The sequence below is a fragment of the Neodiprion pinetum genome, chromosome 4, assembly GCF_021155775.2.
Source record: "Neodiprion pinetum isolate iyNeoPine1 chromosome 4, iyNeoPine1.2, whole genome shotgun sequence".
NCBI lineage: Eukaryota > Metazoa > Arthropoda > Insecta > Hymenoptera > Diprionidae > Neodiprion > Neodiprion pinetum.
Genome location: NC_060235.2, coordinates 25,334,077 through 25,453,713, shown reverse-complemented (window position 1 = coordinate 25,453,713; position 119,637 = coordinate 25,334,077). Strand labels below are relative to the sequence as shown.

At 36.9% G+C, this 119,637-nt stretch overlaps 7 protein-coding genes and 3 long non-coding RNA genes across 36 annotated transcripts; 4 read left to right on the top strand and 6 right to left on the bottom strand.

Moving 5' to 3' along the window:
• Nucleotides 1-257: 257 nt before the first annotated feature.
• LOC124218009 (kinesin-like protein Klp61F) lies at nt 258-7,908 on the top strand. Of its 3 annotated transcripts, none has more exons than XM_046624327.2 (16): nt 258-452; nt 1,725-1,872; nt 2,583-2,732; nt 2,803-2,963; nt 3,245-3,394; nt 3,581-3,817; nt 3,935-4,310; nt 4,396-4,667; nt 4,785-4,924; nt 5,037-5,155; nt 5,440-5,784; nt 5,898-6,125; nt 6,204-6,383; nt 6,620-6,746; nt 6,945-7,063; nt 7,256-7,908. In XM_046624327.2, the coding sequence occupies exons 1-16, from the start codon at nt 382-384 to the stop codon at nt 7,379-7,381; spliced, it is 2,949 nt and encodes a 982-aa protein (XP_046480283.1). In that variant the 5' UTR covers nt 258-381; the 3' UTR covers nt 7,382-7,908. The 3 variants fall into 3 exon arrangements, with proteins under 3 accessions (XP_046480283.1, XP_046480281.1, XP_046480284.1); XM_046624325.2 differs by having other exon boundaries at nt 6,524-6,746; XM_046624328.2 differs by having other exon boundaries at nt 6,524-6,746; nt 7,160-7,383.
• On the bottom strand, nt 1,701-8,442 carry LOC124218014 (uncharacterized). Its single transcript, XR_011177034.1, has 4 exons — nt 8,057-8,442; nt 2,825-2,979; nt 2,574-2,722; nt 1,701-2,197 (listed from the first exon to the last, which is right to left on the bottom strand). It is a non-coding gene; the product is annotated as an uncharacterized lncRNA (long non-coding RNA).
• A 23-nt stretch (nt 8,443-8,465) lies between these two features.
• RpS8 (ribosomal protein S8) lies at nt 8,466-11,258 on the top strand. Its single transcript, XM_046624338.2, has 5 exons — nt 8,466-8,583; nt 9,016-9,146; nt 10,186-10,437; nt 10,726-10,855; nt 11,105-11,258. Exons 1-5 carry the CDS (start codon nt 8,580-8,582, stop codon nt 11,212-11,214), a joined length of 627 nt encoding a protein of 208 aa, XP_046480294.1. The 5' UTR covers nt 8,466-8,579; the 3' UTR covers nt 11,215-11,258.
• Nucleotides 11,259-17,199: 5,941 nt separating this feature from the next.
• Nucleotides 17,200-52,729, top strand: nab (NGFI-A-binding protein homolog). 12 transcript variants are annotated; one of them, XR_006882964.2, is made up of 11 exons: nt 17,200-18,438; nt 39,301-39,402; nt 39,812-39,949; nt 40,467-40,753; nt 41,390-41,602; nt 42,050-42,300; nt 42,968-43,073; nt 45,941-46,341; nt 46,747-46,917; nt 47,017-47,087; nt 47,200-48,891. XR_006882964.2 is itself a non-coding variant. In XM_046624329.2 (11 exons), exons 1-11 carry the CDS (start codon nt 18,186-18,188, stop codon nt 52,609-52,611), a joined length of 1,701 nt encoding a protein of 566 aa, XP_046480285.1. In that variant the 5' UTR covers nt 17,204-18,185; the 3' UTR covers nt 52,612-52,729. The 12 variants fall into 12 exon arrangements, 2 of the variants coding, with proteins under 2 accessions (XP_046480286.1, XP_046480285.1); XR_006882966.2 differs by having other exon boundaries at nt 46,989-47,087; XM_046624329.2 differs by lacking the exons at nt 45,941-46,341; nt 46,747-46,917; nt 47,017-47,087; nt 47,200-48,891 and adding exons at nt 49,584-49,633; nt 51,277-51,382; nt 52,139-52,189; nt 52,468-52,729 and having other exon boundaries at nt 17,204-18,438.
• Nucleotides 35,487-53,630, bottom strand: LOC138190920 (uncharacterized). 2 transcript variants are annotated; one of them, XR_011177032.1, is made up of 4 exons: nt 53,183-53,630; nt 51,195-51,376; nt 39,808-39,947; nt 35,487-39,389 (listed from the first exon to the last, which is right to left on the bottom strand). It is a non-coding gene; the product is annotated as an uncharacterized lncRNA (long non-coding RNA). The 2 variants fall into 2 exon arrangements; XR_011177033.1 differs by having other exon boundaries at nt 53,327-53,395.
• On the bottom strand, nt 40,543-41,581 carry LOC124218016 (uncharacterized). The gene is made up of 2 exons (XR_006882972.2): nt 41,281-41,581; nt 40,543-40,768 (listed from the first exon to the last, which is right to left on the bottom strand). It is a non-coding gene; the product is annotated as an uncharacterized lncRNA (long non-coding RNA).
• A 466-nt stretch (nt 53,631-54,096) lies between the features above and the next one.
• form3 (formin 3) lies at nt 54,097-87,485 on the bottom strand. 2 transcript variants are annotated; one of them, XM_046624323.2, is made up of 24 exons: nt 87,045-87,485; nt 68,790-68,889; nt 68,363-68,478; nt 68,080-68,239; nt 67,853-67,886; nt 63,184-63,331; nt 62,920-63,099; nt 61,831-62,400; nt 61,271-61,332; nt 61,013-61,201; nt 60,755-60,926; nt 60,515-60,622; nt 60,141-60,211; nt 59,879-60,005; nt 59,555-59,807; nt 58,733-58,848; nt 58,503-58,641; nt 58,286-58,420; nt 58,037-58,187; nt 57,777-57,901; nt 57,540-57,677; nt 57,310-57,464; nt 55,495-57,231; nt 54,097-54,457 (listed from the first exon to the last, which is right to left on the bottom strand). In XM_046624323.2, the coding sequence occupies exons 2-24, from the start codon at nt 68,854-68,856 to the stop codon at nt 54,182-54,184; spliced, it is 5,229 nt and encodes a 1,742-aa protein (XP_046480279.1). In that variant the 5' UTR covers nt 68,857-68,889; nt 87,045-87,485; the 3' UTR covers nt 54,097-54,181. The 2 variants fall into 2 exon arrangements, with proteins under 2 accessions (XP_046480279.1, XP_046480280.1); XM_046624324.2 differs by having other exon boundaries at nt 61,831-62,397.
• Nucleotides 87,486-91,362: 3,877 nt separating this feature from the next.
• Cdk8 (cyclin-dependent kinase 8) lies at nt 91,363-100,362 on the bottom strand. Of its 7 annotated transcripts, none has more exons than XM_046624333.2 (13): nt 100,143-100,361; nt 99,771-99,873; nt 97,831-97,941; nt 97,052-97,192; nt 96,731-96,920; nt 96,534-96,648; nt 96,193-96,291; nt 95,941-96,013; nt 95,626-95,723; nt 95,423-95,528; nt 93,488-93,533; nt 93,285-93,364; nt 92,249-93,217 (listed from the first exon to the last, which is right to left on the bottom strand). In XM_046624333.2, exons 1-13 carry the CDS (start codon nt 100,283-100,285, stop codon nt 93,011-93,013), a joined length of 1,512 nt encoding a protein of 503 aa, XP_046480289.1. In that variant the 5' UTR covers nt 100,286-100,361; the 3' UTR covers nt 92,249-93,010. The 7 variants fall into 7 exon arrangements, 5 of the variants coding, with proteins under 5 accessions (XP_046480290.1, XP_046480289.1, XP_046480291.1 ...); XM_046624336.2 differs by having other exon boundaries at nt 93,047-93,201; nt 100,143-100,360; XR_006882968.2 differs by having other exon boundaries at nt 93,144-93,201; nt 93,467-93,533; nt 100,143-100,359.
• A 5,835-nt stretch (nt 100,363-106,197) lies between these two features.
• Nucleotides 106,198-109,943, bottom strand: Hat1 (histone acetyltransferase 1). Of its 4 annotated transcripts, none has more exons than XM_046624223.1 (7): nt 109,789-109,943; nt 108,776-108,932; nt 108,099-108,361; nt 107,703-107,862; nt 107,360-107,574; nt 107,018-107,169; nt 106,198-106,942 (listed from the first exon to the last, which is right to left on the bottom strand). In XM_046624223.1, exons 2-7 carry the CDS (start codon nt 108,922-108,924, stop codon nt 106,649-106,651), a joined length of 1,233 nt encoding a protein of 410 aa, XP_046480179.1. In that variant the 5' UTR covers nt 108,925-108,932; nt 109,789-109,943; the 3' UTR covers nt 106,198-106,648. The 4 variants fall into 4 exon arrangements, with proteins under 4 accessions (XP_046480179.1, XP_046480180.1, XP_046480181.1 ...); XM_046624224.2 differs by having other exon boundaries at nt 108,776-108,929; nt 109,789-109,940; XM_046624225.2 differs by lacking the exon at nt 109,789-109,943 and adding an exon at nt 109,459-109,680.
• A 442-nt stretch (nt 109,944-110,385) lies between these two features.
• Ttc7 (tetratricopeptide repeat domain 7) lies at nt 110,386-117,475 on the top strand. 3 transcript variants are annotated; one of them, XM_069135106.1, is made up of 15 exons: nt 110,555-110,677; nt 110,768-110,793; nt 111,645-111,796; nt 112,063-112,231; nt 112,577-112,762; nt 113,014-113,143; nt 113,364-113,500; nt 113,567-113,847; nt 114,235-114,423; nt 114,515-114,693; nt 114,777-115,216; nt 115,782-116,020; nt 116,141-116,245; nt 116,869-116,960; nt 117,134-117,475. In XM_069135106.1, exons 2-15 carry the CDS (start codon nt 110,787-110,789, stop codon nt 117,264-117,266), a joined length of 2,439 nt encoding a protein of 812 aa, XP_068991207.1. In that variant the 5' UTR covers nt 110,555-110,677; nt 110,768-110,786; the 3' UTR covers nt 117,267-117,475. The 3 variants fall into 3 exon arrangements, with proteins under 3 accessions (XP_046480173.1, XP_046480172.1, XP_068991207.1); XM_046624216.2 differs by lacking the exon at nt 110,768-110,793 and having other exon boundaries at nt 110,388-110,677; XM_046624217.2 differs by lacking the exons at nt 110,768-110,793; nt 116,141-116,245 and having other exon boundaries at nt 110,386-110,677.
• Nucleotides 117,476-119,637: the final 2,162 nt, after the last annotated feature.

Below are 119,637 nucleotides of genomic sequence, written 5' to 3'. Positions count from 1 at the left end.
CTGACTACTGAGTCACCAGAAATATTGAATTGTTGAACTCAGCACACTTCACTCCCAAGGGTACTTCTTCACTCCGACTACAACTGTTAATTCATATCATGCTCTTTTGCTGCGCTAGCGCTATTCTGGTGGGTTGTTGAACTGTTACTTGCAGCTTACAACTGGACACCTTTTCAACTTGCCCCCAATACGTTCACTGACGTATATCCTCAGTTAATGTTTCGTGGCCATACGGCTCATTACGGATACCTCTGGCGGCAGTTGATTCAAACACCGAACTCAAAAGTTTGCTTCAACGGCTACAAGAGCGAAACACCAAAGGCAAACTAATTATGCGGGGATTCTCCGTTGTATAGTAAAAATATCTGAAACTACTTCTGAATGAAAATGGCCGAAACGCGGGCAAGCAAAAAGGATAAAAACCAACACATTCAAGTCTTCGTTCGTGTCAGGTACTTGTTCGAATAAAGTACAAATAATCCAAGCCTTAATTGAGTTTGTCGTCATCCAAAAAGCATGGCAATCACAAATCATTACAAACCCTCACTTTCCATTATTCATAAATTACGTGTATGTAATATATTTCGATCAACCCCGTTCACCAAAGTATTTAATGATTCATTCGATATTTCATTGTGGTTTCATCTTCTGTCAAATACCACTGTCAAGCATTGATGCTTCTGTGTAAACAAGTTCACTAATCCTACATTGTTGCTGCTCAAAAAAACCCGACGAAAGGTCTAATCTGAGTGGTACTATAAATTCTACTCACAAAGCAAGTTTTCACATAATGCGGTCAATCGAAAGAACACTTCACTCTGAGCTATTTTAAATGTCAAAAATAGTATTTTTCGCAACAAGTGCGTGTATAACAGAGTTTGATCGTCGCGCACGTGGGTTGGCCAGGCCGGCCCAAGTGTCTCGCGATTATAGTATACAAGAGTGTACAATTCTGCATAGCAGTTGCCAAGAGCATTTTCTGATGCATTGTGCGTGAAATTCATAAAAAATCTCAGTGGTGGGCTAAGAATAACAGAAATAATAATCAGACATACATTGTTGCAATGTATCAGAGGTGACCAGCGGTCGGAAGCAGGTCGAAGGATGCAGGGGTGAATCCTCACCCTGGGAACCCCCCCCTCCCATACCTAAGAATATTCTTTTAAAAATAAAATCGATTCATGGAAATATGACTAAAATAATTATCTTGCATATATTCTATATTATAGCAACATCACTCATTCACATGATAAATAATCAATATTCACTTTTTTTTTTTTATTCATAGCTGCCATTCAAATTCCAAAAATAAATGATCATTCATATTAGCAACCTGAATAACTTAAATGGTAAATGATGAATGTTTACCTTTTTTCACATCAGTAGTTGTCTTTTGAATTGCAAGAATAAATTACAATGTACATGAGCAATCCTCAACAATCCATATAATGAATAATCAATATTCACTTCTTTCTATTTATTATGTGAATCATTGATGTTGCTAATATAGAATAAACAGAAGACAATAAGTTTGAACATACTACCATGAATTTTTTATTGCGTATGATAACGTTTTTAATAAAATTTGTAAGTTTTTCATTTTAGACACACATGTGCGTGCAATTGCATTTTACACCCGCAAAACAAGGCGTAAAATCGAATTTTACAAACACTGCATTGAAAAATTTATTTCATGCTAATTGTGCTGTGTTTATTATTTGCAGACCAGCAAATGATGCGGAAAAGTTGGGTAAATCCTCAACAGTGATAGAAGTATCTTCTAGCAAAGACATTATCGTGTATGAGAAACCTCCGGACAAGCTTTCTAAGAAATTCACGTTTGATAAAGTTTTTGGACCTTTGTCCAAACAGGTAAGACTGTGTTCTTACATTTGTTGTACTTGTACTTGTTGTGATTGGGATTCGTTTTCTGAATAAGGAATTTATATTATTTAGTCATACAAATAGTGAGGTCTATTAGGCAAAAAAAAAAGGTTCACAAAGGTTTCTAGATGTATCCTGTAATAAGTAATTTGCAATTAATGGTCGCAATGGTTTGACCCGGAGAACATTGTAGTTCCCTCTTTTATTGACTTCAGGGAGGTCAGTGCTTGGTATACAGATTCCTCGGCATGGTGAAAACGTGCAGCGCGGTGCCCAGCTGAGTAGCACTCAAACATTTGGTTGTATTTCAAAACTGCAATTGGATTTACAACACATTACAATTCAATCGTATTTTCTATGAAAGCAGTTAACAAATATTTCTATAGCTTCTAGCTGATGTTTTATATCATACTACATATTTCCGACTTTTTTCGACATAATGAAAAATAATTTTGCATCAAGTTTAAATGAATTTGTAAACTTATTCTGGAATATATACAGTGTATCTAAAAATTGTTTTGTGATTTTGTGATAGCAAAAACTTCTTAAAACATAATTTTTTTTTCAAAAGTCATTGAGATATTACAGAAATGATTAAAAATGTTAACAAGTTACTTTTCATCAGAATATTTAATCAACAGTTTGAATTTTTTGTTAGTCATTTTATCAATTAATTTTCAATCTCTTACGTTTCACAGGTCAGTATTTATCAAGCGGTGGTCAGCCCTTTAGTGGAAGAAGTTTTAGCAGGCTATAACTGTACAGTTTTTGCTTATGGACAAACTGGTACAGGTAAAACTTTTACCATGGAAGGTGTAAGCAATGACCCATCTTTGTACTGGAATAGTGTAAGCAGACAAAATTATTTTCTAATTTGAATTTTTTCAACTTTTATAATACTTGAATCTTTTCGCACAGGACACAAATGCAGGAATCATACCTCGCTCGTTGAGTCATTTATTTGATGAACTGCACACATTGGATGTGCAGGAATATTCAGTACGCGTCAGTTTTCTTGAATTATATAATGAGGAGTTATTTGATCTTCTCGCTTCAAACGACGACATATCTAAAATAAGGTTCGATTCACACATCCTAGAAAGTAGAATCCATCATGAATATCTAATCGTAAAAGAACACGAACTTGCAAAATTCCATCAGAAAAGCTAATAGTGAAGTAGATCGGAATACTTTCAGAAAAACATTGTAGTCATATGTAAGATTTGAAAATACATTTATTTGCAAGGGGTTATTTCATCCCATCGTAAAAATACTTACTTTTGACACTGTGCTTTATTGAGTTCCATGTTACTACTATGATACTTATCGGTCTTTCTAAAATACCTTCACATATTGGTAGATTGTACGAGGATGCTTGTAAGAAAGGGGCCGTTATAATCCACGGATTGGAAGAAGTGACAGTTCACAATAAGTGTGAAGTGTATAAGATACTCGAAAAAGGTTCAGAAAAAAGGCAGAAAGCCGCTACTCTTATGAATGCACAATCCAGGTCAGTGAACCAAGTGTACTAAGAATCACACTGATTTCTTCTACTGTCGAAATGAATTCTTTTAAAACAATGGATTTTTTTATATCTACAAATATCGGTTTTATTGAATGTTTTTGATTCAAGTCACCATTGTCGTAAATAGATTTATGGAGACAGTACTATTAAAGTTGGATTCGTGCATTGCAGTCGGTCTCACACTGTATTTTCAATTACAATACACATAAAAGAAAATACAGTCGACGGAGAAGAATTATTGAAAACGGGAAAATTGAATTTGGTCGACTTGGCGGGAAGTGAAAATGTAGGAAGATCCGGCGCTGTGGACCGAAGAGCAAGAGAAGCAGGAAATATCAATCAGTCTCTACTAACCCTTGGTAGAGTAATTACTTCGCTTGTTGAACGAGCACCACATATTCCTTATCGGTACGATTGGTACATTTTATTCCATTCAATTATAATTTTTAATATGCTTTTTTTTTTTAATAATTATCCCATCACTCTTCATGTCAGAAACTATAACATAACTTTTTAATTAAATAGAGAGTCCAAATTGACAAGATTACTTCAAGAGTCTCTCGGAGGTCGTACCAAAACTTCAATAATCGCTACTGTGTCACCAGCTAGTATTAATTTGGAAGAAACACTTTCCACTTTGGACTATGCACATCGGGCAAGAAACATTACGAATAGACCAGAACTCAATCAAAAATTATCCAAGAAAGCACTTCTCAAAGAATACACTGAGGAAATCGAAAGACTGCGACGCGATCTTCTGGCTACCCGAAATCGCAATGGGGTTTATTTAGCATACGAAAATTTTAATAATATGCGAGTTAAAATAGATTCTATGGAGAAAGATATCACTGATAAGATCAATCACATCAAGGCTCTGGAAGAACAGAAGAATAAAAAAGATGTAAGTAGCACTGTTTCTACGATATTTTACATATGAATAAGTGTTGAAATGTATCCACCAACTAATGTAAATACTGTGTTAATAGGAAATTTTTAACAACTTACAAACTGCTTATCAAGTCAGTACAAACGATTTATATAGAACACAAACAGAACTTACGAATATTGAAGGTATTTTGAAAGTAACTGAAAGCGAATTAACGAAGACTAAACAGAAACGTGATGAAACTGCATACTTAGTTGAAAAACATGCTGCAACTGAAAAACTTCTCTCATCCCAAGCGCATCAGTTACTAGAAGTTGCCGATATTGCTATCAATGACACTCATAAGCTCTGTGATGTAATTAGTCGCAAAACGTAAATGAGAAAAATTTTAATAATTCGATTGTTTTCACTTGTGATAGTCGATTCCCTAAATATGCTCATTATAGTAGGGAGATGAAAGAATACATGTATTTTCTTATTGCATTACAGTCAAGTGGAACAAGAAAATGAAAAACTCAAACAGCAACTTCAGCAAGACATCACGAAGGGAGTGGAAGAAATTGAGAAAGACTGCATCGAATATCTCCATAATTTACTGCAAGTTTGTATAAACACAAAAAACGATATAGGTGAGCTTATAATCTCAGGTTATACTTTATACATAATACATTAAAAGAATTTGATTTATCGACTTGAGGCTGTTGCGTGTTAACTTTTTTCTTTATTCCTAAATACCTGTAGGCTTACAACTGAGAGTACAAAATACAGGCATCGACACTACAATTCAACATATCTGTAAAGATCTTGTTAACAGGCAATCTATGGCAAAGTCATCTTTAATTGAACATACAGATTGTTCTGTGAGTATTTTGGTTACAATAGAAACTCAACTGTCACGTCCAAATTCAAGTTAAAACAATTTACATTTTAAATAAGAATCGTTTATTTTCTAAAACCTTAGATAAAAGGATCAAAACTTTTGACCATCGACAATGTGTATTCACAACTTATAGTCTTGTCATTTTGAATAGGTCATGTACTATACTAGTATTTAATAGTAAACTTCAAAAAAACTTGTTCTATTAGCAAGGTTAAATATCCTTGACTGGTTTCATATGGGTATATAGAATTTTATTGTGTTCAGTTCAACACGTACCAAGCTTGGATAAATGAACACCTGCAAAACATTACCACTGTATCTGATCACGAAATTCAACTTCTCAATGAAATATCTCTGATGTTGGCATCAAAACTTGAGGATCTAATTGAAGCTACCATGCAAAAAAAGTTGCAAACCTTATCTGCATGCGTAACAGAAAAATTGGAAGAAATGTCTACATACATTGAAATTGCAAAGAAAGATATTTGCCATAATTTGACAATGAGTAGGCAACGGCTGTCACAGAACATCACAAACGTTAAGGCGCACATCCTAGCAGTACAAACCAAAGAAAGCGAGATACTTCAGAATAGCAAATCATTCAAAGGGGTTGGTTGACCATATACAAATATATTGCTTCGCGATTCTGCTTGTTTTGTGATTCTCATATAATATGTTCAATTATGATGTATCTATATATATATGATATACCATATTTTCAGGAATTTGAGAATTTATGTAATCAATTTACGGCCATGTGTAAATCGAACGAAGCAAATCACACAGAGGTTACTAACATTTTAATGAACATTGGCAAAATCAATGACAATATTAATACTGATGCAATTGAATCATGTCAAAACGTTGTAAAAAGTGAACAATGCTATGAGGATAGAGTCAAAGAAGAAATTCACGTTGTCAAGAATGAAGTACAATTTGGTGTTAATGAGGTAACACTTTTTTTCTAGATGATACAAAGTACTTTACGTCAAAATGAAAATATTACCCCTTGCATCATATGCTTAAAGGTTGTATCGATAGTAGATACTGTTGCTGCTCATCGGTATAAATTAGTAGATGAACTACAAACCCAACTTCAAGACAGCAGTACAGTTTGGATTAAACATTGTGAAGTAGCTAAACAGTGTACAGCTAAATTACAAGAAGTAATTCAGCAGGAGCGGCAAAAAATATTGTCAAGTGCTCAAGTAAGCCAACTCAATTTGAAAAATCATATATTTTTGGAATTATGGAAAAAAATTTCTTTTTTTATTTGTGAACATAACAAAATTGAATTAGAATATTCATACCGTTGTTAAATTTGAATTGTAATAAATGTATTTACCAGGTGTTAGAACAATTAGTTGCAAATGCTAGTGTAAATCGTGATGAATTTTTGGAGTCCCAACGAAGTAAATCCAGGCAATTTAATCATGAATTGCAGCATAAACTTGAGGAACAGAGTTTAAGAGCCACTCGGTGGGCAACTGATGTCGCTGCTAAATTACGCATAACACTACATCAAGTTGATAAATTCATTACTGAAGACGTCCGAAGAGATATTCCCACAGGTACTGCAGGATTAGTGAAGCACTAGTTACGTTGTCAATAGCCTTTTTCACATCAATTTTTTTTAAATTGAGCTAGTTTTCACAAGTTGAAACGATGTTTTGAATTAGATCTCTTTAATCATTATTCTATATTCCAAAAGTAGTTAACTTGAGCTTTAGCTAGCTACAATAAATAACATTGATGAATACTAATCGTAGGAAGTACACCAGTGAAAACGGAGTATCGCTATCCAAAAGAGCTCGCTGAAACCTCACCCCATCAGCGAATAATTCAACACTTTCGTGCCTTAATAAACGACACCGTCACCAATAATGAGGTCAGTGCTGTTATGTCATATTAATTCAATTGTTTCACAAACCATTTTCTTGGTAAAATACACTTATATTTTATTCACATTGACATTGATTTTCAGTCACCGGCAATACAGTAAATTCATATTTTATCCACAAAAGTGATGTTGAATCTCATAAGATGGTGGAATTTTTGGAAATATTTGACTCCTTTACAGACCTGCCACAACGAAAACAACAGAGAAGAGCATGTAAAATCTCGGATTGTTCAACCAAAGCGGATAATACTTACATTTAAGTCGTCTGATCTACTTGATCGAAGTGTTTTTGGGACGGATAACTAAATGAAGTCCACACTTTCGATTGTTGTGTTTATTATTCAATTTTATTTGCTTAGGCTGGCCAAAAGCACACTATCAGGTAGAAATCTACTTCTGATAGCTTTGAATTTTATAAATCAGATATAATAAGACTTTGTTTTTAGCATATATAAAAGATTAGTCAATTAATTTTATAAATATTGTGTGTAGGGTAAAAGTGTTTGAGGAAGGTGTGGCAAGTAACCGATTTATACATATTTGAAAAATTTCCTCTCATCCTAGTACAGTGTAATCTTCAAACTATTTTTATTCCTTCCCCCTGATTACCACATTTCGGTATAAATATGAGAAAGTAAACTTAGATCATAAAAATAATATATTATCAAGCTCTGTAAATTTTGAACGCAATATATGGAAAGAAAAATTTTATAAACATATCGTCAAAATACCTTCAATATCACCATTTCAATTAAACTACGCTAATCTGATATAAGAGAAAAAGTTTCATGTTAATATATCAAAAATTAGTACCATAAATATCATATATATATTGATTTTATGAAGGCAGTTGTTCATTATTATACCTTCATAAATAATTTTTCTAATTGTAAATCTGATATAATGTAAATTGCAACCTTCTTTTATGCATGTAGAAAGATATTGTTGTTAAGATAAATCACATTAAAAATACATACTTACATGCGCAATGTCTCTGAATTAATCATTCGGTCGGCTCGTTAAATGTTAATGGTAAATTTTTTAAATAACTGGCGGGATCGTTTTCCAAGCCAATCAGTACGCGTTTTGGCTACACATGGGCCACACTGTTCGTAGAGCCACTGCACGGACCAGCCCCCTGACACTCACCACTGCTCGTATACTAAAAAATTGTACGCGTCTTGTCCTCGTTTTTTTAGTGACTTTACGTGGCGCTAGTAGACTTCTGACACGCTCGCTGCCCTCGCTGACTGCGCGCAAACTCGTCAGGTAACTACTAGCGCCACTAGTGGTGGAAATTGGCGACAGAATCAAGGGACATTTTGCAAACCGCTTTTAGCAGCGTGTGTCAGAGGGCTGGCACGGACTAGTCCGTGAGAGACTGTAAACTTACGTATGAAGTGCGCCTCTTGCGGAAGTGATCGGCAACCTTCTCCATACCGGATATTCCAACCATAGGTTTTGGCTGGCGAGTAGTTCCTGCTTCTTTTAGCCCGCTAGCAAGATGGGTGAGTGTCTCGTTTTCTGAATGAAAACCGAAATCGACGCACATCTGTGATTTTACACACATAAATCCGCAAATTTTGACGATATCTTGTTCCCAAGACCTTCTTTTAAGTAACCCAGTAGCTATTTTTGTATAATATTCCTTATAAACTTCGAAAACACGTACTGTTTTTTGACACTGCTTCCAGTGTTGTGATATTTAGACATGTGATTTTTTCCTAGTTATTTACACGCATTACTCATAGCTGCTGCAACTTCCGAACTCAGTCGCTGAAACGCGTCACATCTAATTGTAATTCAACTTATTGATTGTTTTATCGAATTTTTGTACAGGTAGAATTGCGCTAGCATAACCTCACTTTCTCGTGTCTATGCATAGACACTTCGTATTCATATTGTCAATTGATCAATAACATGTACAATATTTTCCAAAGGTATATCCCGGGATCACTGGCATAAGCGACGTGCTACCGGAGGCAAAAGGAAGCCTCTGCGTAAGAAGAGGAAGTTCGAGTTGGGTCGCCCTGCTGCTAACACCAAACTTGGCCCTCAGCGTATACACACTGTGAGTTCTTATCGTGTTAGTTATTCTCACAAGAGTATACACAACAACTAACTCTGTCCAGTAGCACCCGGTCGAAAACGTCCACGAACAGTTTTCAACATGTTGAGTTAATTTAACAAATCAAAAGAATTCTTGAAAACTTTCGAATCTCTCTAGAATGTGTGTCCATAATTATTTGAGCACAACAGTCATTATATTTTATACTATATATTGGCATCTGAGTGAAAACTGTCGAAAAACTTGTTTTGGCCCAAATTTCAACAGTTGATAATTATGGTTTACTAATCTATAAACTCTAATGTTTGAGAAGAACTGGGCTTTGATCGGTTCTACTGAAAGAAATATAATTTTTGGATCGCTTGGAAATGCACAATTTTGAGGAGAGGAAAATTAAGGATTTTTATGAAAAATCAATCCACGATAATTTTTACTATCTTATTACGATAGTTCTTTTAGTAACAAAAGCTGCGCCCTGTCGCTTTTCGGTTTTCCAGGAATTCTTAAGTGAAATTTCACGTGGAACAAAATCAACCCAGTGTGACCACGCAGGGTTAAAGTAATACATACAGTTGGTTTGAAATATAGGTTGAAGGAAACTGCACATTATTTACGTTTAAAATTATATTGCTGAAAAGAAAATATAAAAAAAGAACAGTGATTTTCAAATGATTAACATCAATGAAATCGAAGCAATACTATGTATCTGTATACAATATAATACTAATATACATAAATATAGACATATCTTGGATGATAAGTCTTTCAGTCATTCCAAATATCTTCGTAATCACACTGAAGTATCAGTAATATATATATTTATTTATTTGCAATGGAAACAAATTCCTTTTGAAATTATTCATGAGCCTGAATTTCCCAATTCCCACATAGTATTTAATATGATGTGAAAACTTGTTTGTGTCTGATTGCCATGAGGACACCAATTAATTCCACAGCGTTCTGACGTTTTCAAAACTAACATAGTCAGTGATAGTACATTCTTCTTCCTCAAGTTGATAACCTTTTTTTTTTTTTTGCTAAGGTTCGTACTCGTGGAGGCAACAAGAAGTTTAGAGCTCTTCGTTTGGACACGGGTAATTTCTCGTGGGGATCGGAGTGTGCGACTCGTAAAACCCGTATTATCGACGTTGTGTACAATGCTTCCAACAACGAACTTGTCCGTACGAAAACTCTTGTCAAGAATGCCATCGTCACTATTGATGCAACACCATTCCGTCAATGGTATGAATCACACTACGTGCTGCCTCTGGGACGTAAACGAGGAGCTAAGCTGGTACGTAATACATCATACACAGCCTTCAATCATGGTATCAAATATTTACTAGCATTTTCATGACACCTTATCGAATTCACAACCCCTAAATTATTTGAGGTGAGTTATTTGGGAAGAAATTCAGAACGGCATAAGTAAAGCATTGGAAAAAAAAAAATCTACTACGTGAATATTGGTGAATATAAATTTTAGGCAGTTGTTGAGAAATTGAGTAGATTTGATTCTTAATCATTCAGTCTGTTTCTTTAATTTTGGTATTGATGATGACACAGAAAAATTATATTACAGACCGAAGCTGAAGAAGAAATCTTGAACAAGAAGAGATCAAAAAAGACAGAAGCCAAGTACAAGGCAAGACAACGCTTCGCCAAAGTAGAACCTGCGCTTGAAGAGCAATTTGCCACTGGTAGAGTACTTGGTAAGCCAATTTGAAAATTTGTTTGTTTTTGAATAGGTATGTAATAAGTAGGTAGTTGATCCATGCAATATTTACTTTCGACTTTGCAGTTTGCTCTTCTCTTATTCAATAATTAACGTGATGATTACCCTTACCTACTCTGAGTATTATGATGACTCATTTTCCACAGCGTTCTGACGATAATTTTAAGGCATTTTCCGTTGATACAAAAATTTCCAACACTCATTAACTAAATAAACACGTTTACAGCTTGTGTTGCTAGCAGACCAGGACAGTGTGGCAGAGCGGACGGATATATTTTGGAAGGAAAAGAACTTGAGTTCTACATGAGGAAGATTAAGAGTAAGAAGGCTAAATAATGAGCTTGTAACCATCTTCAAGTGAATAAAATATATAAAATGAAGATTGATCAATTTATTTAATGTAATTGTAATTGTTGAATGTTATACCCTGTGTCAACATTTACCTGCTTCCTTTTCTATTAGTGAATTTGCTTTTGATATTGAGGTAAGAATTACGTGACATAGCATTTCAAAATATTTCCTACTTCATCAAATGAAAGGGTACAATAATTCCAAGTTGTAAATTGTACAAGTGTACTTTGGTTTAGCTATTGATCAGGAATAGCTGGTTCTTGTACTGTCGTTTATCAGGTTTACATGCTAAGTATTAACGCTCACAAGTAAAATAATTGAACAAATTTTAATCTTTGACCGATATATCATACGCATACATCATTTGTCCTTCTAAAAACGTAAGCGCTCCTAACGATTTGGCTCCGAATTACCCGATATCAGTAGTGGAATCCTCAATCTGTTAACGATATTTCGAATATTTAAAGAAAATTTTCACTTTAGTGAAAATATTAAATGTTTTCCGAAATGCTTCGGTTACTGCTAAAATTGTAAATATAATTTCGACAATTTACATGAATTGGTATAAAATCCGTATGAAAATCTACATCTTTGCAGAATAATAAATTCCGATACCCCGCAATTTGTGCGTCACTGGTGATTTCGTCTGTGTGCCGTCAATGTGTTAGTAACAGCAAGATTTTGCAGCCTCGTACAAATAAATTTAGCATTAATTAAACATGCACGCTTTAGTTTTTTAGACACCAGAGCGCTGTACAAAATGATTCAACGCACATTTACAGAGCAACGCAAAAATAATCCATGATCTAATGGAGACATGGTCTTGCGATAAAATATTTGTGATCGAGAGCCAATAAACGCTGCATGGCCGGTCAAACAGACACCATACTCAAAACTCCATTGTAATTTTCAAAATCTGACATTAACAGCTCAATTTGCGGTGTAAACATATTTATTCTATTTATTGCAAGACTTGACTGCATACAGTCATCTTTTCTTGTTCAACTATATTTCGAAGATAAAATCTGAGGATATAAAGCAGATCTTAATATCTTCTGCAATAATGGAAAAATTTTCGAGTAATAGAACCGAACAAATATTTTAATTAATTAATCATACTTAGCTAATAAATATGCAATTGCTTTGAAACTAAACACAGAATTTTATTAATATCATGTGCTAGGCTAGTGTTTAGCGGTCTTGTCGTTAACTTCAAACCAAAATGTTTGGACACTCATTCATTGATACATAATAATTAGATCCCGGACATCCGAAACGGTCAAGTGAAAACTAACATTTACCTTTGAAATTATGAATCCTGTGTATGTATATGTTAGACTTGGCCTTCCCATTTTATTATTTGTTCCCAAGTATGTTATTTGATCAAGTGAAAATGATAATTTCAATGTCAAGATGTTGCCGACATCTAAGACACCATAGATTTTCCAATTTCGGATGGAATCTGCGAGTTTAGGCACTTTTATCTCATGTTCCGTCTTTAATTTTAATATTAAAGCAATATATTGAATTCAAGTTATAGTATACATGCAATAAAGCGTTGACGAAACTGGTAAAAATAATTCTTCACAACATTTTATTAAGTTTGAAAACAGGATCTTAATAATATCATCATCGGCATTCACACATGAGATGCTGAAAATGATTCTTGAATCATAATATATTATATTCACAATGCAAATGTTGTCAGGGGTGAATGTAATAATTATAATGTGCCTAGGACATACTTTCGCAGGGTAAGTCATATTCCTAGTTTAAATTGAACGGTATGCTGTCTCCGCAGACAGTGTTTGTAACGAACCATTCGTTATGTACGGTATAATTTTACAAAAAATCAAATTTTACCCCACGCTTGATACTCCGATAAAAAAAAAAAACATTTTCCCGTAACCAAACTTACTGATAACCGAGCTTTTGATTCTGTTCAAGCGATGTTCTGATTGCGGTTTTATATCCCATAATTTTCATGCAATTTTCTCAGTTGTGATTCTTGCGATATTCTGGATGTCTTTTTTGCATTCTTAATTCTCGATACGTCAACATCTCGACTTTCTTGCAAAAATATTTGAACTTTCGAAAAATTATAAGTACAACATGTCAAGTTTAGGTGCTTTCTGTATGGAATAGCGCGTAAAAATTCGACTGCAAAATGAATTGATTTTCGCCAAAATTGAAATATATTACTGATAATTGAGGTACACATGTTTACAATTAATCGTTTTACAAACCACGCCTGCATAATTTATTACAAATGGTCAATAGCCTTGACATTATATCTTGACAAAGTGAATGCACTGCAAAAGTATATTCCGAGAATTTATAGGTCCTCGAGATTTATGCTTCAATAATAAATGTATATAATAAGTGTGTTGTTAAGAAAAATTTATTCTTCCCTTATTTACTGTGTGTAAGATACAAGTTTATTCAATTTTCTTATTGTTTTCTGTCTTTTCAAGTCCCAAAGACTTTTCACATTTGAAAGTTACAAGTAATAAAGTCATGTACGTCACTGTGAAATTTTTCAGCCACACATATTTTCCTTCTTGAAGCTCACCCCAATAAGTTAATTAAGCTTTGGCGTTTCGAGTCGGTCAAACAAGTTTTCAAATATTTTCATTTACAGCCACAGCTAAAACGAAATGAAACACTGTCGAGAATACTCACATCTTACAGTCTTTGAAAAAACGGTATTTTAGTTGAAGCGTGGAAGTTTTTTTATGTCAGTATCGTAACAATGCAAAACTCCTTAGTGAAAGAACTATCTCATGAATATTTTCGCATTGGTGTAGACACAAAAAGGATAACGCCATCGTACATAAGAAAAAACTGTGATAGTGTGGAAGTTAACAGAAGATGAAAAAGTCTTCAAAACTTGTATTTACTCTGTACGAAATTATAGTAAAATGGCCATCGTACCAAAAACCTGCGACGCGTTTGCTACACAAGTTCTCAGTAATATGAAATTAAAAACAAATACTGTTGAATGTAATACATTGGCATTTACTCTGCAAGTTCATTAAATTATCATACATAAATCTGATTATTTAAATTTCTTTATCCTACGCATATCATTAGGCTCAACGAAAATCAATTGTTTTTGCTCGCGAATAAGAATCCAGGGACAGTATCGCAGGATATTTGGCTGCCCAATGAATTTGGGGAATTGCGGAATAATTTTGTACCTACCCTCCAAAAAACATCTCAATACTAATGTACATACCATCACGAAATATCTATATGCTGTCTGTCTAGCTGAATGCCTGTTTATTCCGCTATTCATTGGTTGGATGATATTTTACTCGCGTACTTGTACCGATTGATGCAGGCTGGTTCATTGCGAACGATGCTGACGGTTGCATGGTTGTGCCCAATTTAGAAGGTCATATCTCATAATGATTCAGTTTCTTTTGCATCATACAGTATTGATTTTTTGTTTTTATTGTTAATGCCAGAGGTCGTGAATCATATTTTTCCAAGATCCATGGTCATATTTATTGTAATATTGATGCAATATTACATCCTTCAGTCAGTAAAAGGCCAAATTTTCGTCCGTTTCTTATTGTCAATGCAAATAAATGTTAAATATTAACTCTGATCGACTGTGAAATAGACGAATAGAACATATATTAATCAAATTGCGCCTGATAATGAGCAAAGAATTAGAAAACCAAAAAAGTTTTCAAGTAAATCTGAATCAGCTTCACCCGAAATGTAAGTATAATCAATTTTTAAGAAACTCTAGCTATGGAACGTAATAATAAAAAGATTTCAAAAATGTTATGAAGTTCTTGATGTTATTTCTATATCTAACGCCAGTTGATGGAGAGATTTCAGAGTCCTTTATAATATGTTAAAATTCGCAATTATAAGACCAACGCCCTTCAGGATGTCAATTCAATGGATAAGTGGCCAGTATAATCACGATGGAAAGAATATATTAGTAGAAGGAAGATTATTTGGCTGATTCGACTTTTCGAAACTTGTTTACGCTTAATTTGTTAGTTTGGGAGGAAAATTCGTTACTATATTATACGATTACATCTGCGGATAAGACTATCGGTTTCACGAACTACCGTTGTGGATCACAGATTTGTAAAAGTAAATTGGTGGACTTTACTTACAAACATTTGATAAAAAGATATTGACTAACACGAGAAAAGTTTGTCATATCTAAACAGTATCAAGATTTATGGTAATTAACGCATCGAATTCTTTCTCTAAATCAGATGCATTTAAAAAGCTGGGTGCAGCAGTATAACATATCTGCAGTATGATCATTAGGATAGATGACAAGTAAAAATATCCGAAACATTTTTGGATTCAGCGTCACGTATTATACATGTCGCGTTTTTAGGATGTTTTGATCCGAGAACGATCCAAGAGTATCAGGCAGGACGTGGAGGAAACAAAAAGAATGACTATAGATAGACGTATACACGACCTATCAGATATTCGATATGCAAATCCGAGAATTCTCTCACGGTGCGTAAGTCGTATACTGAGCGTCGAGGATAGAGATAGAAAAAAAAAGTAACGAAGAAAAAGCATTATAGGAAGGAGAAGCGAGAGCAAAAAAGGAAAGCATGTAAGAATAAAAAGTAAAAAGAAAAAAAAAAAAAAAGACAAGACCGAGGAGGATGAGAAAAAGTTCCGAAAGAAACGACGCCCGAATGAAAAAGCCTCACAGTTTTTTCGGCGCGAAAAGTAAAGGTCTGCGAACACACGAACTCATAGCGCCACGCCGCGCCGGTTCGAAGAAGAGAGACGAGAGAGGACGATTCGTGAGTCGTGACGCGAAGAAAAGGGGAAGTTCAGGAAGCGAACTCGTTCGTTCGTCGGGGCGCGCACCAAAGGTGCAGCGGACAGTCTGAAAGGGGTAAGCGGGGGTAAAACGGGCGAGGAGAGGGAGGTAAAAAAGGGGCTGGTACCGACCCCAAGCGTAAGACGTTCGGGGGGGGGGGGGGGGGGGGAGAAGGGGATCCGAAATGTCTCCTTCGTCCTCGCGTGGCCGCGGAGCTCGAGGCGTAAGGCGTAGTGCCTACGTACAGGAGAAGCAGGGAGCGTAGGCGGTTCGGGGCTAGACTGAAGAAATATTAGGAAATACGTAAAATATAAGACGGACCACGATGCTGAATTATCTGAGATGAAATAATCAATTTCGTAGAATTTCAAAATACGGAAAGTTGAAGTATATAAAAAATAGTCGCAATGTATGTACATACCTAATCGTAAAAGGCGACAACATAAAAAGCAAAACTAGGTGGTACGCATATCTAGAATAGCCAGATTTCCGACGTCTTTACTTTCTATGTATCTTATGCATTCGATATTTTGGACTAATCTATACCACGAACTTTCCTACATTTCGAAATTCTATAAATACCTATTTTCGCGTTCAGAAAAATTCGACATCGTGACTTCCGTTTTCCAATATTTCTACATCCTCACCCCCACTCTGTGTACGCACGAAGAGTATAGGAGAAGGAAAAGGAAAAGGAAAAGGACGATCAGAGGGGCGCCCCGCAGCGGTGCGGTGCGGGGCGGGGTAGAAACGCTCGGCGAAACCGTCGGCGAAGAAACGATGCGGCGGTCGGGAGGGAGGGAGGGAGGCTAGTTTTTGCCCCGCGAGAGTTGCCTGCCGGTCGGACGGGGCGAGGAGGGAGGGGTGGGGGGGGGAGGAGGACGGCGGATGCTTTTTTGTTGGCTTCTGGAAGGTGGAGCGGGCGCCGTGGGTATGTACGCTGAGGGTATGGGGCTGGGGTCACGGGCGGGGTGAGGTGAGCCACGGCCGAGAGGTGGGGCGGGGGATCGAACGGGCAAATGGTGGGGGGTGGGGGGCATGAAGAGGACCGGGGAGGAGCCGTTGCACTGGCGGCAACAACGGCGGCGGCGGCGGCGGCGGCGGCGGCGACGGCGGTCTACGAGGTGGTGGAAGTGGTGGAACTGCCGGAGAGGTGTCGACGCAGCCTTGCCGAGAGGCCAAACAATGTGCAGCATGAAGTCGAGCTGGTAGCGTCGCCGCCGTTTCTACCGTATCTCACTTTTCTGTACATACATACACAGATGTATAGATAAACAACACATTAGATGCAAAAGTTTAATAATACACGGAAAAAAAACTCGATTATTTGAAACTATTGTTAATATTGTCATCATTGTAATCGCAGTGCGAAAATCGGTTATTGATTTCTATCTTTTTTTTTACTTTTTTTTTTTTTTTGAACACTTCCGGTAGAACAACGTTTTACAAAGTGCCGCAGCCTCCGCGTTGTTATATTCACTTTATATATCTACCTGGTTCGTGATTGCCGCGCGCGTTCACGTGTTCCTGCTGCATTTGTTGTCGTTGTTGTTACTGAAGCGAACCGTTGATAAAGTTGCGTGTATTGACTTGCTAGTAAATCGATTCGCGTGCCTTAACGTTGCTTTGCGATATCAGCAACAAGAACAACAAACAAAACGGACTATATTCCTTCCTGAGTGTGACTGCAGTTGTTTTTGTCGCGTTACCGTTTTGAGTGTAGTATAGAATAATATTAACTCCCGTAGTATTGTCGATAATTTTTGCACCCTTTTGCTTTCATTCGACTGTTTTATTTTTATTTCATATTTTTTTACGTACCGTTTGCCAGTATATTTGTTGTTCGGTTGTGGTGTCGGTTGTACTAGAAAAAATAAGATAAGAAGGGTCGTGCCTTGGCTAGATAAATCGCTGTAGTAGATATCTACCGCCATCCCTTGCACACATATAGAGACAAGTTTGAAGGTGCCGAGTGAGCGCGTGCCGGTTTCTACGTACAGCGATATCAGCCTTGTTAAGGGAAGATTGACGGTATTAAGAATTATCCAGGCATCGATCCTGAGTAGTGACGGCGCAAGGGTTCCGTCGATTCGAATTGCATGGATTTTGTATTGTAATCGCGCCGCGCCGAGACGCCATGGACGTCCATGCCGGAGGGTGCAGCAGCTCGTCGACGACCGGCGAAGAGACACTCCGCGGCGTCGCGACGCCTTCCCCGGCACCGGCGTGCACCGCGACGCCGACCCCCGCGTCCGTCGCCGCGACGAGCGCGTCGGTATCAATCAACAATGCGGTGTCCAGCCCGTCGGTGCAATCCCAGCTGCCCCAGTCCAGCACCCACCAGTCACCATCGGGGCCGAGGATACTGAGCAGAAATGTAAATGGCACTCGTGAGTAAAAAAAGCATCTTTCAAATACGCGAGGAAAGAATTTCCGACAGAGTAACGTCCGCTTGGTGTTTACCGATCGCGGTAAATGTCACTTTATTTTTCATGCACGGCTATTTCACAGCCTGAAAATGTCGCAGTGTGCCGCGATTCTGGGCAGATATACCTGTTGTGCCGGAAATTTTTCGTGAAACTCGACGCTAAGCGCCAAACGTTAGACAACCGAAGCTGTCTTTTACTTTTTACTCTGCCGTGTTTGAAATGCGTAAAGCTGTACGGTTGCCTATTTACTGGCGTCAAGCGAGGAGTTTCGCAAAAAACCCGAGAAATGATAAACAAAATTGTCGATATAAACTTTTTGCTTCGGTGTTATGCAATAACGTAATTTAAAAAAAAATGTATTCCTGCGGTGGTGTGGTATGAATACAATTTTTTCCGCAGAAATGGCAAATAGTTTTCTTCGTTATTCGCGTTCGGCGTTTAATGTAGGATTGAGCCCGCTATAGCTGTGATGAGTTTTTTCATGTCAACGACGCATAGGTTTTGATGATTTAGCCAAAACAAGCGACAATCAACGCGAGCAGCAAAGACTGACTATAACGTCATTTCGATAACAAATTTATAAGTACAGGATGTGACAAAAAGGACAATTAACGTACAAAAAGATTGCTGTACCTTGGGAAACGATCACTGTTCCTTACATTCGAACGTGCCATGCGTTTTTTATTCACACGTGCATCCCGATATTTATTTCACAAAAATCCAACCAATTTCCGATTAATCAACTTTTTCAAACACGGGTAAAAAACGTTACACCGAGAGTAGAGCAAAAATGTGGTTCCTCTATTTGTTCGTTTTTTTCTTCACCGAAACTAGTTCGATTCGTAAGATAATCTATTATCGTTTTTCTGCACACTGGCAGAGGGATATCTTACGTACAAAAGATACAGTCTGTAAGTTTACGGCTCGTTACTTGGTCCGCATTGTTTCTCATAGTTGTAATAAGTCTCGCGAGTAATTGCTGGCTGCAAGTAAGAACTGTACAGAGTAAGAAAAGATTCATACGATAAAATCATTGAGCGATCACTTGTTGCCACAACATACTCGATAATCCATAACATCAACAGCCTCGGTTTAAATTGTGATCAAATGATCATCGCTTGGGTTCAGTTTAAACGAGGCAACGCTTAATTAGATTTACAAGATATAACTGAGCGGAAACAATGTTCAAAATATCGTGAAACAAACAAGTTATTATGCGATATCGTTATTTTTGTCGATGAAAACAGAGTGTTGTTTACGAAAAAGGAACACGGACGATATTTTTGTTAATGTAAAAAAAGGGGTACAAAAAAATTTACAACTGCATCAGGTACAACTTGATAAGAAAAAAAAAAACTGATGAAACACGTTTTTAACTTGACGTAACTTGTTGTTGCCGTTGCTGTTCAGAATGTTAGACCCGCAAACTCCACAATAATATTCGTCATCAGCTTGAAGTTGCAGCTCTATACAGTTACAGAAATAAAAAGCTGTTTCCAAATACCTAAGTTCAAAAGCCTAATTGTTTTTCCACCTTCAAAGTGTATCGTCTTCAATTTCGTAACAGATCTGGAACGTAAAATCTACCTCGTTATGCGCGCCAACTGAAACTGTTGTATCTCCTGGGTCAAATTATAACTTCGATGTATGAACTGTATGATTTTTCCCAGCGTATAGCTGCAAAACAACAAAAAAGTTATGGATTCGTACCAGGAAAAGCTTTTCTCTTCTCCTCCGACAGTCTACAGTTGTACATTATATTGGTCTGTAGAATGCAAACGCAGACCAGAGTTAGCTGCACCGATACGGTATGTTGGGATCTTGATACACGCTTTCAACGGATACGTTGTTACACTGTGTTCATCGCACACCATTTTTAGAAGGAGAAAACGTGCTTTCTAACGTTTTTCTCAAGGAATCCGAGTATATGATCGGTTAAATCCTGATTACTAGATCTGGAATTATTTCTATGTACCTACTATGAAGTTGATGTGATACTGTGTGTTAAATCTACCATGTTTATTTCAATCTCATGAAAGTTTGCTTGCATTAGTTACTTCAGAAAATTAAATTCTCATGTCTCTACACTTTCTTATCTACATTTGTTACTCCGATAACAGTTATATCGGGTCCAGTTGTCGTCCACGATTAATCACCCACATACATCTAGAGTATACTGTTTTTCACAGTAAGGGGCTCGGATGTTGGGGGCGAATTTCATTTGTGGACAGCAAATTAGACGACTTGCTGTGAATTGTAGACGACACCGAACTTCAACGCTCGTAATTCAGTTTCTCTCATCATCTGGCTCACAATCAGTTCTATAACGTGCATAAAAACTTGTACAGAGTGCCCCCAAACATTTGCATGATAATACACCGAGGAACGTCGACTTTTATTCCAATTAATGGGAAACTTGATCTCTGTATTATAGTTTTAGCAAGTAAACGGTTATACAGATTACAATTTCACGACAAATCTGGTATTGGTCTAAATAGATACAGAGAAAATATGGATGATCAAAATGCGTTTGAAACATTGTGCCAACAATTAATTTGCAACGTGTGACGCCATTCGAGGCATACCGAGTATAAGATTAAGCTAATTTGTCTCGGACCTGAATCATTCTAATTTATGCGAAAATTATATTAGAATAAAATGTCTAACAAATTTCATCAAAATCGTACGAACGGTCTCGAAGTTGTCGCGTTGAAAAGTATTCACAGTTGAATAAATATGAACCGTTTTTCAACTTTCGAAGCTCGTAATAAAGGATAAGCTAAATTGCTGTTTATTTGCGAACCTTCCTGTACCATGCAATAGCAGCTATTCGAAGTAAGCTCAAAAACCTACATAACCGAGAAAGGGTGCAGACTGAATATAAAATACTCAACTCCAAGAACTGTGCTTTGAGCGTATACGATGTGTGCATTTAAAGGTGTACACAGTGCATACGATGGCGTGTGTGTGTGTGTGTGTGTGTAACGTACATACACAGATGCGTTGGGGCAGATATATGCCTAACAAGAAACGGACGGGGACGCACATTATATTCCTGACAATGCGATCGTTCTACTAACCGACGGTGGGTGGTTGCGCCCCAATAGCGTATAATTCGTGAATATACATACGTAATATAGCTATAATATAGAGGGACGCGCGGGGCGCAAGGATTGGAGAAAAGAGAACGGGTTATGACCGCGGAACTTACGACTATACGGTATGCGAGGAGATGGGTAAAAGGGACTGGCTAGAAGGGACGTTTTTTTCAAATCCTTTCCTTTTCTTTTTCATTCGATTTCGCTCTCTCGCTCTATGATTTCATTATTATTATTATTATTATTATTATTATTATTATTTATCGTACCTTGGCAAATAAAGTCGCCTTTATTACGACGGTGACGTTGTTTTTGATTCTCATCTTCGAAGATAGGTCGTATAATATGCGCGTGAGCAAGTTCACCATATGCTCTTGGCAGCTGAACTCCCATTTAATTGTCTATGTAATCTCTGCGCGTGGATCTAATTGTAAGAGAGATTTTTAAGCTGTTGAACGTTTTTTTTTTTTTTTTGCAGTTCTCGAGTTAGCCTATATTTTTGAGAGCGCGATTTGTCCGCTAATTGTGTAAGCTCGTTGAAGCTGCATTTATAGAAACAAAATTTAGCGAATTAAATAGTTATCCGTAAAATTCATGTTTTTTTTCTGCAGATTTTAGTAGAATTGAATTGAGAATAAGACAAGCATCGTGCGATATAATGGCATTAGTATATTTGTCCGGAAATGTTTTAAAATCATCATCGCCTGCTGTGGGATTTTGATCTGGAATGTTGCCATTGTCCGACAATCCTATCGAATTTCAAAGGATTTAGAGTGACACTTTCTTTCCGTATCTGGTTTTACTCCGACTGAAGTAAATTTAATTATCCCTGACACGTGACACGACGTCTCACCGATCCTTGTAACATAATCTTCAGCCGATTTTTCAATATCAAACGTTGAATAAACTACCGGTCCAGTAAAATCATTTCCTCAGGATGAGCTAGTCAGTTCAGAACACCGTACACCCTCTTCCTAATAATGCATTTGTGAAAAATTTAGTCAACCCTGAAAAATTCTAACTAACTCAAAGAGCGTTCAATTCCTCATCGTGATTGCTAGACCGAAGCGTTTTTTTCTCAATTGTGTCCGCTACTACAGATTGCTCGAAATGAAGCGTACAGCTGTACAAAAAATGCTTTGCATGTACATATAATCGATCTCTCATTTTTTTCTTCGAATGTAATTTCGCTGTATAGATGTACGTATTAACATGTACCAACTTTGCACAATAGATAGATGATGCATCTACACGTATACATATATAACAGACACACACACGTACACACACATGGATATGATATATTTATCGATAGACGAAACAATTACCGAGGTTGGCAAATGTTACAAGCACTTTGTACACGTAATATACCTCGATTTGTCTACGCGTACAAGTTACCCTGCTTAATTTTCGCCTCGTGATTAGGTTCACCGTTAGCCACGGTCATCCATCTCACTGATTAACCTATCAGTTATATACGCTGCAGGCTTGATCTTTCATTCGATAAATCACGGCGGAAAAGCAGATTTACGCGCCTTCGAAGCTCGTCAAAACGTTTCTAATTCACCCTCAACAAGTGTCGTATTAACTGCTACCGCATCAATTAAACGTCGGAAACGAATCTTATTTTCCATTTCCAGATCACTTTGAGTCATATTGACTCGGAAAGGTTGAGAAAGGTAAATTATTCCACGATATTTGTAACTTTTGAAATTTGTTTTCATACGGTTTATTGCGACGGTAAAATAAATTAATAGTGTCTTGTGAACTCGTCATTTTGAAAACCCGGCACTTTTTGCTGATCGGAATATCTGCCGCACTCTCGATTTACATAAAAATCGTCTGCTGCCAAAACTTCGGTAGAATATCGCGATCACGTATCGACCCAACTATCGAAGAGTGACCTGAAAAACTTGCATTTAAAATTTGCACAGCTGAAGATGTTTCGAGTGAAAGTCAAGTGCTTTTTTCTCCGTTTTTTACTTTTTCTCAAATACATGTCGAGAGATTTTTTTTCTGTCTCAAAAAATTATTTGCAATATATTTCACATGCTGCAATAAATATAGTACCGACGACAGTTCGAAAATTGCGAAACTACGTCGTTCCGGATTATTAAATAGTAAATTAAAAAACAAAAAAAAAAAGTATTCGACTAGTTGAATAATGCGATGAAACAGTGACGCACGAGATCTCTCCGGTTGAGATGAAAAGCAAAAAAGGACTGTCGAGTTGCAAAAAAAGGAGCAACTTGCGAGAAAAACGTAGAAACAGTTTGTATGTGTATATATATATATATATATTTATGCGACTGCAGCACTGGGCTGCGGTGCAGGTTCGTCGTAAAACAATAAGAAATGCGGGAATCCATGAGGCAAATAAAGAAACACGAAAAATCTCCCGCAGAGGACGCTGTAAGGATAATCGCGGGCTACGAAAACAAACCATCGCGATACTGCAAAAACACGTCTGCAGTAAAAACAATTAGCGTAGGTAGGCAGGTACGTAGGCAGGTTTCGTATAATATCTTAAATCGTCAAGCGTTTGTATATACGTACGTATACATTCGTATATATATATATATATATAACTAAATGGTAAAAAGCGATGAAATGATGCGGAAAAAAATATGTATAACTCGAATCCCGTGTTGCATATCTTGCACGAGTTTCTGATCTCATCGCAGGATCATCATGCATATTAGCAACATTTGGCAAATAATTTGGTTTAGTAGGAAAATGTGATGACTTAGATGAATCGATTACGCAGTTCGCCAATTCTGAATTACGTTTAAACATGTTATTTATTAACAAATATCAGTCAAGTGACGATATTTGTAACATACTATGATTTTCAAGGTTTGGAGGAACAACAAAATACAGTTAAATTTTTATATTATTTCAGCGAAATAAAGGAAAAATCGTGGTTTACACTTTTTTTTTTTTTGGGGGGGGGGAACCTGAAAGGCAATGATAATTCTTTTTATTTACTTGGTTTTGTTTATCCACAAATTGTTGAGTTATATGTAAATTATTCTTTAATAATCTTCGAGATCGTGCAGAGTTTATAAATTTTTTAATTTATTTTTTGCAAGAATTGGGTCAATGGTTGAACTCTGTAATCAGGTACTTTCATATTATTTGTAATTTTCGCTGAATGGATAATACTTACGAGAAAATAAAGAAGAGGTTCTTTTCACCCGGATAATAATTAGAGGGAGAATAATTATCGTCTTTTATTTTATTGTTATATCGTGTGACAGTAAAATTGATTTGGATAAAGAGAGGGCAACTACCATTGACTTAATTGAAATCGAGAGAAGAAATGTTCACAAAAACGAAAGAAACACTGAGAAACCCAATAGACTTAGGAGTTCGGGGGGGTCGTTTTATTTTTTAACGAAAAAACGGTCTGGCCGACCAATCGATGCAGTCGCAGACACGTATTATCGTGTACACATATACGTTGATTATCGATTCCAAAAAACGTCTGATTCAAAGAAGATGGTGCGTCAGACTATAACGGGTTAAAAACTGACGTGCAGCTGCAACGTTCGCTGGTTTTTTAACGAACAAAAAGATCTCACACAAGTATGTGTACACAGTCAAGTGACACGTAAAACGCCATAAATATGCGTGTGGGATAATTTTTCGCACGGTAGTCGGCGGTACATGAGTAGACAATTAAAATTCAAAGACAGGGAACCATGAGAGCCGATATACACGCGAGGGAATTGGGTCATATATAAGGAAGGAGTACAAAAATCCCCACGAATAATAATGGTAAAAATCAAAACCATAAAAAAAGGAAAAAGTAAAAAATACACCATAAACGAAAGCAGAACAAAAAAAAAACTAAAATGTAGAAGATGGAATGGAAAAAAAAAAACGAAGCATCGAACCTGTAACCTGTTTCCCATGGCATAACCCGTGTGAATAAAGGACTCGTGTGTAACCCGCGATCAGCGAGTGAGAAAGAAAGAAAGATAGAACTGAAAATTTTTTCCACTGTTCTTAGCTTTTTTTGTACCGCGCGTATAAGGCAGAAGCCGAGATCAGTCGGCAGGCCGAGGAATATATTACAAAAAGAACTAGGTGGGTTTATACCCTTCCATGCACCGGCACGAAGGGAAGGAAGGAAGGGAGGGCGGGAGGAAGGGTGGAAGGGAGGGAGGGAGGAATGAGACACAGGCTCGTTACCTAAGGGTGACATTTTTTGTTCTAAGTATTAATCCGAAAGGGTGATGCAGGCCGGCGGTCTCTCTGTGTCACACATACATACATACATACATACCATTTATATAGGTGCGTGTGTTCCCGAGGGTCAGGAAAGACGCGAAGGGCAGCTGGACCCTCGCCGGACGGCCGAATTACTTATACTCACCCTTACTAGCGCAGCCCTTCGCACGCCGCGTACGTTCCACGCTTAGGTATGCAGATCGTCGACCTCCGCAGGGCGCAAGGCCCTCATCTCGCGAGAAGGAGGAAAAAAAAAAAGAAAAAAAAAAAAAAAACCGCCTCAGCTCTGCTCCTCACGCGTGAAGGAAGAGGAAAGGAGAGGAGAGGCGACAAAAAAATCGTTTAAAAAAGTAAACCCAAAGATGCACCTCAAGAGGTAAAAACTCTGCACCGTATTCAAATCTCCTGCGTTTTTTAATCTCTTTCTCTTCTCCCTCTTTACTTCTTCACTTTTGTTTTTCCCCTGCTTGGATTCTCCCCCCCCTCCCCCCCCCCCCTTCCCGCCCTTAACCTTTTTTTTTTTTTTTTTATTTTCATACTATTGCTGCCATTATAAAACAGTTTTTTTTCGAAGATTTTTTCCGCGCGAATAATGTTTTTTTCGCGCGATATACCGCCGGACGATAATTGAGCGCTACGTTGTATGAAGAATACATATATGCAGCTATATGCTTGTGGACAGGTTTTACTATTGCCGGCAATAGACCCGCAACATCCATATCTGTGGGAAGGAGGGGAAAATTACGATCTTGTCTAGCTTAGTCGCCGCGAGATGGGAAACTCCGCGGTTTCTTGTTCTCATTGTCGGTGACTAATCTCTCTCTATATCTCTCTCTCTCTGCGAGAATTCAATGGCTTGGGTATGGCTAAAAAACACTCAGCTGATACTCGCGATCGCGATGGTATATGTGTACTATACGGTACATGCAGACAATATGGCGAGGATTTTGTATCTTTCTGTAGAACGCGCGATTACTTCTACAAAACTTTTAATGCTTGGTCACGGTATCCGTGAATTGTTTTATACCGAGTTCGATTTAAGACAGGCAATACGTATTGTACACATTATGTATGTGTAAACCTGTGTGCATAGACGTATGTTTATTGTTCATCACAGTGGAAATTAACTCCGATCACTTGGATGTTTTGAACAATGACCCACATACGGTCTATATCGCAGACGTTAATGATCCTCAAATGCGAAAACAACAAAGGCCTGTTTGAAAGTTGACAAAAAGTAACTTTCGTTGTAATTGTTTTCTTTTTTTTTTCATTTTTTTTTCATCTCAAATTCATTATGTTATTAACGATACGATCTCATCTTTCTCGTGATATACACACGTGTAACTGTATAACAGGTTCGACTTCATGCATTTTTATGATAAACATTTTTTTGTCCCCCAATTGTAACGATGCTTTGAATCAGCTATTTGTGCGCTGATGTTTTTTAATTCTTGCTGACGATTTCTCTTTATAAAAATGATATTACTAATCGACATATTTTGAAAATATATTGTTGCAGAATGATTAAATGCTAATTTAGTCGAATTTGGATTTCTTCTGTCTTCTTCTTTGTTGTGAAATATTCGTTACGATTTCACGTACTCGCAAAGAACGGTTCCGTGGTATACACGGGAAAAAAAAAACGTAAAAAAATGTTCTGCTTCTTTAGATTTCTAGACAAAAACATTATTGTCGAGTAACATTCTATTACTTAGATGACGAAATTAGTTGTCGAAAAATCTTGTAAGAAATCGAGACCTATTATATTATACAGAAGGTAATTTAAATTGTTTCCGCGTCAAGTCCAGTCAAAGATTAGGTTTACCAGGCTTTTTAGTTCCATTTTACCTCATCATCAGGAATGTTTTAAAGACGCGTTCGCACGTAATAAGAAAACCTAACGTTCAAGGGAATTCGACATGCATCTCGTTACGTTTCAACAAATTTATATATCTCTATATATATTATTATATATAAATACGTAACTACTTTTGGGCAAACACGGTGTGATCTATATTCTACAATCGGGGAACACAGCTTCGTGATGTATGATATGTACAGTGTACCTAATATTTACTATTGCCTTGGGCTTCCGGATAACTTATTTTCAGTTCGAAGCAAAATGCGAGATTGATTCTATAAGAATTATGTGACAATGATTCCCAATCTCTCGTGCCGGCTGCATCGCCAGTCATTGTCACATAATTCGTACAGAATCGAGCTCGTATTTTGTTTCGGACCGAATAAGAGTTAGCCGGAAGTCGAAGGCATCGATGAACATTACTGTACGTGAAAGAAAAAGTGAAGTAAAACGGGTATCGTTGCAATTACGCTTTAAATATGGCTGAAATGACAAGAAAATTTGGTACAAGGAACTATTTAGTGTAATTACAGATGTAAAACTTATGCATTTTTTACTTATTGCAACATGTATACGGATGTAACACGACGTATATGCATGTGTATGAATACCCGCAATTGATTCGAAACATCGATTCATCTTGGTTCTTAAAAAATGAAAAATATTACAGTTTATATAACACGACTTAATACTAGAGTGATACTGAAACCGACCAACGCCATAAGCATAAAAATGGCTCTTCGTATTCAAATTTTATCGCTGGGTCGCTAGAAAAGCCGTGTTTGTTTCAATATATGAGATATAGCACTCCGTAGTTTATCGATATGTTTTTTACTGACGTTTCAACAATAGCATTCGAATGGAACTCGAATCGATACTCGATATAGATGATTTACATAAAAAAAAAAAAAAAAAATTCTCTTTAGGTACTCCAAAAAATACCAAACAAGCTCGTATATGCAATAAGTAAACATTCCTGCGTCTTGGTAGCAACGATAATATATTCAATATTATAATACAGGACATTTCAAAAGTGTTCTATAAAATTTGAAAATTTGAAGAGAAAAAAGAAAACCATCAACGTTCCATACTACGATTATCCGTCCACCATAACTTTCGAGATCCCTAAAAAGAAACCCGCCATTTTTTTTTTCTGCGACGTATTCAGGGGCACCGTGGAGGGGAATGAGGTGCACGGATTGCGGCCAATAACGTAAGAATGCACGCGAGTATTCACGCTCATTTTCAAATACCTGTACCCACACATGCTCAGACCCTCGGAGCCAGTACAAGGGGTGACAGGGGTAGGCAGGCGTGTTTTTGGGGCAGGACTTCGGTACCTGACCTGCCTCCTGTCCCTAAGCCCTACCCCAACCGTTCGGGGTGGTTCCCATTCACCCTCGAGCCGTTTGACAGTTGGAGATTCCGCTCTGGGGTCGGGAATCCACCGTTAACTAGCTCCGGGGGTGAGATGCTGCGGGACATGGGAGAGAACAATGATCACCATCGTATAAATATGGTCGCGCATACGATACGCAGCCTCTAGATTTGTGGATGCATTGCGCAAGTTACCGTGTTACAAGTACCTTAAACGATACACACAGACAAGGGATGGTTTTTGTCGATGCATGTCGTTTCAGGTAAGGGAGGAAACTGTAACGTGTGTCTCTCTCTTCATGAAACCTCGGTTTGCCAAAGGCTTGGTCGAAAATTCTGGTACCTGCTAATTGGTCTTGACGAAATTGTGAGATTGGGGTCGAATACTTCATCGACGAATGTATTCGGTCATTGTCGCAATGCGGGATTACGATAAATACTGCGATTTGGGTATGGATTGATCGATCGGAATTTTATGTGCACGAAACGAAGTAATACGGTTGAAAAGGACATTTATGTATTAACGTTGGTGAGTGAATTGAATGGAATTTTAAACGAGAGAACCCGACAAACGTCGATTACCGTACACTACCTGATATAATATTCATATAACGGGAACTAATTACGAGGAGAATCAATGCCGCTAGCTTTTTATATACCGCGTATAAATCGCGGAGATGAGGAGGATGGGCACTAAAAATTTGCCTCTTTTGTAGCTATAATTCAATCTGTCCAGAGAGTGATGTACGACTTGAAGATAAGCTCCGGAATCCTTACTGCACGGTATATATGAAAGAATTTTTTTCTTTCAGCCACTCATCGTTGTCGTCACCAAATGCTACCCTGCCGCTACTGTGGAAGTTTCCAACTTCCAGTACTAGGTTTTATACACAATTATATTATATCCTGATCGCGAGATGCTTGAAATGATCGTGGCACAATCTTCATGACTCGACAGGTTGATCATTTTCTCATTTTAAATACGAGCAATGGAAACTTCTAGCCGTAGAAATACGGGAAGATACGTAAATTGACGAAAAGAGATTGCGTCGAAAAGCCCATTATCCAAGTTTTTTAATTTTTCCAAGTTCAGGTGATCGCCATTTTTTACTCGGAAGTGGTGGGAGTTTGAAATGATTTATTTATACATTAAAGACCGAATAATCGACGATTAATTGAAATCAGCAAAAATTGCAATGACCAGTATTTTCTACTAAAGATTTGTCGGAGAAATTAACGTTTCATGGACTTTACTATGATTACTCTATGATCATTCCCCTGTTAATTAACCAATATTATTTTCTTACTAATGTTTTTCGAAACTAAAAACCGTACCACATCCAATATAACAGGAAAGATTTTCGTAACTGCAAAAATTGCTACAAAACACATGAGATGAAATACGAAACCCTCGATCCAAATTTTCACGTACGTATAATCGTACAGTTGGTGATACATCAGTGTTTTATATAGTGAAGAAGGACCATTAATTGACAAAAGAAAATAAAAAATTACAAAACCTTGAAGATGTCGTCCCATTTTTCGTAACAGAATCGTACTGTTTGTCTGATTTTGATGAATGGAAACCTTGTTATACCTGCACGTATAACATCGATTTATCCATGTATAAAAAAGGAGAGAAAAATCTTCGTTGACTTTCGTCTACACACCCTGAAAACCGAAGGGATAGAACTAGAAAAATGGAGTGCTGGAGACAGCAAATACCAATATACTAAATTTAAGTACATACACCTAGCAAATACAGATTTAATCCAATTTGAAGAAACTTTTTATGTTATGCAGACAAACCTTGTCAACAATAAATACGATTCGTGAGAGGAAAAATAAACATTTACCTATATTATCACTGAGAAAAATCTGATTCGTCAAATTTACTGTAAGAAATTTCTGCTAAATAATAGGTATCGATAAAAATAACATCTTGAATCCTGCGGGCTACAGGTACAGATTAAATTTCCATTTTTCATAACGAGAACTGTAATTTCGGTTTCGGTTGTGGTAAAAAATGAAATTAGTCAAAGACCTATTGGCGACAGAGCGAGGGTAATTATCAGGTGGCGCAATTAGCGCTCGCGTTTTGGTGACGCGGGAAAGTGGAGGTAAAGTCCTGGAGGATCCTTGCCAGCGAAGGACGTCAGCGAGTCCGGCGTTGCGTTGCGTCTTTCCGTTGTCTCCCAACTCCCGAGGTTCTCCTGGCATGGGTTCGCTCTATACGTTCGCAGCCAATAACAAAAACAGGTCTAGTTTCTTAGAGCGCGTTCGCAGCGGTTAGTATTTCGTTTTTTGCCGGTATTGTAATCAAGGAAGGGTTAGGTGAGTTTTTGCCCCCTCGAACAAAACACAGCAGATGGACTGAGTCGTCGGGTAGCCGCTGTCAGGATTCGAGCGACTGCTTGGACTCTACGCTGCCATCCCATGCCATCCCATGCCATCCCATGCCATCCCATGCCATGCCATCCCGTACCGCGAAGCTTCTTTGCACGTCGATGATGGCCCTAGTTCATCGGACAACGACTACTTCCAACACTCGGACGAAACTGGTTGTAGATTATTCTAATACTCGCCAATTTTTTCGGCCATGTATATGGCTGCTAAGCTTGCCCCTGTGAGGAGAGAAAAAATGTCTACTTACGGCTGAATCGACAATTGGGAGCTGAGAGAGAGAGAGAGAGAGCAACGTTTGGAAAATCTCAAAGTACTCTAGTTTGGTCCAATAGTGTAGAGTGGGAATTAAATAACATCTCTAGTATGTGATTGAAGTGTATTATATGTGCAAATTCAAGTAACGCAAGCTAAGATACTAACAATTTTAAATAAACGTTTTATCATTAGAATGTTCCAAATGAATAAAATTCAGTGATTATTATCCGATTCTAATGTTTCTGGCTCGTTTTGCACGCTGGCCAGATACTCGCTAATTATAGTCTAATGGCATTCACGAAATCTTGCATTGCGATTGTAGTATCGTAATTACAAAAATCTACTTTTATCCACCCTGTGACTACCTATTCATTTATTTTTTTCAAAACGATTTTTTAAGATCACTATGGTTAACAAAATAAGCCCAGAAACATTAAAATTGGATGAAAAACACTGACGCTTAATCATTTTGAACGTTCTGAGTTAAAAACCTTATTCCAAATTATTCACACTTCAGCTTGATCATTTACTTGAATTTGTTTAGATTTATTGCTATTAGATAATAAAGATGTTTAATTTGTGTCCGGCGTCATTGGTGAAAATAACATCGATGAACGTATTTTTGAACAGTTTCTTCGCATTTCATAACTCAAGGAATTCCGAGTTTCGATAGAAAAATATCAGAGGCTAACAAATTTTCCAATTACCCTGACAGCATCGAGAAATTGAGTAATGCATATTTCTTTGCACGAGCAATTCGACACCGTTCTGTTTCTTTTAGAAAATGCGATATTTTCGAAAAAATTCTCCCAGTTTGCAAAAACTCTGCGATGTGGCATTTCGCATCAATTTTCTGTGAATCAAAAAATTCCAATCATTCAGAAGCTAACCTGCCATAGTCAATAATTTTCTTTTATCCGACTGAAAATTTACCAGATTCCTTATTTCCATAAATCTGTAGATCTTCACGTATATTATAATTACATAGAATTCCTTGTCCCGTATATATTATAACCCAAACATCTTTCATCCATCCTGCGATGATCCTAAAATTTCCATCGCTGTTTCCTCAAGTATATTACAGCAATTACTGGTAAAGTTTATTCTACGCGCATTCTACGAGCAAATATCATCGGTGCATGAAGTTCTAGAAACGATGTTTTTTATTCCTTTCTTTTTTATAGTCGTTGTTTTCTCCCCTTCCGAACTCAAGGATGCATTATGAAAACACGTAGACATATTATTATAGTTATGACGATTGCTTCCATTTATATTCCCTCTTTTTTCATCCCTCCACGTGCATTCTTTTGCCGATTCTCACCGTTTGATCTACCAACCACGCGGCGTGCATAAATGTGTGCATACATACACACCGGGCTTCTAACACGTACGCGGGGATGAGGTGAGTCTTTTCACGCCTTTACTCAACGCGTACGTACATTACGTACTCGACGTAATTTCTTTGTTTTCGGACCGGTCATAACCACGGGAACCCATTTACGTCTCGGTATATACCAGGATGAAGCATCCATATGCATGCACTCTTCTTTATTCAAATACTTCGCACTTTGCTCGGCACACAACTCGTATGCACGTCATAAATATAATTGGTGGTTCAATAAGTGCGCGGGTGAAACGCCGGGGGATATATTTTCAATTCTGCAGGTGCTACGAAGTTGAATTTATATTCTTGAAAATTCAGTCACTGCTGTAAGGTAGATTCAATTTTTATTGTCGAAGTAGACCTCGATGATGTATGATATTATTTATTTTCCTTCAGTTTTTCCTATAACCATATGCATTCAATTTCTTGCAAATATCAATGCAATTACCGATATTCAACAATCGACAATAAATAGTATCTCGGTATAACTAATAACTATAATATGCGTATAAATATTGTCGTGTTTTGCTATTTTGATGTTGACGAACAATTGATCAAAAATTTATTTAAATTCAGTGAGTGTTTTATTCGCTGTTCCCTTTCAATACATTCGCTTTAAAAAAAAATATTCAATTCTGTTCAAGATGAATTTCACAAAAAAAAGTAACCTCTTAGAAAGGATGAGAAACGCGTCGCGTTTTTTCAAGTTCTAATCTTCCATTTCGAATTGATGTCACGAACTTGAGAAAATTGCTTTGTTTCTGACGCGCTCGCAATTGGATGGTTCGAATTTCGACAGTTGGTTTAATTTTTACCCCCGAAAAGTTTTTCTATATTATGATAAATTTCAGATACGTTCATCAGAGATTTATATACAGATTGAATACACGCGATTCTAACTTTACGAGAAGCAACGTTCATTATCCATGTACTGATTATTCGCGGTGCAGATTTCTGATTATAATACCTTCGATAAAATACTATCTCTAAAAAAAAAAAAGTATTCCTTATATGCCGAAGCAAGTTCACTCTTCATATTCTTTTTACGACAGCTGAACTAGAGGGAAAAAAATCCTTCATTTTGACATCGATCGAAGATCAATGTCCGCTGTAGTACAGCAGGTCGGAATATCTGCAGTTAAGGGTGCAGCAAAAAATGTTGGATGGATACTAATGCACCTTATATAAGTAAAATTTGTCAAGCAGGTCACGTACTACGATCAGGCAGCAAAGTATTTACCAATGTACTTTTTATTTTTCCATTATCAGCAACGTATACACGCTCATGTCGTACGTAATGACAACAATAAGAACAACGGTAACCCTCAAGCCATAAAAGAATGCTCGTGTATCATCACGGAAAAAAAATTCCAGGTGTGATTACGATGTACAGTCATTAACTATTTTCATATTTTACAACAATCGAAATATACGGTTCCGGATACAAAATACATATGAATTTTTTCAAAATCTAGTATGTACTACTAATTATTTTTTAACTTTTCCGCCAAATCGATGCTGGTGGAACAATAATTTGATATTACAAGGTCTTATTCGACCGAAAAAATATAGCAAGCTAAACAAACAGTGTCAACGTTGCGGCAAGCGGAAAATATGATACTGACCTATACGATCATGATTCTTGTAATTAAAAAAATATTTAAATCGTTACTGTAACGGTAACTATACCCATTTTGCTTCTGTACAGATTGTTCTATCAACTACAAAAAAATCAAATGTCTCTCCAAAAGTTTGATTTCGTTTTTTCGCATCACCGCGTCATCGGCACAGGTACAACATACGTATCTCGATAATATGTATATAATAGATTGACGCGGAGTGGAAGCGGTGCGTTAAGGAGTTCTCAGCTCGGTTCGGCATCGCATCGCATCGCGCGTCCCGCGTTTACAAAAAGTTCTTTATACCTAAAAAGTCGTTATGTAAATGACCGGCCGGTGGCGGCACATATTGCCTGCCCCCTGCCCAGGGACGCTAACCACAACCCCAGACCCTCTTCCATCCTCCTTTACCTCCCTAGCCGAGCGTGGATGCAGGGACCTCGTCGTCATACACCGATGCGCTTCGTAGAGAGAAGAAGTGCCTTTCGACCAACCAAAGAAACTGCCATTTAGAGAGGGACCGGGACGGCGAGCGGCGAGGAGAAAAACGAAACGAAATAAAAGAAAAGGGGGAAAAACCAGCGACAATACGGGAATGAAAATGGAAGAGGTGACCGTACGCGCATTCCTATACGTTATACGTTACACCCATATATATAATTTGGTGGACGTGAAGATGAGGAAAGATTGGAGAATCATAGAGGAATCGCGATATCGAATTTTCAAAAACGCCAAAATCAATTTTGTAGAATTTTAAAATTTGGATAAGTGTAGTTACATTTCACTTATACCATTGTTAAATTGTTGGGAAAGCGTTCGAGGTGGATGTCTGTTTACGTAATAAAAATCAAAAAACACGTGGGAAATGAAGAACAAGGCAAGTTTAATGCAGGTACTTGAGATAATTTCTCCTTAACTTTCATTATTTCACAAATCACGCTCGATTAAGCTGTCGGCAAGGTTAATCATTAACTGATTGACGTTCGAGTGAAAAATGGAGTCCGAGTAGTACTCGTTACCCGGGACTCATTTATACCCGACTTTTACGACGCGAGTGCACCGAGGCTCGTAAACCTTCCCTTTTTCAATCGCTCGTAGGTATACCTATACATGTGTATTACCAGCTGAGGCGCCACCGCGATTCAGAATTAGCTCACGATAGATTTGAATAATTAGTATATTATTTACGAAATAACGTTTTATTCATAACACAGATGTACAGAATGACCGTATTTTTGTCACTACTTGTTGAATCGAGGAAATTGACATTTTTGAGGGTTCGTTAATTTGTTTGTTATCCTTCAATTTGAATTCGGCAGCGAAGGGTTGTTCAGTCAAGTGTGACATGAGTTAGGAATTGATACTCTTTCGTTAATTTTTTTTTTTTGCAGAAAAACAAAAAATCGATTTGAAAACAATTTAAATTTTGAGAGCTCAAATATCAGTATTTTCGTTTCAAATCGTACTACAATTGTTAAAAATCTAGTATATTTGTACGATTTTACTCTGCGATGACTCGCGTCGTTCAGAAAAATATTCTCTGCAATTAACTACTACAATACTTTTTTTTTTTAAATCACATTGGCATCGTTATTTAAGATCGCACTGATGTTGGTTCTGATCAACAGAGACTAATGTTGAATCGACCGTTGAAGAAAAAGATGTGAATAAACAAATTTGTAATAAATAAGGTTCCTCGCCGAAATAAGCCATTGTGGAATGAAACCGAACACATTTACTAGACATTTAGCCAATTTGAAGTGATTTGAAACGCATCATCGATATGTGAGCTTCTTTTATAATTCGAATACCTTTTGATCCAGCATTTCAAGGAGATCTTCGTGGCTTGCGAATATAATAATTTGATAAATACTCATGTCGTAATAAAATTAATAAAAAGTATCGATTTTTAGCCAACCAACCTCCTTCAGATGTTGCTGTAATCAGTTTTTACTGACCGAGTGAAATGTCAATTATTCTGACAATTATCAAAGCCTACTACGTGTGGATCTAGAATTACGCTGACCGCGGTATTTTCACAAAACCGATGCGTGGGCTCCAAGAAAATTGTAAAAATAGGTTAAATTTTACTCAGTCGGTAAAGACTGACTACGACATCCCCTTAAATTGTTACAGTTACGTATCGTACACCGATTTCAAATATTTTACCGGTTTTCGGTGGTCTTTCGACAATTCCACGTGATTTCTCACCAGCTACATATTCGAAGTGATATCCGTGCGATCCTCTTTTTCGATCCTGACGATAATTCAACCCTGCATCGGACCCGGACGATCCCTCCTCGAGGAGATACCTGGGCGCCGACGAGAGTATATAGCGTGAGACCCGCGCCGCTCCGGACTGACTGGCTCGTAATAAGACCGACGGCTAGTTTTTTCCACCATGGTATTAATTTATACGCGGTACGAGTGTGCACGCCGCCGCATGCTACTTTTTTCACTCGTTCCACGAAATTTGCAAGAAACTAGTCGGATTACCTATACAAACCATGAGCTGCATGCTCGCGCGCTCACCTACACACGCATCGGTAATATTTATTTCTCCAATTGCATACGTGCACACAATACATGTATATACATGTATATAATATATATCCAACTCTTTTTCAACCGGTGGCAAGAGAAAAAGCTCCCTTTGTCGTATTTCGTGAATATTCTGCAATTTTGCAGGAAAATACATATACGTTGAAAAAAACGTAGTGTTCAGTTTATTTATTATACACGAAATACCGAGCAGACGGTCCTGAAATATTTTATAGTCGTAAGAACTGTTTTTTTTTTTTTTTCACGCCGAATTTAACCAAATTATATCGTAAAGCAAACTATTATAACCTCAGCCATGTTCACAATAAAAATTAGCACGGTCGTTATATAATATTGTATTTTAGGTCCCTACATTTTTTTCAGTGATATTAACACAAAAAAGAATTTGTAGAAATTATCAAATATGATGAAAGAAATGTTTTATTGATGCAGATAAACGTGTAAGTTCTACTAAATAAATCGAATTATTGTTCCAATGACTTTTTTTCAAGCAGATGATACGATTGTCTCAATCAAAAAACGTTACTTTCTTCATATTACATGAACTTGACGCACTCTTCCTCTGTATCATGCACGTATATTATTTAGCTGTTCGAGCTTATAGACGAAGATTATTACATACTGAAAAAATCTAGTCGATAAGCTTTCTTCCCAAATTCCGTTATTAAAGTTGCTTTCAATGATTTCTGGAAAACATATGTTGAGGAAGATAATCATACCTCCACCCTAACCGGCATGTAATTATATACGATGTAACTTTTCTCATATTCTCTGAATATCTCTGGAAATGCTCTAATTTTGATGTAGAAACAGCTCGTAAGAATTATTTAAAAATTTCATCGAAGACGCGTAAGAAGATATTGAAAAATTTATAGAACTTGTTCTCAAAGTTATGCATATTTTTCTGGGTTGCTCTGAATTTTTAAAAAGTACACTCAGAACCTGTAAAAATTGTCTAATCAGCAAAATTTCATTGCTTCTTCACGCATATGATCTTTCCGAAAATTTCCTCCGATTGAGTGTTCACAAAGGTATCAAATTGATTGATTACGAAATTGATAAATTGTGGTTTTTAACCGAACGAAATGCCAGTATAAATTATAGTTTCATAGATATTTTCAACTGGTATTTTAAATTCTCGAGATTAAATCAAACAACTGCACAGATAGCAAAGTAAGTGATAACTAACATCTGAAAACGTCCAACAGTAATCATATATAATAATTGCGGAGAAAATAATCCCCTAAAAAATGTTTCCAAAAATATGCGTTTTCAATATAGAGAACTGTGAAAAATCAGAACACTTAAAATTCCAAATTGAAGTCAGATTCTTATTTTGATTATTTATTTCTTTTTTTTTTCTTTTTTTTTTGTCGGGACAAACGACGTTCAACAGAGCATCGATTGCCTTCGCGAGCTAGCCAAATCTAGCAAAGAGCGAATGTACGGTAGATCAGGAATAATGAGATGCACCATGTGGGCGTCATGGCTCGTTCAATAAATTATCGATGATTACTGCTCGACTTGCGGTAGAGTACAAAAACGATCATACCTAGATGCTCCCAAATTTTTGCCTTACAAAAATTTTTTTCTGCCGTTAGCTTATTCATTAATTACCTCACTCTGTTGTTGAGTTAATTTAGTTCGATTCTCCGATCTACACGTAAAACGATGAGATATATCACGTATATAAAATGTTTGGAACCCGTCGTGGATTCTGAAAGAATGACGATCAGAAATCCGTGCGGTTATATCACGAGGAGTTGCCTGCTGTACGGAGCAAAAAACGGCAACTTTTTTCTCCGTTGTATCCGTACATTCACACACGCAAACGTATAACGAACACGTGCCAATTGCGTATAGATAAAAACCTGACCGAGCATCGACGACAAGAAACAGTTAAGAAAGAAATTGACGGGGAACCGCGTCTGATACATTTTGCAATGTCGTTTTCGATCCTTATGTTTGGGCAAATACAGATAATTTATTTTTGTTTTACTCGTCATTGTTATTCTATTCCAGTCGTGCAGACTTCCGTGCCGCAGAACGAGGCCGAACTTCAGTTGTACCGCGTCATGCAGCGTGCTTCTCTCCTTGGATACTACGACACACTGTTAGAGATGGGTACGTGATATTTTTTTGCTAAAAAGTATAAAAAAATAACAAAGAAGAAGAAATTGCGCGCAAAGAATTTTTCTCCGGGTAACACCGACCGCTTCTTCCCTTCTTCCTTTCTTTCTTTCTTTTTTCAAGCAAGAAACGTGGCTTCGTTGATATTTCAAGCGTGTAATAGATTGTGTAGCCTTACAGTGAGCTTTCCAAGTTGATGTAGCAAATTGAACTCGCGGGTTTCATCGCTTTTTCCAGTTTCCGTTAATTTCAGACTTTTTTCCTGCAAAGTGTATTATACACTTGCTGAATTACTGCATGCAGTTTTTGCTACCCTGCCATGAATTATATAATAAATCGTGCCAATGTGCGCGAGGGAATTGGGTAAGTATATAAGTAGAATGATTTTGTTATACTTGCACAGGAGGTGATGACGTCCAGCAATTGTGCGATGCTGGAGAAGAAGAATTTCTAGAAATTATGGCACTTGTGGGGATGGCCAGCAAGCCACTTCACGTCAGAAGACTGCAGAAGGCTCTCCAAGAGTGGCTGACCAATCCCTGTAAGTTGAAGCAAATAATAATCTTCTCGGCTCTGCAAGAAGAACGGGCAACTTATACACTAGCTTCTGGTTCACAAAATAACGTCTTTTCAATTGTTAACAAAACCCGTGGCTTATGAACTCCACTATTTTAGAGGAAGCGATTTACAGCCATTCAAATTTTTCGTCATCACGCGAAGAAATATTATACTCAAAATTAACGCAAGATGGTTTTTCAAAGTTTCGATGCTATCAGCGTTGAATACATCATGATAAATTTTACAGTGTCCTTTGTATTCGCATTCAACCATCTCCTGGTTTATACTTTTCAACATGACAGAAAAAATCCCAACTGTTTCAAACTCCAACTAGTGAATTTTCAAAGAATTCGTCTGTTCTTCTTAATTCGCATTTTTCTATGATACTGAATAGTATTTTCTCCTCGAGCTACATCGTCATCACATCTCATATCGAAGCAGAATGCTGCGCGAAGGAGTGTTGAATTTAGATATGGAGTAAAAATGTGTCTGTTTTTCAGCAATGTTTCAAACGCCGGTAATACCCTCGAATCCTAACAGCAAATCTAATATACCGATGACTTTTCCGTGCATAAGTCCGAGAGCGCAGTTCCCTGCCCATAGTCAAACGCAATCCTCGTACAACGGGCCGCTTTTACCACTCACACCTTTGCCGTGTCGAAGCTCCAGTCCGGTTGTTCAACCTCCCAGTGCCAACACGTCGACGGCTTCGACGACCTTTCGACACACACCGAGCCCAAGTGCTTCCGTATCATATCCGAGTGCCCAAAGTCCTGGGGTCTTACAGGTACGTCGAATTTCACTATCTAATTTGAAATTTTAGGGTTATTCATTTGAGAATCAAGTAAATATTAAAACTGTTGTCCAACTATTCCCATTGATTGCTTGCGTTGCTTCTGATTTCCAATGATTTTTCACCGTTCAAGACGACCTCCGGTAATTCCTAGTGATTTGAGGATTAGATAGAATCATAGAAAATGTGCGAATCACTATAGAATGATATTAATGAATTAAAAACGAGGAGTTTTTGAGACCATCTTTGAAACCTAGTGTATATCGTTCACGAGATTTATGTAAATCACGCGAAATCTTCTAAACACATTGCAAGATTTTGTAAAATCACCGAAATGTATCAAATATCTGAAGCCTTCGAAATCTAAAAAAATCTTGTAACATTTTACTAGCTCTTATAAGATCCCTTGAAATCTTGTAAAATCCTTTGAAATAGAGCAATCTTGAAATGTTGCGGATATGTCGTCCAAACAAAGTGACGAGTGGTCATCTCCTCTGTTAAAACCATGAAGTATAATTTACCGCAGGACTTCCAACGATTTCCCGCATGCTTTATAACGCTGGCCGTGCGATTTCTTCAAGGCTAGCATGTGATTTCAAGTGATTCGCAATTATGAGATGAACTTCGCAGGTAGGAACTTGCGAGTCCTCTTGTGGAAGCGGCACGACGTCGAGTCCTGGGGGTGCGAGTGGTGCTCCCGGTAGTCCAACTCAGCCCGTTCCCGCGCTTCTCCAATCCCAGGTTCAACGATTGTCGGATGCAGCTGAACGACTGGCAGTTAGTTTGCCACCGCTCGACCCGAAGCCACACAACATCAAGAAGAAGATCTGTAAAAACCTCGAGGTCGGTCTTGTTGTAGGATATAGCCAATGTACCTTGAAAGTCGCAGGCAACTGAACACCCAAATGCGCGTGCGCGAAACCGTGCGATTTCATTGGTAGATTTATCCAACTCACTTCCAGTTTTCTGACTGCTTGTCAGGTTGACCAACTCAGTTGCGACTGGACGTTAGCTATCAAAATTCATAGGCGTCTCGACGTTACGTTGCATTGAGTATTCGAGGTGTCCAAAATATAACGGCCTGCCATCAAATCAGCATAACCTCGAAATGCTTGTCCGTATTGATAGTTTGTGCAGAGTCCTAACCAAACAGAGTTGGTCAGCGTGTTCAAGAAGACGAAAACTTTGGCGCATGCGCTCAGCTTTCTGGGACTGATTGTTTCGCTCCGATTTCGATGTTCTCGCAAATCCGTAACAAAGTGAACACTAATATTGAAATCGGTGTTCCAGATGGTAATGGCGATGTCGGAAAATGACCCTCGTCGTATGGATGAAATCCGAAAATACGCGGCGATATACGGAAGGTTCGATTGCAAGCGTAAACCGGAGAAACCTTTGACGCTACACGAAGTTTCGGTCAACGAGGCAGCAGCCCAGATCTGTAAATTTGTACCTGCGCTTCTCACAAGAAGAGACGAACTTTTTCCACTTGCCCGTCAAGTCGTTAGGGATTCTGGATACCATTACTCAAAGAGTCAATAGTGAGTAACGTTAACCGACTTGACATGCCGCCTCGTTCTTGCGTTACACGTACCTGCGACTAGTTTTTTTCACGCGAAGAACAATTTTCATTACTCATGAGTATAGGTATTTGTTGCACTGGGTGTATATGTGTATCCAAAAGAACGGAACCCCTAATTAACTTGAGTAAAAAACGTTTTTGCTAAAAGTTTCTATTCTAGAAAAAGATCTAAGAGATCTAATTAGATCACAATTTTGTGTATATAAGTTCATCTAATTAGTATACATCATTTATTGATCTATTTGTATCGATTGATGGGCGTTTTTGATTAGAGAAAAGAATTGATTCGGGCCAATTGGGCCCGAACCCAAAATGCAACATCATATACACCGGAAAGCAACGAATTGTTCTAAATTCGAACTTGCTATGAAAAAGGATGGTTACCATTTTAAAAAATTCAAGGATCCATTTAAAAAACATCGTCTTGGGCCTTACGGGACCGCCAACTGAGGAGGAAATCAAAATCGTTATTTTTCGTGGAACCGTTACCTATTCGAGTTATTTAAGGGTTTCCGCCCGTTTTTATACACCCTCTACAATTGTTTAGTTAAGGAAAGTTTCGAAAACCCAGACTTGGGAGAAATACTAACGATAATGCAAGACCCTGAGAACGAAATCATTTTCAGCATCTCGATGATGAGACCGCGAGAGAACGGCGAGGACGCGGGTGACGGTGACAGGGTGAAACGGTATCGTCTCGATCTAGAGGGTGAGAGTGAGGATTCCACGCAGGTTAGCTCTCCCCATCTGATAAAATGATCACTCTGATCACTCGTGCATCGCTCCTGTAGCATGCTTAACTAACCCAGCCATATGCACATTAATAATGACTCACACCCTCCATACCGCTTCGGACCGAATCAAAGGTTAAGTATGCTATCATATTTGTTTTATTTCCGCTTTATTCGTCCGCACTTCCTTGATACGAAATACCTTACTAACCCATTGGTGCAGGTTAGATATTATATATCTTTACGATTCATCGATGGCTCGACCAATTCGCTGCGAGAGCCGACAAATCGATTAATCGGAAGAACGATTGATCATCGAAGAAATAATTAATCGAAATTTCGATTGATCGAGTACGCGATCGATTGAAAAAACCACTAATCAAAATCTAGATTGTTCGATCAAACGCACATCCCTAATGAATTCCAAATCCCGCGGTCTTTTACCTGTTTATGAATTCCAGATACTCCTTGTACTCCAAGATGTACTTTTGCGAACATCATGCTTATTTTTCGCAGTACAGATACGTGCGCTCTGTTTCTTGTATACGTGATCCACACGCATTTCACACACTTGCACGCCGCACGCATTACATTACAGTACCAGCGAATGAAGAACAGGATCGTGAGGAAAACATTGTCCTCGAAGGTTAATGGTTATCGTCACTGAAGTAGTCAGTAAGCAGTTTAACGACGAATTAATTGGTCGCAAAAAAAACAACAAAAGTAGAAAACAAGTGAATACCATTTTTATTTATTACATATCGCAGCAGTCACGTTCACCGACCTCGCTTGTTATTTACTTGTTAGTTAGTCGGAAAGAAGAAGACAAAGAAACGAATCGAAACATTTGAAAACAATCGCGTATCAAAAATAAACTACACTTTATGTTTACGAGATACGTGGTAGAATAGGTGCATGTTTTTACAAAAAATTTGATAGCGGTGCGAGGTGCCCGGAATTGTTTTTCTTGGTTGTTTAGCATACTCTCATCTGCATTTCAATCTTCGCATCGTTGTGGTTTTTGGTGCATGTTTTCCTTCCAATTCTTTCGAAAATTGCTTATTGTTAGTAGCTTCTACGGTTTGAACGACCGTTGAAAGCTGCGTGTTACTCATAGCGAGAGATATCTTGAAATGTCGATTTTATGTAGTATCATAACAGTTTGTTTACCTGCCACTGGTTTATAGATTGTAATCTTTATAAACCAGTGGCAACTGCAGGAGTTACACGAGATAATCATACACCACAAATCCTGACGTGAGATTTCGACACGTGTAATAAAATGCCTTTACGGGCTTATTCGAGGCGGGAATCTTGGAAAAACTAAACTATGTGAGGTAAATTTTTTCATCAGGTGCAATTCTTTCACTTAAGAAATTGACTGTAATCATGCAAAAGTCGGGAATTGAATTAAACGCGATAATAACTTCTGATGGATGCGGATACTTTACAAGTATAATTCTAGAGATGATAAAGAATTGCGAACTCAAACTAAACAAGCTGTGAAGGTAATTTATTAATTTTTAAACGTTCACTTTAATTTTACTTTTATTCAACGTGTTTCAACATCGAAAAGATAGTTTGTATTTCCTCGTGGTTTGAAATACTTACTGATTGGTTTTCTTTTTTATAATTTATTTTTCTGAATCCGTAAAAGTGCCAGTGCTATCAAATATTGTGTAGATCATTAGAGTTGCCGCGTTTACGTTTATATCGTAGTTTTGAGGGGCGAGCCACGTTTAAAAGTCAGGAAAAAACGTGTCTCGCATTTTCAATTGGGCAAAAAAATTCGTGTCAAAAATTTCACAAGCTAAGCTAAATAAGCGGATTAAACATACTATTTTTGGAACATTGTTTTATTTTTAAAAAATGCGTCTCATTATAAAAATTTGTAGATCCGGATCTGAATATTTGTTCACCATGATCATCGAAGCATTTCCAACTATCGCTTGTTTGTAATTTCTGATACGATTGTTTTATAAATCAACTCGCTGAACACTGTCTATAATCCGGTATATCGCGTTGCAACTCGACGCTGTTAGTAAGTGACTGAGGATTCAAACAGCACAAAATGTCTTACGAATAATTTTTCTACAAGCATTGAACATCATTTCTCTTAATTTTGTTACCTTTGTTTTTTATTTTTTTTCCCCTTGATACTAAACATTCCTAAAATTTTCCGTGCGCTTGGCACTACTTTTCCGATAGTAAACCCTATTTTAGTAGAAAGTTCTACCGGCATGAACAATAACCATTTTACTGTGAATTATCTATTTTCTCCAAAACTGTGCTCATGAATTTTGACATTTTTATGGGAGATATTAATTCTTTCATGGTCGAACTGGATCAAAAAGAATCGTGTTACAAACTCCCATATAATCTTACAACACGTTGTTAAAATTCTACACAGAATTGCTATGATATTTAAGTACTTCGATTGGCAAAAGATTGCTAATTAGTGTTGGTACGTTTTTCGCATTGTTCTGTATACGTGGGTGAGGATTTTGTAAATCCGATTGGCTTTATTAAATACGTGCGTAGATTTCGTGACATATTTTTTTCTGATTATTTTTTTTTTTTTAATCAAAGTGTGTTGAGACTGGAGAGTTGAAATTGACCTGTTTCATGGGTATAATAGTGTACATATGATTAGATCAGGGGTACTTCGCTGCGTTCGGTTTTGAAATGGGAAGTTTATACATACAGTGTGTTTTGTGTTACGGGAATTGGTTTTTCGCATGTGTATAAAAAGGAAGCCAGTACTCCGTAATATTTGAAAATTGAAACGGAGGAAAACACGGTGAGGCGTACATAATTCTACCCTTTGAAAATCGCGTGAAAAATTCTCCTGCATATTAATTCCTTCAGGTTTACACGCTAAGGGTAGACGGAAAAAATTCAACCACGTCCTGCATTTTAACGCCGCCGAAGGCGGAACATCAACAGGAAAGCAGCTGTAACAAGTACGGAAATGGGATTTACGGATTCCGTGATAATTTACGTCAGTCTTGGCTCGTTGACGAGTGAAAAACCTGGAATAGCAAGACACGTGGACGCAACTGGGATGCGGCAATGCTTTCCCGCAGAATGATAGTAAAAGTAATGATTGCGAGGAACGTCCGTCTCGGGCATAAGGAATCTTATTAAAGGATTAACCGTTTTCTGGGCGAATCGTACACAGAATACATGCTGATCATGTCTTAACGCAGCCTCAAGATACGCACAAGGATCGTCGAAAACAGAATTCAGTCGTGCCTGATACCTCTCAGGTAATCCGACACTTTTACGTTACGTAAACCAGAATTTCTTCTGCAACTGGAACGGTCAGTGTCGAATTAGTACGTGTGTAAATTTATCTACGTTTGTCGAAATATACCGTTTCAAATCAAGGGACGCCAGACGACTTCACGTGACTTTCTTTTACGGTGTGCACCTTGACTTCAGGAGGACAGAATTTAATTGACATGTATTGTTCCACGATCGACGTATTGACGAAACGACAACGCGACATTTCTTCAAATAATTTGTAATCACGAACTGTATTCTGATAGATTATTATGTACGACAGTTACCGTAGGGATGGAAAATTGGTACAATATTTCTCTTAGACTGCAGAATAATTATCTATAAACCGAAGTGAAACAACTAACGAGATACGTACCAACGCATTGTAGGTGAAGCCAGAATTTCAAATTCTACGTAGAGTCCAGAATTCTACCTGAGAATGTGTCAGCGATTGGATTGCCCCGCAAACCGCCTTTGCAAGTCATGCAATCCCAATTCTTAGCAACTCATGGATCGGCGAGGCTTCGGGTTTTTGGATAGTGATACTCAAACAACAGTGGGTAAGACCCGCAATATAATTGTCCGTATCACGGGACCATAAATATAACGGCAAAATCACAGCGCACTCCAGTTATAATGTCACAATTTGATTGCCACAGATAATTGTGTTTACCACTTGAAGAAGAACTACCGGGCCTAGACGTTCTGCATCATGTACCTCTTCGAACAAGTAATTACGGACAATTTAATGTAGTTTTACACACGAATGATTTTATCTCTCTATTTACGCTATGTAAAACGAATAACCAACGATGTCACCGTCTTCGGTATTTCAATTGCAGATCTTTTTCCCTCAATTTCAAATCCAACTGCCCGGCAACGTTTCACAATGGTCATTCGACAAAACAAACCATTCGAATATGACTACGGTAGCAAAAATTCGAGGAAAGTTTTACGTGAATTGAGAACTGACTTTTCATCTATAGTCTGTAGTTATTCAACGTAAGCGAAGAGGTTCATCTATTGATTCGACATCACGCTTTACAATTAACCGATATTGACTTTATTTTTATATCTGACGATAGTACTCATGTTTTCATGTGACATGAAAATACTCGATTTTGAATTATAAATATTTAAAATGTGCATCATTTTGTCGATCATATTAAATCCGTTTTGTTACTATAATCTTGTTATTGTTACCATTGCTGTAACTGTTGAAATAATATATCAGTTGCATAAACAACAATAACTTGTTTGTTATTTGGCGAACCTTCAGGTATTATATCATGGACCGTTCGGCTTGCAGCAGACAATAACATACGTGTAGATATGTACAATCGAGGACTCGTATATATCAGGAGCCTTTTTCGAGGTAATTTTTTGTTGGTCACTTTTTCGTATTCCTCTTTTTGTCCGTACTTTCTGCACGACAAACGGAAACTTTTTTACGATACACGAACGATTCGGTTTTTGTCCTGTTTGTCTCAATCTATCTTCCATGACAAGACTGGAGATATAGCGCGAGGATACTGATCTTTTTTTTTCATCGCAATATCTTTCCATCTGCATTGCAATCGACTAGGACTAGAACCAATAGTGGGTCACATTACTTAGGCTTGTTTTCTTTGATACCCGTTGACGCAACAATTGTTTCACCTATTTTTATTTTACTTTTCCCTTTCTCTACAGTTTATCCGACTCCAATTCTCTCCCGAATTATTGGATTCGAGGTACCAAACTACGGGGCGTAACTCGTCTTCAAAAATATAGTGGCGTCAACAATCTTTCCACGGGAACCAGTCAAAATATGTATCGGCATCGTGACCGTAGACTCAGGCTTTCTGAAACTCGTTTAGTTTACAACTAATCGGCGACCGGTACTTACAGTCTTTACATCTATTCGCACACCGAATAGGTGGCCATTTTTTTGCAGGAAAAGAAATTCTGCGACTATTATGCAGAGGAAGTTTTGGTAGGAATTAAATTTTAGTTTTAACTAGCTTTAAAACCCTCGCTCGCTAAAGTTCGCTCGGGGTCGGATACCTATAGTGTAGCTGGATTTAGCGCTCATGGGCTCGCTTACTCGTTGTCAGTGTTTCAGATGATACGAGATTTACCAGATACCTCACACCCTCGCTGCTTGAGGATTGTTCAATGGGTAATAAGTGTTAATCCGCTAGTCCGTGAAGTCGAGTTTCGTTATTTAGCGGACCTCGAGTGCAGTAACTACGGAGCGCTAGTCCTGGAGGTCGAAATCAACAAGGTAAAAGACCTGGACAGCCAAAACTACGGAGCGCTTGTCCTAGAGGTCGAGTTTCACCAGGTAGCGGACCTGGAGCGCAGAAACCACGGAGCGTTTGTCCTGGAAGTCGAGTTTCATCAGGTAGCGGACCTGGAGCGCAGGATCCAGGAGGTAGAGAACCCGGTACTCGAAATCTGCGGAGCGCGATTCTCATACGTCCGCTCTACTGCGCGGTTGTTTCCGGACTGAGGAATTCGGCTAGCTGATTTTCGTCTGTATAGATCGATGACGTCACTTTTTGAACATCCGGACATCCGAACATACGAACATTCAAAATTTGGTTTCGAACTTTAATACTATACATGATATATGATATTTGAAAACAGTGGAAATAATCGTGACTCTCTTCATGATTATTGTTACTCATTTATATCGCTAACGATTTTCTTCGGTCGATCCTTATGGTTGATTTTTCCATCTGTCATATAACTGCGAAATGAAACCGCGATTTCCTCGATTTTTAAAATATGAATTAGTCGACTTGAATCGTTCAAAATAACAAAGTGTCAGATCGATAATCAGGTGAAGAAGTACCAAGTAATTAGTTGGATGTTTCACGTTGTAATAGCCTTAAAAACTTAGGATAACTAGCCTGCTTATAAGATTATAGCGATAAATAACACTTGGCCATTATTCTCTGCTATGCTGTCTTAAAAAGTTGGTATTTTAGTCACTTTTCAAACGGCTTGTTCTAATTCTACTTAAATTAACCGATTTGTGCAATTCGTCGTTTTATTTCTGCAGCCTAAGTTCTGTGAAAGCTACATCACGCTGTCTTTGTATATAACAATAATAACTCAACCCCCGCCTAGTAGGTCCGAAATTCGCAACATATTTGCTCTCGGATACACCAATGTGTTTTTCTAGGTGGGCCATCCATATTGGTAACTTTGATTGCCTATAGCAGTTTTGGTGTTGCAGGCAATGCTGGACGTTAGCAACTCAACGACGAAGCGGCACAGATCATCAAGGTGACTATTTCGGTTTTTGAATATAGAATAGCGTATCTCTTTAGCGGTCCCTGAATAACAAGTTCGCGAAAAAAAAAAACTGCCATCATAAGAAACGAATAAAATTACTTTTCTACACTTCAGCTCTCATCATCGCGTTACCAATTAGACCAAGTTACATACTTTTTTGTATTCTGAATCCGGCGACAATTACATCTAACGTCCGACAATATAAATAAGAATAGAGGATGTTAGAGTAAACCATTGTTTCAGCTTTCAATACATTATCCACCTGACACTCTATACAGCAACAGTTACAGCAACAAACGTGAAGTTATTAAAAATCGCTCGAAACGTTTTCTAGTCACTTCTGTGATCGTTCGAAATCGTATTTACCTGAATCTTAATGAAAATAGTCACGTCAAGTCGTTTCGAAAGTCATTTGGAATCATGCAGGCAGTAAATTCAGGCCATTATTTGCGGAGAACCATGTGAACGTGTAATACACTGATTGTGTAAACATGTTGTCGATGTCGGTGACTGTAATCACAGTGCGAGTTGAACGTGAAAACATTGAAACCCTAGTGAATATACCCATAATTTTGATCGTTACCGTATCGTCGTGTTGGCCTTAGCCGAAACGATGTTAAGAAATTGAAAGTGAAAACAAGCTTTAGACTTCTACTAATGTTTAGCGATCCGTGGATACGTCAGTTTCGACAAAATTTACGCTATCCAGATTCGAAATTACCATTCGATTGATTCAAAATTAGGTAAGTAAATAAGTTCAGAAGAACTACGTGGGGATTTTTTGTTCCAGTTATTACCATATTATTAATATTATGACTATTATACGATTTTAAATCACTGAAAATATAGCTCGCGTTTTTCCCAACACAAAACAAAATATATCACAGTGTTGTTCAGACGTGATTCAATCGATTTGTCGGACTTGTATTCAACTCTGATTGTGAGTTAAAGAAGTGAATCATCGAATAAGTGAATGAAGAAATGAACCAAACTCCTAATACTAAAAAAATATTTGCAACATAATATATTGTGGCGTGAAGTGTGTACGAATTTGATTTGTAGGCTTAAGCAAACGAATCAGAAGTTTTGCGACGTTGAACAGGCGAGTTATCACATAGACCCACGATTTGAAATAATCTTATAATAATGAATTGTATAGACCTATGGTACATTATGAAACATCGTTATATATTATGTGTTTATTAAACGATGCACCACGAAAATAAAAAAAAACTATTTGATTTATTTTTTATCACCCTATTTAACGGGTCAATATTGTTAAGTGTAAAAATGCACTTGGGAGCCCAAAATCCCGAAAACTCTGTAATTGTGTATACTCGTATATTTCGCAACTTGTAAATCTGTAAACCGTCTAAGTCCGAAGGTATTTTCTTCTAGTCCGAAACTGTAATCTTGGGTTATAAATGCAAAAAGAAAGCTTCGAATTCGTTACTTCTCTGATTAGGGTGTCAAAATATATCAATACATAGTTCACGTGACATGTCCTATATAATATAGCAATTATTTCGTACATAAAACAGCTTGCACTTACCATCAATCAGCTCTATTTGAAGTTCCATATCCATTATACTCCAGATGTGATGTTTAATGCGCGGTCAATTGTGATGTTTCAGTCCCGTTTGGCACAGGAAGAGTAACGGCGTATTCAATGCAAGTCCAGACGCAAGTGATTCGGACACTCAGTTTTCCTTTTCTAACGATGCACCTCCATCTCTGCAAGTAAGTTTACTTTTTAGCACATTTTATTGAACCTTTAATTATGCGAAACGCTATATTTCTAGTATGGGTGGTCTAGAAGAAACAAGTTATACAATTTTGAATCGTTTTTTTACTAAAGTTTTTTACCGATTAACCATCGGAAGAACATAATCGGCAAAAATTCGGACATCGGGAACTGTAAACACCTCAAAAGAAAAGTATTTATATAGATATCACATTCTGACCTTTCGAATATAAATTTCTCAGTAACTTGTAACAAAAAAACTCTTTCCTTGCCTACGATTTTTCAAAAATACGCATTTCAAACACATTATCAATCAAGGATGAACAAAATTAAAAGTGATTTAGCTACATGCAGGCGTTTGGTCGTATTTTATATCAAAATATGGTAAAAGCAGAAGAGATTAAAATGTTTTCGTTGATGTACTCGTGCTATCTGTAGTTTTTCAGATTTTTTTTTTTTGCTCTTCATCGTTCGATCAATGAAAGAAAAAAAAAACAATTCAAAATCGAATTACATGTTTATTCGAAAAACTAAAAAGAAATTTGTACTCAGGAGGTCAAAATGCATGAGATTCATCGATGACGTCGTGAATCTTGTTGACTTAATTGTCCTAATGACTTAATACCACATACATCTCATTGTCAACTAGAATGAAACTTTTTGTGGCGGGTTTCTTAATGTTAATGACTCTCAGCGTTTTGTTAGTTGATCATACTGAAGGTTAATGTAAATTTTCAACTTATTTTTTCTAGGATGAGGGAGATGCTGATAATAGTAACGAAGAGAATGACTTCAACTTGAAGGTATGCATAATATATGCTTTTGGTATTGCACCTTACTCGATATTCCAGTAAATAAGTCAAAATAAACTGCAAACAAACATCGCTAACAACTTTATAAGAAATAGGTATACAAAAACAACTCTATTTTCTACCACCCTCATCGTCGTTATAAGCAAACGTCCAAGTTTCATTTTTATTCATCGACATCTTCAAACTCTGTAAAATCCACCGATCGAGTCCAAGAAAAAATTGTTGTGAGGTTTGGATAATTGACGTGATTCCCGAAATTTTATTGCTAGGTGATCGCATCGCGGGGCGATGACATAATAGCTGTGGCTAATCCAGCTCTTAGGATGTCACCACCAGTTCACATGAACTCTATGGAATGTGCGCCTCAACTTCAAATAAAAGAAGAAACCGCAGATGAAAAGTCTGAGTCGTGATAATATTATAAAATGTCATTCATATATGGTTATTGTTATTTTATTTTCTATTTTCTATGTATATGCGTTATACTCTGTTATCTAGTTTTATTAAAATTTACGTATAATTGAAATTTTTCACATGCTGAATTGCTGTGGCATTGCAAAGTTGAAAATCTGATTTCATTCGATTCTATTTACAAAAGTATGATAAACAAATTGAATGCATTTTGTTGAAACATCAGTATCCAAGAAATTTCCATTGTCCCACAGATCCAATGCCACTAATTATAAAAGAAATTGTAAACATATATTTCTGAGGATTTCAGCATTGCTATGTCGGAGCAAAAGTGTTTTCATTTATGAGTAAATTATTTCTTCAGAAACAAGCCAATTTCGTCTGACAGTGTTATAACATCATTTGTATGTACACGATCGAGTTAATGGCCAAGAATTTTAACCTGTTTCGAGTTTTTTAAGTCGCTGAGTTAATTGGATACCAATTCGGAAATACGAAATCAAAATGGCGGATGTTTACATGATTCCAGAATGAACTTTTGTTTGTTTGATCATAAGTATAGTTGATACGTACATTTCCGGCATCTTCCCTCCCTTCCTTTATTCCTACTTTCCGTCATGGTAGCATCTATTTATTAAATTCCAATACCTCACACTCATTCCGACCAAATTCTACGTATTCGCAAACACTCGTACGCAGCCAAATTCAGGTACCTACCTCGCGTGTTTATTGCCCGGCGGTCCGATGACAAGTGAGGACAACCGAACTGACGATTCTCCAAGTCACGCGGCAGCGTCGATTATTATCGATCGCTCTGAGATTTGAACACTTCGAACGGTTTGCAACGTTCACGCTACATTCTGTCTAACCGCGCACTATCCACATGCGATCCTTATATTCGTTTGAATCGAGGCGTCAAGAAATTATTCACATTTCAGAAATAAACGAAAATCGCAAAAGCGTTCGTATTTTCACCGTTTAAGGCTCCGATGATAATATAGAAACCCGTAACTAAGATTTACCTTGTACAGTTCGCTGTACTTTATTCACTGACTATGGTGACGAAAATCACTCAGATTGTATTAACAAAGTTGAAAACGAAGTTAAAAATTATTATTTCGATAAATACATATGCATTATACATTATATATATATTCTAATTAAATATCTCAAAATATATATATTTTTATGTTAAATTATGTATGCTCGTGTTATGTTCATTTGTGAATTTATCTATATAACATGCATATAGAATAATTGTTAAGTTTTCTATTTTTGTTCACTTATATATAATATTCCTATAGCTAAACATGCATGTAGGTATATGCCTATATTTTCTTATGACTATTCCGACTCATCACGTTGGTGCAGTAACGACGAATATCCGTATTATTGTCAAATACATGTACAAAAGAAATGCATTTTGCAAACAAAAAAAAAAAAAATAAACAAAATAAAAAAATAAAGAAAGAAAAACAAATGAAATACTATTCACGTCAAATTAAACGTACTTATACGTATAATATAATGAATATACATTTTCATCGTCGAAGTATAATAAATTTGCTTCAACTACTTAGCCATGCTTCTTATACTTTTGGGAAGATTTGATATGGAGCCTTTGTTAACGCTAGCGGCTGTCGGCCGCATGAAACTATGACTTTGCACGATGTTACTAGCTCGAGGCTGCAGTAATCGGCTTCGACCAGTTCCCGCAAGCCTTTCAGGAGTTAAGCGACTTTGCTGCTGGGAATGAGGCTCTATACTGCTGCTGCTGCTGCTGCTGCGAGATGTTACCACCGGCCGATTTCTGAAGTTACTCCCCTTCGAAGAATCCGACGCACTCACCTACGAATTTATTCACATTTTTATTTTAATTAATACTGTCTAAACCCACCATAATTCAAAGTGTAATTGAAGTTATTTCAAATTTTGTCAAATCCTTCAATTTTTAATAAATCTCTGCTATCGAATAAAATAGTTGGATTTTTATAACTAACGTAAATCGTAAATATAATAAGCTTATTATTCTGAGAATAAAAATAAGTAGGTACATTTGAAAGAGAAAACCGATATCAATAAAAATATTAAATTATGTGTAAAAAGAATAACTCGAAAAGCTTGATCACATGAAATAAGGTATGAATTACAGTCAAATAGTACTGATGGATTAACCGAGAGAAAAAATTTTGGAAAACGGCCCAACAGTTTTTGAATAACCGAAGTCCTAACAAGCAATTCCATGTATAGTAGTGAAGACTACGATCACAGTCATCAGGCAAGCGATCTCGTGTTATGTGGTGAAATTAACGTTGCATCCTCTGAGGTGTAAATTTTTAAAACAAATTGCAGGCCACTTTTGTGAGTTTGTACTACAAACTAAGTCAAGGTTGGTCAAAATTGGATCAGTTGTTTCTGCGTCAATTCGAAACAAAACCGAACACCCTACATTTTTATTAATGGTATATATAAATGGATGAGAGGAAAATGAATCATGAAGTGACGGTTTCTAGGTTCTCTACAGTTATAAATCAAATAATAAATGCAATTCAATTACATACTTGCCCTACCGAAAATGTTCATCTGATAAATCATAAAATGTTATGACCGAAATCAACGTATAATTTATTATATTATTTATGCTGTAAATTCGAGAAAAATGTATAAAAAATCACGTAATAAATTACAAAAGCACGAATCATCAAATATACTAGATCAAAAATCATATCATAAATTACACGTTTATTTTGTTAATAACATCATATGATTCAAGACATGATCATTTTCAGTAGAGCCGCAGTTTGCCCTAAAAGGTGAAACACCATGGCACGCTAAATGCAGCATAATTATTTTATTCGAATACTTATTTTGTGAATCAGCCTTACCAATGCGGGCTTCGGAACACTCCGTACAGCAGGACCGATGCTGCTGCCACTGCTGCTGCTCCGACTAGCCGGAATCCTGCTCGTTCCAGTCCTCTGATTTGTGTATTTCCTTACACCGTTGTTGTGAACCGGTGAAACCGGAGACATGGATGGGCTTTTTCGAAGATCCGTAGTTAGAGCCCGAATAGCGGAAGTGTATCCACCGAGTTGGTGATGGCTGGGAGCCATGTTGCGAACGGTGTTGACCGACGTCGAGCTGTTGAGGGAGCTCCTCGAGCTGCGGAGGCTGCTCCTCGAGCTGGATCGTTCTACCTCGTTCCTGGAGTTCTTTATTTTCGGTGTCTCTGCCCGCTCGAGACTCCCTGTTCGTTTTGGCGGGTACCTGGTCTTTTCGGCTCTGGGCTTCATAGAGGCGGTCCGCTGGGCGTACGACTGGAGCTTTGATGCCTGTTTGACGGCCTTGGCCTTGGAGCCGACGTTCCTGTCGTCGGTCTCGTCGTTGCCACGCTGTATCTTGGGCGGCAATGAATTGTGCGCCGAATCCTGAGCGTCTGTTTCGTAATTACCACCGGACGAAGTACCCTGGCTAAGCGTCTCGGAAACGAGACTTTGCGTCTCCTCGAAACCTTCGTCGTTGAACTCCTGCTCCACCTTGGCCTTGCTGACCGGGTTCGAGGTGACGCTTATGTCCGGAATAAACTTAGTCTTAAACATCGATGTCTGCTTTGGTTCGTTTATTTGGATTTTTTTATCTTCGTTCGTCGTCAGACAGGCTTCAGCGCTTACGCGCAACGCCTCCTTCACTTGGCTCGGGTCTATCATGCTTCTGTTGCGTTCTCGGTTCGGAATGGCCCTCGCCTGATCGACCACCATCACCGAAGGCTCGCGTGGCCGGGTCTCCTGCATCACGGGGCTCAGCACGGTGTTCGTTACCGGGATTATCGGCGCCGGTTGCATGACCAGACTTCCGCGAAGGCTGGCCCTCTGCGACTGTACGTTATTCGATGGAGTCCGCGCAAGATGCTGCAGGTCCTCTCCGGACTTGGTTATTTCCTTCAGAGCCGTGTTAATTTCGTCCTTTTTCCCCGCGCTTCGTTGCTGCAATCTGCTCTGCCATATGCGTAGCAGCGGGTCTGAGTCTTCGGTCTTTTGGTCCTCGGACGTTAACAACAGCGACCTCGGCCTCTGCGGCTTTTCTTGAGGCACCTCGTTCGTTGGCGACTCGATTTCCGGCTTGTTCTCCTTGTGAAGAATCGCGTCCTGGTTCTTCTTGTATCTTCGCGTCCTTCGCGTCGCCGAGTACCGATCGAAGTGACCGTTCCCCTGATCTACGGGCGGATTCGTTATCTTCAACTGTGGAACCTTCGATTCTCGCGCCTGCAATGAACTGCTGCACCGCTCTCTGCGGCACGGTTCTTTCTCCACTGGTTTTACTTCTCGAGGAGGGCTAAACACTCGCCTCGTTGCCGGGGGTGTCTCAATATTATCCGAATCAATCTCAATTTTGTCACTTATTTGATCGTCTGTTGACGTGTTGTTCTTTCCTCCAGGCTTCGTGTTCTTTTTCTGACTCTGCTGGCTCTGCAACTGTTCAAAGTGATCGCTCGTTTCTGCAGATGTCGATGTTTTCGTGGGCGCACAGTACGGCTGGCGAATGTATATCGTCAAATCATCAGGCGTTTGTGAATTCGCTACAGAACTGATTATGTTCTTTTTACGCTCCTCCTCTCTTATCGCCTGAAATATCAGTTGATTTGTTAGCAACACGTGTGATAGGCTGCGAACCATTATTAAGGGGTTGATTTTCATGATTACCTGTAAAGTGCTTGGTGCCAGAACATTTTCCATGCTGGACCTTAAGTTGAGCCTCTTCAGATATCGGGGATCAGCTTCTTCCGAACTGTTTGGCACATTCAATGTCGACTTTCGCCAGAGAGACTTGTCCTTTTGAGGGCTTTGCGGTTGGGCTTCTGAAAGTTAAGGAAAAACCATTTAGCACAGGTACACAAGGCAGTGTTGCACGTTACATCGTTTATATTCTGCACCTTCTATGGCTTCCATGGTTCTCATCACGTCGCTTTCCTCGACATTTGGACGCCAGTCGGAATAAACTCTGGTATATTCCTGCTGCACTGGTTTGTCCTCAAATACGACATTCATCGTCGAACTTTTGCCTTCGCTACCTACAGGAAAACATCGAAAAAGTAACCACGTGTAATTTGTCGACCGATGAAAATTGCCTTGTAAATTATGGAAGCTAATTAGGGAGTGTAAATTCGTACCAGAATCTTCGAATGATCGACGATTTGCCTGTAGCTGACGTGCTCGACGTTGAAGATCTTCACCGGCTCGTTCTTCCTTCTCATTTTCGGATAACCATGCTTCAATTTTCTGCCGCCATGCCCTTCTGCAATTTTAAAAAAATTTCAATGAATCTCATTGAGCAATGAATGCATCGAATGCCTGTCAGATTAAAAAAAAACTTGCAAAGGGCTGAGTGCAAAACTGTAACGGTCGTTATATTGAGGAATTGTCGCTATACCCGGTTGGCTTCGTTTCTTCTTCCTGTAGAAATGGTTTGTTTTCCACGAGTGGCGATGGCGAGTTTGGACGTTCACGATCTCCGGAGAAATCTGCATTCAACAGATCCCCGCGTCGTGGTTGTCCTCGAGCTCTGCGGGCCCAGGATCGATCTAAAGAATATTCGGCAGTTTATTAATCCGACGAACATTTCATGTATTGCCATTTCTATATGATTCAGACAAACTCATTCGCTACAAGATAAACATACCGAGACTTCCCCACGACTTTCGATCCCTTATGTTATCGTTACCAGAGGTCCTCAAGAAGTCCATCAGGTTACCTTCGTCCTCTTCAGACGGTACTCGACTTCGTCGACGGCGGAGGCTTCCGTTAGGAGTGATATCTGTGCATTCGAGCCAAAACCGCGATAAAGGATACTCGGATAAAAAAACGACCTCAAAGCCGTGGTCGTGTGCTTTCATTACCTGGAGAGTAAGTATCTTCTTTGCCCATATTCTGGTCCGGTCCTCCAGAGCAGGAACCAACTCGGGAACGAATTCCTTGAGCTCCCGACAGAGAGACATCCTCCTCCGACGTGACACCTCCGTTTTGAAGTCGTCTCACCTAGTTAAAAGCAATTAAAGAATAACTGGCTGGTATTCGGTATATTCCAGAATTGCATTCTGGATAAAACGAATACCATCGACGTACGCACCTTGACGTCACCTCGATTGATCTGTTTCAGCGGGAATCCGGCGTGAATGTCGTATAGCAAAGAGTCAATTATATTCGTCTCTGATTCTGAACCTGGGGTTTCAGCTTGATTACATACTGTAAACAAATTCAACGGAAATATGTAATATTAACAGATTAGAGGTACTATAGTAGTTATTCTAATATTGCAACATTGCCAATTGATATTTATCGTGCTAGTGATTTTTGTTCTTATGTAATCGTTCAAGATGTTGACATATACGAATTCTAGCTGGTCCGGTATTGCTTATCAAGATTTCAGGTATCGCGTACTTGAACACTGATTAATTTTACCTTTAGTATTTTATTAGTCTCGCGGGGATACAAAACTGTTATCTGCAAATTCGAATTAGTTTTCACTATCAGAAAAATAAGTCATCTACCTTAGTGTTGAAAATCTTTCAAACAATTACAAAGTAACAGCAGAAACTTGCTTTTAATATTTTTCAAAAAACCACACTGATTTATACTGATATTTTTTAAACAAAAATTCGGTCAAGTGCTCAACTGTACAAGAAAAATGCCAAATAATATCACTGTTTTTGCATTTCTCCAAACTAAACTTACAGACTCGGATGAAATAACATTTTGGATTTTTTGAACACGAAGCGATTCTATTATTACACAATAATATTGTCGAAACTGTTGCCAGTCAAATGAACCAACTATTGGTATTTTGACATTTGTTTACTAATCAAGGATTGAAACTGCACAATAATTTTTATCATTGTGTAATTGTTATTAAATAGCGTAGACTGCAACAATGCTGGTAAAAATATCTCACGTAAACGTTTCTTCGCTGTTAATTGTTGTTCCCTCTGTCTTCGCCGGGTTTTTGCTTGTTCCTCTTGCATTCGGCGACGTTCATTCTCAGCGATCGCTTGTTTAAATCGCTGACAGAACTGTTGAAATACCCGGAAACATTCCTCTAGCTTGAAGGAGTTTATATCTTCGCAGAAAAACTCAGCCAGAGTTCTACGTACCCCTTCAAGTTCTTCCATATCTCTTTTTAATGCTGCCATTTCTCGTTCAGCAATCTAGAATGGATTTCCAGTTATTGAAAAAATATTTTAAAAGTCGTTTGCTGCAACGCTATTTTGTTGCTAACCTTGAGAAACGGTGCCATTTGTTCCTGAATGTCATGATCAGTACTCGGAATATTGATTTGGTTTTTAATATTCTTTATTTTTGTGTCCAAAGAGTTGAATTCGTTACTCAGTTGTTCTACAGTAGTCCTATAAAAAACAATAAAATATTTTTATGGTCATTATTCGTAGATACGATTATTGTAAAAACATTTTTGTACAAATGTACACTTATCATCGGTATCTCCCACTTAAATTTTATCAAATAAAATTGCTCTTCATTACCTTGTGGCAGCTTCCAAAGCCTTCATGTCGTTTGTGAAACACAACAAGTCTTTTCTCTTCTTCTCCACTTGCTGTCGAAAAAAAACTGTCTTAACATCCTACAATATTTCTAGAATCATGATGTGAATTAGGTTTTCTAAATACGATACGATCACAGTCTTCCATGAACATGCTGTACCAAATTTGAACTTGCATCAAATGCGTCAAATCACCTCATGGCTCATTACGCAAACAAATGTATCTAATGTCAAAATGCTTTCAACTGGACTAATTTCAAGTGATCTGTCGTCTGTTATCGTTCTGGTCATTAGTATAATAAGAATCTCATGACAAGACAAGATCGTCATGCACAGCTGATACAATATTTTACTCACCAATGCCACATAGTGGATCAGATTCATGCCGGGCTTATTTGCACGTATTTCCGTCAACTTTTGAAGCGATGATAATTTTACACCTGCAGCATTTCCAGCGTAACCACCCTGTTAATAAAAAAATTTAATTAAGTATCTGACTGGTCTTTTTCAGACATTTAGATGAATTCAATAGCGTTCGGCAATTTGATTCCATCTTTTGGCGGTATTGTTGGAATTAAAATTGTATCGAACTCTTACAGAGTTGAGAAAATTTCCTGCGACAAGAACCATGTACAAAACTTCCTGTAGCGGTTTATTCGTCATGAGATCCTCACCAGCGAGGATCATGGAGTTTATACTTGGTTCAAGGTAGCTCATATTTGCAGCGAACTCCTCTTTCAACAGCATGCATTCTATACGAAGTTTATAGCTGCAAGTTAAAGTAAACAGTCAGAGAAGTGCTCCCACTAACATCTCGGGACGTGATATGATACTTGGATAATAAATATCGCGTACTTTGGCACTTGGATAAGTTGGAGAAAAAATTTCTCTGCATTTCCAAGCTTCGATCGATCACCGTCAAAGCATTTCAACATTTCCAACTCATCAACTTCAGGCAATATCTTCAACAAGCCACGCAGTTTTTCTGCGCCAATGTCGTCATGGCCACCTTCTCTTATTAACTGTATTATATCCTCATTGGAGCTAATAAATGTAATTGTGACTGTGAGTAGAGTTTCTTTACTTTATGACTGATCCACAATCCAGACTTACCTCCGAAACTGCTTTAGAAATATGTTCACGTTCAGGCTCCTCTTTCCGTCCAACAACGTGATCTGTCAAAGTCACGAATAGATACAGTGAATTACTTACATCGCTGAATGTTTTTCGTCAATTATTACTTCAAAGATTCAGTAAATGCATTTTAAGCGTTCATGACACAATTTTTCACAATTCGAAGCAGCAAATCGAATATACTAATTGATGCTCAACAAGAGAACAGCAAAGTGTTCGGGTCTCTGATTTCATTCGTAAACAGTATGCTTCCGAAAGAAGGAAAGTATACATAGCATTTGAAAATTGTTCCATCTCATTTGCACAGTTAACCATTCTTCTCAACGTATGCTACCAGCTGTCAAAGGGTGAACAAAATCGGTGACCCAGAGGTCAAAGCCACCCGTCGTAAGCTTTACTTCCAAACGTGTGTACGATAGATACTGATCAACAGCCAGACTCAATTGACGAAACTCCGGAGTATGACTCGAAAACGTAAGTTGTGTATTATCATAATGAAAGAGAATATCCATAAGCATCCAACCAACTGATATAATTACCTCAGAAGGTTCTCTCCGTCTTTTCTCAGTGTCGACGCCATACGCGGCGAAAGTCGTAGAGAGAGTAGCGGGAGCGACCATGGGTGGCATCTGCTGACAAAACAGGCCCTCCATCTCAGCCCAGTCAAGGTCAGTCATCGGTGAATTCTGATGGTTGTTAGCGACGAGTGACCATATGTTCCTCTTCCCGATGACCTTGTCGTTAGGGATCTTGTTCCAGTTGATGGTTTTCATCTTGGTCTTCGGTGTCGGTATTTCCTGCTGAGGCAAAAGCTTGGCATTGTAGTTTGGCGGCTCTGGGGTTCTGGACCTTGCCACCTGGGGAACCTGGAGCGGCGGTGGAACTGGCGGCGGTCGATGCAGCCCTGAATTACAGCCGCTGCTGTTTTCCGCCAGTAAAAGGGGTGGCAATGGCGGCGGCGGTACCACGTCCATGACGACACTAGGCCCACCTGGAATCGGTAGAGGCGGCGGAGGCGGCGGAAGCGGCGGAAGTGGAGGCACCGAGGTCTTCCGTGACGAGTTGCATGTCTGGTCACCACCGCGACCCCAGCAGCATAAATTTGTCTGCTAATACAGCGGTAATTATAAAAATCGGTCGCGGTTTCAGACGGATTGGAAAGCCCGGACGGCGTAGCCGTCGATTTTTCTCCTGTCATTCTTCGATCGAGCGAATGCGAAACACGTGCGTTCGGAGACACCGACTGCCTCGCCTATAGCTCTGCGACTCTGACCAACTTGTAATGCATGAAAGTGGCCCAACGATTGTGAAATCAACGAATGAGTAATGGGACTGAATAGTGATTGACAGCCGAGTGACAACCATGTGATAGAACAGAATGGTACGGAATATAGTCGCGCGTGCGGTGCTTCGTCGGACTTAATCCCCAAGGAACAAGAACGTGGTGTGAAGGTTCGATGAATGAACAACATGCCAGTGAAATGATAGATTGTCGAAAGCAGGTCAACATACCGAGTCGTATTTTTACTTCATATTCCCCGAAATTATGTAGTGTAATAAGGCAAGAGTATGTGTAGCCTTGCGAAGATAACGGTACGGAACAATTCATCTTTTACGTAACAACGCACCTGCAGACTAGGTGATCGAAGAAGTTTCGTCGCGTCTTCTCTGTTCTCCAAAAGAGTCGCTCTGTGTACCAGAGTTTCCGCAGTGTCCCAGGCTAAGTCACTGGCGGGTTCCTTAGGGTCTATACGGAGCAAGTGCTGCAGGATACTAAGAAATGGTATTTCTTGTGGAGTGTCTGCAATCTGTACGTACGAAATATTGAAATCACGGTGCAATCCGCAGTCCAGTTAGATCGGAATGTCGGTGCCAGAATCTGAACACAGTACCTGCTTCAGTATAGCGTAGAAGATATCCAAATGAGAGGACAAGTCAATGCCCGACGGACCCTGAAGAGATTGTTCCTCGTCACTCTCTCGTTGTTCGTCAAAGACATCCAGCTGGACTTGGAGATCCGGCACGCGACTGGATTCTTTTCTAAAATATTGTTATACAGAGCGGGGTAACTCGGCGAGGAAATCCGTTAAAGAGTTGCTTTGCTAATCGTCAAGGACGCGCACTTATCCTTCTGCACGATTCAAATGTTTAAACCAAACGAGACAAAAATAGTATGCTCCATACGTATAATCGTGACACTCAATTATCTTCCTTAACACCAATTGCATAAGTCAAAAGTGTCCTGTTACTTGATTCGTAAAGACGACACGTTACGCGCGTGTCGTAAATTGTGTTAACGCATCAATCCGACTTTCGATCATGAATACTGAAGTCGTAACAAAGAAACTAAGTGAGAAATTAAATCGTTTATAATAACAGAGAGAATGGTGAAAAATCGGGTTCTAAATCTAAATTAACCGAAGCCAATTCATGATTTCTTTTCCACCTTCAAAGGAACCGAGGTGTTTATTCTTGCGTACGCGCGAGTTCCGAGGTTTCTATAGACGCCTTACTCATCCCATAGACTCGAATCTAGTCAGCTGGCAAAAAGCCATCGGGTGTCTGGCGGTTTAGATCTCAGCTCAATCCAATTTGGGAAAATTTTCATTGCACGCGGAATAGAAGTGTAACATTAATACGGCTAATTATCAAAGTCTATATCAAGAGTGAATAAAGTATTAAAGCTCACGCTAGATCTGGGCTACCTTTCTAGAGTATTGAACGTTCCCGCGCAATGGATTCGAGGTGCTCAATGCCTTGAGTTTTATGGATAAATAAGTATATTTGCATGGGTTCTGGTTGATGTTGTAATCTTCCTTTTCACCTTCGCACCTTGTGTAATATATTTCCACATTGCATTGTCAGTGAAGGCATTTAGAAATCACGAACAACAAATTAGGAATATATGCAAAATCAGTCTAGTGGATAAGTGTCACGTTAGACTCGACAATAAGCCACACATGTCAAAACCGTAAGTCTGTGCTTCACAAATGTACTTTCAAGACGGTTAAATCTGGGAAAAGAAGTAGAGTGACAAGTAAGAAACGGGTGTATGAACACGCGTCTGAAAACGACTCTTCCAAGCTACGAAACATTCCAAACCGTACCGCAATATCTCATTTAAGAAACAAATCACCCGAAGTACCGATCGAAAACTCAAGTTGTCACCAATACCGATTCACTACAAGTAAAAACTAATATCAATGAGTGCGAATATACGAAGCCTCGAGTTATCGACTTAGCAAGATAAATTCATTCATCCCTCAAGAACTTATTATCAGAGCCCAATGTTAGCGATAGTTTGAGTTTTCGATCCAGCTTACGGATCAATCGAAACTTCGGTAGGTGAGATTACAAGAGTTTCCTAGGACGGCTTGCAACTGCTGTCCGTATAATCGAAATACAAAGCAAGCGAATTGTGAATGTGAAATTTGCCAATTATCCGCAACTGTTACGCATGAAATGGAAAAAAACGGGTAACGGTTATATGTACCATCGGTGTACCGGGGTGTAAACCCAGAAAACGCAGACCGGTGCTCCTGCGGCGAAGCAAACAAACTGCGAGTCTCGGCCGAACGTATCAAGTCGTTGGAAGATTAGAGATGACTGTCCGGATGGGAATCGTAGCATCGCGAGTAGTTCGCGGTTCTCGCGAGTCTTCCAGCAATGCGACGTGATGCTGCCGATGCAGATGCAGACGCGGCTATAATGCTCTTGTGCAGTTGCGGCCCGAGTTGCATTGGGTATAGGAACGGAGAGAACGCGCGGGCATGCGTATCTAACCGAGGACGAGGCCTAGGCGGTAAGTTAATTCGGGACACACTTACTAAAGGAATCGACGTTACTAAGAATGTGGAGTGGATTTGGTTCTATTTCTCGTACACTGCGGCCCAAACGGTCCGCTCACGCCGCTTTTTGCTCCTTTTCCTTCCTTTTATCTATTCTATTTTATCCTATCTCATTTTTAGTACGCCGTCGCAAGACGATTTCATTGCGTTGTACGGAAGGAATTCGATTTTTTCTATCACTTCGGAGAACCCGCGGTTCCCTGGATACCTGTTCGTTCCTTAACGGGAATGACGAGGCCCTTCAACCCTCGATTTTTGAGTCACCTTTGAATAGCTGATGTTGAAGCCGAAAATTTTGCAAATAAGCATCGATTATACGGCTGAGAGATGCTATTTTTATCTCCATTTTGAGCTTGAAATTTGGAAAACGGTCCGTAATTGTTTAATTGTAGGTACTCGTTTTACTCGAAACGAAGTTTTTCAACACTTTTCGCACGATAACTTTGAGACTGTTCATGCTACTTTTATGATATTTGGTACACATTTTATTTTGCTACGTAGTTTTCACAGGATTTAAAACGATTCTAAATCCGAACTATAACTAGATTCTGTGGGTTGCAATTTAAAGACGTGCTGAAATTCTTAATTCATCCAATGCTACCACGTCTTTAATTTATAACTTACAATTTCCAGCTAGGACATTATCTTATTGTTAGTTCCTGCAAATACTCCATATCAAAATACAATTTGTATGAAAATTCTTAAAAATCAAATTTATGGTTTCCATCAAGTTATCGCGTCAAAAGTTTGGAAGGACGCCATTTTGAGTGTAGTGAGTTTGGCAGTTACGGAGCATTTATCAAACTCCGAATTTCAAAACGAAGACCAAACTAGTATCTTTCAGAAATCCAATCGTTTGTAAGTTGAAAATCAAGCGCGAAGTTTTCTATTTGGTCTCATTATTAGGTTTTTCCTTATATCATAAAAAATTTGACTTTTTTGCTACATATGTTTATTCAAATTGAAGATAATTGTTGGATCAAGTGATTACGAAAATTTTCAACATTCTCGTCACATCCACATTTTTGCACAAACCTTGCCGGGTGTGATTTCGCATTGCATTCCTGCGCAAAAGTTATTCACATCCGTTATTAGTTCTTAACGCTTTCATTAATAAATTATGAATCGCAGAACAAATTTTATTATTATTTCAACACAGTAGGGCTGTTTTTTTTTTTAAATACTTTTTTCTAACGATTTGCTATACCACGATTGATCATTTTTTCTTTTTAATTGAACAAAATAACATCGATACAATATTTTAGGCTTTTTTGAGAATTTTTCATCCATCGAAATATTTCCAACTAAACTGTTTTACGGTATAATTATGCTAACAAATTAGTGACGCGAGTTTTTAAACGCCCAAGAAGTTTCTAAGAAGAGGTAATCTATGCACAGTTTTCACGTGTCCTAAATATGCGAGTTTTTCGAGGAACACCGGCTTTCAGACAGATTAATGTGATTTTAAACATTGACCTAAACTTATGGTCAGCTATTGCGGCCTGCGAGTCTAATACTCTAATTAGCCTGAAACGCGGCTCCGTGTAAATTGAACACTCGTACACAACGTAAAATCTGCGCTCTTAATCCCTCTCTCCATTTGTAAACATGTCACTCCGTAAGCGCAGTAACGCGGAGTGATTGAAAGCAAGGAATGTTTGAATACCATACACGTATCGTGACGTATGATTTGATTACGTTCAAGTATTAATATTAATAGCCCGTATATATACTAATTGGCTTGTCAGAATATAGATGGCAGGAAGTAGTGCGCAATGAAATATTTCTCCAGGTTCTTCAACTCGGCGATAACATTAGTATAAGCAATTATGTCAGTTATACCTATACATATATCTTGGGAGATTTGTCTTATTAGCCCTAAGACCGCATCGCTTCATAGAATTAATAAAATTTCGGTAACTGCACCGTATTGGTTGCTTGATTCTCAAATCGACGCGTAGAGTAATGTTCATTAATGCCTTGGGCTTCCGGCTAACTTGTTTTCGGTCCGAAAAAAAACACAAGCTCGATTCCATACAAATTATGTCTTGCTAATGAACATTACTGTACATTCATAATTTCAAACACTGCAGCTAATTTTTAAACTTATTACTACGAGATTGGATATATCGATGTATGTGTAATAAGGAGAAAATTCCTATCATTCGTGTAAAATCGAAAAATTATTGCTGCTAAGGTTTCGGATAATTATTTGTTTTTTTGCTAATTTTTATTCAATTTAAGATTATGATCAAGCGCTACGTGAAAAATTCAATCCCTGATTACTTTGGTGTAAAATAGCAGCATCGTTGGTTGATTGTGTGATTATTTCATGTGACACGAGTATGTGACTAAATAAAATTAAAAAAAAAGGGTTACTACCGTTTCACGAGCGGCTTAAAGTTATACCGAGCATTGTATTTAACTGATTAAGAAGAAATGAATGATGCAATTTGTAAGTTGTAATACAATACCGGTAACACGATACAAGCGATTCTGTTCCGCTGAATATAATAATAATAACGCGATTCCAGTTGTGTTTATAATAGAGAAGAAAATTGCCTGCACATTACACCACGTGTATAAGTATATGCGAAACAATATCGCCTGGTTATCAAGATTATTTCTTGCGTTGGAAATTTTTCCAATTTTTTTCCTCTAAGTACTAAGAAAAAAAAAAAAAAAAACTTTCGAAGAAGTAATAAAAACTTACCGCAATTCGTTGAGTATCGGCAGTAGCTTGAGACCTTCAACAATTACATATTTATATTAAAAACGTGTTTGCCAAAGAGATAAGAGTAATGTAATGTATCGAAATTTCATCGATTAGAAACGTGGATGAAATACTCGAAACACAAATCTGAGGACATTTCGGAAAAGGATTTTTTTCCAAGCGCCTGCACATTACTGAAAAAAATGAAGGTTATAATTATCGATTACCGATAAACTCATTTCGTATTCGCACGCGATCTTTGAGTATCGGAGTGGAGATGATCAAGCAGTTGATGAAGGCAAGTAGTGCTGTTCGATAATCGCCACCTGTGGCATTCTGCAGCTCGTCCACAACAACACGGAACCGATACCGTTCTCTCTTCAGTTCCTGTTTAATCAATGGTATAAAAATAAAAAAACGTAACCAATGCTAATCAGAATAAAAAAATAAATAAATCACATTACGCCAATCGATGCTGAGAAATTTGGATGAAAAGGAAAAGCAATTTACCTGGTAAGTATGGAGAGTGTCGATCGTTCTCTGTCGTCCATCTTGACTGTAAACGCAAAGGGCAGACAGCAATTCCACAACTTGCTTCTTTACCGAAGTATTCGCCGTGTTCAATGCTACGTGAATGATAAATATATTACACATGTAAAGCGTATTCTTAATATTTACGCGCTGATTAATGAGACCGTCTCTTTAGGCCTGAGCGGACGCTCAACTCATGTGAAACCCGAAGCGCAAGAATTCTCTTTTGGTAGTACGAACCCGATTTTGTTTACCGGAGTGTTTACGACTTGTTGCTACCGATTCTAATGCCGAGTTTGTTGAACTTTTCGCGATAAGAGTGTTTGGCTTATCTTAGCTCGTTTAGCAATACCGAGACGTGAATATTTTTAATTCGTATACGCGTAATGTTTGATCCTTGACTTACCCGAGGCAAGTTTACTGCAGTAATCAGGATTTTCGACTATGTAGTCAAGACCGACGTGTGAATCCATCTTTACCGCCGATTCAGGGATGCCTCCTCACACCTGTAAACGCAAGCAAATTAGAAAAGATCAGACATTTGTCGGAGGCAAATCAAGAGTAAATATCATATGATCGAACGAGGCTATGTAAAGTACCAAAAATTATACTCTACCAATAGTCAATTTTGATTTAAAAATGGAAGCAGCAATGCAAACATATTCGGTTACGTGATTTTTGTACTGTCTTGTTCTTGGACATGTGAAGAATATTAAAATGATGTGTAAGTCGACATTTCCATAAACAGCTGTAATATATTTTACCAACGTTAAGTCTATATAACGAAGAATACGAAACCTCATCTCGGTCATGATGGCCAAATTTCTATTGATCGAGAAACGATGAAGCTACGATGGAATTATTGGATTTTTAGTACGTCTCTTACCATTTGTTACTATTCACCTCTGAAACAAAAATTTTCCACGAGAGAAGAACTCGTGAAAATTTCAAATCGATATCCAACTCCATATTCCCAGAAAACTAAATGTGGTGGGAAAAAAATGGGAGCTTGACGAAAAGCAAATGAATTATTTTTTCAATCTTAAACTATTCACGAAAATTCTTGAAGAGAAAAATCAATTGTTTCAATTCCAAGAACTCCGTGTGACGAAGCTTTGGATTCCTTACAATGATTATTGCTGTACCCTAAGCCACAGCCTCGCATCACGAAGAGGCATTTTTGTGGCTTTTAACGTTCGTCGTATGAAAATGCTATTTATATTCACGAGTGGTCAACTTTTTGGCTAAACTGGTTTGCAAAAGAAGGAGATCTTCGGGGATCGTTTTCAAGATTCTACACGGGAACGATAATACCGTCTCATATTTTTCCGGCATCACACTAAGAAATGGAGCGGCTTATAATATTCATTTGAGCTTTGCAGAATCTATGCAAATAAATAAACAGGTATAATAAAATATGCTATATACCTGCGGATAAAATTTATTCACCGTACGGTTATCGTTTAATTTACATTTCACCGAGGTAAATTCCTACTCATCCGCTTCACTCAAGCCGTAACGTATGACAAGAGCAGGAACATGAGCATGAGCACGGCAATTATTTGCTACGGATAAACTGTCAAGTGCAATGACGAACGTGCTCGACAAATGTCGTTGCAAATAAAACCAATTAATTAGCTCGACGTCAAAAGTGCAATCCGAGAATATGTAACGTGCGTTTAACATTAACTCACTGTTGCCGTCATTCAATAACTGAACACTTGCCTCTTTTTACTGTACTAAAGCGCTTTCAGCTTCGTGTGAATGTTGAAAAAATACATCGCATGTACCTGCGATAAGATGTTTATATTACTGGAAGAAATGATATTTTATCTTCTGGTTTTACTACCAATTTAGTGAATAAAAACTTGTGACGAACAAATGGATTGGCTGAAATTAACTGATCTTGTAAAATTCGTTTTTCAATCATTTTTGATCGGTTGATATTTTATTCTGTGTCTAAGCTTTACAAAGCGCAGAATATGGCGCAGAGCTCAGGTTATTAGAATTCTGACTCAAGATCTCTTCAGCATAATTCTACTCACGGTCGCCCACATTGTGCCAGTGAGCTAAGCACGGCGGGCATCGGCAGGTCAAAATCAGATCTTGAAGAGAAATACGAAAATAAATTAACACAGCCGATGCCATTAACATCACAAACATGTTTTTTTCGCAGAAACGAATTTTTTGCACGTTACTTAAAGGAGGATCAAATCCCAGAATACAGAACATCGAAAATTGTACTATTCTCGTTGCAAAAAGTGGACCGAAAATCGCAACAGTGGGTGAAAAAATGTTATTGAATCCCGGTTTCGGACACCATTTTTTCCTTATTTTCGTACAATTTATTCACATTGTGAACCTAAACAAACTTTGAATGATGAACAAATTTTTATGAAACACTGGAAACAAACCTTGCAATCGCGGTTACGGAATTTAACCTCATAGCAAAAATAAAATTCAAAATCTTCTAAGCCTCAAATCGATCATTTCGTTGCTAACTGCTGAGAGACGTAAAATAATAAGCGCATCCTGTTAATATTAGTGAATAATAAGAACAACTGACACGTATATATACAATTATTTATTATTGACGACGTGCGAAACACACTAGCTTTGTGCATGTCGGTTCGACAATTAATATAGACTAAAGATTAGCGAATTTTAGCTCAAGGTTACAGCTCGGTGCCCCGTGGCTAGAGATTCAAGGAGAGAAAGACGGAGAGCGCTAGAAAGACAAGAAGTACAAGGCATGAGCCACGCATGTCTGACATCTTTGCGTTGCGAATTAAAGTTCAGCAGGTCTGCAATCAAACACGAGATTCCTTCATACCGCAGCTGCAAAACTATCTTAACCTGCAGGTGCGACAATAAATTATGATGTCACTATTTGTGCGAATCAGAATTCCTGCAGGACTTTTGTTACATCTAACTATAAAAGTTTAAACCGAATATTTTCAAACACAGTTCGAACACTTGGCGAAGTAAAAATTGGTAGGGGATAATCGAGGGATTTTTTCGAAACCTGTAAAAGGAATGGAGACAGATTAAAACCACGAAAAGAACCACCTCGAGGCATTGGCGAATTGCGAACTGAGCCGCGTTGTAATTAAGCTGCCTTGAGATAAAAAGTATCGCCGAATAATGATGCAGGTTCCAGGATGACCGCAGGATTCCGCAGGATGTAGAGTAGGTACTACATGCAGCATAAGACACTTATTAACGTAAGTGTTTCAATGTTACGTATGATATTACCATAAATGGTAAGTATACTCGGCGCAATGCTACTTTTCAAGAGAACACGATTGCGTCACTTACCGCTCGCACGAGTCAGTGGTTAAAAATAGAATACATATATGCGTGTGTGTGTGTGTATATATAATTATATATATACATGTATATATATATATTGTATATATACGTTACAATGTCCAACGAATTGTATCGACGGTTGGGTTTTTTCTCATTCATGGTATTTTTGACTTATGGTGGAAAGAAAACGAAAAAAAGCTCGTTATGTTGGACCAAAACCGGATCCGATGCCAAAACGTTGAGAAATATATGTTGATTTTAGCATGTGGTTGCAAATGGTCCGAAGTCGAATGTAAAAGTGTGAGTAACGGGGGAAAATTTTGAAGGTCTGAAGCAATCGAAATTTTCGATGAAATTCACGAATTGACATTTAAATCGTATCGCGATATTTACAGATTTCTGCCAAGTATATAGTATGGCGATACATTAGGATAAATTTAAACGTTAAGACTAAGATCAACATTTTGATGTGGTAATTTGAACGTAAAAATGTTCGCACGCATACGTAATGTTTAACATTTCGAAAAAAAGAAAAAAAAAACTCAAACGGTGCGTTAGTCATGTCTTTACTAAGTGCAGGTCAGTCATTAAGCAAATTATATAATCTCCAATTCATTACGACGATGTATTTGTTTACAAAATGTACCACTAGTTACTGTAATTATGCATTCTCGCTGACAGATTAACAGATGATGATACCAACTGGGTATATACTCATTTAAATAATAATTTCACTGTGTAGAAAAAGCAGATGGTAACAAGGTTGCAAATCATAAGTGTCAACAGAGAGAAAGAGAGTGTTTATATGTGAGTTTAAAGATCACATTATATAAGCGTGGTTTATAATATTAAACTTAATTATATTATACACCTATTAGGCCAGAAAAACGTTAACGAAGTTAAACGGCTGAAGAGGTTTTATTGTAATACAAAATTCCTCGTACAAGTTAAACTCGCCTGCTGCATACTCATGTTGGAGATTGTTTTTTTACGTACATATATATTATAAACAGGTTTCGTAAGGTGTGATCAATTTTAATTCCAATCCCGCTTCTTTATTAACGACATTTTCAAATAAACACTTATATTCAAACGGCTCGCTCCTAGACTGTAAACGGCTTTTGGTCAAAGGCGGAAAACAATTTGTCGAAACAAAATTTTCTGTATAACAATTATTTGCGGCACCTGCACACAGCGGGAGATCATCAATAGACTAAAGGTTGAATTCATGTCTGGATTATGATAATAACCGTGAGCACATTGTCACGGTGCGAAGAGACTGGTAAAAAATTTGAATATCCGAAAGGACAGACTCTAACGCGATTTGAATCACGTATGAAAAAGTCGTAAGAGTAAAAATATGCAACAAAATCGGTGCTCAACATATTACAATTATAAATTATGCGCGATGCTGTAACGCGTAATCGATTCATAAATTGTTTCCTTTGATTTTTTCTTTTTCTTCGTCTTGTTCAATCGTGAACACTTCTTTCAAAGGGGCGAGATAAAATCTCACTGGCTAATGATCAATTCAAATTTTCTCGTCACACGAGTATTTCAGTCCTTCCGATTCGAGACAGCCTTTGCTGACGAGTAGGTCGTACCTTTCACTGAGCAAACACTCTCGGTAGTCAGAGCGTTGCGTCTGCGACACGTGTAAATATCAAAAAAAAACATTTTTTTTTTTTTTTAAACCTTAAAATTTAACAACAAATTTGGAGTTTAATTGCGCTACGAGAAATACTTTTATACAAAACAACTTGCAGTTTGAACTTATACACTTGAAATAAAAAATGACAAGCCGTATTCATGTATTGCAACCGTTGCTCATAATACATTACAAAAATAATCTTGCAGCGGAGAAAAATGAAAGAAATTCCAAGCATCGGTGTGAACCATTGAATAATTATTTAGATTATACAAATATCTTGGAGATAAATAGCGTAGGCCGGCTAATACAGACTGTCTGTAGTTCCGTGAAAATATCTTATGAAATGTTCGACAGGTGAATTGAAACGTTGACACAAAATCAACATGGCCGTCGTTGATACGCTTGGAATTCTATTCCAGCGATGACATCATTTTCAGCACTTGTTACATGTACAGTATTATTCCACGACGAATACCACGATGGCAAGGATAGTTTCGATACCGTTTCATCTTCCACAGAAGCCCAGTAACTGAAACCTCAGCATGTAAGGTGCGTTGTAATTATACGCTCATCAGCGCCACCTACAATCGCAGTAGGAACTTGAGGCACCATAAACCCACATTTCTCTTGGCTTTTCATAACTTAAGATACGTTGCAATTATTTAATTAATCAGAGAATATAAAAAGAGTAAAAATTTACTGCGAACGAATATGGTAGATATATATTAACGTTAAAACGAGCATAAAAGAAATGGACAATTATGAAATATTGTGTAATGCGAATGATTCTGAGAAGTCTTTGCTCGAATTTGCCTTCCGAGATCCCTTCTAACTTCGCGAATTCCTGCGTTGTTTTTCCATTTCTTCTTTGTTACAATACGATAATCCCTCGGACTTTTTCGAAGGAAACCCGCTATAGCAAACAACGGTCATTGATGTTGGAGGACTAACAGCTAATCGTAGGCAGTAGATATATGGCGCCAGTGTGGTTGGAGACAACCATATCTGGTACCTTGTCGACCTCGCTTATCTTCTTTCCTGTCTCACTCTCTCGCGACTCGCCATTCGTTTCTCCGTTCTTCAATATTCATGGGCCTATTTAGAAACCAGGGCTCACTCCGAGTTCGTTGCCGAACTTACCTCGAAACTTGTGCCACTGAAGTCTAACCGAAACCTGTTAAAAAACCGTTTCTTTCTCCTTCGTTTTCAACTCAACTCGAAATCGGTATGGCTGAAAATTAACCCATGCTTTGCCAATTTGTCTTTTGGTGACGATTGTTAAATTAAAAAAAGGCTCCACGAATTGCGCTTCATATGTTTTCAATCATGCTCAATGTCAACGAGAAAAAGTAACCTAGGTATTATTATATCAGCATTGCGCTCAAGGGTTTGTGTTTCAAGTTTTTGGCGCGAGGTGACTCATAGACAAAGTCTTGTACCATAAAAAAAAAAAGAAGTTAATCAGTTGGATCGTAAGAACGTCCAAATATGGCCAGTTTATAAATAATCAATTATCCTTCTGATTGCAGTCCCTCGAGTTGAGCGTCCACCGGAAATAGGTGAAATTTTTTAAAATACGTTACAATGATTCACACACAGGTAGATATTATGACCTGCGCCTTAAAAATACGAGTTTACGTAATCGGGTTATAAGCGTCACAAGTAGTTATACGCAAATTTTCAGTTCCATTGGGTTCAAAAGTTCATTTGTTTACCAGGAATTCTCAAATTGGTAATTTGACACAACGAGTATTGAATGTGTCAAAGTATAAAAACGGAAGATATTGATTTTTTAAACTCTGTCATTCACCCGAAGTCCATATTTGCAGATCGCGCCCCTAGTGTCTTTACCGCTCAAAGCATATTCGGACCTTAACAAACAGAACAATAGAATTTTGCTACGTTGCGAAATATCGGCAACCTCGATTGCCAAGGTAAAATTTACCATCATTTCGATCATCAAAGTACCGCTTTCTAAGATGACTAATTTTTATTTATTTTTTTTTTTTTTCTTAAGAACGAATTTATCGGGAGGGGGGGATTTACAACAAACTTGACTTTCATACCACTGAAATATTGTAAATTAGGTATTTCGAATAAAATATTTACACAGGCATTAATAAACCATTATTTTACTACCCACTTAATTATTTTACCGATCACAAACGAAAGGTTTAATTAGTCGAACAGCTTTAGATTTTGACCATCAAATTTCTCTGGCATGAGTTGTAGTTGCTGTAAGCGATAGGAGAGTATAATTACTTAATAGCAGACACGTAATTAGTTCACGGTTACTAGCCAGGAGAAAGATTTTCTAACGTTCACAGCCTTAGCCTAGAATACCTACTAGGAATACCATCGAAATATGAAATAGCACAAGAGGAAATGGAAATAAAATAGAGATAAAATCGCACCAGCAGCAGGAAACCTTCGATAAATCTGTAATTTGAATTACCGCTAAGATGAAGAAAAAGAAAACCTACGCTAGCCCAAGATAAGCATATTTCGTTACGCCTGTTCTCGGGGGTAATCAGAGGATAAGATGAGAGAATGGGATGGGATGGATTTGAAAAAACATTTCCCCGTATCGAAGCCCGTACCTCGCGGAGTCGGTTACTCATACGCAACGCCACATTTGGCACCTTTATTCAACGTCCTGGATCGCTACCTTTCAGAATTTCAAGGTACACTTGCTCATGTATGGGCATCGTTGACCTGGCTTAAGGTAACCGTAGTTATCAGATACTCTCTACTGCAGTATTCTGCGCTATACTTATTATACCCATACACGATACACTCGACGCTCGTTCGAGTCACTCTCTCGCATGTGAATCATACAACGTTACAGTAAAAAAAAAAAAACTGTGCCTCTTTATTCTTTCGCGGAGGGTTAAGGATGAATGGGACCCACGATCCTAATAAATAGGCAGGAAAAAGGAAAAAAACATCATTTGCAAAATCTCCAACGATGCAACTTCGACTAACAATAACAGTGAATATGAATTAAACAACGTATCTAATATTCGATAGAAGTGAATCTAAGCACGTTTGAATAACTCAGACTAAGATATTAACAATTTGAGGAAAGGTTTTATAGCCAGAACGTTCGAAATTATTAGACTCTAGGGTTTTTCATCAGATTGTAATCTTTTTGGGCTTATTTTGGTCACTGACCAGATTCCTATATCTATACATCTGACATAATTCAATCTTACTTCCACAAATCTATTTTTATACACTCTGGAGGTAACTGTTTGTAACATTTTTTCGTAGGTAATATCTAGAGATCTCTATGGTTAACAAAATAAGTCCAAAACATTAGAATCGTACAAAGAACGCCAAAGTTCAAACATTTTGACCATTCTAATGGTAAAACCTCTTCTCAAATTGTTGATATTTCGGCCTGCGTTATTCGAATTTGCTTGGATTTATTTATATTACGCAGTAGGATTGTTATTGAAAATTTTGTAAGCATTGCACTGTTCTCTTTCGAAACGTTAGATTTTTCTTCGTAGCCTTTGAATTTAATTTTATTCTTTATTTTTTTGTTCTCTATAAGTTTATGCATCGTGGATCAATGAATTTTTGAAATAATATTGATCATTGCTCTATAATTTCTCATGTATTTTACATTGAGTGCGAAGCCTGCAGTAAAATCAAATCCAACCAACGAGAAATCGGTCGAAATATTACATTGTCCGTTATCTTTTTCCTGTTCGCAACAAATTTCAAACGTTAGAAAATCATGGTTCGATAAATGCCGTATAAATTGACTCCGAGATGTTTGAAATCCTTTTTCTTTCCTTCCTCCATTTTCGAATAAAAGATTTGGGGACACGAAATTCGAAATTTCTTACCTCTGGGTGTGACGTCAATGGTAATTTAGTCTTGGCCAACGCTATCGACCAGCTGTCAGAAGTCATTGGCTAAAGCGAGGAAATTCGTAAGAGTTCATCAGCACGTATTGTGAACCAAGAAAAAAAGATATGTCCGTACATAGTTATAGCAATAGACGCTACCGGAACATTTGGACCGTTTAGTTCTCGTCTAAAATACCGAAACGTCATTTGTCTCAACGGCTATTTAAAATTTGAATAATTCTCCTCGGTCGGTAATACGGACGTTTATAAGCGGGTTACGTATTACGTACTTCAGACGATTCGTTGAACAACTATACAGCACACATTAACGGAACCTTCTATCCCAGCTGTTTTCTTTCTCAATCAATTAAAATCCACACATGTATACACATATATCCCTGTATATATTGTCAATTGTCTTTTATTGATTAATTAAATTACGAAGCAGTTTCGCCTCCTGACGCTCTTTGAAAATGAAACGTAACGTTTAATAATAACACAGCAAACAAAAGACTCCCAAGATTTAATTGACGTTAACAATACCCACTGTATAACAATTTGTATGTACAATGAAGAATAGGTAAATGATCGGCTGGAACCGGAGATTGGTGAAAGAAATAATAATAAGAAAAGAAAAAAAAAAAAAAGGTGAAAAAAAAACCGTTACTATATAGTCTAAGCACGTGCTTCAATCGCCCGCATATAACGTACGACGTATATAGATATAAGAAATACTTACTAGCTGACCACAAGCACACGAGTCTACCTCCGACTCTTTTATAATTAATATCATTTTCATCATTCATCGCACTGCCTGCCGTACGGACTTCTTTCTTTACACGGATTAACCTACGGCCTTTTGTACTCCTACGCGCCTGTGTACGCAAAACGATTATTAATTACACGGTATTATAGTTTTTTCTAATCGTTATGCCCTTTTTTTTTCCTTCTTTTTTTAATTCTTATACCAATACGACGATAATTTCGCAATTAAACATATCAGTGATGTTTGTTCTTCGCTTGGAGCAGTTTAAGATTGTATTATACAAAATTCGCGCTAATGGCTCAATTAAGCAACAAAATATCTCGATCCGAAGATTTTACCTGCAGGCATGAAAATAAAAGATATAATTAAAGAACAAATAATATCATCATATATCAAATGTAGACATGTTATTCCATCGCAGGTTTCCAATTAATCGACTTAAGGGAACCGGTATTATAATTACTCAACTTTGGCTAATGATATTTTCCCAAATTCAGGCAAGTTGTGATTATTTTTTGAAGAAAAAAAAAAAAAAAAAAAAAATCGATATCTCCGACCAATGAAACGACACAATGGCATATTTATGCATCGATTATATAGTTGTAAAAAAATTAGCTAATTTATATGACAGTTACAGTAAACTGTTTAACAAATCCATTTATAATCTTTTGACTAAAATCACGATGTTTTTTCTACTCCTCAATCTTATATAATCTATAGTCCATTTTCATTTGTCTCCTGCTAGAAAGCTGGACGCCCTGACCACCAAACTCAGACTGATTATGAATTTGTTAATATAATAAATGGTTATTACAACGGGAATTGCGTGGCTAATAAAATTAAAGTTTTCTATGCCGAAGCTGTTCTCCGACCACGCAATACAGTCGAAGAACTTGGCGACTGACTGCAACAGGTAAGAAAGTCATTTCTACCGCCCATTCTGCCCACCTGAATTTTTCATTAACAGGATTTACACTGCCTACGTAAGTTCCCTAATAACAAAAGAAATACCAGAGGGATCGCTTTGCCGAGTTGTCCCCGTTGTTTCTACGTTATATTATTCACGTCATGATTACACAGAGTGAAATTTCCAGTTGCGGTGACTTGCAAGGTTCTTAGCTACGCTAATTTTTCACCATAATCGAGAAACATAATTCTCGGTAAAAAATGAGGATTAGTTTTATCGCTGTATCCAAAAAATCTAGCACTTGTTGATATATTCTTTTTAATTATGGTCACACGTATATTAATTTTCCAGTTGAAAATATTGCGATAAATTGATAATTGGTGCGACGATAAATTGATGTAGAGGCCTTCTTTGACTGAAAAATTAAGTCAATCGAACAAACAGATTTAATTTAGTAACAAGCAGGAGGTCCAGTATTGACTATTATAATCACAATACTTAATTTTACCACATTTTTTCATTTCATTTATACACGCGATTGACTACAAATTTTCTAGTAACAACAAAAACTGACATTTTTCTCAGTGCAAATAATAAATTCCGATTGCCGTTCGAATTAATCGTTGTAATATTTTCTCTATATTTTACCGTGTGAAAAAATTCGTAACGCGGCATAACCGTGGAATAAAAATACTCGCAAGGCGCAAGTATACACTTTTAAAACACACAAGTACCTAGGTATAAGCGCGATTACCATTTATAAATAATATCCCCCCACTAGTAAATAATAATGCAATAAATTATAGAAATATTAATTAAAACGTTTCTTGGCCTCGTTTTGTCTTACGTACCGTGTCGCAATCGCTTGCGTCCTACTGCAATTTTTTTTCACATTTCCTTTTCAATTATTATCAGTTCTCATTTATCTGCATAACTTATGTATTACCTGCAGATATAACTGAACCTGAAGTGACGGATATGAAGCAAATTACGAACATTTGTATTAAAAATTAAAAAAAAAAAAATAAATAAAGAAAACAAAAAATTAAAATATAAATAATCTAGGTCCGTATTGTACCCAATCAGAATTTTTTTTCTCGTTGTGACTCCTCGATTTTTTTAAGCTCTCTAAGCATTATATCGGCAGCAAGAAAACGTAACCGATTATGAATGAAGAAAATTTACATACCTAATCGGGAGGAAAAAAACTCATCTACACACCCTTCGCCCTTGCGTCTCTTTTGTCACTGCACGTATCGAGCCATCGAGGCCTTCTCAAGAACGCGGTATAATCTGTAAGACTTTGATTTGAATGGTCTTTCTGCGTGCCTGCTGCACAGCACGCAAGCCCCTCGGAGGTTTCTTTAAGTAGATGAATCACTGACGATTATCTCGGGAGGGAAAAAAAACTCTCACAGAAACTCTATCTCTGGCTTGGTTCTGTAAGTCGGGACGGACTGAGAGACGAGTCGCGTCATTTTTTCTGTCGCCTTCTATCCACAACTCCCGTTTTCTTTTATTTTTTGTTTTGTTTTTTAAATACCATATTTTCATGATTTTAAATCTGAAGCTATAATTATTTCAACCGTCCAACAAAACTAAAACGTTTCTTAAAAATTCTGGACTCGAATAAAACACTGTGAAAAAATTGAAAAATCGTAATCGTTGTCAATTAGGTTTATCGACATTTTACGAAAGTCACGATCTACTTACTTGAGCATAAAATCTCCGTTGCACTTGGTAATCAGTATTTTGAACTATCGGATTCATTTGTTTATTCAAAACTAACTGGAGAAATTTACTTTTTTTCAATTATGTGCAATTTCGTTTCTATAAAATTGTCATAGCTTGGTGATTTAAAGTGAGGTAAATACGTAACCCGGTGTAAGACGACTATACACGTGGCACGAGTATGGTAAAATTAAGTAATTCATTAAAATTTGATAGATTGCGTGCGTTCGATACTTAAAAATAGCTCCGATTTCAAACATGTGCGCATCTTGTAGGATTTAAGTTGATAAACCTCACTACCGTTTTGATTTTCTCACGTTTCTGTATTTTTTAATTTTTTGAACGGACTGTATAAGCACGTGAACGTCCTTAAAACAAGACGCAGTCTGCTTATCGTTTTCTTCATTGAATAATACGTAAAAAGAGGCAAATTTTTTTTACGACACGTTACGTAGATAACTTTACGAAAAAACGTTCTCAAGACATACTCGAAAGGACACCGCTTGAACAATCTTGAAAGTTTCACCTAAAAATGTTAATTCATTTGTTGAAACGCACCTCTTCGTTACTTTGGAAAAAATGATGAAGACTTTATATGGATTAGTAAAAACGTTTACTTGCCTAATATCGGGGTATACTTTGGTCTACAATTAAGATATGCAGACAAAACTGCAATGGGAAAAATGCATTCTAAACATACGGTATCTAATCGCAATCAGGTTCATCTTTGAATGGAAAAGAAAAAGGATAAAAAAAATACTGGCAAATAATTTATCCGTAGAATGAAACGACATGTGAAAAATTCAAGTTTGTAACGGCGTTCTGATTTCACTTAAAACGCGATGATAAAATGCCGATACAAACCCCAATGAATTATATGTACGTACCTGTATATTTATTAATGTATATTGCAGTACGCGTTGTGTAAAGCGTGGAATGCAGAAGCGATGTACTCAAATTCGACATCGACATTTGTCAGAGAAAGTACGAGGCAGAATTCAAGTTAGGTAACAAAAATTGGCGAGGGAATTTTTATACACTTTCACTACACCGCGCGGCATATTACTCGAACGAAGGTAGCCTTTTTCGAAGCGTTTTATTACACCCAATTACCGAATCGCTTACATACGTATTACAAACGCGACGCGTCACAGTGATGCGGAGAAATTGGATCACAAATGCAGACTAGAGTCAAGGACGCGTATGTAACATAGTTTCGTGCGTACTATCCTTCTCGCTGATCTGAGAACAGCGCAATCGAATTTTTAAACGACATATTACCGGCCTTCTACAGGCTACAGCCTCTCTGTATATACATTTCCATTTAGGATCATATCTTACGTGTATATGCCTTGGCAAAAATCCTTGCGATACGGCTATTATTCCAATAGTAATAATTTGTTACGTACTTAAATGGCTTTGGACCTACGGAGAAAGAGACTTCTAAGGACGTTTGACGTGACGTTCGACGCATGGTCTCCGGCACGCGGGTATAATATAAAGATTCCGATTTAGTGCGGAGAGCAAAAACGAGCCGCGGAAAGAGATGTCTGGCGACGTTAAGAAATGCGGCAATGAAATTCGCGGCGTGCGCAAATATCACGCGGTGCCGCAAATTATCGACCTACGTTCCTGCGTATAAGTAGATCACCGAGAAAAGAAATTATTTTACTTACATTTATTTCACCCCGTATAAGAAAGTACGGCCCACTTTGAAATACAATTCATTTTAGTTCATATTTTGACGCGCCTGCAGGAAATTGTAAGCACGTAGGTGTTGAAATATTATCACCAAGCTCTGCGGCTGTTAGGAGATTAGTCGAAATTTTCTACCTTGCTGAACAATCCAACGAAAGTGAGTCCAGTTTTATGTACAATTGTAGCGTTGAAATCGCCACGTTGTTAAAAATTTTAAATTATATCGGTTGTAACATAAAGTGTGAACAATAATTTTTATTTTTTATAGACCGCGAATATGTGATTCAATGAAACTGTACAGTTTTAATTTACGTAAATAAATTTGTCATCATTCGTTTTGAGTACCGAATATTTTCTCTAGATCGAGAAAATACCGATGAATTTTATAATACCGTATCATCATCCAGCGGTGTTTCTATGAATCCTGAAATTCTTTGCACCACTGATTGAAACTATATTGCATAAGATGATTCAAACTGTTCCAAGTTTACGCACAACAGAAGTAACGAGGAATTTCTCTATGCGTCAGGCTAAAGTCTCTTAAAGGCTAATAAAAATAAATCATTTCATCGAATCAAAGAACGACATGTCTATTTTTGATCAGTGATTATGAATATCGTCCGAGATTTACTGCATGTCATGCGTCGAGGGAAACCGAGTAAATAAATGAAGTAAACGATACTTCGCTGAAAATGTATGTAAGAGTTGTGTGGTTTCACTCTGTCCGTGATCTTTTCCCTCATTCCATTAATGTTTAAAAGTTAAAAAGAAAAATCTTTTTCAATCGTGTTCTTTAATTAGCGATCGAGAAACGAATCGATCCGGATGACGGTGATTTTTAATTACTTTTCGGGGTAATGTTCTGCTTCTTTTTCTTCTCCAACACGGAGTTCGGCTCGCTTCGCAACGCCGCGCGAGTTTATGTGATAAAACTCGAATCGTTGAGAGGGAACGAAAGAAATACACCCACATTTGCGATCAACCCACTGATCCGGTCTTATAATGTGCCTTTGCGCCAATGCGTGACACAGACTCGAGTCTCGATGCTGCTGCAGAACCGCCTACGCGATTCGAGTTTATAATTCCGTCGTTACGTATGTTATACGTATACCTGTGCCACACTCGCAGAGCTGTAAGGCTGCTGCTTCTTTCTCTCTTTCCATTTCTATGCATTGCATTATAATACATGTTTCGAGGGAATACGTATAAGCCAGCAAACCACGAACCACAGCAATCACGAAACCGCGGCGCGTCGCGGCGGCAGCTTCTCTGTAGTTTATTCGCATCTCTGAAATGCAGCGGAGTTTTATTTCTCTCATATTTTTTGCCGCGAGACATGCTTTCCTGAAGAAGCCCGATAATCCTGATCGCTTTTGTAGAAAAATTCCAGGCACATTTGTATATAACTATAATCTGAGTATTTACAGATTTTTATCCATCGGAAACAAACTCAAACTTTTCGGTTTCTTGGGATTATTATTCTGGTTCTCCTTTCAAATATTTCCGTGCAGCATCTTACCTAAAGAAAATCTTATTTCTCTTCGTTTGAATTTAAGTTCAATTTGAAAATACTCACTGGTTATGATCGGGAATAAGAATTTTGCAGAATCGAACAAAATAAAGGTTCAAATAATAAGTTCATTAATAGTAGAAATTCTTCGAAGTAATACGGAAAATTCTAATTACAGAAAAGTAGACAAATTTACGCACATCGTAGTGAGATTTCTCAAGAAGATTTTACCGAAAACTCAACACATTTTCGAGGAAATGGTTGGCAAGAAATGTACGGAGATAGTCACTACTGGAGAAAAATCATTGAAATAAATCGGACAAATTTTACATAGAGTCCTATAAAAAAAATCTGTAATGGGGATGAGGAGAAAAAAATTTCACAAGGAGTCTGGATCTCCTCACATGTTTGATAAGCGATCGGCAACCGCGAACACAACAACCTCGAGTTGTATAGCGTTCTGTGAAACGATTTGCAATAGATTCGTATTACGTAATGACAGAATCGGTCTGGCGAAAAAATATAATTCAGTCAAATTGCTGTAAAGTATTAACACCAATTGGCAATTTTCTACGCTTAACTTTGTCTCGGATATCAACTTTTTAATTATGGCTACTATCGAGTAAATACATACAATCGTAGATTTGTTTTTTTGTTTTTTTAAACTCATTTATTTCATTATCTATGGGGAAAAGTCGTCCGCTATACATATACGAATGACTGCATAATGTGGTATGTGGTCCAGTGTGACTGGAGTAGCTTGAGAATTCAATGATGATGAATAGGACCCACAGTCTGAATGAAAAGTTGTCAAAAGAGAAATAACCGCTTGAAAAATATATAGCAATGTTATTTGCGCCAATGATAGTAAATACGATTGGAACGGGGTTCCTACTATGCGACAGAAATGATTCTGAGCAAATTTGAATAGAACAAACTTAGAAGATATCAACAATTTCAAATAAGGTTTTGCAATTGGACCCATCATAATGACTAAACTCTGGTATTTTTCATACGATTCTAATGTTCTTGAACTTATTCTCCTCGACATAGAGACCTTCAAAAATTGCCCGACAGCATGTTTTATTAATTTTTAATTTATCAATAGTTATCTTCCGAGTGGATAAAAATAGATTTTTGTAATTACGGTACTAGTCATATTCGGGAAAAATTACATTTCCGTGTTATAACTGTAACGTCATATAAAATTTCTTGAATATTCTTCAAACAATTTGTGAGGATCAGGACAGCGAATAAAATGAGCCCAAAACATTATAATCGTATAAGAAACACCAGCATTTAATCACTTTGATCATTCTAGTTGCAAAATGTTTTTTTCAAATTATTGATGCTTTAGCTCGTGTTATTCGAATTTGCTAAGATTCATTGCTGTCATATAATAAGAATGTTGTTTCATTCGCGTTCACTTTCATTAGCTGGAATAACGTTGCTGAAGATGTTTTCAACGGTTCTTTTTTTTCCTTTTCCAACCTGTGATTCGAACTGTGATTTACGGTTTCGCATATTTTCCTCCTTTAGCCGGTGTTTAAGATCAGCGTGAAAATGTTCGTCAGTAATTTTCAGACTTCTTAATTTATATGACCGTCACGGGTTGTTTTGACAAACAGTCCGCAATTTGACGAACGTGTACCGGAACGCATTTTAAATTCGTGTCGGCTCGTGGCTTCCGTCGACGCAGAGCGTAAGAATTCCGTTATCAATAAGCACTTGAAAGGTTTCATTCATCAATGAAACGCGATACCTACAAGATCACGTCGCAAATACAGTAGCTTCGTAATAATCTTTATCAATGCTTTCCTTTGAAGACGAATTTTCTTTTCGTATATGTATATTCGACAAGCCGCTGCAGCAGGCAAAGAAAATGCGATACAATAAAAACCAAAAACTTTAGTATACAGACGTTGCATCTCATCTCAAGTGCCAACGTATCCCATTCACTTTTATTCCAATATGCATATAGTTCATTCTTATCTTTGCTTTTGCAGTTTCACGTTGGTCATCATCATACAAAACTTGTTTAGCCGTTATACCATAATCGTACATAATGTAATATATTTAGGCTTGAAGTTTTCGTTTTTTAAAGCATCTCATCCACGTTTTTTTTTAAACCAAAGCCTACTTAAAGCTGAATCAGGAACCGTTGAATTAGCATTTATAACCGGTTTTTCAAATCGTACATCGATCAAGTCACAGTTTTGTAATTAAACGTATCATAAGTTTGAAGGGAAAAAAATGAATTCCGTAATTAAGAAATTCAATATTCGCTTCCACATAAATTAAAAGAAATTCATTAACATTTCCGCACCTCTATACTATATTCACGATGGTCGTTGTTCGAACTCGAATTGAAAATCGAACGAAGTTTAACGGTCGATTTAAGTCAAGCATAGTTCATGCGATAGGTACTCCGTAACGCGCGAAGATCGATGCTATTTGAATGAATTCAATATTCCTCACCTTTCCTTGCTACTGAACTTTCATTGTGTCGTATATCTATGCCGGAGCGTTTCGTTTCAATTCCCTTATATAGTAGCGCATGTGCGTGCACGTGCGCGGAAGACAACGTCACAAAGCTCAACTATCTTACACGATTCGTATATGAGTGTAAAATACGTTATTGTGCGCGGTGAAACGTTGCCGACATTCACGGGTATTAAAAATTCAAGTAACACACGCGTGAGATATCGTCATTGGTGCAGGGAAGAATTTGCGGCTGTTTAAGAACACAACTAAGCTTTTAAGCGGTTTGCCTCATTCGCCGTGCACGCGGCAAAAGCAGCAAAAAATCAAACGATTTGAAATTACAGCATCTCGGGCAGCTGGTTTCGCGCTGCGGTGTAACAACGGTGTTAAGTATAACAATTGGTTGAGAGAATCGAGTTGTACGAGGTATACGTATAACAGTTCAAACGGTGATCCCACTCGGGAGAGAGAGAAAGACAGAAAAAAAATGATGATGATGATGATGATGATTATATAAACGACTGCACGAGTGTCGGTATAATAAGCTATAACTGTGTACATAAAACGTTTTGCGTAATTAAATGTTAGAACCTGGGCATAGGCAATAGATTGTTTGTACAAAGCAGCAGCAGCAGACAGCCTGCAGCATGGAGAAGGCAGGTGGTGTATGTATGTACCTTTGCAAATGTATTCCAAAGACGTTGCGAAACGAGTAATAAGTACAGGTAGTTAATTTTCTTACCATAGTTGTCGGAGTTACGGGTGCGTCGATCACCTTCGCAAGTATTTTAAATACCTAATAATCCCACATTAAGAATCATGTGCGCTGCACTAAACACTCGATATTACATTCACGTAACAACAACACTGTCGATATCCGCTCCCGGTTTTATTGTATCCCAACGATTGTACGAATTTCTTTTTCTTTACGTGTTTTTCTTTTTTTTTGTTTCTTTCTAATTCTCTGTTGTTATCGTTACCACAATATATCCAAGTTTATTTATTTATTTATTTTTTTTGTCAAATTAATTATCGATTTTTCTTTCCGCCTCTTTCACGACATTTGAAGCACCGCTCCGGCGTCAAAACGCAAACCTGTGCAGGAGGCTTTGCCTTCGGAGAGCAAGCAACACGCGCGTGAATGCCGCGCCTGCGTACTGATCGTTCAAACGATGCGATCCGACTTGCAGGCAGATCTGAGACCCTACCGAGCAGCAACGGCAAGCCGAGGAGCCGGAGACGCTGGTTGGCCGGATGGCCGATGCTGATGCTGATGCTGATGCTGATGCTGGAGTGTCTGGACTTACGGTGTGCTCGCAGGGCTGCGATAATATTATTGTTATCTAGTCATCGAGCCGCTTAGGCCGGCAGACAATGAGCCTCGCGATATCTCATGGGATTTTCTGGATCACCGCTTGTTCCACCTGCACGGCGCGCCTCTGCCAATTGCGTTTACAATAGTAATAATAATAACAACACCAACAATAATAACAATTTTCGAATCGGTATTGAATGTATAACGTACGTATGTATGTACAGCATGCAACGCCAAAGCTGTTTACGACCTCGCGCATTTACTCTCACATGTCCGTTATGCATATTGGGGCCTGCTGACAAAGAGATTAGGAAATTGTATGTATCTACGACATACGGTTGTTTCGTTTCTTCTTAGCTTCGGCTTGTTGTTATGGTTTTCGAAAATTGATCTAATTTTACGGCACGACCGTTAGTCATTTTTGAAGATCACGTCGTGAAAAGAGAGGAGAACATATTGCCGGATTGTATATAAAAATATAAAATAATGTACAGATGTTTTGTGACAGTTGCGTCACATGCTTTGTAGGCATATTTAGCCACATGGATTTTACTATGTAGACTAGTGTTTATTGTGCAGACAATAGATTTTTATAGACTTTTGTAATAGACTGTTTGTCGTGCGTAATAAAGGAAGTAATTATGTGCCTTTGTGTTCTTTCACAGTTTTTACTTGCTGTCTAACTTTGCACTTTAACATTAACTGCAATTAAACCGCTGAACATGCAGGAGTTTGTGAAAATTCCTTGTCAACTTTGAACTTTGATTCATGGGGTTTTTCTCCATCTTGATTCAATACCGCTATGGATTTTGGAGCTACCGTTTCGGAATAGGCACGAACAATGAAATTTAAAATTAACCGCAGATGTTTTTATATATACCGGTACCATGAATACATTTGACTCAATATTGGCAACGATTGACTGGAATCGTTTTTCTTCTTCGACTGGCGTTAATTTTGTAGAATGGTATAATATTCCTTAATCCTTTGGGATCGGATTTTTGGTCAATCTATAACTTAGTTGGGTCGAAGTTTGTGGTCAATTTTTGTTCTGCTCTAAGACAAATGTTCATCAAAGTCTCACGAGTAAAATTTTCGACTTTTGCCCGCGCATTGTTGTGTGCGGATGTCTTCAACTCCTATCCTGCTGTGTCTGATCACCTTCATTCATAAGTGTGGCTTCTAGTCGTTTTCCCCGTACTTTCCGTTATTGATAAGTATTTCACATTAAATTTAAAATTTTAATATGATTTTTCAATATAATCAATAAAATTCCAATTTTCTCATATTTCACCGTTTTTTTTTTTTTTTTTTTTATTGCGATTAAGTGAAAGCTTGAATTTTTTTGCGGTGAGTATCTATTCCATAGAAAATTAGGGCCGACTTGTAGTTTTCTAAAAAAAGATCCCAAAGTGAGCAGAGGTGGCATTACCGAGCGGCACGTTGCACAGCCGCCTAGCCAATGGAAACATGTGCCATTTAAATAAGCCAAACTTTATTTTAAGCGAAATTATTTTTTTTTTTAATATAAATTCAAGAAAACTGGATTTTTATTATTTATTTATATTGAAATCTCAGAGCCGAGTACTAGATTCATAGTAAAATGATTAGCATAACGAGTTCAAAACACCCCTAATCAGGTTCGTTGGCTATAACAATAAACTAGAAAATAGAGATATCTAAAGCCAACCATACGCAGGCCATAGTCGAAATTTTTCGCCCTAAGATTTTGACAAACATGTGTGCTAGTGTAAAAAAATTTACGGCAAGCTTCGATCCCAATGGGTATAGTCCAGTCGACTAAATTTGAGTCCGATCTGAAAATTTCCTTACCCTTGTGGGATCACTTTGAAAATAATGACGTAAATACGATTTTTCATTGATCGAAATGTTGGACATACATTACCGGATGTCCATCTAGTTCGTGACTTCTTTATTAAAGATAACGGCGTCATTCCAAACTCCTATTTCACGATAGAGGTCAAAAATCGATACTAACACTTTGCAATATCAATTTAAGTTATTGCAACGAGTCCGGTAGATCGTAAATTGTTTTATATTGAGAAACTATTATATACTAGAAGACATGGTCGTTCCCCATAGCATGAAATTAGATAACTTTTAAGACAGTTAATGGCGAATGAATAAGGAAGAAAATATTTATACTAAAACAAATAATGGTTCGCGTTTTTTTTCGCCATTTCCACCATGAAATGTAGTGCGATTGCGTGATTTTGTCTGGTCGGATGTCGGACCAACTACAGTTTGGAGGATAATATGAATGTGAAGATGGGTGTGAAAGGTGCAGTGAAAGGTATATACAAAAAGTAGTCAGCTATCTGACCGTAGCAAAAAGTTCACCCAAATCACCCGTTTATGATTTATCCTTCGTAAATTATGAGTAATTAATACTCGCTTGACTGATTATAGGAATTTCTGCAATGCATGTACACACGTGCATACAAGTGATTTTTGCAAATTAAATCCTCGGAAATAAAAAAGTATTTGTCAAATATTTGATTATGATTAGTATGAAAATTAGATTAAAATACTCAACTTACTATGAAACAACGACTGACAATTTTAGACTTGCGATTTCGGGGAAAATATTATTTTTTACCGTATTTGTCGGGCGGTTTCAAACCTTAGAGCAAAATCAACATGGCTGCTAATAGATAGACTAACCAACTAATTTTAATTAATTTTATTTCTGCTCTACGCTGATTTTCGGCCCTTGGTAGGTATCAGACCTTATTTCGGGCTAAACGAAATGACAGCTGCAGCTCAAGTTTATAATTTCACCTTCTAGAAAAATAAGTATTTAGGGCACGACATTCAAGTGAATGTGTGGATTGTGTGTATACACATGTTGCGAAAAAAATTACTTCATTTACGCTACAAATTGCTAGATAAACGAAATATTTTTGGAAGAAAATATTGCGTGAAACGTCATTTTGCTTTGGCAGTCAGAGACCCTCATAATTACAATTTGACGAATTTAATTATCATCAACTTAGTGTAACAAATAAACTAAAACGTATTTCAATAAGCCTGAACCTTCAGTCACGTCACTTCTTTTTCATTAATCAAAAACCTAAAGTTCTCAGAAGATTTCATGATAAGTACGTAAAATGTTAAAGTTAACGTATACTGGTCCCTTTAAAGCGATGCTCCACTTGAATAAATCACAGCAGGTTTAAAATTAAACAGTTTAAAATTAACCAGTTTAAAATTAAAATACAGCTAAATTGAAATTTTTTAGAAATTCGTATTACAAATCCTCATTGTGATTATGTACAGGCAGGAAACTCTCGTGGTACGAGATTAGAATTTTAAACACTGAATTCTGAGAAGAGTTTCTTCTTGAACCATAAAAAAATAATTTTAACTCCATAACTCCAGAATTGATAAATAGTCATGGACGGTTCCTAAAAGTCAAGGTACTAAAATTTTAGACCACTCAATCTCCAACCCAACCCACCAGCATTAATGGTTCAAGATTTCAAGATTACAATTTCGAATAGCTTTCGTGGTGAGCATTTCTCATGTTATCTGGTCGAAGTTTAATTTTTTAAGAAAAAAATTTTTATTTTTCCACGTCATTGAACATCGTTAAACTCGCCTCATATTTCCGTAAAATGATATCAACTTAAATCTGTTGAGGAAGTTTGAAGTTTGAGTGAGATGCGTAGCATTTCTGTTCGAAAAGATAGATCCTTAAAATTTCAATTCACATACATACAAATTACCTCGAAAGTATCTTTATATGTAAGCATAATATATATATATAGGTAATTCATTTGGACAATGATATTTAATCAATGATTCTCTAAAAACGTTGATGGAAGTTTGATTGTTGAGTAGGCTGCGTAGTAGAATAAACCATACCAGTCGGCTGCTGATGTGTCATAGTGTGGTTCTGGTGCTGATGAAACTCTGATCCTCCATGCGGCCCATTCAGTCTTACTCGTTTGGAATTTTGAGCGTGGCCATGTTCATTATTTCCTTGTAGCTGCTGATTCTGTTGCTGAAATAATTGTAACAGTTAATTTCGAACGCTTATCGCTGAAAATAAACATATAACAATTATTTAATCGACAGCTTAACACCCATCATTTGCTTTTCCAATACTTCGGAACAAAAGATATGTATCAAAGAATAAAAAAAAAAACAAACAGAAAAATATCATTCAAGATATGCACATTTATTTTTTATACTTTAGAAGTTATGAACAGGCATGAATCTGCGCTTTGACTCTGCTTGCAAAAATGGCTTTCTTATGTTAAAATACTATCCAAGTCATAAATTTTTCATGGCCAAGTGTGTTACTCGCATCTCGATAAACTTGATTTCGTCGATCAGCTAAAGTCACCGAAAACTTTTCTTATAATTACAATAAAAATAAGTTTTCAGCAACAATAAAAGTTTGGTTTTATTTTATCACATGCTTCACTCTTACGCATATTACTGTCAAAGTATTAAAAAAAGACCAGGTAGAAATGTTTCCGATTGATCATAAACAATGAATAATATTTCATTTTTAAAGAGAAAGGTGTTAAAACTAATTCATTACTACATTTTGTTCAATTGAAATTGATTTATTAACAATAGTACTTAACGTATAACAGTATAAAATGCTCAATGTATCTAATTTCAAATGTAGGAATACTTGAAATAAACTTGTTGAAAAAATATGTTAATTATAATATCCCACCTTTTTTAAAATCAAATATAATTCTAGCACCTATGATTTAGTTGCAACAAAATGTCTCAGAATAATTGAAGCCCGAAACAATCAATATATTCGGGCATTTTATTCATGTGACTGAATTATTATTATTATTATCGTTGTTATTATTACTATTACTATTTTATGATCATCATGATCACATTCACTGTTGTTATACTATTTATTTACATATATTTATATCTGAAACAATCATTTTCCATATAGCCTATTGAAAACAACTTGATGACGTTGTTCATTAGAAAACTCGTTTCCAATTTGCAACGCGTATAGTATTATATGGTATAATATTATAGCGGAAATAGTATTCTGTCCGAGCAATGAAAGTATTGTACACTTCTAGAGGTTAATCCTAAAACTAAGAGCGTAGAGAGTGCTTTTATCGTAATTTCCCAATGAACCTTTGCAGGTACATCCAAGATTTGGCAAAAATTATCGATTTGGGTCAAGTGGAAACAATATTACTAATATAAATAGGAAAGAAAAAAGAAAACCAAAATCTCAGTCATCCAAATCGATAGTATATACGTTTGAATTTTTAGAATTTTTTCTTTTACTTATATTTTCGGTGGTGCTTCAAATATTGACTATGATTTATAGAAATGAAATATTTTCATGGATATAAATCTTTCATAAAAATTCGGCGTTACGTATCATTTGATTCAGATATATCCAGTGTACGCATAATCGAATTTGTTGCAGTTAACACAAGTGAACTGCAGTCGCTACTGAAATTGATAATCCCGTGTAGCTCATTTTCTTGTAAATAAGAGCTTGGACCAAACATGGTGATAAACCATAGATTGCCTTTCACATTCCATTTAGATTCTCCAGAATCTGAAATTTTATACAACTGATCAATATACATAAACAAACGTTGTCAGTACATACGTTTCTCTATAATTACGAATGATTTTCACCTTGTATGATAATTTTTCAGTCTTAACAAGTCCTTGACTCAATGAGTTTGATTGCTTCTTTACGCTGCACGCGGAATTTCCTAGAAGCATAATTAATAAAAAAATTAGTAATTGTTTTCATTACACTACGAATTATTAAAACACTGGAAGTACTCTGTTTATATTTTTATGGACAATCTTACCCTACGGTTTTGGAGCCTCACCATAAACTTGGCACGTACCTCCCTGTGTTGCGTTGACACACTGATTCTGCAACATAGAATAGTTACGTGTACATGAATAAGGTAACACGGAACTATTCTTAGTTATATTCCGAGATGGAATTCGACATTAAAAATCAATGGCAAATTCGTTATTTTAAACAATGATACAAAATTTGTGTCGTCTCAATAGACTGTATAGTTATTTCTATCGCAAACTTTATTCTTATCTTCATGCAATTCTTATAAGCAGTGGATAAAAAATCTGTACATATTTCAATTTCGCGTTTAAAAAAATTGGGAAATATTGTTATATTTCTGATGTGGATCAAAATTTTGAAAACCCGATTAACGCCACAAAGAGCGCTTGGACATATTCAGGCAATTGAGATGCGAAAATAAAAATTTTGTTATTTGGAGTCTGTAGTGATACATACCTGCTGAAAGTGTTGCAGAATATATTGTTTTTTTTTTGTTTAATGCAAAAATTAGACTATCGCTTGCACGAAAATGAATTATGTGCATGAGTGGTCGTGTTTTTCTATTGTTCTTTGTTTTAGTCGTGTTTTTGTTTCGTTTATTGTTTTACTACACCACTTAACCAGGGATTCTGTGCATGCACAAGCAAGGTTGATATGTTAGTACGCCTACAAAAATATTGAGACAACCAGGCTAACCTTGTACATACAGTCAATGTAATCTCATGATGTTCGCAGTAAACAGTTGCCCACATTTTTAACATTTAGCTGACACCTACGAAGAACGAAATATAATATAATTAAACAGCAATCTGAGGGAATTTTGTCGATTGCTCTAGAAATTTACTTCCCTTCTCAAACTTACACACAATTATTATACTATCTCATCGACAGTTGAACCAAAAAAAAAAAAAAACGATTGAGTAACTTATCCAGACATGTTATGGCTGGTTATAGGAGTTTGTATTTACCTGCATTATTTGTTACAGCTAGCCTTACCACTAAAAATCCGAGGAACACCTTATAAAATTTAATGGCGTTATAAATATTTGTCTATCGTTTATTTTCTCAGCCATTGCGTGAACAAATTTTTGTACTAAACTTTGAGACCATAATAGCAGCGTCAATATTCCATAGCAAAAAAATCTTCTAAGTAAGATTATTTAATTACCATTATGTGTAGTCTGAACAATGTAAGAAAGTGAAACACCAACATAACATTGTCTTATTACTTCAAGGAAGTTGTTTCACATCACTGCTACACAATTCATTGTTAGAACTAATCACACTTATCATTGGAACGTCTAATGATAAACGGGAACAATTTGTGTACACGTGCTTTGTAATTTTACAAAGCAACTGCAAGGCACAGAGCCCACAGTTCACCTTTGTCAGGTCAACTTCCGCAACTATGATTCGATTCACACGGAGATTTTTATTTCGAACAGCATTGTTTGCAAGTTTTTAAAAACTTTTTCACAACTTTCTTGTAGATTTTATTGCTCCGTGATCTATTTGTAATATTATGAACTTTAGTCTATACACCGACAGAAGTAAAAATAAAAGTGTCTAATAATGTCAGACTGTGTGTTATTCGCATTTATCTTTGTCCTACGTAATACAGAACGCATTTTAGTTCCGATTATAGAGTTCCATAGACATATTTCAATCTAGGATGTTCAGACTCTGCACTTATCATGTGCCAATCTCAATGTCAAATAGTAAATGAAGTAAAATATTAACATTGTAAACTAACTTAACTTAACAACCGGAACGAGAAAACAAATATAATGTTAAATTCAATTCTCTCAGGATAAAGTAAAGAAAAAAGAATATAGGTAAAGGAAAGCAGAGAGAACAGAAAATAAAATACAAGGATGGATGCCAGCATTGAAGAGTTAAACATAACAAAATCAAAATCAAACAATGGTATTGCAAAGATTAAAAAAAGTATACTTACTGTTTGCTGCTGATTTTGTCTTGCTTTGTTTTCACTTTTTTCTTCAGTATCATCATCAGTCAAAAACTCTCTTTTTGGATACGGGATGGGGCAGCCAGCAAAAATACTGAAAATATAAAACAGTTCGTGAATCTACTGAAAATACCGAATCAAAAACCACGAGTTTCAAAAGACAAACAGCAGAATTTAGGGTGTCGACTTACTCTTGCGTCGGCAAAGGTTCTTCCTGAAAATAGGCATCCTGCATGGAATGTTCTGACGTTATCCTTTTGTTAGGATCCATCATCAGTAGTTTCTGCAGCTAAATTCAAAGAAAGAATTACGGATAACTGGTAGCCACTATTGAAATCCTTAGTTATCATGTAGAGGTACAAGACAAGCAACTAGCAAAGTTTGTCTAATCTTTGAAGTATGTAACTTCTATGAAATGAATACTCTCAGTATGCATTTCGATTGTAAATTCACAAAGATAATCAGACTTAATGGTACAACTAATTATTAGCAGCTAAAAGTTTTACCAAATTGAAAGCCTTGCTGTCCGGTTTGATCTTATGGCGATCCATGTATTTAGTTAAGGAACAATTGGCATAACTGTAAAGATAAATCAAGTCAATATGAAGTAAGTATTGCAATGAATAAATGCGAGATATTAAAATACTGAATTCAGATCATTCAACTTTTGAACGACCAGCTTGTAAATGTAGAAAATACAGACGATTGACAAAATTGATTGTATGACAAAAAATATCAGTGAATCAAACTTTGCTTACTTTGATCGCTTGAAGTCTTTGAGGAGTGTAGGATGCTCTGGCATTCTTTTTATATCTTCCCAATCTTTTTCCAATGGAAATCCCATTACATTGAATATTCTGGTGAATAAACAGAAAAATTAACAATTTAACCAACGCCGTTACTGTGTGGAGACAATAGGATCAATTTGAGAATTCTTTTCATTTGCTATCTGCCATTATTTTACAGTATGTTCCTAGTATATTTATGCGCTTTCACGACAGACTCACTTACATTATGACGCAGTTTCTTAGTCACAGTGAAAGGCTTAAAGTTTCCGAAAGTACAATGTCAGCTTCTACAATATACTTCAAAAGCTTACCTATCGAGCTGATCGTGATGATATGGATTACTTGTCTTGATATCTTCTTGTCTGCAGTGAAATATGGGCTCTGATGTCAGTAATTCCGCAAATATACATCCAATTGCCCAGATATCTAAGGATGTTTAAAAAATAAATAAAATTAAAATTCTTATGAGATTGTGAATACCGTTGTACAGGTAAGTATGGGTATATACCAATTGCTTTTGTATAATGCCTTGCACCCAGTAGCAGCTCCGGAGCTCTGTACCAAAACGTAACGACCACAGGATCCAAATCTGCTAAGGGTTTAAGGGGAGCATTGAACAAACGTGCGAATCCCATGTCAGCTATCTTTACTCGCCCTCTTTCCACACCTTCTCCCATCACTAGTATATTGGCAGGTTTCTGAAGATATACTTAGTTATACACACAATCGATTGAAAAATTGCTTGGCTATTTTAACAGATAATTAGGATTGTTTTTAATAGCCAACTTCTATATACATCACTGTTCTACATATTCGAATTCAAACTTACTAGATCTCTGTGAAGAACCCAGTTTGAATGTAAATAATGAATTCCATCTAATATCTGATATAAAAGCGACTTTACCATACCCTTCGGTACCATAACAGGTTTTTTATTCGCTTTGGCTGCTCTATGAAATTTTATGATATGCTGAAATTAATAATATTCATTAGAGGTTGTTTCTGAAGAACCTTTTCTGATACTATTTTTCAAAATGATGTTTTACTTTGTTCAACAATAAGTGAAATCTATGAAGTGTACAAACTATTTTCAGAGGCTGTAACTGGGAGTCTTTTTCTTAATATTCTATGTTACGTCTCAGACAAAAAAGTATGCTTAAATTTAAAAAATGAAACTTCTGGCCAATCTGTAAATACCTTACTCCCAGCATACAGTGCCAAAAAGTATATGAATGCATGGAATTCTCTGAGGAAAGACCGCTAGTATTATAAAGTAATAATTTTCTTTCTATATCCTTGGTTTTATATTACAATATTGGATGACGTGATATAAGTATAAATTGGAAAAGGAACACAGAAATAACACAACAAATGATCATGATAATATCGTGACCATTCAGAACCAGATCAGAAATGAATACTAAAATATTACGAATAAGTATTAGTACATGTCAAGTATGACTGTACTAAGGAACGGTAATATAAAAGAAGATTTGTGAAACTTAATTCATTTCATGGCTAAAAACCCAAAATTAAATTATGATTGTAAAATATAAATATTCTGATAATGCATTTTAGATTATAAAACTGTATTGAATATTGACATACCCATAGATCATGCTCTGCAAAATCAAAAAGCAGCCAAACCTTCCGATCATTGTGTGATAGAAAGACACGTATCAATGTTATGACGTTTGTATGTTTCAATTCTCTAAGGAGCTATAAGATTTGAGGGAAAAAAAACATGTCGTTATTATCCAAAAATCTTGTGTACAGATTATATTTCAATCTGAGTGTTTTGGATATAGGTTACACAAGGTATCCAGTGACAAAAAATGCAAAATTTTCGACGGGTTGACGATTCACTTTTTCTGCAGAATTGAACGATTCTAGTAATAATCATGTCTACTTCTGAGTCAACTCCAGCCTTTAACTAATTTATAGTTTAAAATAACTATTCAATCAAAAAAACTAATCTGAGTTCAAATAGTGACTATACGAGTTACCAAATAAACTTGGTAAACATCTGTGAAACTGACATAGTCGCACAAATATTTTAATCAAGATCCGCTAGAATTGACAAATTTCTAGGTCTAAAATTCTGTATTTTCAATGAGTTTTCTTTGTAATGACAAATCATGGAGTAGACGACACATGTTCATAAAAAAATGAAGCCCACAGTAAAGGTTCTGCTGTCGGTAGCGTAAAACCGCTTACTTTACTTTAAGAGCTTCCTATCAATGTACAGGTTATAACGTAGAACCATGATTACGGTTTTCAGAGGCAGATAATGTGTAATAGTGATATATATGTAATTACTTATACATATGGCATTGACATAGATGAGTACATGTATTTAAATCAGTAATCTTGTGCAGATAAATACTTCATGGGAAATTTGCTAAATTCCACCATTTCTTCTAAGGGAAGTTAATGGTTAATCAATGGTAACAGCACCACTTTTTTTACACAATAATGGGATCTAATTTTCAGCACTCTACATGAAGAATATCCACGATTTGAAAAATTTCAATATTTACATTTACTAAATGCTTTAAAATCTCAAGTGAAAATCTTTCACCAAAAATTTTTGCACAGGCTTGGAAATAAAGTACATTGGACTAAATTTTTGCAAATTTTCTGACTTCCCCTAAAAAGGCCCAATCAAAGGACTTCAGAGGGTTCAAAGCTGATATGTGTATTTTAAAGAAATGTAGGACAATATAGATTTCAGATATTTCAAAAAAAAAAAAAAAAAATCATTTTTTTCTAAAGCAATAATACTTTCTCTGGTCACTTTAGCATTTTTTAGTTACCATTAGGAATATCAAAATTGAGGAAAAAATTTTATATTATAGTTTCTATTGACATTTTATTTCCGCATCTTAGGATCCTCTAATTAATTTTAAATACCTAACTTTGAAATGTCTCAATTCACTGAATCTATCATCTCTGTGGAAATTATAGCAAAAAAAACTAAAAAAAACTTATTCAGCAAGTTTTTCATCAAGTTTTAGGGATTAGTCTTCATCAAATATTATTGGTTACTGATACTGCCTATCCTCTTGGAGAAATTAAAGGAAACTTCACCCTCAGTGAAAGGCTGACTTTAGTGAAGACCAAGTGTTATGAGTGACTGGATCATTACAGAGTTTTGATGTATATTCCACAATACATTCCGACAATTGTCTGACTTTTGCAATCCAGAAAGTTTGAGGTTTTTCAATACTCTTAACTTTTGAAGACTTTGGAACCATCGAAAACTGATACATGGTGGTATTGTATCAGAAACAACTTTCAGTGACATTTCACAAAGAAAAAACATGTGACCCAAGTCACTTTTAGCAACTGTAGTGAAAGAGATGCCACTTGGTCTCTTTAGCGACAGATCTCAACATCAATCAGCGAAGGACCTATTTCTGTATTTCCTTGCTTATAGCTCATGACAATTTGTAGATAGCTTAAAATCGCCAGTCATTTCCCAAGTGTTATGCAAAAGTTAGAAACGTTTAAATCAAAATGTCATTATGTATAGTTGCTCTACTCACTGCTATCTCGCGACATGCTGACATAGAAAGCCCAGTCCCTTCGATTTGTTTGAGACCAAAATCTTTAGTATCAGGACGTGATTTTAACTCGCTGTCAGGAACTCTGTAGTAAAAAAATCTGTGTTTAATAAGATTTTAAATGTGGAATGATACAAGAATGTTGAATTGGCAACCAGAAATACTATAATATTGGTCAAAATTAAAGACGTATGAAGTAACAGAAAACGTAAAAACTATACAAAACTTAATTTTGACTATTCGGACTTTGTCTATTTATATTGCTCAACGGTTCATACAACTTGTATTGTAAATATTCGATCGTGGAATGTATCACTTGAGTATTGAAGGTTAGATAAGTTACAATAAACTAACCCTTCTTTTCTCCTCGCCTTATATACATGACCGTACGTTCCCCTTCCAACCTTGCAGCCTTCAAATTCGAACAAATCTTCAACTTTCGTACGATCTTTCTGGGTTTTTACTTTAAATTCATAATCCATCATATTTGATGTCATTACATACAAACTAAATTATGACATCTTTCAATCCAAGTTGCAGGCTGAGGCTGAATTTTCACGGGCGTCAAATTGATGCTGCAGCGCCACGCCGTCGACGACAAGGGAAACGCTCGTGGAATGCCGCGCGCCAAAAACTCAAAACTACAGCGTTGAGTTAGCGGTCATCATAAACGTTTTTATCGTAAGAATTAAAAACTCTAGGATTGTTAATTAGAAGCTTAGAGCCGATAGACATAGAGGAAGGAAGCAGCACGCTGAAAAAGTGCCCCCGAGCCAATAAGAGAGAGGAACGTCGTAATAATACATGAGGTCTTCTTCTACGGTAGGTGCGAACATATCGTAATTGAGTGCCGTGATATAATCCGAATGATATGAATACATATTATACACTAGTGCCTATTGGTCAAGTTATTGAAATAAACAGTCAATAATATCAATGTTTAGCATATTTTCAAACGAAACAATATAACTTATAAATCTGGAACGGGCATTTGCCCCGAAAAGTCCGATAGAAACGCAACGTTTCAGCGACATGATTTTAGTAAATAAATGAAACTTAATAGGTATCTTTGTACAACAATAGTAACACTTCAATGCCTGTATGCTTCCGGTATGTGACTACGGACACGTCAAACTAACAAAGCCTTAGAGCCAGGCACCGGGGTTTTGTGGTACGAGCGTGAGTGCTGCCTGCAAGCTTAAAAGCATTCTAAGCCTGCAAGACAGAAAAAGAATGTAGTACTACTTCCTTCTCGTTACCATTTTCCACTTACACAGAAGGGTGTACCAGGCTCCCTCCATGTCTATATCCTCTAAGATTGGAAGTAACGAAATAAATCACAAATATATTGACAAATGATGTATTGCAGCAGGAATGATTTGGAAGAAAATTGACTGCAAAGTTTCATTGGTCAACATTGTACATACATACCGCGAGAAATAAAACAATCACATCATTCTTACACAATAATACTTAAAACACTTAAACTAATGTTGGTAATGGAAGTTACGTCGGAAACACTTGGAATGCATCGGAAATACCAACTGAAGTAATTCCGACGTAACTTTTGCTACCAACATCGAAATCAATTTGTGCTAGAATCCTCATAATTTTAAACAGATCCTTGATAAGTCCTGCAAAAGTCGATTGGGAAGTGCCATGAAATATTGCTGATCGAGGAAACATTTCACCTCAAAAAAGACACACTACCAAGTCACCTGGGGTGAGATATTTCTCCAATCAGACGTTTTACACCTTTCAATTCGATTTTAACAGGATTTACGAAGGCTTTATTGACAATTTCGGAAATCATAGCAGAAATCGCTTCAGATGTTGGTGAAAAAAGTTTCATCGGGAATACAAAAGATTTGATTAGCTGAAACAGACAAAAAGTTTTATTAGCTGAAACAGACGAAGTTACGATTAGCACAATGAAAAAAGTGCGTGCATCGACAAAAACTATGTCGAGCCCAATATCAACATTTGTGAAAACAGTCTTCTACTCTAGCATTTCTATGATTGAAGAAAAAGTCGACATGTTTTTAATAAAAATCTGGAATTATTAGCATAAATATTTTGTTCGATTAAGGACTTGTAAAAAACGGTATGCTTGTAAAAAAAATTAGTTCATTACCTTGAAAAAAAAAGAAAATAAAATCACCAAAAAAATACTTTTGTACACTTCAGGTATGTTTTATAAATACTCACGACAAGATTCTCTACTATCACTGTACACTCTGCAATTTTTATCCCCGTGAATTGACCGTCGGCGTGCAAATGCCACGCTTTCTCTCAGAATCAAAAGGTATCAAGTCAACGCGCAAAAGGCGCGGTCAATTAAACTTGAAAACTCAGTTGAAAACTCGGTAAAAAAAATTGATCGAAAACCTGAAGGCTTAACACATCGAGAGTGCTTTACTTTTTCGTATACCGTTTACGAAATCGCTAAGCTAAAGCCGCGATCAATCGATTCGCATTATCAGAGCGGCGACATTTTGCTCAAATATAATTCCCTGACTTTTCCCATAAACAAATTCAGAACTCCCTGACGTTATTCCCACGAAAATTAGATAATGTTGGTCGGCTTTTACGACCAAAAGCTCCAGAAGCTGTGTATACACAGATACATCTTCAATACATAAATTTGGATCTACAAACACATAGTATTGCTTTGTTTCAAACGAATAATTAGAAATTGAACGATTCTATTTCCGAAAGTTAGCTTAACTGAATTTACGAAGCATAGTTGAGGGTTGCAAAAGATTTATAAAGAAAGTACGTCTTTCCCTATGGTCCATCATAATTCCCTGACTTCTCCCGATAGATGACATTTCCTGACTGTTCCCGGTTATCTCGGTCTGTGGCCACCCTACTCGATCACTCGATCACTTGCTCACTGGATCATTCGATTAGTCCGGGAGGTAGCGTCAAAAATTTCCGGATAATTTCGGCAAGTTTAATATGTTTTTTTTTTAGTTATCTCTGTAACATATAACAGTAATATGAACGTTTTCCAACGCACCCCCACGACGACGGATTACAGGAGGATTACAATCAAAGCAAAAAATTAACAATAAAAATGTATAGCCGAATCCGCGAAACTTATCGTACGTTTTAATCGAAACATAAGAAACTTAGAAAATGTCTTCCACTCACATAAGTATGCGCAAAATAATAGTTAAAAAACACACACCCGCAAGGATGAAATTGATTACAATACTTCTTTTCATAGTATCAAACACACAAATAACAGTTCTCCACTTATAAGATATAATAGGGCGGTTCAGAAAAGGGCCATTTTTTAGATCTAACTCTTCCCCGAGATTCTTGCACTTTTTCACTCAAAAATAGCTCACGCAAAAGAGCTGGGGTGGCAAAATTTTGTTACTACTTCCTCAACAACGTTCGTAGTACCGAAAAATCTATGTTGAAATACGCTGTGATATTTGAAAGTTACAAATTAATTTTCACGAATTTTCGGTAAGTTGTCTATTGCTTGTTATTGCTTATTAATCAATAAAATATGATGATCAAAACTTGTGTACTTTTTATTATTTGTAGAGTAGCTCAGTGAGTAGTAGAATTGATAAGATAGCGTATCGAATTTCGACCAGGAATTGTCATAAAAGAAATGTTGAAAAAAAATTGTAAAACAATTCTGACCCGTTCAAAATAAACTAATTCAACTATTTTCACCCTTGACATTTTAATTTTAAACCCCATATTTCTCGAATTACCATGGATGTTCCGAAACTGAACTACTGACAAAGGGTTGCATAACTTTGCGGAAAAAACTCGCAAACATTGAAAAAAGAAAAAAGAAGATGTTAAAGCTGAATCTCACCGCTTTGAAATCCTTGCAAGAATAAATTCTTATTGCTATTTACCAAAAATTTACATGCGACTTTATGAAAGCGTCAGTCACGAAAAAACATGTTTAACATCGCCTAATGAGTACAAAGGTAGTAGCGAATTTTTCAGAAAAACATTAATGAAGCTGATTTTTTCTCCCGCTAAGCCATTTCTTTGCGCCTTTTTTGTCCCGACCGAAAATTTAAAAAGTGATCCCGAATTTATGAATGGTACTGTGTGAGGAATCAATAATAGTTGACGATTTGGATAGATTCACCCAAAATTTTGAAACGATTAGTAAAGTCACGATGCCTTAACTTTTTTTCAATGGTAATAAAGGATTACGAAATGGAGGATCCCTCTATCAGTCGATCCTCAGGAAGAAATGTTCTTTTTCAGGTAAGAAACAACACCAAAATCAACGAAACAATAACATTTTCATTTTACAACCGTGTGTCCACGTGAGACGCAATCCGCGAACCGAAATCCGAGACGCAACTCGCACGAAAGAAAACCACAACGGAAAATTATCGGGGCGTTTTCTTGTCACAAAACGCTCGCGACTAGTCAGAAGTCCACCCGAGAGTAATTTTAATCTGTTAATAACCTGTTCAGCAAACTTTGTAAAGCTAAAATCTAAAAATTTTCAGCGTAAAAATTACACTCGATATTCAAAGCCCATTCACACGTTTTGTGTTGTAGTTGGCTGCTTTAACGGACTCAGTTAAACTTGTAAACAATGCAGCTACGCACTCACCGAAAGTCAGCCGCACAAACAATAACAAGTGACATCCGACGCAGAGTCGAGAATCGAAGTCGCTAACAGTTGAAGATGCACAAAAGAATGAAAATTTAATACACGGAACTCACCATCGATGTCGCAGGCTGTTTTTATTCCAGTAACTTGGTTTTTTATGGACCATACGTTGCATGTCACTCATATATTATTCACAGTAAGTTTCGTGAAAATACACTGACCGAATAACGTTACACCGCCGTTTTTTTTAGCCATACGGTATCAAATGCAAAGCCTGTACATGGCGATCTGAATTCTTGACTAACGACTGCCGTCTTTTCATTACGGCTGCTCCGAACCAACTGACGATCGTTGCGCTCGGAAACTAATCTCAACCGGTCGGAAACTTCATGCGAACTGCGCAGACGCGGTTAGATGTTTGCAAAATTACCGTTACACGCGGCGTTATGCGTCAATTGAAATTTTCTGGCGAATTCCAACCGAATAAAACACGTTCACCGAAGATACATTCAGTCATTCCTGAAGGTTCGATTAGTGGGAAGTCCTGCAAAAATGATTCTGAGACGAAAAGTTTCCGAGCCCTGAAAATCGCACACAAAGGAAGGTATGGATTTTTTCAGTCGAAATTTGGCCGATTTTGAAGAATACTTAAATCAATTTTTTGATACACTGTATCGACGTAATTTTGTAAAAGGAATCTATTATGCGCTGTCCGAATACGCCATTAGCTACTTCATCTTGTTTCTTCGTTTTCTCCATTTTTTCGCCCTTCCAATTAACAATCCTAAATTTTCTAATTCTTTGAATAAAAATGTAACTGCGATCCACTGACTTAACCACGTAAGTTTCGACGCGCTGCAGTTTGCCGTTGCGTCAGTACACATTTTCATGAGCTTCTCGTCGGCGTGACGCTGCCGCGTCAATTTGACGCCCGTGAAAATCCAGTTCGGACACATGCCGATGGATTCCTTCTAGCCCTCTGCATAGGCTGACTGTCTGAGGAAAGTATGTATGTCCTACTGCAATAAGTTTTGTGGTACAGCAAACGTGTGACTGTAGTCAACAGAATACCAGAAGGCAATTAACATTACTTGCTGCAGAAAGCATATTAAAACAAAGATGTAAAAACAATACCTTTTCCATACTCGACTGATATCCTATAGATATTCTCGACCGGCAATACAGTTACCGTAACTATTTTACAAGATTCAAATATTTTTTCAGATTTTTCACAAAATTTTTTCATAGTGTAATTGGAGCTAGAATGTAAGAGTATATTATTGTAAGGCAATTCTGATTGATGCGTCTTCTTTTGCCCGCACGTAACGTAACTGCTCGAGTAATCGTTACTGCAACAGTGCAAAAAATTAACACTTTTTAGTATTAGAACTTAAAAATGCACTTTTTTATTATCCACTATAAAGAAAACTTGCAAGCCACACTTTTGCTGTATAAAGTATCGTGTGCTGCATGAAGACAATAGTATAACCTGTGAAGGAAAGTTTGACTGCAGGAGCAACAAAAGTGCAACTGCCAGCGCTTAAAATTGGGGTTAGATAACTTCAGCTCAATGACACAGTGTGTAAAATCAAGTTGTTTAAATGTGCGCATGCGACAAAGAAAGCCTGAGTATGTAAAAAATGACATTTAAATTGTATGCATGTGCCAACATTGATTTATCGCAGTGTTCGGAAATGAGTAGGCACAGTAAATTTTCCAAATAAAAAATTCACATATTTTTAGCCTGACCTTATTACATGAGAGAACAACAGTATGGCAGGAATTAATAGAAACATAATGGATTTTCGAAAGAATTTTATTCAATCATTGAGACACAGATTAATGTAATAAGTATGCAAATGTTACGAATTCATTTGCAAAAAAAAAATTGTAGAAAAATGGTAAGTAATAATAATGTATCACAAAGAGAAATAAGGCATATGAAAATCTCAAATAGCTGCCAATTAACCGAAAATTGTTCTGTAGAATTGATTAAGAAGAGTACAACGCCAACCATTAACAACAGGTTACTACATAATATTGGGCAAATAGAACAATGATAAAGTTTCGTGACATACTATCAGGTAAACATACTGTAACGACGCAACATAAAATAGCAAATTCGCAGAAAATTTACCAAGCGAATCGTCTTGCTACATGAATCCGCTTAAAGCCAAATATGTGTTTCCTATTTTTTGAATCGTTCTTTAAAATTTTGTACTCGTAGTCTCATACCATGTTCTATTACAATTTAAAGCCAATCGGAGGTTTCAATTCTATCAATCACTTTTTTGTAGTCTTCTTCCAGAAGCCTATACTGTTTTTCAAGAATTTGCATCCTCTGTTCAGGAGCTGGGCCATCAATTACAGTGCTTCCTTCCATGGGTTTTAAAGCTCTTTGTAATTTCTTGAAGTTTTTTTGCTCACGTTGATATGGAACATTTAGTCTTCTTTTAATATCCAACCGATATTGTTGGTATTCCTGCTTGTCAGAAACATCGGTAACACGTAATCTCAGTATTTCATAAACTCTGCGAGCTTGTTTCTACAAAGAAATAATCGCGATTAATCATTTACTTCTGTAAACTATAAATACGGCTGACAAAATATATTCAAATACCTTGTTTATTTTGAATCTTATACTAGCTTCTATAGCCATGTTTTTATTGAATCCCTGTAACAGATTGCTCTTGCTGAAACTCTCCAAAGTTTTACAATGTTGAGCATCGATAAAATCGCGTACACGTTGAAAACTTATAGATGGATCCTCAACTGCAAAATAAATATAAACATTGAAAATAATTCATAACTCATTTAGGAAAAATTTGATATCATTCATCCCCAGTAAATGTCATAGATTGAAATGCTTTTATCACGAAAGCTGAAATTTACTTATTTATGGGATTTAAATCTGTGAGAAAAAGTTCAAGTCTAAATTCTGAAGATTCTACTCCAACTTTACCTGTAATATCTTTGACGTCGTTTCTTCCAATGTACGCCCTGTAAATGGCAGAAAGAAGCTGAGCCCCTATACCAAGCCCTTGAAACGGTGGAAGAACAAGAACTTGGGCAATTCGAGGTCTTGCATGATGAGGATAGGCATAATACTGATAAACCGTTGCAAAACCAACAGTCGCATACCGATGCGATCCCACGGTAGGAGTGTACTTCTCAAATCTGAAGCACAGATAAAATATGTGCCGTTTTGCTATTCACAACTCAAGTTATTTACCCAAAACATTCAGGGTTGACATATATTTGTAACAATACGATATTGAATGAATAGCAAATCTTACTATACTAACATGTTAAAGTAATGCCACTGGTCATCATCAATGTCAATAAAACTAGCAGCATCTATATACCAAAGTAAAAATGTTTGTAGACGCTCATGGTACTCCTTGAAGCCTTTACAGCTCATATCTGCTTTATAAACTTCAAAATGTCTGACGCCCTTGTCTTTGTCTACGGACAAAAATAAATTCTAATAATCAAGTTGCAAATGACAATTTACTTTACAACAAATTAAATGTATCTGAATTTATATTGAAAAATATTTGTTGCATGAATTGTTTTCTAATTTCATGAATAATATAAGCATTATAAACGGCAAATTTTGCAAACCCGTTTCAACATTCTTGTTTTATTAGAAGTTAGTTTACACAGATTGCTTTTATATAATTCTTTGACTTCAAGCTCACCTTTTACTGAAAACGAGTGAATCACGGTTCCAGGTGGTACAAAAGATTCATCATTTTTAAGTGCTGCAATAAATGAATCCATGTTGCTGTGAACTTTTGGAGCCAACTTGGCACTGATTTTGGATAAAACGTCATCAGCTTCTACACCTTCGCAGGACATGTAATCAGCTTTTTCGGAATATGTCATTCCCAAGTAGGTTTCCAAGCAGCCAGCCGAGTAGTACAGCTTGATGCGCAAGTCTCGGTACCCAAATATGTTTTCACTGAAATAATTCATTCTTAGAACCAATCGTATCAGTTTCATGTATTAATTGATAAACAAAATAATAATCTTTAAATTACAAATGATTTTCATGCAGTAGCAAATTTTTTGAGCCTATGACATATGGCGTAAGAAATAATGTAAAAAAGACTGATTTTACAAATTACTGATCTGATAGTTCATTTATTCTAAAAATTGCAAAGATTTAATCTCATGTTTCTTTCTGTTTTAACGAGCTTTAACAAATCCTTATATATTTCATGCAATTCTTTAATATGTAATAAATATTAGGATATATTTATAAACTACGAGGCAGATCACACGTGATTCACCCAATGAGTTTTGTTGGTTTAGTACAAATGATATATATAATCTAGTATAAACGACAGTAAAAATATTTATTAAAGATATAAACCTGTCGCCGAAAACCTGATGAGACATTTCTGGCTTGAAGATGAGTTTGTCATCATTCACATCATGGGGATTTCTTATTAATTTGAATTCCAATGCATCATTGCTACTGATTATTAGACTCTTAAGACGCGCAGTAGTAGCATCCTCCATTTTAGCTGCTGAAAATGAGCATATTTATTTGAACATATCCATTCGCAACCTAGACTTACTCAGAGAAATTTGCATACTAGTTCTTAAAGAATACTGGAAACACAAAATATGAAAATTTGAAAATATTGTACAGTCTGTAACATTTTCAAGAGCGGTTTCATTTTTGATGCATATTTGCAGCACCATATTATCAGCAGTAGATGTATATTGAAATGCAGGTATGTAAAGAAAAAGAAATACAAATTTATAGTAAATTTTCAGTAATAATGTATTTTAAATAACTTTTTATTATTCTACACATGATGATGACTGAGATTTGCAAACCAATAACCAATAACAAATTCCCGAACAGTCGCTCCGATTAAATTTGTGTATTAATACTTGAAAATAAAACTGAAAAGTGATTTGCGTCTCATCAAGATTAGACAGCAAAGTATCAGAGAGACAGCAAATAGCTGCAACTAAATAACTCCGATCAAACTTTGATTCAAGCTTTTGATACTGCAGCAAATTATTGTAAAATTGTATACGTACCTTAAACACAAAATAAATAAGATTTCAAGTTGCACGATAAATGTAGATATACAATACTGGTTGAAAAAATCGCAACGAATTTCATAGGTTATGATCAAAAATAAAATAAATAATGATAAAGCTGGGTAAACATAGAAGATACAATTGGAGATGGCTGTTCGTACGTAAATAGATAATGATTTAATATCATCTGTACAACAGCAATGACGGTATTAACGGGTTGAAAAAAATGAGTAAAGTAATCCATACTAACAGTTTGGACACGAACTGTAGTCGTTCGAACACGTATAAACGCTAAAAATTATTCGTAAAATGTCATTAAATACTTACACCCTTTGAAATAACTTCTTTAGAAATTCACAATAAAACAATAGAGAATGTAGACTCGCCTCTCAAGCGAACCTAATTAGAGAACTAAGATCGGCTTCCCGCCAAATGATCTATCACCAACAACCATTTCATAAAATCGCAAGCCTCTCCATTGACAATCGCCGTACATAGAGATGTAAGCGAAACATAAAAATTACGTGAGTCCGAAGTATTTTACGACTTGGTGAATTGTGGTGAATTCCCCAGATGAATATGAAACCCAGCGCCTAGAACTGCGTTAATTCCCTGTATTTGGAGTCGTTTGGCTTTCGTCATTCAGAGTGCCAAAAAATCAAGAAATGTGCTTGGTAAAATTTGGTTTTGCTGTTCTGCGTTTACCTTGCGAACCGTCTTACTGGAAAGAAGTCTTTTATTCTCCTTTCTGACATGCCAAATTATTTGCCATATACGCATTTCTGACCCACGTTCAGCCGTTCTGGCCAAAGAGGATGAAGAGTTCAGGGCCTTACCAAACAGCACTAGCTTTTCGGAAAGTTACCATACACTCAACGCCATAACTAGGTATGCGTGTATGATCTATGCTTATTCGACAGGTTGTCAGGGTTGTCTATTCGCCTTCATTTGCTGTTAAAAGTCTGTAGAGTGTGGGGAGTGTGATTATGGTGTTGTACAGTGGGACTAGTGTCACGTCGAAGACGTATTGGACGTAGTTCTCGGACTGAGCTCAACAAGAAAGCTTTCCATGTGGCCTCGAGAAGCGAAAGAATGACAAGCAAAAGAGGAAATACGATACGGCTCCAAACGGAGATCGAAAAAAACAGGGAGGAAGGGAATTGGAAAAAAGTTATTGAATTGGCAGAGGCTTTAAAAAGTCAAGAATCAAGCTATGGTTCGTATTTCATACTCTACATGGTAATTTTTAAAAACCAGTTATTTCTCGTTCAATATCATGAAAATATGATAAATGTTTTTGTCGTAGAAGCCGGAATAAATTATCAATGATGAGTAAATGTTTTATCCAATGGCAATGTGGTTACGACGTTGGTTTTTCCGTATTCATTTTTGTCATTACTTTTTCTCTTAAAAACTCCACCGATTTTCACGAAATCAAATCTAAGACGTCCCTCAAAGTCTCAGGAATGTTCTCGGCTAGGTTGAACTCCAGGAGAGACACGAGAGGAGCATCGGAGCACAATTTTTCAAATGCCAGTTATAGAAATCACGGGCGGACCACAAACGTTTCGCTAAAAAAAATTAAATTTAAAAAAATAAATCAAGGAAAAAATATTTTAACATTATGTTGCAATTTTTAACGAAATCATAATATCTGAAATGCCACATTATATTCCATACAAATCTCATATTTAAATTTCTGCCTGTTTCTTGAATTCAAAACATTTATATAAAGTACCTCATATTCATATCTGACAATCACAACATTCTATGAAACCTTAACTAATATGAAACGTTTTTGACAAGCCAGACAGTGCTCAGCCATTCTATTTTGAAAACAATTACATGCAAGTCTCGAATCATGTCAACATTGCCACATTGATTTCAATACCCCTTGATGAATTAAGTTCCCAAGCTACCAGATATCGTCAGTTTGTAATGAGTCATGTAGTTTGTTTCATTTGATAACCGAAAGAAATTTGCGTTACTTGGATTGAGATGCATGTACCCTATCCATATCTACTTATATTCGATGTTCAATCAACGTCGTCTACCAAATGTTCATACTAACTAAATCAAGCATCTTGAGATTCATGTGATGCATGTTACGGTCTAGGTGTTATATAAACATTTTATGGAAAGAAATTAACTATCATTATGTTAATAATTTACATATTTTGTAGAATGTTTGGCAAACTTTTTATGTGGAGAAGGACGGTTGGAAAATTTCCTGGAGGAGGCGCCACCGATCGAAGCAAACATAGGCAAAGCAAGAGCTGGTCTGGTTGAAACAAAAAGACATCTTTTGCTAGCAGCTAATGAAACAGGCAAAAAGGTATGTAGTTTTTAGAAATAATCCAATTTGTTCTTATAAAGTGTTTAATTGAGAAAGATTTGTGTAAGTTCCGAAGTGAAGTTCCGAAACCACGGCTAAACTTTGCAGAGACTGATTGATTTATTATTGGGACGTTCTTTGATCAAGCTTGATTGATCAATTGTTCAGATACATAAAGATTAAGGAATTGCTGCTAATACAAAATTGATCAAGGTTATTTTCCAAAGTTTGGAAACATTTCTCTATAGTTAATTATTCAAATTTAGGCCATGGTTGTTTTGGATGCGCATCTACTCCTAGGAAAGCTACACTATGCAATGGGAATGTACGAAGACGCTCTTCACCATTATCAGCAAGCGGAACTTCACACACTAACAGAAAAGCAGTTACCCTGCCGCAGTTTACGGATTATAGCTGAGTCATATGCGATAAAAGGTATCAATTAGTTATCCTTGACCACAAATTACTAGGTTCAATCTCTTGATATGGTTACCAGTCCACTATACTGTATCAGATTTTCTACTACGTACATTTGCACAATCTCTTCAACCAACCATTCATCATTTCTCACTGTGATATTTAGTAACTACAGTTATTATTAATTGCCACTATCAAAATCATGTTCTAATCATTCACAAATGAACAGTGTTACTCTAGGAAAATGGAAAAAAATCGCTATTCTACCACTTTATTTTACTTGCATTTATGATTCTTACCAAATTAAATATACAACAATACAAATATTCGAATACAGCTTTACAAACTTATTTTCAAATGCAGGTTTGTGCTTGGAAAAGCAGCCTCCAAGCTTGAAGTCAAAATTCAAAGTTGCGGAGTGGCAGGAACAAATGATCAAATGTTTTGAAATTGCTGGAGACCTGACTGTGTTGTACTTACAAGAGCAGGACAAAATCGCACTCCAGCAGCAAATCAGCACTACCAGTACTTTGAATTCCAATAGTATAGGTATGCCAAATCATGACAAAATTTTCCTTGCCCATTTATCTTGAAATAACCAACCATCATGTCCTTGTAATAAGATGAATTCCACAAAAAGTCCCAAGAAAATGATTAAAAATTTTTTATAATTTTAATCAATTTTTTATATGTGTATATTTACATCATCAAGCTGTGTATGGCATTGTTAACCATTGACTTATTACACAACTTCCTCTGTTACATGATGCAAATTAATATAATGAAAAAAATTTCTTCAGGTTCCTATTCTCCCCAACCACCTCCAAATTCTACAAAATCTGTTGGGCCAATTCTAGAAACCGCTTTACAAAGAGCCCCTATACTTCATATGCAAGCTGGAAATATCCAAGCTGCCATAAATCGATATAGGTAAATTTGAGATACACTAACATTACATACCCTATGACACTTGAAAACTTTCGTGACCACTTATTATATGTTTTGAAACCAAAATATACTCATCCATCATATATAGTTATTGCAAAACGTTACTCAAAATTTGAACTCTTAATCATTCGAACTGATTCTTTTCATATCACAAAGTGTTGAATGGTTGTATAATTAATTTTGTTTGCCCAAAAATTTCAAGGGGTATGCTATCTGCTGTGGAGGCCACTGCGACTCAGAGGCTCCGTTTAACGTTGACTCGACAGCTAGCAGAAGTTCTATTGCGAGGTGTTACAGGCACTATATACACCCGACCAGAAGGCACCATCGAAATGTCAGGTAAATATTTGAATTAGTTTCTCTTTATTTTGCTTTACTGAATTATGCTTTCTACATTAATTTCAGGAAGTAGGAAGCCAGCCCATCATTCCAATAGTAGTTTGACAGAATCTCCATGGAAGCCAAAGAAATATACTGGCTTAAACCTCTTTAATCCAAGAAGCGAATGTGAGGAAATAATCCTACTTCTGCTCATAAGCGAAGCCATGGCTGTACGAGATACAGTACTAAGTCAATCGCCTGAATTTAAAGAAGCTAGAATTCATGCATTTGAAAATGCAACAGCTGTATACGATCTTCTTACCATCGCAGTCGTTAGATGGGGCCAAGTTGGACTTTTACACGAGGTTAGTAATCTGTATTATGCTTTAACGCTAGAACTACTGAAATTAAGACGAAGCTATTTCTACCAAAACCAGGAAAAATTACAGGTCGTCAAAAAATACCTGATAATTATAAATATATATAATATGATATAATAAATTTTCATATCATATTGATATAAATATATTCGATTATTACATGTTTTTAAAGACCAGTAATTTTGACTGGTGTGGTAGTTGTAGTGTTAGCATAAATATCGTAAATCAATAAACACTCATTATCAGCAATTGTCTACTAAACAAGTATGCCTCACAATTGTATATGCGATGTGCATAATATTTTATCCTAATATAAAATATTGATTTCCCGATGCGTTTCTGCCTGATCAAAATACATGTTATTTTTTTCAGTCATTTGAAAGAGCCATGAAATTTTCTCATGGCGAGGCACACGTGTGGATGCAGCATGCACTATGTCTGATCAGCCTTGGGAAGCATGCTCTGGCGTACTCGGTTTTAAAAATTGTTACTCGACTTTCTCCACAAAAAGTAATGCCATGCCTTTTAGCTGCACGTCTCTGTTACGCCAATTTAAATTTGGTAAATATTCGTAACATTAATATGATTACTCATTGATTGAAAGTATAAAATAATGCGTGAACAGAATAGGAGTGTTTTAATTTCCTTATAGATCCAAGACGGCATTGACTGGAGTCACAAGGCTTTACTTAAAGAGGCTGCTAGCCCACAAGGACTTCAATCGCGATGTCATTTATACATAGGAATTGGTCACAGCATGCTCTCTTCAACGACGAACATTAAGCAGGACAAACTGCAACACACTAACGCAGCTCTGGACTGTTTCCATAAGTAATACATATTCTTTGCACACCCAGAAATGCTGCTTTTACTGTAAAACATTACGATGAATAAATAGCCACGTCATTTTTCAGAGCTCAGCAGTGCGACCCTAATGACCACTTGGCAGAGTATTATTTGGCACATGACTACGCGATCAATAGGCAAATAAACGAGGCAATGGTCCACGTCAAAATCGCATTAAATTTACATGCTGAGCATGTTCCTTCTCTCCATTTACTAACTTTACTGTTGTCAGCGCACAAACAGTATGCTGAAGCTTTGTCGCTAGTCAGAACTGCTCTAGATGAATACCCAGACAACCTGAATCTCCTGTATGTCAAAGCACATCTAGAGTTACATAGCGTGGGTGGAGAAGAAGCCCTAGCGACTGTAAAGCATATGCTTTTCCTGTGGAAGAATTTATACGAAGATCAAACAAACGTTGATTGCAATGATCAACATAGTGAGAAACGTAGCGAAACACGCAGCGTTTTCCAATTATATACCTCGGAAATGTCGGACAAAGATTCGAGTTAGTATATATTATCTTTCCCTATGCACAATGTCTTCTATCTGCTATATGCCAAAGTAACATTTCATTCATAACATGGTGCCTATGGTAAGTGAAATCTTGAAAATCCCGGAAACAGATTAACTTAAGCACTATTCGCCCTTTTTGCTGTCTTAAAATTAAGCAAAAATAAAAAATGAGCCACGTACAAGTTATGTCTTGAATAATGATTATGGACACAGCTAAGAAGCCGTGAACGTTCAGGAAAAATTATCATTGTACAGTTAAGCAAAGAAAGATTTCAAGAACCTAAAAGATTATAAAATTTTTAATCTGTGTTCGTGCATCACCCTTGAATAATCACTGTAAAAAAATATAATAGTAACAGAATCTGCCACTGACATTCATTTGATTGTTAGTGATTATAATTATGTACTATGAGATCTGGTGGTTTTATTTTTTTAGTATATCAAATTGAAAGTTGCGATGTTTGCGAATCCCCAGACTGCAAAATATTTCTTGATTCAGCTACCCATCAACTTGTGAAATGTAATTCATTATGTAACTGATCATTACCTTACATCAGGTTCTCTACAGACACATTCATTAGCAGCGTCCAGAGTTGAACAGGCATTGTCAGAAGTTGCTTCATCGCTGAGTTCTTTTACTCCACGACCTGGGCCACAGCGCGCGTGGTTGCTGCAGCTACAAGTTTGGCTTTTACTTTCAGAGGTTTATTTAGACCTTGATCGGCCTACTCCGGCCACTTTATCTTTGCAAGAGGCAACTAATATTTTTCCGCTTAGTCACCACATCATGTACACTGTAAGTATTGGATGTTAAGCTGTTCAATACAAATAGATATTTTGGAAGATTAAATTTTTTTCATCAGATTGTCTTATGCTGCAGTACTGTTACATTTTGGAAACATTTATTTATTCACAGAGGGGGCTTCTGCATGAGCACAAACAAGAATATATCGAGGCTAAGCAATGCTTTCAAAACGCAGTCTCTATCAATCCATCTCACATAAAGAGCCTTCAGCACCTGGTAAATGTTTAATCAAATACGTTTCTGTAACAATTGAATCATAATCAAATTTTTGCAGTTTAAGTAAAACTGTCTAGTAAAAAGTACCCATAAATCAAATTTTCCTCAACAAACATTTACTGCATAAAATTGGGCCGATAATCTAATCTATTGCGTCATATTATTCTTATCTTGAGCTAGTCGGAGGAAACTTATTTTTGTCTTTGACGATTTTGTTGCTATTTCAATGTAATATATAAAATCAGCTCCGTTATTTGCGTCTGTATTTCTAAAAGATGAAAACCTAGAAAACAATTTCGACTCACATTGAAACTCACAACACTATTCAATGAATGTCACCTATGATGACGTACAAATTGTATAGATTTCAATACAGGGATAATGAATATAAATTGTATAATTTTGGAAGACCAGATAGAGAAAAAAATCATCTAAAATAAAGTAATAAATATAATTGGTGATGTAGATTTTCTATGATTAATGTTTGTAGGCTTACAAATTGGTGACGAAAATCTATTTGAAAAAAAGCATGAGTTTAAATATTGCGTCTCTTGTTTCAAATACTATGTTGTTACTCACTTCTGCAATGCAAAACCAAAATATATTTTTTCACTGTTTTGCAGGGATTGATTTATCACTACTTGGGAAGTCAAAGGCTAGCTGAAAAAACTTTACGAGAAGCAGCGAAAATAGATCCCAACTCTCATCAAACGTGGTATGTATAACAGAATCTTTCAATTTTCATAGTTTTCTGATCTCTAAGTATTTCATTCAAAATCTTCATCTCGTTCATAGAGCACCCTACTTTTGTCATAGAGAAATTGTGATTGTCCAGAAATTGCTGAAACAGCTAACTTTTTAAAGCATTTCCAATCCCATGCTTTACAGGTATAATTTAGGAAAGGTATTAGAATCTTTGGGCGAAGTGGACGCGGCAAGTGATTGTATGGCAACAGCGTTAGAAGTCGAAACAACTAACCCGATTTTGCCCGTATTTTCGATCCCCTTAACGTTTGAATAAACTCCTGAAATGAAGTATATAAATAACTTTATATAATATATAAATATTATACACATGTATTTATGTATGTATGTATCTATACACGTTGTATATTCTATAATCTATTGATCTAGGTATAATATGTAATTAATGTATGTACACCAAATTCAACGGTTAAACCGATTACCTTGTAAATAATAACAAAAGAATATATCAACGATATTAAACTGCGTTATCATCGAGGGTGTTTTATTCTCAGCATACCAGAAAAATGATCTGTAGCAGAATATTTTCCGATAGCCGTATTAAAAATCCACGATTTGGCACCAATTTTTCCTGTTCATGCAACACGCACTCCATTAGTGAATTAAAATTGATTAATCAAGGCAACACGAAACCGCTGGACTTGGTTCAACGGAATAAGCCTCAACAATGCACTACAATTCGTCAAGGACGTGCGGTTTCGTCATATTCATCAGTCATTTTGTTACGTATGACGTGAATATGTATACTATAGGTAGGATTTCATGCTCAATGAAATTATAAAATTATGAAGAATCCATAACGAACTCAATATCGTTGATTCGTTAGAAGATATGGGGTAGGAACGAGAATAATCTCATTAGGTAATACTTTCGCATTATCTGGCTGTTAATTTCATATGCTTTCTGTATCAGTGACGGATCCTTGACTATGTATAAAGATTATCACTGCCTTTGAGCAGTTATTCGTGCTATGAATGAAGATGGGTATACTATAACAATAGATTAATTAACTACTGCCACCACGGATATTCTGTATTAGTGGCATTTCTAAAGAATTTCTCGCATAACACTACAAACAATCTGCAGGTCAAATCTGCGCTAGATATATTACACGCGAGGTCAAAGGTATGGAAATTTTATTATCACGAAAACTCAATTCACTTGCATGTCCTAATTAATACTGTACTTAATAGTTTTTTTAAACGCAATTATACGCGTTCTGCCCAGCCATTGTGAAGCTGTACGTTTAGTTGACTAACTAATGCGATTAGGGTAATCACTTAGCCCTAAATTTTATAGAACGTTCTAATAAAGTTCACGCTAGGTATCGGTGATTAATTCAAATGTGTGCCTATACAAAACAAAACAGTTTACATGTTAATGCCCCCTGAACTATATACTGACTTAATGATTGGTTCGAATCAGCGAGTTTGCTGTACCGGTACAAATTATGATATTGTAAACTTACAGCTATCAGAACCTCGTATAAGTACGATATAACGATCACGTATCGGCTACATACATATCAGCATTTACAGCTATGTGTATTATATATGCTAAGGAGTACATACGCATGTATAATGTATATTTGTGTAGCATGGGCTTTGCCCGCTTAACAGTTTTCGAATGGCCCGAAGTACTCTATACAGGGTAGGCTTGGACAGGCTTTTGGAAAATAAGGATGATTGCACGATGAGGAAGCTCTATGGTAATCGTCTATTCCAGTTGACAAAACGAAGTACAGGTTCATAACGATAAGTTAATAATAAAAATTTTGACGAATTAGCGAATCTGAAGATTCCCGCAATCCCCACGATTTATTATGAAAATAGTCAACACTCCAATTCTGTTTGTTTTACTCATTGAAATTGATTTGGAAAGTCGGTTTACTTCCCTAACGACTCTCGACTTATTCTGGATCTCGCTGGTGGGGCCAGGGTTGATTATTTATTCATACGACGTCAAGTTCAAAGTGTACGTTTTTGAATTAGTTTAATTATTGAAGGTACAACGAGGATTTATTATTTCTCTTGATACGTATTGTCGTTTGAGTGCATGCTATACATATATAGCTATCGTACATATACTCATATGTACATGTACTACGTATTTATGTAAGAACGCGATTATGGTTATAATCTCGCTGTACAACAATAAAGAAGTATTCCAGATTACAGAGATAAGGCTGCTCAAAAATATAATACGTTACAAAAGTTTGTGCCGTTTAGTTAATCAAGCAGATTAATTGCGGTAACGTTGCCGGTTCAGATGACCTTGGAGTCGCAGTATAATAACGAGCATTTATTTGTGTAGCACGCCCTTCGCGTATCCCTCCAAAGCTTGAGCTTGCAATAAGAGTAGGAATTTATATTCGCACCGTTGTGTGCCGGTAATCATTATCTGTCAAGAGTTGCCGCATACCCTTATTTAACTGATTAACTACCCCAACAGCCGGCTACCAATTATTATTAATTATTCCGCGAACTTTTCAACGAACTGGCAGTATTTATGATCACCTGCAGCGAGCCTGACTTTTTCAAGGACGTACAGATCGGAAGCATATATTTATAGTCCCGACCTGCAGTTGTTGTTAATATTCAGTTGAAGATCTGGTTCACTTATCCCCT

Coding starts and splice junctions, on each gene's coding strand:
- LOC124218009 (XM_046624325.2), top strand. CDS start 382: ATGAAAATGGCCGAAACGCGGGCAAGCAAAAAGGATAAAAACCAACAC. Junction 5,156..5,439: donor TTGAACATACAGATTGTTCT/GTGAGTATTTTG, acceptor TATTGTGTTCAG/TTCAACACGTACCAAGCTTG. Junction 6,126..6,203: donor TACAATTTGGTGTTAATGAG/GTAACACTTTTT, acceptor ATATGCTTAAAG/GTTGTATCGATAGTAGATAC.
- Ttc7 (XM_046624216.2), top strand. CDS start 110,554: ATGACAAGCAAAAGAGGAAATACGATACGGCTCCAAACGGAGATCGAA. Junction 110,678..111,644: donor AAGTCAAGAATCAAGCTATG/GTTCGTATTTCA, acceptor CATATTTTGTAG/AATGTTTGGCAAACTTTTTA. Junction 115,217..115,781: donor AATGTCGGACAAAGATTCGA/GTTAGTATATAT, acceptor ACCTTACATCAG/GTTCTCTACAGACACATTCA.
- Hat1 (XM_046624223.1), bottom strand. CDS start 108,924: ATGGAGGATGCTACTACTGCGCGTCTTAAGAGTCTAATAATCAGTAGC. Junction 108,362..108,775: donor CATCAGGTTTTCGGCGACAG/GTTTATATCTTT, acceptor GAATTATTTCAG/TGAAAACATATTTGGGTACC. Junction 106,943..107,017: donor TAAGATTCAAAATAAACAAG/GTATTTGAATAT, acceptor ATTTCTTTGTAG/AAACAAGCTCGCAGAGTTTA.
- nab (XM_046624329.2), top strand. CDS start 18,186: ATGGACGTCCATGCCGGAGGGTGCAGCAGCTCGTCGACGACCGGCGAA. Junction 18,439..39,300: donor CAGAAATGTAAATGGCACTC/GTGAGTAAAAAA, acceptor ATTCTATTCCAG/TCGTGCAGACTTCCGTGCCG. Junction 41,603..42,049: donor AGATCTGTAAAAACCTCGAG/GTCGGTCTTGTT, acceptor TCGGTGTTCCAG/ATGGTAATGGCGATGTCGGA.
- RpS8 (XM_046624338.2), top strand. Junction 10,438..10,725: donor GTAAACGAGGAGCTAAGCTG/GTACGTAATACA, acceptor ATTATATTACAG/ACCGAAGCTGAAGAAGAAAT. Junction 10,856..11,104: donor TGCCACTGGTAGAGTACTTG/GTAAGCCAATTT, acceptor ACACGTTTACAG/CTTGTGTTGCTAGCAGACCA.
- Cdk8 (XM_046624333.2), bottom strand. CDS start 100,285: ATGACATCAAATATGATGGATTATGAATTTAAAGTAAAAACCCAGAAA. Junction 96,921..97,051: donor GGGTTCTTCACAGAGATCTA/GTAAGTTTGAAT, acceptor GTATATCTTCAG/AAACCTGCCAATATACTAGT. Junction 95,529..95,625: donor GAACCTTTGCCGACGCAAGA/GTAAGTCGACAC, acceptor TTATATTTTCAG/TATTTTTGCTGGCTGCCCCA.
- form3 (XM_046624323.2), bottom strand. CDS start 68,856: ATGGATTCACACGTCGGTCTTGACTACATAGTCGAAAATCCTGATTAC. Junction 60,212..60,514: donor TGATCCACTATGTGGCATTG/GTGAGTAAAATA, acceptor TTTTTTCGACAG/CAAGTGGAGAAGAAGAGAAA. Junction 57,678..57,776: donor TCGATCATTCGAAGATTCTG/GTACGAATTTAC, acceptor GTTTTCCTGTAG/GTAGCGAAGGCAAAAGTTCG.